General features: G+C 43.7%; 1 protein-coding gene across 1 annotated transcript; it reads right to left on the bottom strand.

Moving 5' to 3' along the window:
* Positions 1–230: 230 nt before the first annotated feature.
* Positions 231–58505, bottom strand: PIK3R3 (phosphoinositide-3-kinase regulatory subunit 3). Its single transcript, XM_074221539.1, has 10 exons — positions 58183–58505; positions 15191–15302; positions 13589–13687; positions 8636–8816; positions 7894–8019; positions 4761–4903; positions 2416–2592; positions 2133–2207; positions 1818–1988; positions 231–516 (listed from the first exon to the last, which is right to left on the bottom strand). The coding sequence occupies exons 1-10, from the start codon at positions 58328–58330 to the stop codon at positions 318–320; spliced, it is 1431 nt and encodes a 476-aa protein (XP_074077640.1). The 5' UTR covers positions 58331–58505; the 3' UTR covers positions 231–317.
* Positions 58506–121896: the final 63391 nt, after the last annotated feature.

Raw genomic sequence — 121896 nt, 5'->3', positions numbered from 1 at the left:
TTTATTCCCCTGAGGGAGAGCGCGTGTCAGTGTTAACAACAGCAGCCACCTGCCGGTTGGCTGGAGCACAGAGCACGCACACAGGCGAGTGTCGGCACCCTGACAGGAGGTGGCCCCGATCCCCCGCCGGCCGGCCCCTAGGCCCCTCTGCTTCACATTCACAGAATCACTTCTTGTGCAAAACAAGCAGTCTAAGTAGAAAGAATGCCCTCGTCACCCTCCTCATCCTCGCCATCATCGTCGTCCTGCTGATCCAAACCGTAGAAAAGCCCCCGGCTCCCTCGGCTGCGGCTCTGGCCGCGTTCCCTGGCCCGCGTCTATCTGCAGTGGGAGGGCAGCTGTGCGTAGACGGGGTGGGCCAGCCGCACGTTGAGCGAGTCGTTGTGCTGGACTAGGGATGTGTGCTGGTAGTGCAGGACGAGCTCCTTCAGGCTGCCGTAGAGGTTGTAGGGCTCGGCGAAGCCGTAACCTCGCGCAGTGCTGTAGATCACGCAGTGCTTCACATCCCCATCCGCCCTATGATCCAGACAAGAGAGAAGAGAGGCGGTGGTCAGGAAGGACGGGGGGACAAAAGGGACCCCTGCCCCAAGGAGCCGGCTCAATGTCCCAGAAAGGCTCCTGGCTGAAGAGCCCTTGAAGCTGAGCCTGGCCAGTACCTTAGAGGAAGGCCAAGGCTCAGAAGCTCCATTTTATGGATGAGGAAACCAAGGTTCCCAACCAAGACCCTTAACTAAAGCTGGGTGAGTATGGGGCAGAGGCATGGCAGGTGGGCTGCTCTGCTCAAAGAGAGGCCATTTCTCAGGCTGATTGTGTCCATCAAAGACTCTGAAAGCCAGTGGGAGAGAATCTGGGGAAGCTGGGGTGAGGGAGCGGCTCCTGGAGGCAGCAGCTACCCAAGGCAGAATGGAAGGGGAGGGGAGGGGAGAGGAGGGGAGGGGAGGGGAGGGGAGGGGAGGGGAGGGGAGGGGAGGGGAGGGGAGGGGGGAAGGGAAGGGAAGGGAAGGGAAGGGAAGGGAAGGGAAGGGAAGGGAAGAAGTCTCTGGATACTCTCTGCCTGCTTCCCCCCTCCAGCCCAGGGTTTGCTGCCTGGGGCAAAGGACACCTCTGGCCTGTGCTTTCTGGATGGCTCCCCTGGGCCAGGGCTGGTGGAGTACCTAGGTGTTGGAGATGGGGCCTCTGAAAGTTTCCCCAACTCCTTGTCACTACCATTGAGATAACACCAACCATTGTGGAGGCAAAAGTGACAAGCCCATGTCATCTAAGCCCTGTCCCTGGCACTGGGCTGGGGGCAAAAATTTCTTCTTCCTGCCTCCTCACATTCCCGAGGCCTTCTATGGGAAGGACAAAAGGCTCCTCAACAGAGACAGCAAGATGGACCAGCACCTGGCACCTGAACTGGCAAAGGGAATGGCTTCTTGACAACAGCAAGAAGGATGTATTTACTGGTTCAAGCCCTGGAGTTCTCTTCATGAAGTAGAGATAATTCTGTCTACACTAACTAGTCCCAATTTCCCCTCTTGGGCCTCGGTTTTCCCTTTTGCCAAATGAAGACTTGGATGACATAAATGGTCTGTTAGGGCCCATGATCTCTGTGCTTGCCTCTCCCACATCTAAAAGAGCAGAACCAAAGCTCAGCTGGGCCTCCCGTCCATTCCTGACCACAACTCTGGACTGCCTGCCCCTTGGTCATTGCTGGAGAGGCGGCTGGAGAGACTCCAGAAGCCCCACTCCCCCAGGAGCCAGGCTTGGAGTCCTCTGCAGGACCCTTCAGATGCGGCTAGTGGCCGGCTCAGATGGCAGCAGAATAAGAGACTCACACCACAGAGCAGGCGTAGCATCCTTTCTTACTACTCTCACGAATTAAAAAGGCTCCATCGGGTTTCCCATGGAGCAGGTCCTCTGCTTGGAGTCGATTGAGATCCCCGACAAACCACGTTTTCTCATCGTAATGTGGCAGATTTTCATCTTCCTCATTCATAAAATAGGTCCTAGGAAGAAGGTGAGAAAGTGACTCCATCAGGCAGGCAGGGTTCCCCCCACCAGCCCAGAGAGAGACACCCTGCTCGGGGTGGGCCTGCCCAGGTTCTTTAGCCACAAACGCCCTTCCCAGGGGGGCCCCAAAAGGCACTTACTCATCGATGTGGTCATTCTTGATTCCTAGCCAGTCATTGAGGCGTTTCTGTCTCACTCCTTTGTGACTGAGCCATCTGTAGATGGAGAAAGAGTATCTTGATATGGGCTCTGGGTCCCTGGGGGTCCACCCCAAGCCCTCCAGAGCCCATCTGCTCAGACCGGACAGGATGGTGTCTCTGCATGGGCTGGAGAATCTGCCCACAGAAACCTTCTCCGCCGCCTGGCGCCCACCACTTCTGCTTTCAGAAGCAGAGCTCCCCTCTGGCTGCCCCAGTCACTTACACGAGATACTGGTCACGAATCTTGCGCAGCTGAATCAGGTCGGGTTTGATACTGTTCATCTTCTTGTCGGTCTCCCGGTTGTCCAGGGCTTGCTTCTTCAAGTCCTGCTCCAGTCGCATCTTGCTGTCATGGATTTCCCCCAGGCGGGATTTCAGTTTCTCATAATTCATCATTATCCTGAAAAGGAGCTGCGTGTTACGGGCCAGGTGAGGGATCCCAGCGGGGGCGGCAGCCAGGCTTGGATGATCCTTGGACCCAGTGGGAGACTGCGCCCTCTGCCCTCTGGGCCGTGGCAATCCCAATGACACCCTGTTAGGGCCTCCTCGGTGCTGCTCTGCCCCGTGATGGCCAAGGGAAAGGCTGCAGGGCCTGGGAGCCGGGAGCTTCCCCCCATCCCTCCTTCTGTTTTCTGGAGTCTTTCCATCACCGCCAGCCCCCAGGAGCCAGGACCATGCTGAGCCCGTCCAATCCAGTTTACCCCACCAAGACTTATGAAGTGCCTACTGTGCACTAGGATCTGTAAGAGACACTGGTGACCCCCAGGGTCCCTGCTCTCAAGCCTCAGCTACCCTGGTGCCCAGCCCACAGGGGGTACAAAAGTCTGCATGTACCCGAGAAGGCCCTTAGGCCTGCCTGACCCCTCTAAAGTTCTATTGCTGCCTTTTGTGTAGCATCACAACCCAGAACCTTTCATGGTGACAAAGAAATTAATCTCAACAAAACTGACTGTGACTGATGGCGTGTATGAAGATGTGGGAGGAGGGAGAGGGAGGAGGAAAGAGAAAGAAGGGAGAGGGAGGAGGGGAAGGGAAGATGGAAGATGAAGAAAGGAGAGGGGAGGAGGGAGAAGGAAGAAGGGAGGAAAGAAGAAGGGAGAGGGAAGATGGAAGTAGGAAGAAAGGAGGGGAAGGAGGGGAAAGAGGGAGGATGGGAGGGGAGGAGGGAAAAGAGAGGAAAAAGGGGGAGGGAGAGGAAAGAGAGGTAGGATAGAGAACAGGGAAAGGGAAAAGGAATGGGGAAGAAGGGAGGAGGAAAGAGGGCTTCACCAAGACTTCTGAGCCTCATCTCCAGCAGCAGGAGAGCTTCCTCTGCTCTGGATCAGTTCAGACAAGTCATCCCACAGTCCCCTCATGGGCCACTAAAACTGGCTCCTGACAGCTCGCTGGGCATTGGGGCAGGGCACTGGAAGGGACTTGTCAGAAGGATTTGACTCTGGCCTCTAACACTGGCTGAGCTGGGTCACCTGCAAGTCACTTTCCTCTCTGAACCTCAGTCTCCTCACCTGTAAAGTGGGGACAATGTCTGAAATATGCTTTGCGAACTTTGCAGAGCCCTAGAAAGGTCTGTCATCCTCATTCTTATTTCCTGCATTCTGCCACCAGAATGTCAGTGGCCATAAGCATTTTGGTGCCTATGGATTTTCCTCTGTCCTTGACCTCTGGCTGTGGGAGTGCCTCTGCCTCTGCCTCCCCTGGGTCTCCCTTCTTTCCTGACACAATCAGTGCCTATAGTCCATACTCAGAACCCTCCCCTCCAGCCCAGATGGCTCCTGGCATCTTTTCAAGGATTCTTCCAAGGTCACCAGAGATGGTGTGTCTGCTCACATCTCCTCTGCTGGGCCTTTCCCAGCTTCCTCCAGAATCCTGGCCCTCCTTGACTGACCCCTCTATGTCCTTCTCCAGGCCCAGCTTCTACATGCTGGCCACTGAAGCTATGGAAATAAAAACCAACCAGACCCTCTCTCCAGGCACCCACAGTCTGCTCTGCCCATGGTCTAGTCTACCTACCAGACTCCAAGGATCCTTTGACATCACCCTAAGCCCTCCCATCCAAGTCACATTCCTCCCTTGTCCACTTCTCTATCTTGGTCTCTGACTCACTGTTCTCTCTTCCTCTAATCAATCACCAGGGTCAGTCAATATCCTTTTATTCGTTCCCTGGTCACCTCAGGTGCCCGGGCCCCCAAGCCTTCCCAAGACTCTATGGTGCCACCAAGACAAGCCCTGACTGTCATCCCTTTCTTCAGAGCATCCTCACACTGAGGAGACTCCTGCTTCCTGGAGCACTGTCTCCTCTGCTCAACCCTTGGCAGCTGCTCCCACCATGTCTGGCCCAGCTCTTCCTCCCTTGTTGATGGCTCCTCTGAATCTATAGAGCCCCACACTCTGCTCACGCAATTCATGGGTAACTGTCCCATCCCCGAGCAGACCCTCTCACTGCCCTCAACAAGGCTAAGATTTCTTGTTCTCCATCTTAGTGGAGCCAAGGAGAGCTGCCCTTGTGTTCAAACACTGGGACACGGGCCACAGGCCCAAGGATGCTCACCGGGATAAGGGGACACTTACCGCTCAATCTCCTTTTCATTCCCCTCTCTCCGAAACCTCTCAATATAGTCTTTTCTCTGGCGCTCCTGTGTCTGGCACTGCTCCTCAAATATCTTAATTGTTTCATTAAAAGCTTCAATTGCTGTCCTCTTCATTTGAATTTCCTATAGAGAAGGAAGAAAACCAGACATGTTTGGTGGGTAAGACCAGGGTCCTGCCTGCACCTCGCTTGGGGCTGAGGTGGGGGGGAGGGGGGTTGAGAAGGGAGAGAAGCCTGACCACAATGAGGATGTGTTTGTGAATCTCTGAAAGGTTCCCAACTCCTTGATCTTTGCTCTTCCTAACACCTTGTTAGCCCCATTATAAAGATGAGAAAACCAAGGCTGGATTCAAGTCCAGAGCCACCTGTCTACCCAAGGGACAACCTGACCTCTACAAATCTTTAATGTTCTTGGGTTGTTTGGAATTGTTTGTTTTTTGACAGGAGGGATGGAGGGGAATGGAAGAAAGGAGATCAGAGTTTCCCCAAAGGCTTTTGAAACCAGGCCTTAAATGCAAGGTTAAAGGAGGATTTGGCCTAGAATCTCTGCCCATCCTTCTGTGTGTATATGTATATGTATATGTATATGTATATGTATATGTATATGTATATGTATATGTATATGTATATGTATATGTATATGTATATGTATATTATATGTATATGTATATTATATGTATATGTATATATATATATATAGAGAGAGAGAGAGAGAGAGAGAGAGAGAGAGAGAGATGGGGGGAGGGTACAGATTTTATTCTAAACTTAACAACACAATAAAATGGGCACTTCTACATAGGGATTACATATAGTTTCAAGCTTTCAAAGCTGTCCAGCTTGCCTGGGCTTTCAGGCCTTCCCTCTGTTTCCTTTCCATAGGGTTTAAAAAAGATAGTTCCAAGGGGCTCCCAGGCTTTTCTTTCTGCCCACCCCCACCCTCGCAGCCCCTCTGATCTGGCTTCCTGGCCTCCCAGGCTTTTTGACTTCTGTCCCCTGCTCTCTGCCTTTACGGCGACCCTGCCCAGGGCTGGGCATCCCCACAACCGTTCTCTTTCTACAGTCTATCTTCTCTGCCTACAGGCACCACAGGGTAGGGCTACCCTGCTCTCTGTGACCCTCCTCCCAAGCTCCCTCCTGCTCCTCAGGCTGTCCCTGTGGACTTTGACTGCCTCCTTCTCATTCACCATCTTGACTCAACTAGTTAGGTTTACAAATCACTTTACCATGCTAATTCCTTTGATCTGGGGAGATCTGGGAGCATATGTTCTCATGATTCCCATTTTACAGAGGAGGCAACAGAGGTTCCCCTCCCAGCAGAGGACCTCTCCTCCAATGGAGCCCTTCAGTCCTGTCTGTTTTTTTTAAGTTTTTTTTTTTTTTTTGCTAGGCAATGGGGCTAAGTGGCTTGCCCAAGGCCACACAGCTAGGTAATTATTAAGCGTCTGAGACTGGATTTGAACCCAGGTACTCCTGACTCCAGGGCTGGTGCTTTATCCACTGCGCCACCTAACTGCCCCTCAGTCCTGTCTGTTTTGTGGGGGTCCCAGGGATCGGTCCTGATGGCACCATCTCACTGCAGCTGAATGTCACCTAGACACCTTTGCCAGACTCCCCCACAAGGAAAGGCTGGGAGGCTGCCAAAAGTTTGGGCTCAAATGAAGGATGGCTGAATAAATGACTCCCTCATTTCCTGAGGTTGGCCCCTATAGCAATGTGGGGCTGTTGGGGGGGTCAGAATCCTTTTTTTCCTAGAAATTTAAGATTCAGTTCCCAAGAGGGAGGGTCCCCCAGTTGGTGACTCTGGAGACAAGGGTGATCCCAGTGCTAGGCCCCCCTTAGGAGTTGAGCTATGGTATCATGAATATCAATAGCTCATATATGAGCCTCAATCATTATCCAGACTAATAAGAAAAACTACCTAGGAAACACGGTCGAAAGCATTTTCTTGGATCAGAGCTTGCCCAGAAGTTTTTCAAGCAATGCCTGCAAATAGTCCTGAGCATCATAAAAATTCCTAGCATCTTCCACATTCCAGACTTCAACATGGGTCAAATAAGACCAAGTTGGCCTTAACTAGGAAAGAATAAAAAGGAGCCAGGAAGCAAAATGGGGAAAGGGCCAGGCCAAAACATTAACCCTCTCCATCACCAAAGGAAAATGTACCTATTGGGTGTGTGGACTCAAACCACCAACGGGGACATGGGGAGGGCTGCAGGTCATTGCCGAGGGGCCACTGGCAGGGCTCTGGGGCCTGAGGGGTACCATGCAGCTCCTCTGGAGAATGAGGAAGACGAGGCCTGAGCTGTCTGCCTGCCATGCATGCTGTGAGTTTGGGACCTGCTACGCCACCTAATTGTACTGTGGGTGCCACTTCCTGGGGCCCTGCCTCCACTCCAGCCGGGACCTGCCCACTACCCTCTCTGGACTCTCAGGGACTTCAGAGGAATCCTGGCCAACTCAGACCAAGAAAAGGGCATTCTTATCTGCTTAGCCTTAGTTTCCTTCTCTGTCAAAGAAGGTTGCTGGCTTCATTGCTAACTTCTGAATGGGGACCCTCCACTGTCCTCCAAGTGAATGTGCCTTGGGGTCAGCTCTGCCCCTCATGGCCCCCTTCAGGCCTCTCATCTGCCAGGCTGGGAGCTTTACAAATAGAAGACAGAGGGGCAGCTAGGTAGCCCAGTGGATAGAGTACCAGACCTAGAGTCAGGAGGACTTGAGTTCAGATCTGGCCTCAGAAACTTAATAATTACCTAGCTGTGTGGCCTTGGACAAATCACTTAACTCCATTGCCTTGCAAAAACCAAAAACTAAAAACCAAAACAAAAAACAAATAGAAGGCAGGGCCTGCCTCACCGTGTGTCTCTTTCCCAGTCTTCCACCAGCCTTCCTCTGCTCTGGTTTCTAGGTTTTTATTCCCAGGGCCAACACTACCTTTTAAAATAATGGCACCCAAGGTGGGGTCTGAAGACAGCATGGGAGCTTAAAGGAACTGGCAGCCCAGGCATGCCTTGAACAAATGAATTGTCTGGGACCCCAAGTCAAGGGGCCTCCCACAGTGAAGCTTCCCAGAGTCTCTGCTGGCGCTCTGCCAGCCAGCAGCCCACTGCCACCCACCTGCGAAGTCCTGGTGTACTCTTCGTACAGCCGGTCATACTCTTTGCTCTTCTCTTGGTACTGAGAGTGGTATTCTTGCAACTTGGTGCCAACAGCGTCAATGTTGTCTTCCTTCACCAGCTGATCCTGCACAGAGAAAGGAAGGGGCACTGATAGGGTAACAATCATTTCTTCTCCCTGGACCCACATTGGTCTCATTTCCCAACAGCCCCCAAATCCTTAATGGGGCTGTGCCATCAACCAAACCCATCAGCCAACAAGCCACACATGAAAGCCTGTGCCCACTCTGTCCATTCCAATCTGGCAATGCCCATTCTGTGACCCTTCTCTGTCACACCCATTCTGCCTGTCTGTTCCACACCCCCCCATTCATTCCATTCTGTTTCTGTCTTGTGCCCCCTCTGCCCTTTCCATCCTGCCTTTGCCTATCCTGCACCCCTCTGTCTATGCCCATCTTGCTTCTCTGAGCTCTACCACCCTTATATCTTGTTCTATCTATTCTAATGTGGTATCTCTGCATGTTTCTTCAACATTCACTTGGAACATGTCACTTTAATTCAATTTCCACTCGACAACAATGCCGAGACATTTCACCTGACCTCAGTGATGTTGGGGCTGAACATTCAGGCTATGGGAATGCACTCTGTCTTTCTGAAATGATGAAATGCTCAGAAGTGCCTGTGTTGGCCAGGCTCCTCTACTGAGCTGTGGTGGGAGGAGCGCTGCCGCTGTGTGGCCTTACCTGCTGGTACCTGGAGATGGGGTACATCAGCTTCACATCAAGCTTGGGGTTGTACTGGGCCAGAGACTCGTGGCGGTAGTGATTGATCAGCTCCACCACTGAGCCGAACGTCAGCGGATCTGAGAAGCCGTACTTGCCATCCCGATGGTAAATCTTAATCAATTTGTTATTGCCTCCCTTCCTGTAAAACACAATGATGCCCACTAAATCTCAGCTTCCCATAGGGAGTCCCTTGGTCACAGGTGGCTCACCATGTTTTATTTGGATGTGTGAGGCTGGGACAACAACTTCTCCCCCTAGTGAGGTTGGAATGACCCAATATAGAAAGTAGTCTGTGGATCTATGCTCATGTGGGCATCATCCAGGGGGTCTGTGACCTTGACCACCAAAGCAGAGCACAACCCATCCACATCTCCCCACCCTGTGGGATCCTGTTCTCCCAGGAATTTGCTTCAGGGTATCCACTCCCTGGGCCAGGGGCTTCTGCTCTGTCAATCCAACAACATGCATTTGTTGAACTCGTACTATGGGCCAGCACCTTTCTAGGGGCTAGAACTGCAAGTATAAGTAAAAAAGATGGTCCTTGCACCCTCAAAGAGCTTATGCTCTGATGGGGAGACAAGGTAAAAAGGGGACATAGGAGTGGGGGTCAGGAAGAGAACAGGGAGAGCCAGGGAGAGGCATGTCCATTGTCCCCGAGGCCCGGTGAGTCTCAGGAGCCGAATTGCTAAATGTGGCGGGACCGATTCTTTGGGGTAAGGTGACCTTTCAGAGAGAAGCTTCTGATCATTCCCCAAAAACAATCCAACCCATCCTCTTCCTCTACTTCAGTTCTAGGGCATCTATGCAAGTTAGAAGTCCTCATACACCAGCACTACCGGGTCTCCACCACAGTCACTCATCATCCACTTGGTTTTTCCTTTGTGGATGGTCAGGTCAAACTCTGGAGTGATCACAAAGTTCATCTAGGAATCTCTGAGATGTCCCTAGGCTTGAGGCCATTAGACCATCCCCTGGGAATCCCTCATTCCTTTGGGCTCTGCCTGGACAATGATGTCACAGGCAAAGCTCCTGGGTGAACATTCATTCATTTCCCTATTTGATGCCATCATTTCTATTGATTATCAGAAGCTTGTGTTCAGAATGAATTTTCTCCTTTCATTTTTTTCAAAGAGCCTTCTTTGACTTTGATATCTGCAGGTTGTTACTTAAGGGATATGTTATAGGGGTTTGGGGGGAATGACTGTGGGAGAGGAGCATCTCGGGGACAAAAGACAGCTCCAAGTCCCCTCTCCAAAAGTTCCTCTGAGTGGCATCCTCAGCTCACTTTCCCAGTTTGGAGGACCTCCAGCACAGAGGCCGCCAGGGAGGACTCAGAAGTCACATCTCCTCAGAACGTGGCCCAAGATGCTCTGGCCAGACAACTGAGGGAAGGAGCATGGCTCACTCCCAGAATAATGGAGACCAGGATAATGAATTCTGCTCTTGGTCCCATTCTCTTGTCACAGAGGTGCTGGGAATCCCCAGAAACAACCATCCAATCCACTAACACAGGTGGGCCATCCTCCTGTTGTCCAATCCTTTCTCCAATTATGGTTTTTGAAGTTTCACATTTGATGGGTGTTAGATCACCTTTACCTAGGAGTCAGGTTCAAACTTACAGAATGACCTATAGTCACAGCTAAATGTGGCCATTGGAGGCCTACTGAGCCCATGGCACAACAGACTCCAAGATGCTGTAGCCATCTCCATTGAGCTCCATTTTTAATTTTAATTTTTGAATAGACGGGAAGAAAGGACATCCCAAGGTAGCTTCTTGAGGGCATACCCCAATGGAGAGAGAACATTGGTGCCACTTAGCTGTGTGACCTGGGGCAAGTTGGTCTCCTCATCTGTAAAATGGGGATATAAGTTCTTCCTCTCACCCTCTTTCCCTCCCTGCCAAGAACTCTAGAGATAGATTTCCTCTGAAGTGTCCTGCCCAATCACACCAATAGCTCAGTAGCTCTGGTGCAAACCTCGACTCTCCAGGATTGGCATTGGTAAAATTAATATTGAGTATGTGTCCTGCAGAGCCAATGTATTGAATGCAGACCAGTCAGGTCAGCAGAAACCTGCTGTGAGACAGGCCCAAGGAAGTGGGCTTTACATGCCAAACTCCTTTGCCTTATTTTTTTTGCAAGGATTAAGTGACTTGCCCAAGGTCACACAGCTAGATAATTATTAAGTGTCTGAGGCCAGATTTGAACTCAGGTCCTCCCAACTCCAGGGCCAGTGCTCTATCCACTGTGCCACCTAGCTGCCCCCTCCTTTGCCTTATAAATCTACTTTATGGATAAGGAAATGGAGACTCAGAGGGTGGAGGGGTGACTTTCAAATCTAGGTTTCTCTTGGTTCCAAAGCCCATAATTTTCTCCCTGAGAAGTCTGGAGGAGTAATGAATGGACACCCCTCTGGGCAGAATTATTGGAAATTTTGGATTTGAGCCCCAAAGCCTGGTCCTAGCTGGGGCTGAGGAATGGAGAACCCTTGTAGAGGTGACAGTGATGGACAGTGGGAAGGAATGAAGGGACCCGGTCTGGAGCAGAGACTTGGGAACTGCCCTGTCCATACTGTGTACACTAATGCCTCCAGACCCTGAATAACGGGGGAGGGGCTACACAACACTGAATGGGCCACCTCATCAGCTAGTGAGCTCCCCGTCACTAAAAGTATGCAAGCAGGATGCTGTAAGGATAACTTCCTGACCAGGAGTTGGAGGGAGCTGGGTGACTCAGAGGAGCTTGGAGGCCTTTTCCAACCCTGAGTCTAACCTTAGAATCCAAGTGGATGGCGCAGGACCCAGATCAAGGGGGGGCAGGGGGTGTGGCAGGGGGAGAGGGGGTTGAGGTCTTGGGGTCTCTGCCTCCAATAGCACTGTGACTTCAATCTGCAGTCATTAAGACCCAGTGTATGCTGGGAATCAGAACACACATTTTAAAAAAAAGGAAGGACAGTCCTCTTCCTGGAAGGGTCTCAGTTTATAGACATAGATATATGTGGTGTTGGGGGCCTTCCTGAAGGAGGAGACCCCAGAACTGGGCCTTAACAGGAGGGGGAGGGGAGGAAGAAGAGTATTTCAGGAGTGGGTCCAGGCCACACAAAGGTGTGGAGTACTGTGTATCAGGTCCAGCATGTGGGGGAGCCTTACCAACTGAGGCCAATGGAGGGTCCCCGACAGTTTTATCTTGAAGGGAGTGGGGAGCCACTGACTCTTCTTGATGGGGAGTGTGATGTGGTCAGGTTCTATTGCCTTCCATTTCCCCCACCCAGGCTACTGAAGCTCCAGCCTCCAAGGGCTGGACCAGGAAGGCGACAGTGCCTGGCTCCCGCCTGGGCAGCACATAACCAGCTGAAGGGGCTGGAGAAGAGAAGCCCGGCTGGTAACCTGAGAACCAGTGGTGCTGTGAGAGCAGAATGGACCACAGATGGGAAGAGAGATGGTGGGGAGTTGGGGAGGGAGGGGACTCTGCATTCAAGGAGAGGCTAACTGGAGCCCTGAGGCCTCTTTCATCCCAGAGTTTCTGGGAACATCAGAGTTCCTCTTTCTTTCTCTCCTAGAACCTAGTACCTTGCTCTGTACACAGCTGGTACTTAATAAGTGCTGATGAAACTGAATTAGTTCTCTCTGACATATCTAGGAAACAGCCTGTAGTGAGGCCTCACATAGGCCCAGTCACTAGGTGGGTAGGGAAAGCCCAATCAAGGTGGGCCCCAAGGGGAGTGGGGGTCTCAGGAGCAGAGGTTGGTCTCCTCAGAGGCCTGAAATTGACTGTCAGGAAAGAGAAGGGTCTGTCCCCCAGGAAGCACCCCCTCCCACATCCCGCTTCCTTTCATGCCCCTCCAAGAGCACAGTCTGGCTGTCGGAGGAAGCTCTGCCATTGTCTGGCGTACCAAGGCTCCAGGAATGCCTACAAGGAGAGAGCGCAGGAAGCAGGGGTGGGGACCAAGGGGAGGCCACAGCCTGGGGCTGGGAGAGAGGCCAAAGCCTGTGCTCCAGAGGAGCACACACTGACCCGGAGGGCTCTGGCCACTAGGGACAGACAGGACAGGCGCTGCAGCTGGGAGGGACATGTGGAGGACGGAGGCCCCAGGGGGCAGACCTTCTTTCTTTAGACTTTCTTAACCACTGGCCATCCTCCACAGAAGGTCCTGAGCCTCCTGCCACTCTGGACTTCTTCCCACAGCCTTGGTGAATCACAGCCTTGGGGCTGGAAGGGGTCCAGGCACCCCTCCTCTCTGAAACCCTGGGACTTTCCATTTCTCACTAGCAAGAGGACAAGGGAGAATCCAACAGAAGCTGAGCCACTGGCTCCCAGTCATGCTTGGAGCTCCAAGACCTCAGTGGCAACTCGGGGAGACAGGGTAGCCCAGGGGATAGAGTGCCGGCCTCCCCACAGAATTCCATGGAAGCCTGAGGCTCCTCAGAGCCATTGGGCCTTGTCCGTGGTTCCCCAGGATCACCAACAGGCATAAGGAGTTTCCTGAAGTAGGGAGCAGCCCCCTGCTTAGCTGGTCCCTGGCGTTCAGCCAGTCTGGCATGTGATCAGCTTACTAAACGCCTTTCCATCCTGGTTGTGTGAACCTGGCCAAGTCACCTGGCTTTTCAGGGCCCAGTCGGCTTCTTCCCCTGGAATTTCCCAAGCCCCTCCAGGGCGGGCAGGACAGTCTGTGCCTAGTCCTCTCCCATGGGGAAGGAGGCCCTTTGGCAGGCTGGGGAGACGCTCCAGAGACCCGAGGGGAAGATGGTGGAGGGGGTGGATGGCTACCTTCCATCTGCCAGCACCAGGCTCCTGCCAACAGCTGGAGGCTGTATGAGAAAACATTTGTGGGCACCGCTCTCTTCTGCAAAAAAAGCAACCACACAGCCCCCTTCCCACTGCAGGCAAAGAAGCCAGAGGCTCCCAAACTCACCGCAGAGTCAGAGTGTAGTCCCCCTGCACCTTGGTGGATGCGTCTCGCACCAGGAAGGTTCCATCTGGCATGTCCCGGAGTTTGTCGTTGACCTCTTCCCTGGAGAAAGAGGGCAGCAGAGACAGAGGGAACAGGACAGTCATCCCCTGTGAGAGGCAGCAGGTGGCAGAAGGTGACCCAACCAGGGACTGAAGAAGCTGCTTCGGAGGCCTCCTTGTCTGGCTGGTGCCATCCTCACTGGCATCCCCTCTCCCCACCCAAGATCTCTCTTTTTGTCCTGTTATACAATCCAAGGGCAGACCATATGCCCTTTAAACAGGCTCAGATTTCAGATGCCATGGAGGTGGCACTATTGTTTCTCTTGAGCCTTTGGGGCACTCAGGCAGGTCTGAACTTGTATAGCCTCACAAGAACCAGCAGCCGCCCTCCGCCACTGTGAGGTTCTAAAGAAGTGACAGTGGCAGCTGGGACAGTGGCATCTGGGGGGCCAGGAAAGACCTGGTTCAGAAAATTCTGGACAGCCCAGGTCCAGTGTAGGTTTGCCCTTTGGCTCAGGAATTTAAAGAACAGATTCCAGGGTGAGACTGGAAAGCGACAGAGTCCCAGGGGGGCAATCGTCGGATCTCAGGGAAGCTGCCATGTTTAAAATCAAGACTTGCTTGTCTTACATGGACAGCAAGACAATGTTTCCTGAACTCAAGGAAAAATCCCTTTTATCAGACTAGGCTTTAGACCCAGTTTAAGAAGGTGAAGGTCAACAGGAAGGGAAGGTCAACAAGTTTTACACTTAGGTTTTTGTTTTTTGTTTTTAGTTTTTGCAAGGCAGTGGGGTTAAATGACTTGCCCAGGGTCACACAGCTAGGTAACTATTAAGTGTCTGACACTTAGGGTTTTTTTTTAAAATCAGTTTCCAGGGCAGCTAGGTGGTGCAGTGGATAGAGCACCGGCCCTGGAGTCAGGAGGACCTGAGTTCAAATCCGGCCTCAGACGCTTAATTGCCTTGCAAAAACCAAAAAATCAAAATCAAAATCAGTTTCCAAGGACAAGATGAGAGGCCACATCTGCCAGACCCAGGCATCTCTTTCCCCAGATGGGGACACTATCAGAACCAACCCAAGCCAAGACTCGCTCTTATCGAGATATACAAGCAAAGCCTTGGAAAGATTTGAGTGTTGGGCTTTTGGGTCTTATGTCCCTTGGAAAGCTTGGAGTCCTCCTTTGATGGGGAAGACACAACAGCCCACAGCAAATGACTGTAGAGCATGGGAAGTAAGTTCTCCCATAGCCTCATCCCCATGGGCCCCCTCAGCTCCACTCTGTTCCTTCACAGGCTCTGGGAGGAGCCACTTATAGCTAAGGTGGCTTGGGGATTTCCTGGTCACTGCAGAGAAGTGTCTAGGCTTCTGAGACTCACCCAAGAGGCTCTTAAAAGGTCAGTTGTGGCCGATGGGGAGAACCCTATTCTTAATGTGAACACCCAGAAGCCTCCATGCAGCTCAGGCAACTGCCACCACCTCAGGGACATCCTTGGATCCCAGGACCCTTGGAATGCAATGCTGTGTCTTCCAAAGGGAGAGAAGGTAGCATGACTGGAGTGCCTACCTTGAGATGTCTCCCCAGTACCACTCTGCATCAGGGAGGGAAAATCCTGAATTGTCCTTCACCCCATTGGCACCAGCTTGAGTCAACGATTTGGGTGGCTTTGGTGGAAGAGCTAGGAGAGAAGAAACCGAAAGGATTGGAGGGCCACAAATCATTTGCTGTTGACTTGATTTCCCATACCTCAGACCAGCTCGCTGTGCTCAGTCCAGAACTGACAGATGTGTAACGCTGAAAAGGCCAGGACCCTCTGGACCAATGACCCTGAGCAGGGGCTCCCCCAGACCCACCATGAGAAGGCTTCGGCTCATGGGACCCCTCCCTCTGGGGAGCTCCATTCTTTTTGGCATGGACCTGGCTTTTAGGCAGTACCACTTGATACCAAAAGGAAATCTGAACCTCTTTACCTTTCAATATCCTACCACCCAACCTGGGTTTCTGCCTTCTGGGTCAGAGCAGAACAAATCTCCTCCCCCACTCCACACATCAGTCCTTCTCCTAAGCCCTGCAGACAGCCGCCCCTCAGCTCCTCTTCTTACGGCTGGTAGTCACATGCCACACACCACATGTTTCTCATTTAGGGTCATTCTGCTGACTCATGCTGAATATCCCAGACCATTAGGATCTCCAGATCTTCTTCAGTCAAAATATTATTTTAAGGATCTTCTCCCCCTTCCTGAAGCGGGTTATTTTATGCGGAAAATGTGGGAAAAGAAGGAGAAGAATTCTGCTGAAGGAGTAGGAGCATATTGGAAAAAACTAATTTTCTTCTCTCCAAAAAGAATCTTGTTTTTAATTCTACCAGAGCAATGTTGGACTATCAAATACTGTTGGCCAGAATCCCCCTAAAACTAACAAGACCCTAAAGGGCAAGATGGCAAATGCTCCATGGCAACTCAAATGGAACCCACAAAGAAAATGCTTCCTGCAATTTTCAAAACATTTTAAAAAGCTACAATTTCCTAAAGCCTGAATTTTTCAATCTACTACTTCTGTAAGAACGTGACTTTTTTTTTTCAACTTGGGCAATAGATGAAAATTCTCTTTCAGTCTATGAGTTGGAAGGGTCCTATCAAGGACTCACATGGGCCTTTGACCAGCATCCATCTCTCTAAGACATGTGACACTAGTTTATGCTTGTTACCTCCCAGGGCAGGGTGAGAAAGAGGCTTCCTCTTTCCAAGACTAAATATGTCTTTTTGTAGTTTCTATTCATCTCTTCTTGGTCTTCCCTTGGTGGTCAACCAAAATCTTATGGTCTCTCCTGGACTCTCTTTCAGACTCAGCTCCATAAAGATCTCCTACAGGAGGTCTCCTGAGTGACCCTGTTGTTAGTATCCCCCACTCTTAGCTGGCACCTGAGTCCTAATAGGTGACATTTTTTAGTCATGAAAACCAATGAAAAAAAAGATATCATAGCTCTCATTCCTGTGAATCCCCTTCTGATTCTAAAAAGGGTAGAAGGAGATAAAAACATCAGGGTTTTTTATTATTATTATTTTAAATTTTCTTTATTTACACATTATTAAAATATTCTTGTTTAAGAGTAAATATAATACCCCCTCCTCCACAAAAATATGAAACCTCAAGTGAAAAGAAAAAAATGTGCTTCAGTCTGTGTTCCAATACCATCAGCTCTGTCTCTGGTGGATCACTTTCTTTATCATAAGTCTATCATAGAAGCTACTTCCATATTTTCCCACAGTTGCTGTTTCTGATTGTATTTCCCTCCATCCATTCCTCTTTACTACCATCTATTATATTTTCTCTCTCCTTTCACTCTGTCCCTCTTCAAAAATGTGCTATGGGGCAGCCAAGTAGTGCAGTGGACAGAGCACTGGCCCTGGGGCCAACAGGCCCCAAGCCTACATCCCACCTCAGAGACCCAGCAACCACCCAGCCCCGTGGTCCTGGACAGGCCATCCAATCCCACCACTTTGCAAAAAGTAAAAAAGAAACTGTACTATATCTGCCCATCTTCTCCTATGATCTGCCCTCTCCTCTATCACCCACATCCCCCCCCCTCTCCCCCTGTCCCCCTTCTCTCCTTTTTCTCCTAGATGTTGATACCCTATTGAGTGTGTATGTTATTTTACTAATATTTAATAATAACCTCTCTGAGCCATTTCTGATGAGAATGAAGGCCCCCTCATTGCCCTTTGCCTTCCCTCCTTCCATACCATTGAAAAAGTTACATGAAATATTTCAGCCTATTCTACCTCTCCTTTCACCCATTGAACAACTTAGTTTTTAGACCATCCATAAACTTAACTAAGGAGGGGCTAAGTATAAGATCTTTTTTCAAGGGCCAATGAGTGGAAATATGCTGGAGGACCCGAGTCTCATCAATGATGACTTTTTTGCTGTAAATGAATGAAACGGAAAGGACACTCAAGTTCAATGTTAGGATGACTCACAGGTTCATCTTGGAGAGGAAAAGAAAGAAGTTGGAGGGATGGGTCACAAGAAATATTATTTTATGGATCACCCTGTATTGTAGGACTAATGATAAGTATTTGCAAAAAAATCCACCATGAAAATACTCCTAACTTATGAACCAATACGGTTACTAGTTCAAGTGGTTCAGAAATTCTAGAACTTGATGATTTCATGTAAAACGTGTGGCAAAAGGTAAGGCTGGAAAGAAACATATGAGAAAGTGTTTCAAGAGCAAGAAACGAGAGAGGTCTAAAACTGGTAGATTCTTCAGAAGCCACAGACTGTTCACCTCTAGATCATGACTGCATTCTTCAAAGGAGAAATAGGGGTGGGGGGATTAATAGGCCCTGGACATTGTAAGCACCAAACACACAGGGAATGACACATTACTTTTTCAAAGAAGGACAATATTTACTGTGAACATTAGAGTTATCCTTAAGTTGGCTATCTGTGGACAGCCAGGCTGCTGACTCATCAGAGCTAAGATAAAAGTTTTAAATAAACAAGAATAATCACGAGATAAGCTATGGTGTTCACTTAAGAAGACTTATTCCTGAGTTATTTGAACAAATGATTAAAATTAAAACTAGGAGATGGACAAAAGAACAGACACTAACACCAAATCTTATAATTTCATCCAGAGTTAAAGTCATGTAGATTAATGACTACAGCAAGGAAGCCAGAAGATCTCAGAAAGCACCATCTACAGTAAACATCTAGCTCACTTGCCAAAAGGAAAGAGATGTCTGCCCCAGGCAATGTCAATTTAGAACAAACCTGTCTGGGTGATTGTGAGTAGTATTAGTTCATAAAGTAGGATAGAGACGTGGAGGATGCTTATAGAAGACCTAACTAGAGACGAGCATCTCCTCTGAAGAGGAGAACTGAAGAAGAGCATATCAGATAGGCAATGGGAAGGGGCATGGTGACTGGGGGCTGGCTGAAACCAAGAGCCAAGAGGAGCTCTGTGAAAGAAAAGGAGGGGGCAAGATGTAGGAGAGACAGGAAAGATGGGCCAGTCAAGTGACAAGAATGAGGGATGTCAGGAGAGATAAGGGAACTTCCATCTTCCCCTATGGTGTTGGGAGAAAAGGAGGAAGCTTGTCAGTGTTGGGCAGACCCTCAGGAAGAAGGGATGAACAAGCATGAATGGATTGTAAACTGCATTGTTGAAGGGAATGCATGAGACCACAGATCCACTTGAGTATTATCAACCAATAGAAACCCACTCTGTTTCTTGCTACAACAAAGAGTGTTGCTATGAAGATTTTGCATTTTTTTCTCTTTAAATTGTGAATTTCACTCCATATAAAATTAGTATTACCATCTATAAAACAGAAAAGAAGTTTGTACATGAAGTCATAAATCTCTATTATGTAAAGCTCGCTTTTCTTTTTAATTATCTAATAAATTCAACATGTCACTTTCAAAGCTGTCCTGCATGTTTCTTCCCCCATTCCTTCTGTTTTCTAATGTGCATTTAAAATACTTCAATGAGCCTCTTTTCTTTTGTTTTTCTTGGGGGGAAGACAACCTTATTGGTAAGTGTCTTCTTTTCCCAAGCACTTCCATTGAAAAAAAGAGGGCGGAGGGAAGAACCTTTATAGCAAATATTCATAGGTGAACAAAAACAAATCATTACATTGGTCATGTTAAAAAAATTGTGTCTTACTCTGCTACTTACTCCTCTATAACAGGAAATGGGTAGTGTACTTTTATTATTGACTTTTTTACTCCACTACTCTGGAGTAGTGGCTTGTGTTCATATCATTTTTTTATTACATTGCTTAATTTCTCTTATATCTCATTCCCTTTCCTTTCCCAAAGAGCAAATATCATTTCTTTTTTAAAAGGGGGGAAAAATCAGTAAAACCAATGAGCACATCAAAAACAAAAAATTTAACAAAAATTCAATCTGATGTTTTATGCTGTGTTCTATAGCCATGGACCCCCGTATCTACAAAGAAGCAGGACTTAGTATTTTTTTCTATCTCCTTTTTGGGGCCAAATACTTGATAATTTCACAACAGTCATTTTTTGGTTGTTTTGTGGCTGCTGTTCTTTGGTTTGCATTGTTGTGGTCATTATGTATGGTGTTGTCCTGGCTTTGCTCACTTCACTCTGCATCCATTCATATAAATCTTTCTAAGCTTTTCTGTATTCCTCATCCTATTTGCAATTTCTTACACTTAGCACTACTTACACTAAAACACTAAACTCATCTACTGCCTTCATATATCATCATTTATTTCACCATTCCCCAAATGATGGGCTCTTAATGAAACTCCTGGTACATACACAGTAAGGGCTTAATAAATGCCTGTTGCCCACCTCCCTCTAAGCCCAGATGGAGGTAGTCCTGGTTTGGTGACTCTGGAAGTATAATGCCAAATTGCCTCCCAGAAGGATGGTTTAATTCATAGTTTCATCAACAACTGTCTTCACCCAGCTGCTGTGTAAAATTGATCCCCTCTTTTATTGCTTTTGCCAATTTGAAAAGAACAAAGTAAAATCTCAGAGTTATTTCAGCTTCTATTTCTTTTATTATTAGTGATTTATGGCATTTTAATTATGGTTTTTAATCATTTGCATTTCTCCTTCTGAAACTCTGTGTTCACACTTTTGGAAATTTGGCTCCTGAGGAACAGGACTTAGTCTCTAAGACCTTTGATGGGTGAATCAAGGATAAATAGTATGAATTTGGACATAGCATCTTAGGGAATGTAATTCCTTCCCTTTCCTCTACCACCCTTAGCTTGGGTGGTAGAGGAATCACTGTCAGTGGGCACTGATTCTTGAACTCTTTGCTTTACTCTCTAATTCATTTCAGTAATATGTTAAGTGTCTTGAAGGATTACTGGTTTTGCATCTTCCTTACCTCACTGTGGCCATCAAAGTCATTTAACATTTGCTTGAATTGTATTGAATCTGGGGCTTTCAAAGATAAATGACCCACGTTTTTCAATATACTTTGCAGGGACATAGTTTCTGCAAATGATCTTAATTGCATATAATTGAAGCTGCCTGTTTTAATCTTTCACAATCATTTCTATCTCTTCTTTGGTTAAAACATTCCTTTCCCATAGTTAAGATGTGCTTATTTCCATTCTTTTCTAACTTTTCAAAAATAATAATATAGCCTTTTATTTATGATTCAAGCATCAGCAGTGTTTTTGTTAAAGATCTCATCAAATGCTGAAAAATATATATATTCCTTAATATTCTCATTGAAAAATCACCAATGATGCTTTCAAAAACATTTTTCCACTATTTTGTTCATCTCTACCTAGTTTCCTTCTAATTGATCTTTTCTAATAGATTGAGTCAGTTCAGAGAGAGGAATATTATGTTTTCCATAATTGTTCTAGAGGTTGCTAGACGGTATAGTGGATAGAGAATTAGGAAGTCCTGAGACTAAATCCTGTCTCAGACACTGACTAGATATTGGGACCTTTGTCTGTAAAAATGGGGATAACAAGGCTGCCGAGTTGATCAAACACGATAATGGGCTTTCTAAAGCTGGGGTATGAATGGTAGCTGTTATTGCTCAGCATCTTTCTTTTTGCAATTTCCCTCGCTTTCGAAAACAAATTTGGAAGCTGAGTGCACCGATGGATGTGGACTCAGCAGTGGCGGCATTTCAGTTTTCTATGGCACCTATAAACAGAATGTCATAATAGCCTTTCTCGATTGACATCATCTGTTTGTGCTGCTGCTGTCTGGCTAGAACACATCATTGCCATCCTCGCTTTTTGGACGCATACCAGGCTGGTGTTCTAGGCCCCCCCCCCACTTTGATTCTGTCTATTTTAAATGTCTTTCTTATAGGCAGCTAAGTGATAGGCTTGGCTTTCTTATCCATTTCTCCATCTTTTTTTAATTAGGGACTGAATCTATCCACATTTAGGTCTATGATGTAATGTTTGGTTTTCCCCTCCCTCCACTCTAAAGCCAGTCCCTAGGGGAGGTTTTCTTTATATTCATCTGATTCCACTGTCTTCACAAGCACTCATAAGCTTCCCTCCTCTCTTCTTCTCCACATTCTCATCCCTACCTCCAAAAGTTTCCTCTAACTGCCCTGGAGAATGACACCTCCCTCCAGTAATGGCCTCTCCACTCCTAGAACACAAAGTGAAACCACTGGATCCTCTCCAATCTGTTTCTGGGACACTGTTCTTCCCATGTCTTCTTCCTATCTGACTTCTCCTCCCCTGACTCCCCTGATGTGGCTTCATCCAGGCTGTACCAGCTCATGGTGAGTATCCCCTAAGCCTCTGCACTTGGCTCTCTTCTCCTCTCTATATTATTCCACCTCATGATCTCACCAGCTCCATGTTTCTAATTATCTTTATGCAGAAAATTCACAGATCTTTTTATCAGGCCCTAACCTCTCTGCAGATTGGTAGGCTTCCATCTTTAACTGCCATTGTGTGTATCCTTAGAAGTGGATGGTGATGTCTTAAAATTCAACATGGTCAAAACTGGTCTCATCTTTGCCCTTGAACCCTCCCCTCTTCCTACCTTCCCTATTACTCTCAAGGCTTATCATCCTGCCAGTTACCCAGAAACCTAGTCACAACCTAGGTGTCATCCTTAACTCCTCACTCTCTCTTAGCCCCCCCCATCCCCAATGACAACAATATGTTGTCAAATCCTATCAGTTTTCCCTTGGTTACAGTCCTTCTATATATCTTTGAGATGCCTCGGTATCTCTCCACTTCTCTGCCTCTGGCCTCAAAGTTTGTCCCTTTCTCTGTGTCCTGACCTTTCCTTATTTCTCTCGTTTCTCTCATATTCCTCAAGCCTGAACTCATAACCACAAAACTTATCCTAGTCCCTTTACTATAGTCCTGGCTACGAATGAGATCAAAAAGGGTTTTTCAACTACAGAGTTACATCTTCTAAAATGCTGGTCTATTGTGGAGACAACTTTTTCACAAATGATGTGAATTAACTTTGTCTAATATAGTTAGATACAAGGTTTGGTTTAATTGCTTGGAATTTTCTTGCAAACGTTGACTACTTAACATCATATTTCTGTAGTTTAGCTTTGGTTTCTATTTTAAGGAATGATTTCTAATTCCTCCCTATTTAGCTGAGACCCATCCTATTTTACTGATAATTTTGCTCAGCTTTCCATGACATGTTGTTTTAGGTCACAAATTAGTTTTGCTTTTTAGAATATCACATATCATTCCCTGCTTTAATTTTATACAATATAGCAAATCTCTACAATTCAGATATCTATTTCTTGGTATGTGAAGAATTTTCGTTTGGCAACTGTATTGTTTGCTGTGCCACAACATTTCCTAGTGAGTGAAACTTTGGGCTTCTTTCTGTGGGTTACATAAATTTTAATCCTTTGCTCTGGGCAGTTTGTCTGATTGCTAACTAAAAGTATGATTTTCATACTTTTCATATCATCGAGTTTCTTTGTTAGGCCTCTGACTGCTCTTTTCCAGTGCAGCTATCTAGAACTCTAGGACTGTCTTCTTTATCTTACTGGAATTCTGTCTCTCTGTCTCTTTGGCAGGGCTCGGTCTCTCTAGTGAAGCAGGCTCTACCCTCAGGACGGCCCCATCACTGATAGCCTGATAAAGAAGGGTGATGAGGCGAAGCCGTGGGTCTCCTGCCAGACGCAGTTGCTTTGTGACTATTGGCACGACTGTAATTTGTTAAATTCTATGCTGTCATTCTAGATGAAAAGTGACTGATTTTTTCATGTCCATATCCTGAAAGGAATCAGTTCTCCCACACATCCGTGATCTGATCATTGAGCTACACTGCAGACCACCTGGGCAGAGAGAAGAACTAGAGGAAGAGTCTAGGAGGCAGTTACAAGCTTCACACAGGCAGGTGAGAACAAGGCTGGGAGACTTCATTTATCCAGTCATCTATGAGGGCTCTCCCTGAAAAAGGCAGAATAGTTAATCCTGAAAAACCTGACTCTGATGATTAGCTTAGACTATAAAAGGTAAAAGAACTAGTAAGAAAAATCCCATTCTGGATCTAAATCTTATTAGCAAAGGAGAAGCTGTTTGTTAGGGTAGAAATGATAGGAATCTTATGGGAAAAGTGAACCCCTCTATCCTCAAGGATTTGATAGAGAAGAGGTAATCTGGGCAGTCTGAAAGGTACCCCAGATTGTGGATTCATGGGAAAGATTGCTAAGATACCAAGACTAAAATTCTATAGGAGAATGAGAGATGAGAGGCACTCAGGCATGAAATTATAAAAATACGAAGGTAAATAATCCCAATGGTATTTGTCTTAAGAGACTGAAGTGAATACACACCAATTGAGATTTTTTTGCAAGGCAAATTGTGTTTAAGTGGCTTGCTCAAGGCCACACAGCTAGGTAATTATTAAGTGTCTGAGGTCAGATTTGAACTCAGGTACTCCTGATTCCAGGGCCAGTGCTCTATCCACTGTGCCACCTAGCCACCCCCAATTGAGATTTTGACCAAAAGTATACAGAAGATGTAAGTCAGGCCAGGTCACAGAGGAGAAGTAGAGAAGTGTGGCCCAGTCTTAAAAAAAGAATGGTAAAAAGGAGGATATGTGTGCTCAGGATAGAAAGGACAGGGACCCTTGACAATGGAGAGGAAGCAGAGCTGTCTAATCTTAACCTTGCTTCTATTTCCTCTGACAAGGAGGGGACCCTTTGCTCTGGATGGCCAGAACCAAAGTGATTTACAGGAAGTTTGTACAAAATATAAGCCAAGAGCCTGTGCTATTTGCCTTGGGTGAACTGCAGGCCCCTGGCTCAAGTGAGCCACAGTCTTTGAAAGGCTTGGTATAAGCCTGTGGAGCTAAGCAAGGGACCTTGATTTTGATTCCTGGGAGAACCTTAGACTAGGTCATTAAAGAGGCAGTGCCTCTTCGAGCCAAACTGGCTTCATCAGGGACAGGTCATGCTAGACTAAACACATCTCCTTTTCTTGACAGAGTACTGAACTGGAAGACAAAGGTAGATGAGTTAACTTAGGTTTTAGGAGAGCATTTAATAAAGTATCTCACTCTCTCTCCTTATGGAATGGATGGAGAAAGGCAGACCATAGGATAATACAATGAGATGGATTCACAACTGGCCAAATGGAGGTAGCCCATCATGATTCAATGTTAATATGGTGGCTGATCTCCAGGAGAATGCCTCAGGAAACTACTCTTAGCTTAGGTGTGGTTTGACATTTTTATCAATGACTTTGCTGATGATAAAATTAAAAAGAATAGCTAACTCACAGAATGACAGAGTTGAGATCCAAAAGTTCTTAACCAGCTAGAACACTGGGTTAAATCTAAGATGGGGGGTGTCTGGTTAGACAGTAGCTTATCTGAAAATGATCTGGAGATGTTAGTGGCCTGCAAGTCCATTGAAGCCACAGTGTGATTTGGCCCCCAGAAAAGGGAATGGGATCTTAGGCTACATTGAGAGTCACGAAATAGTAGGTAGCACAGCTTGAAAGCCTCTCTTCTGTTGTGTCAATGCCTTTTTTATCTGGCTCTCTACCAGATTTATTACAATTACAATTACCATTTAGGTTGGCCTATCTAACCCTTCCCTACTATTCTCTTAGAGGTCACTGATCATCAAGGTCAGTCCAAACTAACCATCAATTAGGATGACCCAATCTGAGCCTTGCTCCTTTCTAACCATTTCTCAGATAAGGAGCCAGAGCCTCAAGTTTGAACCCACTTTGACACTCATTCATTACATGATGCTGTCTTAAGTAGGGATAATGCCCCTCTCCTGTTCTAGTCCTAATAACTCTAAAAACAGGGGACGAAGTTACTCTGGAAGGCTGAGGACAGGCACTATTTCCATTTCTAATACATTCCAGAAGTTGGCCAAGGATAGGAGGAAAGCTCACTGCTCTGGGGTTTCAGGACTCCATTCTCTTCACTCTCTTTTTCTGTAATCAGGGCATTTGCTTTTCTCCAATCCTATGCTACCTACTGGCTTAGCAACCACAACAGCCAACCCTTTCATTACCCCTAAATAGAGTTCATCTGGGCCCAGTCATTCACGTTCTTTAAGTACAGCCAAATACTCTCTTGATCATTATTAAGATATGAAGGAAGGTAGTAATATCCTTTTGACCATTTTTGCTCTGTACTTTTCCCTCCAAGGTCATTCTCTGTGGTGAAGAAAAGAGAAGCAGGGACGGCTAGGTGGTGCAGTGTATAGAGCAACTGGCCTTGGAATCAGGAATACCTGAGTTCAAATCTGGCCTCAGACACTTAATAATTACCTAGCTGTGTGGCCTTGGGCAAGCCATTTAACCCCATTACTTTGCAAGAACCTAAAAAAAAAAAAAAAGAAAGAGAAGCAAAATAAGATTGGAGTAGTTCAGCCTTCTCCCTGTTTTATCCACTTAGACCAGTGGTCTTTCCTTCTTCCACCCCCCCACCAGAATAACTTTAAAAACCCCATTTTTGTCCTAATGGACATTCCTAGGGTCCCACAGCCAGTATATATAAGAACCTGAATTTGCATCTGGTTCTCCTTGGTCCTCTAATCACTGCACCACACTGCTTTATACTACCTAAAAGACTACTCCTTTGGGGAGGGGCAGTTAGCAAGGTAATGGGATTAAGTGACTTGCCCAAGGTCACACAGCTAGGTAATTACTAAGTATCTGATGCTGATTTGAACTCAGGTCATACTGTCTCAAGGGCCAGTACTCTATTCACTATGCCACCTAGCTGCCCTCCAAAAGAATACTCATTAGGAAAGAAAATTATAGAAGTGATCTCCCCCTCTTCAAATGCTCAGACAACATTCCATGACATCTCCAAGATACCTGACTTTCTGCCTATCTGTAGGTAGGATTCCCAGAGATCCTCAGGGACACAGTGGCATCTCCATATCCCTGCAACGTGAGTCAGGAGAGAATGGGACCTTGGCCAAGGCAGGCATTTAAAGAAACCCTTTAGGAATCTGTCTAATAGCAGAATTTTGATGGAAAAGGCCTTTTCTACCCACGGAAAAGAGAGTCAGAAGGTGAGAGCATCTTTCCCAAGGAAGCCCAATCCTGGCTAGCTAAGACAAGCTGCTTGTGCTATACCTATCATCTTCATGGTGCTTTGCGGGTACTTAAGGGTTTGGGGAACTCATTCATCTTCAAAGATGAATTAAGTGTGATGGTGACTTCAATCCCAGAAGCCAAGGAGAAGTTGGCGAAGCCAGTAGGACCCACCTGCCCACTGAGCAGTGTTCCCTCCATAGGTAGGCATCTCTTCCACTCCTTCTCTCCCTTTGACTTTGTCTCCATCCAAATAATTGCCCCAATACAATTTTAAAAGGAAAATGAGAAAAACTGCCAAACCCACTAACTGCCAGTTGACCAGTGGCAATGAGCCCCAGGCAGAGGCGGTTTTTGTACTTCATCTTTTAGAACCCCAGCGCCAGGCTGATCACAAAGCAGACACGTCATAGCTGCCACTCACTGGCTCTGGCATCAGACACAGGTCTTGACTCTGTGAAAGTCAGGTGTGACGTGGCCAGCCCTGGCTCTTCCTTCAGGTGAGCTTTGCTAAATCCTTCCACCTCTTTGTTCCCAAATGAAATGGGTTGGACTTAATTCACTCTTTCCTCCCCCACAGCCATGACCCTTCATCACCTCTCCTGAATTCTTGCAAGGGTGAGTGATAGGACATAGGCCTGGAAAGGGAGGTAAGATCCAGATGGTGGAGGGCTTTGGATGACAAACAGAGGGCTGATGGGTTATTAGTAGAGGCAAGAGGGGGCCCTTGAAGACTGGTAAGTCACGGAGTGCCATAGCCAGATGTGCTCTCAGAAAATCAATTTGTCAGCTGAAGTGCAGAGATTGAACTGAAGAAGGGAGAAGACTGGAAGCATTCAAGGCCACTGTGAGGGTCCAGGTGGGAGAAGGCCAGGACTTGACCTATGAGGCTTTCAGTTACCAGACACCACAGATGTAAGAGATATGGAATAAGAGAATTCCCAGTCACCTGAATGACTCAATAAGCATGTTGTGAACACTTACTGTTTGCCTGCCAGGTGCTAGGGATACAAATGGGACAAAGCAGCAGTAGGCTCTCCTAGGGAGGAGAAAACAAATCCCTGTATTGATAGGGACTGAGTAAACATTTGACAGAGTAGGACTTGGAGGGGGGGCAGGGGAAGGAAGAAGTGAAGAGGACTCCAAACCAGAAGGATGTTCGTGTCCTCAATACAAAGAGGGAAACTGAGGCAAGGAGCATTTGGGCAGAAAGAGAGTGAGGTTTGTTGTGGATATGTTGAATTTGTCATAGCTGTCCTGGTAATACAGCCCTGGATCTTGATAATGAAAATGGGGCTGGAGTGGAAATTATGAGGGAGTCTGCACTGAGCTGCTCCTGGGACCCCCATGAGAGTCAGTGCATGCTTTACTCCCTGTCCATTTGTCAGTGAGGGTACCCAAGCCTAAAACAAGGGGTACATGTGGAAACCATGGTGCCAAAGACAAGATGACAGGAGTGAGCTTGGGCCCTTCTCTTCTTTTATAAGTGAGCATCAGAATTCACTGCTTCTTTGAAAAAAAAACTTAGTCTTTGTGTTTGAACCTCCTTGGGGCAAAGGGACTCCCCCATTTGAAGAGTGATGGCCTTAGGGTATATTGGGCCATGGGAACTAAAGCTTGGTTACTGCCATGACTCTTAGCTACATCTGTCTGGTAAATGACTATAAATTCAAAGAGATTTTGAAAGTTGCTAATAACTATAGCAACATTTTCTCCAAGTAATGACAAAAATCACAACCCTAAAATTGGGCTCTGATGTCCATAAGTTAGATAGCATTTTCAAATGTGGGAAAAGGTTTAGAAAAATGGCAGGTTTCACCATACCACAGGTAAGCAACAGTTATTTGGACTTAAGACTTTTGCAGTCTAAAACTTATCGGCCTAGCAGTGGGGGAGAGGAAAAGGAGGGAGAGGAAGAAGGTTATACTTTTTCATTTTGTTCAGACTTTATTAGGCATCTCCTCTCTCTAAAAAGCAAAAAGGGGAAACCATGATGGAGCCTGTCAGCATTCCCTTTGCATCTGAGAAAGGCGCCTTGGACTCAGGTTCTGCAGCCTAGCTTATGGGCAGCCCTGATTGGCAGGATAATCTGTGCCCTTGCACAAGCAAAAGTTATTTGAGAAAGCCAGCTCAATGCCTGTAGCTTGCTCATTAGAAACACCAGTTCTTTCTTCAGCCCCGCCAGCCAACCGGCTTTCAGAACTAAATCCCAACCCCAAATCAAACGTCGTCATTGTTGGCAAGACTAGTCTCTGAATGGAGACAGCCCGGGTGGCCAATCCCAGCCAGGCTGAGGCTCGTCTGTTTCTGTGGTGGACGTTGGACAGAGTGGAGCCATTTCCAGCAGGTAGTTTCAGATGGCGCAGCAAACCCAAGTCCGAGTTTATCTCTGGAAACTTGGCCACATAGATGATTTTTTTTTTTAGTTATAAGACTAATTCTTTCTTTCTTTTTTTTTTTAAACTTAGCTGCTCCTCTAAAAGGACTTAGGGAGAAAATATGAGGCTTGCTCATAATGAGCCCAAAGCAAGGATAAATATGAGGCAAAAACTAGTTTCTGTGCTTAAAATATAAATCTGGCATTAGACTTCTGAGGCCAGTTCTTTAATAATCCCAAATACCTTGAAATCATTGAAGGAAATGATCAAATTTCAAAAATGTAAACTGCTAAGCCTTCTTTTTAATTGACTCAGAAATTGTAATTTAGGCAACAGCACAGCCTCGTGGCAAGTAGAGCTGGAGGGAACAAAGCCTCTCCATCTGGTGGCAATGATGGGGACATTTCCCTGACCAAGTAAAGTGACTTGCCCAAAGCCACACAGGATCACAGACTAGAACTGGAGATACCGAGGCCAAGTCCAACCTCCCCTTCTCTTACAGATGTGGAAACTGAAGCCAAGATAGGAGAACTTTTCCCAGGGTAGCTCAGACAGTAAATGAGCAAGATTTGAGTTGAGGTCTTCCCAACTTGGTGTTTGCCAGCCTCTCAGACCCAGAATTTCCAATACCAAACCCACATCTCCTCTGAACAAACATCTAGACCACAGACTGTTTGGGCATTCCGTTTAATGAGAGGGCCAAGAGGACCCAAAGGACCAAAGAAAACCAACTGAGCCTTTCTCTGGGGAGCTGACAATCCCCTGGGGAGAGAGCAGAGTCAAGTTTGTAGGCTCTCAGACAATAAATTCAGAGCTGGAGAATGGAGATCCTGACCCTTTGTTTTATGGGGAAGAAAGAGAAGCCCAGGCCTGTGGGGCTTGGCCAAGTTCACCCAGGCAGGATGGAATGGAGTCTCCTGACTCTGGACCTAGCCCTCTCCACAGTGCCATGCTGCCTTTTTACTAGCAAATAGAAGGTAATGCGAGAGGGGAGAGAATGGGGATTATGGTCACACTTCACCACAGAACACAGAGTCCTAAGAAAAAACAGACCAAGGCCTGATAAAGATGAGGCCAGCTCTTCCCTCCACAGAAAAGTGGAATTTAAGAAATCAAAAGTAAGCTTTGGGTATCAGAGTCCAAAATCAGAGGTGCTAGTCCCAGGATCCTGGGGAACCATTTCAACCCTCCAGGCCTCAATGAGCAATATAAATTAAGCTTAACAAGGGGAAGCATTGGTCACCTCAGACCATGCGGGTGCCCTTTCAGGGCAGATGGCCAAGGAGCTTGGTGCCCTTGCTGGGCTACCACAGTAACTAGGCCAGGCTCCTTGGGAGGCAAATGGCTGAGCAGGAAAGGACACTGGATGTCCAGTGAATGTGCTCTCCTGGCTCAGCTCCTGCACCAGCCGGCTCTCCTCCTTGGAATGTGCTCTCTCTTCATTGCTTCCTCCTCACTTCCCTGCCTTCCTTGGAGTCTCGGCTAAAGTCTTACTTCCTGAGGGAAGCCTTCCTGGGGCCTGCCCCAGCTCAGCAGGGCCCTGCAAGACTGGTTGGGAGCATTTCTTCTTGCTCAAGTCCAGGGTGTCTTTGCTCCAGAGATCACCCCCTGGTGATATAGACTGGCAGAGAAGCTGACGGAATGGAAGAAGGGGCGGGAGGTAAGGAGAGGGGAACATGCCTTTTTGATGGCATTTGGCTATGAGAGGGAAGAATTACTGAATGTCCCAGCTAGAAAGGGCCAGAGTCCCCCACAAGAAGTTTATCTAGGACAGTCCCAGATGGGACAGCTCACTAAGTCACTCATCCTGACTTTACCTCCTGCTCAGCACCAGAAGGCCTCAAGAAGGACAAAGCTCATTCTTATCCACAGATCAGACAGCCTCTCAAAGACCTGGAGCCACCCTGCCCTGTACCCTGTCTTTTCTTTTTGCCTGTAGACTCTAGATGACCTTGGTCCTTTCATTAGTATTCATGGGGTAGGTGCTTCCAGGCTCTGCCCCATCCTGGTTGCTTCTTAGAACTCATTCTGCTGTTCCAACGGATGTCTGAGCAGAGTGGAGGGCAAGAAGATCATCACTGCTTCCTTCCCTGGGGGCTGGAGCACAGGGGACCTGGTGAAGGGTCTGGGTTCTACTCTGTTTAAAGACTGGGAGGGAACTGCTGACTGTATTTGTAGACAGCAGGACAAGGCCAGAGGGGAAAGGAAAGAAGAGGAAGTCAGGAAGAATGAAAGGAAGGAAGGAGGAAAGAAGGTGGAAAGGGAGGGAAGGAAGGAAGGAAGGAAGGAAGGAAGGAGAGAAAAGAATCAGAAAAGAAGGAAAGGAAGTGAAGAAAGAGAGAAAAAAGGAAGGAAGGAAAAAGGAAGGAAAGAAAGCAAAAGAATGGAAGGGAGGAAAGAAGGGAAGAAGGAAGAAGGAAGGAAGAAGGAAGGGAGGAATAAAAGGGAGGGAGGGAGGAAGGAGGGAGGGAAGAGAGGAAGGAAGAAAAAGAAAGAAAGAAAGAAAGAAAACAGAAAAGAAGGAAGGAAAGAAGTGAAGGAAGAGAGAGAAAAAGGAAGGAAAAAAGGAAGGGAAGAAAGAGCAAAAGAATGGAAGGAAGGGAAGAAGGAAGGATGGAAGGAAGAAAGAAAAAGGAAGGAACGGAGGGAGGAAGAAAAGGGAGGGGAGGGGAGGAGGGAAGGGATGGAGGGAAGGTGGAAAGGGAGGAAAGGAAGAAGGGAGGGAGGGAGGGAAGAGAGAAAGAAAGGAGAGAAAAGAAACAGAAAAGGAAGGAAAGGAATTGATGGAAGAGGGAAAAAGGGAAGAAGGAAGGATGGAAGGAAGAAAGAAAGAAAGAAAGAAAGAAAGAAAGAAAGAAAGAAAGAAAAAAAGAAAAAAGAAGGAAGAAAGGAAGGAAGAAGGAAAGGAAGGAAGGAAGGGAGGAAGGGAGGGAGGGAGGGAGGAAGGAAGGAAGGAAGGGAGGAAGGAAGGAGGGAGGGAGGAAGGAAGGAAGGAGGGAGGGAGGAAGGAAGGTAGGAAGGAAGTAGGGAAAGAAAAAAGAGAGAAAGAAACAGGGCATGATCTGAGAAAGTCAGCTGAAGAGGGAAGGTGATCAAGGACTGAAGGAGAGGAGGACTGCAGGGGGACAGGAGGACTCTCCCTCAGAAACTTGAGCAAAGGAGGAGTAACCAGGGATGGAGAAGGACTTGGAGCTCAGGGAAGTCTGCTTTTCTTCTTAGTTGGTGAAGTGAGGCTCTGTACTCCGAGGGAACAGGAAAAGGACTGAAGGAGTGCAGAGAAGGGAGAGTTTTAAGTAATCATTATGCAGAGTATGGGGCAGAGAGTACCAGGCTCTCCAGGCCTCAATGAGGGAGGGAAGCCCTAGCCCTAACCCCAACCATGAGGGTGCATGTCCAGGGAGCTGAGTGCCCACAGCTGTTCCTTTCCCCAGGGGTGGAGGTGGGAATGGCCAGCGGAGGAGGAAGCCAGGAAGCTAAGAGAGGAGGTGGTGCTGGAGAGGTCTGGCAAACCTCGGGGAAGCAAGCCAGGCTGCTGTGGGGTACAGTGTCCTAGAGAAAGAGGTGCACTGGCAGGCCTACAGGTACAGTTAGGACTGTCACTGAGGGGATTCTTGCTCAGCATGACCACTGAGGGATGTCCCTTGCAGCTCTCCCACCAGCAGCCTCCAGAGTCCCCGAGCTGGAGATGGCCATCGTCAAAGGGAGTGAGCTTCCCCGCAGCGAGGATGGCAAAGAGACAGGAATGGGCAGTGTGCCCACTCCTGCGGGCACTGCCGGACTCAGGGAAGGAGAGAGGGGGGCTGGGGAAGGGAGGGTGTCACTGAGGTATCAAAGGGAATTGGTGGGTACAATAGAGAGAAGACAAGGAGATTCTTGCTACATCAGACAACAATGCTGAATCCTGGAGGTGAAGGCCCAGGAGCCCTCCTCCCTGAGGTTGGGAAAGGCCTGTTTAGTCCTGGCCTCGACGACCCCCGCCCCCACAGTATTCTGTGTTGAGAGATAGATATAAGCATAGGCAAGACATTTTTCCTTGAGCAGCCATTCCACCCCCCTCCAAGTGCAGATCATAACCCCTGGGGTGCCCATCTTGCCAGGCCCTTTCCAAGCCCTGAAGCACCCTATCCAATGTCACTGTTATCACTGACAGCTCCCCACCATGTCTGGGTCAGATACCAGCTTCCTCGGACACAGCTGTCAGAGTGGAGATCGGGTGGCCAAGTTCTTTTGGGCACTTGGGGCAGGAAATAACTAAGTGATAGTAATGATGACCCTTGACTCCAGAAGCCAATGAAATCCAGCTCCCTCCTTCTGGCAGATAGTTGGGGGGGGACCACAGGGTATAGGCTGCCTGAATGGGGTCAACAGACATCGAGGTCCCACTGAGTGTGAATACAGAATCCCCCGAAGTGCACACAGATTTCCAATGGACTGGAGCCAAAGACCATTTATTTTTATAGACTTAAAACTTTCAATAGTGCAAATCTGAATATTTAGCCACTTCCAGGGAGAAGGACCTAGCTGTATACAAACAGCTCTGCTTAATAAATATTAAAAGGCAACAACAAAACAGAGTTAAAATCCAAAACAAAACAAGGTTTTCGTCCTAACCAGGTGGAACTCATACTCCAAAAAGAGCCATGGGGTTCATTTTGTTCCAAGATGGTAGGAGCCAAGGCTCTCTATGTTTGAATTTCTTATAGAAAGGTCCTTGCCCTCTGCTTCCCTGAAGCTCAGGGGTCTCTGGTGGTTGAGCTGGTAGCTGTGTTGGGTCTCCTGACTAGACCAGGGAGCCCCAGATACTCCTGAAAATTTCAGTGTATTTAGGGAGTTTCTTGGCACTGGTCCTATGACTTGGACCTCCTGGTACAAGTACTGACCCATTGTTGGTACCAGGCCAGACTGCACGGACAGGATTGGGAGAGTCACATAAGCTGTAAAGAAAATAACGATCTAGGTAGGGTATACTGGCCTATGTCTGCAAATCCTAGGATTTTGTGGGGCTGCCCACTCCCCCCTTTTAGCAAAGTGTGTCCTCTAGTTAACAAGTCTGGGGAAAGAGCAAATATGATGTCATTTCAGACCAAAAATAGAATAAGAATTCTTGGGGAATAGAAAAAGAAAGGTGAGCCGGGCAGGCCTGGAACCAAACATAGGTGGCTGGTATTTGATTAAAGGCAACCAGGGGTCAGGACAGGATCTGGAAGAAATGAGAGTTTAAAATCAGGGGTCAAGAGGATCCTTTGAACAGAAGAAACCCTTCCAGCTGATTGGAGGAGTGGGTGAGGGGCGATCAAGGAGAAGCTCAGGGCTCAGAGGGCGTGAAGAGCCAGGAGGGATCTGGCTGGAGCAGCTGCAGAGGAACTGATGATCCAAGTGCAGAAAAAGGACCAAGGAGGAAAAACAGAGAGGTGGAGATGCCCAATGGGGAGAGGGGAGGCAGTTACAAAGGGAGAGGCAGGAGGTCCTGGGCCCCAGCTGGGCCAGACCAAATGGAGCAGCCTTCCCGGAGGGCCCAAAGGTAAACAAAGAGGGCAAGAAATGCCCACCAGCAGCACCTTGGAGGTGGCAGTGAGTGCCCATCCAGGGTGGAGGAGTGTGGGCAAAGGGAATGGGAGCAAGAAGGAAGAAGGAGCAGGGGAAGACTTAGCTGCAGAGGCAGGCAGATGACAGGCCAGAGGTCAGCCTCCCAGATAGGGCCAGCTTGGACATCTAACTCCTGGCAGCTCTGCTGTCTGTCCCTTTCCCCCTCCTCATGCCCACCCTACTTACCCCTCTATCTCTGCCCCTTTCTCTTGACTGCTACAGAAACTTCCTCAACAGCCTCCCTCCACAGAGTTGCCAAGGTTCCTGTCTCATGGGATGCCCCTCACTCCTTAACTTCCTGTGACTCCCTAGTATCTGACATGGAAAGCCCTTGTTCATTCTTTCACCCATTTTCATGCCTTCCTCCAGGTAGCCTGCCATGCTTGGGATTCATTCCCTTCTCACCTGGGGTTTCAAATCCTCCAACAATCTCTATGCCAATCTTTTTCTGACCCCCTTCCCCATAGATCTTTTATTAAAAAGAAAACCTACCTTGTTTTTATAAATATGATAAATGATGTATTTTAGGGTTCCCCCCCAATAGAATATAAGTGCTTTGAGGGCAGGGATTATTTATACCTTTGTATCTATCTATCCCTAGGGTGCTTGGCTACTTGGGAATGCTTGTTGATTAAAAATATAAACAGAAAGAATAAAATAATTGAAACTAAATCTGAGTAAACATGAAAATCATGTTTGACTCCCCCTCCCCAGGGAAAAGCTGAGAAAATAGATATTCCCAATCTTCTCTGTAAAGCTGGGGGTGGGGTGGGGATTAATGGGTATGGAATACAGCATACACAGGCCATGGCTAAGGTACTGAGGGTTTGCTGAACTATTCCAACATCTCTAACTTTGGTAAATGGAATGGCTTTCGGGGGTGCAGGAGAGATCTTTGTAAATAAATGACATAATTAGCAAAAATGTCAATAAAAATAGTGTTTGGGTTTTTTTAAACACTCTGGCTGGGAGTCAGTCACCACTTCTTTTTTAATAGGAGCCATTCTGCCTTTCCTCACTCCACCTCTACCCTGAGCCTGTCAAGTTTCCCTCAGAATAACCCAAACACTGGCCTGGAGATGGGGTGGGGGTGGGTGGCAGCAATAGTGGGGTACTTTCTAACAATCCCAAATTCCCAGCAAGGGTGACCTCTAATAGCCCTAATAGATCCATCCTGAGAGGGCCCTTTCAACTCCTTCTATATCTCATTTGATCCTTACCTGACACAGGTAACAAGAGGCATTCTTAGTCTCATTTTACAGATGAGGAAACGGAGGCAGAGAAGTAAAGGAACTAGTCCATGGTCATACATCTAGTCCAGAAGGCCACGGGGAGGGGCAGGTGAGATTAGGAGTGCCCTTATCTCCCTTAATGGCAAGGTTGGGATCCCTTCAAAACCTGTTCCCTCAGGGCAGCTAGGTGGCGCAGTGGATAGAGCACCAGCCCTGGAGTCAGGAGTACCTGGGTTCAAATCCGGTCTCAGACACTTAATAATTATCTAGCTGTGTGGCCTTGGGCAAGCCACTTAACCCCATTTGCCTTGCAAAAACAAACAAACAAAAAAAACCCAAAACAAAACCTGTTCCCTCCTTCCTCCTGGTCTGCTCATTCTAGGGACTGAAGAGAAGAGTGACCTCCCTGTACCTGGAAGCAGAGTCTGACTCCCTGCCTGCCCCTCATTCCTGAGGCCAGGGGGTGAGCAGCCTGCATCACTGGAAGTCTGAACCAACAGGAGGGGAAACCTCAACTCCATCAGGAAAAAGTGCCCTGACCCAGACTGGCTGGATCTTACTGAGGGTGGGGCAAAGACTCCCAATAAATGAGGCTGAGCACAAAGTAAGAGGGTGCCCCCTCAAGGGCTCCAGGTTCACTCTGGCAGCAGAGCTCTGGTCATGGTTAGAAAATGAATGGCAGAGGAAACTGAGGTGCAAGGCCACAGAGACAGCACATAAGTGTCAGGGCCTTCTCCCACCCCTTTACTGTGTTTTATTGACTTTGACTCCGGAACTGGTTTCCTCCTCTCTGCTCATGTAATCACCCTCAAAAGGGCACTCTCTCTTCTAGACTATTCTAGAAGCCTCCTAATTGACCATCTAACCCAACTTCTTCATTTGGCAAATGAGGAAAATGAGGACCAGAGACTCAGCTAGCGATTCCCTAAAGGATTGTTCAGCCAGTTCATGAGAGTCCCCAAACTTGGATGCCACCCTCCCTCTGTTCATGGTTACCTGCCAATTACAGAATGGCCTGTCCATTGGATCCAATGGGGCCAAATCAATGTTCGGGGATGTGGGTCCCAGACAAATGCTCAGACCAAGACCAGTTCAGACCAGACACCTCACTTCCATTTTTGTTAACAAACTGGATGAGAAGAGGAATACTAGAGATATGGTCTGCTTATACTTTATGAAGGAGATGACTGGGTCTGGTGTATCATTCTTGTGAACAACCTGAAGAGATGTGCTCTAAATTCAACTACCAGACCCAAAGAAGAATCAATCACTAATTACCTGGTGCTGATATCACAGGAGGTCTATAGTGGAGAAGCCCAGGGATCTGTGCTTAGCCCCAAGCCATTTGATTAACAGGAGAGGAGAGAGAAATACTTCCTAACACTCAGAATTTCAAAAAGCACAAACCCAGTGAGCTTCCTGGGAAGGTGGTTGGGCTGGTCACTAGTTAGGAATGATGTTAAGGGGAGTCCTGCTCAGGCAAGGCTGGCCTTGGGGGTCCTGCCAACTCAGGGGTTCTGGGAAACTCCTTTCTGATCAGTTCTCTCTCAACTCTGGTTTGGTCTAAATCAAAGCTTCATCGAAACACCAGGGAAAGGTCCCCAAGCTCTCTCATGCAAAGGGCTTTACATAGAGTCATCATGATGTAGACCTAGACCTGGAGGAATTTCAGCTGCCATTGAAACTAATGGAGAAACTGAGGCCTGGAATAGGAATGTAACTGGCCCAACCAAAGTGAACCAAGGAGTAAAGAGCTGGACATAGGGCTTGACCCATTCTAGGAGGCCCTCCTTTTACCCCAAAGCTTTGCCTTTGCTTTCCCTCCAGTGAGGAGGGACAAATCAACGAACCCACAAGCATCTCATCAAGACCTCTTCTCAGGTAGCAGGCCCAGGGTTAAGCAAAAATGGACTCTTGTCTTCCAAAAGCCTATTCTCATTGGAAAGACAGGTCACCCATAGAAGAGGGGGGGGGTGATGGGGAAGACTGGGGTGTCAGGATGGACCTCCCACAGAGACAGAGGTGAGAAGGAAGGATTTAAGACTTGGGGTACAGCCAGAACAAAGGTAATGTGACAAATAGAGGAGGGCTGATCTGGCTGGGCCTCAGAGTATGGGAGTTGAATAACTAGTACCAAACAAGCTAGAAAGGTGGGCTACAAGGGGCTCTGGATGCCTCCCAGGAAGCAAGATGTCACTGGAAGCCTTGAGTAAGGGAAGTGGACTTTCCTTTAGTAAAGTCACTTGAGTGAAGATGGACAGAGAGCGACTGGTCAGGGGGCCCCTGAAGTATCCAGGCTGAAGAGAGTCTGGAGGAGACAGTGACAGTTGTGTTGGAGCTGATTGTTCCTCTCCCATTCAGTAGCCCTGTGACACAGATCAAGTCTCTGGAGGTCTCTCAGTCTCATATTTAAAATAAAAGGATAGATATGTTTTCTTTGATTTTTTTCAGTTCTAGAGGGGCAGAATTAGGAATAAAAGCACAGCTGCTTCTCATATTTACATCACCCTTTCCTTAAGATTTTCTTTCTAACAACTCCATAAAGTAAGGAAAATATCCCCATTTAACAAATAAGGAAACCAAGGTCCAGAGCAATCATAGTGGCTGGCTCCAAGGTCACAAAGCTAGGAAGAAGCAGGGAAGAATAGGAACTGAGTCTGGATCTCAAAATCAGAAGGGCTCCCAGGAGCTTCTGGTCCAGAATCAAATGCCATCTCCACCCCCCCACCAAGTGCCCATCCAGATTCTGTCTGAAGACCTCTCTGGTTGCATTCTGCAAATCCCTCCCCCATGGCTTGCTGGGCCTGGAACAAAGCCTACAACACCCCCTCCTTCCCAGCCTTCCAGGGTGGTCCATTTCACCTTCCCAGCCTGCCCTTGGCTGCCAAAGAGAGCAGGGAGAGAAGCCCTCTGACCCAGTTGCTTGAACTTGAGGCCGTTCCCTAGCCTGGCTGACCTATGGTCCTGAGTGGAGACCCTGAACTGACCCCAGGACACCAGTGACCCTCACCTCTCTGGCCCCCACGTGGGTCACCCTACCCTCTGATCCCGAACCTCCATCTAAGTGCACTTCTCCATGCTGAACTCATTAAATTGATCTCTCAGTGATACCCAAGTAAGAGCCTGTGCCTCTCTCCTAAGTGACTTCCATCAGATTAGCCTCAGCCCCAGGCTCAAGCACATGGAGCAGGTGTGGCCTGGCTTTAGGAGAGCAGGGCATGCCACACTCTCCTTCTTCCCCTTTTGAGCAGGCTCCTTCCCTGGGAGAAGAAAGAAGGGAATGTCAGAGATGATAGCTAACAAGACTGTAACAAGTGAAGCCTTTGGTCAATCAATCTTTGGGGAAAAGAGGGAGAGAGGTGCCCATAGAGGAGCTGGGGAGATTTCCTGGAGCAGTCATTAAGGGGTGGCCATCAGCTTGGACCTGGGCAGTTAGCAGGCCCCCCCCCCGCCACCTCCACTAGCCCCCAAACCAGCTGTGGTTCACTTCACTCCCTAGCCCAGTCAGTGTTGGAGTGGAAAGACAGTGCCTGATACATTTTTTTTTAAGGTTTTTGCAAGGCAATGGGGTTAAGTGGCTTGCCCAAGGCCACACAGTTAGGTGATTATTAAGTATTTGAGGCTGGATTTGAACTCAGGTACTCCTGACTCCAGGGCCGGTGCTCTATCCACTGCACCACCTAGACACCCCTACTGGGGTGTCAGGATGGGCCTCCCACAGAGACAGAGGTGGGAAGGAAGGATTTAAGACTTGGGGTACAGCCAGAACAAAGGTAATATGACAAATAGAGGAGGGCTGATCTGGCTGGGCCTCCGAGTATGGGAGTTGAATAACTAGTACCAAACAAGCTAGAAAGGTGGGCTACAAGGGGCTCTGGATGCCTCCCAGGAAGCAAGATGTCACTGGAAGCCTTGAGTAAGGGAAGTGGACTTGTCCTTTAGTAAAGTCACTTGAGTGAAGATGGACCACCTAGCTGCCCCCTCCACTGATACATTGTTAGTGGAGCTGTGAGTAGGTCCAACCAATCTGAAAGCACACTGGAATTAGGTAAAGAAAGGGACTAATGCATCTACTGAGACTTGGGACATGCCCCCAGAGGGGTCAATAACCAAAAAGAGGCCCCACATACACCAAGGCATTTATAACCACATTTTTTGTGCTAGCAAGGGGTTGAAAACAAGAGATGCCCACAGTTTGAGAAACAGCTAAACAAACTGTGAATCTAAAGGAAAAAGTAACTGTTTAGAAAAATCTGGGAAGCTGGTCATGACCAGGGCCTGGGAAACAATGCCCCAAGAAGACAACCTGGCCAGGCTTCTGCTGAGGCCGGGGTTATGGGGAGGGAATACTGCTGCTTACAATGCCAGACTTTTTTGATGTGTGTTGGTTCTGATGGACCATTTTCCCCTCTTCTGGTCCACAAGGAGAGCAGGCAGAGTCAGCAAGTACTTGGGCAACATTTCTTAGGACCCGAGTCATAGCATTTCCTCTCTCCAGAGTGAGGTTTTTGAAGGCAGAAAATAAAATATATGGGATTACATAGGACACTGTTCTATGGAAATGCAATGATCAGGAAAGGGTTGAAAAAAATAAGCGCATCAACCCTGGATAGAGAACAATGAGCTGCCTTCATATTACAGTAAGAAATGTTCCTTAGATAATGGCAAATACAAACTGGGTGTCAACGAGGGTGTCCCTGGCCATTCCTCCAGGCTCTCCCTCTGGCCAGCCTCTGGAGCCCCATCCCCCAGGCCGGCTCCTGCTGCTCCAGCCAGACTGACCATACTTCACACTAGCACCACTGACCGACCGGCTGGACTCGCTCTTCTTCCCCTTCCACATTCCATCTCCTGTCTCCACACCTTTGCATAAGGCTGTCTCCCACACCTGGGACTCTCCCTGTTTCTCTGTCTGACCGTCTCTCTCATGTCTCTCTCATATCTCTTTCATATCTTTCTCTCCTCTCTCTCCCCTCATCTTTTTTCTTCTCTCTCCATCTCTCAATCTTTCTCTCCTCTTTCCATCTCTCTTCTCTCTTCTTTCGCATCTTTCTCTTTCTCCCCCTCTCCTATCTTTCTATCTCTCTCCCTCCAGCTCTTATTTTTCTCTCCCCCTCTCTCATCTTTCTTCTCTCTCCATCTTTCTCATATCTTTCTTCCCCACTCTTCTTTCTCTCTCCTCCCTCTCTCCCTCTCATCTCTCTCTCTCTCTCTCCTTCCTCTCTATTTTTCATGTCCCCAATAATCCCGCATTCCCCTAGCTGCCAGTGCTTCCTTTTCCCACTCTTGTGTGTCTGTCTACATTTAGATACACATACACATATATTTGTGCACATGCATGAACACACTTACAGGCACATACAACCCACAAGACACATGCATGCCCACATGTTCTTTAAAAGCACCTCCCTCTCCCAGGTCAGCTGCTTCTCAGCAGGGGCAGCACTGAGGACAGAGCTCCCCTCCCTCCCCTCCCCTGGAGTAGTCTGGGCTCAGCTCCCCTCTCTTCCCTGGCCTATATTCCAATCTCCATATTCTTCCCAATGAAAAGAGCCCGTGAGTGCTCATCATCCAGATCAAAGAGAGAAGAACAGAGACAGTTTCCTGTGACTGACGTCATATTCCTTTCCAAAGAAATAATAGGCAGGCCCTCACTGAAAATTAGGATCTTACAAGAGTAAAAAAACTTCTCTGATAAACCCATTTCCCAGCAGCAGATAACAAAGACAGTCAAAGAGCTGGAAGCATGCCCCCCCCCCCCCCCCGCCTGGGCCTCAGGAAAAGGGCTTCCCATGGGGCCCTGCAGCCTATCGCCCTCCCCCCCACTCCCTCCAAGTCAGCCACCGGCCCATCAGCCCACAGAGAACTCCAAGAGAGGAACCAAAGTCAAGGACTGAATTTCTAAGAGGCCTTTCCTAAAACATCTCCAGGAGTAGGGAGAGTCTTCCCCCTTCCATCTGTCCCAACAGTTCTAATCAAACCTTTCATTTCCTCCAGTTCACATTATAAATAGTGTGGTTATAAACCCATGGATACTATCAAAAACTTTCTTTGCAGAGGGTCAACTGCCTAATTTATTTCATTTACCAAATCTCAGAAGGGGGTTTTTCTTGAGGGAGAACCCTCCCCTCAAAAAAGATGTCTATCAGCAACAAGATGACTTTTTCACTCGATGTCCAGAATGGCTTTCCCCTCTCACCTCTGACCCTTTCTCCAAAGACTCCCCTCTGGAATCTGATACCATTCTCTCCTTCTCCTTCAGGTAATCCTTGTCCTTCCCTCCTCCACCGTAAGGAAAAAGGGAACCTGCCATAGAGCTCATGGCTTGAGGTCTTAAGGGACACCCTCTTCCCCTGGTCGAGGGCCATGACAAACGCTGACCTGAAGCCGATCAGGACGCCCCAACAGGCCAAGAGTAAACCTTTACTCAAAAACAGAATCTACCACCACAAAGATCCCAGTGGCCCTCTCTGAGCAGTGACCCAGATTTCGGAGATTTGGTGGCTGGAAGAGAGAGAGAGAAAGATAGATACAAACTCCTACGCTGCTGCTCCTCTAATTCTTAAAGAGCCTATTTTACAGGCATGTGGGATGCCGTTGTTTTTTTAGAAACTTTAACATAAAGGACTAGAAATCCTTCTCTCTATATATATGAAGTACCCATTAAGAGACTGATCTCTCAGTTGCCAAAACCAGTGGCCTTCCATCTAGTTGATCTTTCTTGGACTTGTTCATCTCTCCCTCCTCCTGGATACTCTCTCCTCTCTAGGGTTTCAGGACAACCCCTTCCCCTCCTGGTTCTCTTTCCACATCTCTGGCTTCTCCTTCTCTGTCTCCTTGACTGGATCCTCCAGATCGTCCCCTCTAACTAAAGGTGTCCCCCAGAGCTCTGCCCCAGAGCATCTTCGCATCAGTCTCTGAGCTGTGTCACTTGGTGATTCTATGAAGTGAATCCCATGGTGTTATCTGCTGATTCTCAAATTTACTTCCACTTCTCTGCTGATCCCCAGTCTGGCATCTCCAACTACCTACTGACCACTTGGGGTTGGATGTTTCACAGATATTGTCAACTCCAAAGGCCCAAAAAGGAATTCGTTGTCTTCCCCCCCCAACCTAACTAATCCATTAGTCCTAAGGGCACCACTATCCTCCCAATCAATGAGGCCCCTAAACAGGTGTCACCCTCAACTCCTTACTCTCACTCCCTGTCTCCCCCTTTCTACCCCCCCAACCCACACCCAATTTGTAGCTGGGGCTTGTGAGTGAATAGCCCTCACTTTCACTCCCTTGTCTCCCCTGACACTGTCCTTCCACCATGGAGCAAACCCTCTTCACCCCATACATGGACTACGGTAATAGCTGCTGTGTGTGTGTGTGTGTGGGGGGGGGGGTGTCTCCCTGCCTCAGTCTTTCCATATTCCAGGTCATCCTCCACTCTGCTGCCAAAGGATCTTCTTAAAGCACAGCTCTGACTATATCACTTCTGTCCTCAAAAAACTCCAGTGGCTCCCTATTGCCTCCAGGATTAAATTAAGTCTTGGATGAAATGCCCCCCTTCAGTAGGAAGTCATTCCCAATCCCCCTTTATATGATCCTCTTTATATCTTGTTTGCACATAATTGTTTGCATGTCACCTCCCCCCATTTGTTTGGCTTAATCCTTTCTTTAAAATCTCCAGAACTTAGTATAATGACTGGCCCATCATAGGAGCTTCATAAATGTTTATCAGTGACTGAGTGACTAGAGTTGGCAGGTTCATGGTCATCTCCCTGCCTCAGGGGAGTAGTCACCTGCTGAGCCTCCAGGTTCCAGTTCAGTCCTGTCAGGTCTGAGTGGTGGGTTTGGGGACTCTGCTCCCCCTCCTAGGGACTACCCCATAACCAGTGGGACTGGATTGGGGACAACTTGCCTGTGAAGAGCAGGCTAGGCCCAAGCCATTGAGTGCAGGCTAAGGAATGCACAGTGGAACCAACCAACGGAACCTGGTAGGCCCCAGGTGGGGCATCATTGCCTGGTCACACAACAGACTCTACATAATGGCAGTAACGAGGAGGCCCAACAGTCTAGATCCACTCAGCCTCCTCCCATGCTTCCCATGAATCTGGCAATGTAGCCTCCACAAAGGAGGCTACCCTGCAGCATCAGGGTGGTCAGCTTCTTTGGGTATGCCCAGGACCCTCAAAATTCAACAATGCTGAGCTCGTCTTGCCAAAACTCCCTGAAGTAGTCCCTGTAACCCTCCTGAAAATCCCGTTTGGCCCTATCTACACTGCAAGCTCTGACTCAACTCCACGTTGTCACAAGCCTGGGAATTTTGCCAATATCTACATATTTGAGATTCAAATGTATATTTTCTATGACCTACTTGATCTGAGAGAACAAATTCTCTCAGCAAAGAACATGGCTATTGATAATAAAATGAGACCAATATAAACTAAAAATTAAAGAAATATTAGCCAAAACAAAGCTAATAGAACATAATCATGGATTCAATCCTAGAGATGGGGGAAGAAAAGAAGGAACTGAGCCTGACATTCTCTATTGATTTTTGGTGAGATACTGAGGCTCAGAGAGATTATGGTCATTCAGGGGGCAAGAGCAGAGCTTGGATCCAATCCCAGGACTCTTTGCCATCATAGCTAGGTCCCCATTAGTGTGAACAAGGAATCCCTGAAGGGGTCACATGTACTGCTCTAAGCTATAATTATATAAAATATGGTCATTGGTTCCAGCTCAATGAAGAGATACAATGAGAAATAAAATAACATGGCTGTTTATACCAATCAGGACCTGTGCTGGTCCCCTTAGAAATCTAGAAAGACAACACATGGAAGACCCAGCAATAATGCACCCGGCATCCCTGGACCAACCAAAATGCTCAACAACCCAGAGGGTTCTCCAGTAGATGATCAATGATTTAATGAAAAGTTGTGGTCAAAATCACCATAGGGATAGCAACCTATGTCAGGAAGCATCCACATGGATGAAATCACAGGGCCTTCAAATAAGGATAAACAAGAGATGTGAGATATATGATATAGCATTAAAGGTCACATCATCAACAAACTAGAGAAGCAGAGGAGAAATCACCTGTCAGATCCACAGGAAGAGAGAAGAGTTCATGACCAAACATGAAGGGATGAAAAAGATCACAAAAGGGAAAATGGACACTTGTGATTACACAAAATTGCTTTTGTACAAAAGCAATGTTGTTAAAATTATTTAATATTTATAATAAATAAATAACCTTATTTTTAAAAAATTTTCATGTTTCTCTGATAAAGGTCTAGTAGACCTGAGGGCACCACCATCCTCCCCAATCATATATAAAGAACTGATTACAAAAACAAGAGCTATTACCCATTTGATAAATGGTTCAAGGGAACAAAGAGATAGTTTTCAAAAGAAGTCCAAGTTTTCAAAAGATACATGAAAAAAAGTTCCAAATTAAAGCAACTCTGAGATTCTATCTCAGAACCCATTAGATTGGCAAAGAGGTCAAAGAAGAAACTGAAAATTCTGGATGGACCATGAGAAAACGGGCACATTAATGCATGGTTAGAGGAGCTATGGCAGCTCTCTTTGTAGTGGCAAAAAACTGGGGACTAAAAGAGTGTCCTTGAATTGGGGAATGACTAGATGAATTCATGGTATATAAACATAATATAATATTATTGTCGTATAAGAAAGGATGGAGGAGTTGGTTTCAGAGAAATCTGGGAAGACTTGTATGAACTGATGCTAATTAAAATGAGAAGAACAGGAACAGAATTTATGCAATAGCAACAATGTAAAGTTCAAACTATGTGGGAAGACTGGAAGTCTGATCCATGAAATGATCTCAACAGGACCAATGACAATGGAGGTTATGCATAGTCTGACAGAGGAAGTGTGAATTCACAGGACAAAGCAAGACAGGTAGGTTTGGTTATGGTCAACATGGGTACTGGTATCATTTGACTCTGAATATTTGTTACAAGGATTTATTTTTTTCCTTTTTTTTCCAACTTGGAAGGGAGTAGAAAGAATAAAATAAATTTTTTTTCTTTTTTCTTTTTTTAGTTTTTGCAAGGCAGTGGGGTTAAGTGGCTTGCCCAAGGCCACACAGCTAGGTCATTATTAAGTGTCTGAGGCCGGATTTGAACTCAGGTACTCCTGACTGCAGGGCTGGTGCTCTATCCACTGCATCACGTAGCTGCCTGCTTTGAGCCTTTTTTTAAATTAAGAATTTATTTGGGGGCAGCTAGGTGGCACAGTGGATAGAACACCAGCCCTGCAGTCAGGAGTACCTGAGTTCAAATCCGGCCTCAGACACTTAATAATGACCTAGCTGTGTGGCCTTGGGCAAGCCACTTAACCCCACTGCCTTGCAAAAACTAGAAAAAGAAAAAGAAAAAAGCTCAAAGCAACAATAAGGAAGAAGTTATGGGAGAGTTGGCAGTTCCCAAGCCATTGAGCTTAATGCTCATCTGTCCTTCCAAAAAAGGCATAATTCTGAATTTCCATTCTAGGAAATGAAAAAAAAATGAAGATTTAGAAAAAGATCCCAATGCAAGAAGTGTGGAGTGCTGAAAAGAAGTTCTCATCTCACACCAGACTTTGAGAAGATCAAGGGAATTGATTTAAAAACTGAGCATGAGCCATTCCTCAAAAGATAAAGGGGTGGAGGGAAGGGAGACAAGAACCCTTTTTAAAGGTATGCAAAATAGCAGCAAATATATGGAAAAGTGCTCAAAGTTAGTGAGAGGAGAAATGCAAATGAGAATGAAGCTGAGGTTCCTCTTCAAAGCCAAGAAAAAAGATAAAGGACCAAGAAAATGCTGGAGGGGCTATGGGGAGACGGGCACAACAACCCTAACTCTAGCCCTGGTGGAATCATGAATGGGTCCAAAGCAATCTAAAATTCTGTGTGAAGGTAATAAAACTGATCCTATCCAAGGAGGTCAGACAGAGAGTCTCCATCTGAAAAGTGGATACACAGCAGCACTTTGGGGGATAGCAGAAAATGAAAAAACAGTTCCCCTCCTTTTGAAAAGGAGCCCATCTCCTCCTAAGAAAGTAGCAATGGTTGCCTCATAATTTTAATGAGAATAGATCATGCCAAACTAACCCCTTTTTAATCGAGTTCCTAAATTAGTGGATCAAGGGAACCTTGTGATTTCTAGATTTTTAATTTTTTGACTGGGAAATGTGATTTGGGCTATAAAAAACAAGAGATGGAGAAATAAGGAAAAAGTGTGAATTGTAAGGGAAGCTGCCTGTGAATTTGGGGGATACATCTCACCAGAAAAAAGTAATCATGGAAGTCAAAGAAATAGAGTTATTGGGTTATGTAAACTGACCACTCAGTTGGCATTTTATTCAGCAAGATGAATCCTATACAAGCTGAGAAGGAGGCCTCTACAATCTTGGAGATCCCGTCTTACCAGGATATTCTGATAAGACTAATACTAGAGAAATTCATTAACCCATTGGAACAAATTTAATTTTCACAATTCTTGAAACCCCAAGGTTAACAAGTTCTAAGCCAAGGGTTAACACATTCTCCTCCAATTCACAGGCTGTCCAAGTTAGGAAAGTGGATGAGGGTGGCACTGAGGAGGCACAGTGGATAAAGAACTAATCCTGGAGTTGAGAGGACCAGAGTTCAAATCTATGTACACAAACTAGTTGTGTGACCCTGCACAAGTCACTTAACCCTGAAGAAGAGAGGGAGGGAAGAAGGAAGAGAGGGAGGAAGGGAGGAAGGGAGGAAGAGAGGAAGGAAGGAAGGTTGAATGCATGATGAGTAGCCTTATCTGACAAGCTCTTTTTGTCTACCATGCCAGTCCTAAGGCTGTGTAAAACTCTCAATATGTGTCCTTCCCTTTGTTTGGCTGGTGGTGATCCACCAGCCAAACCTGTCAGTTGATGCTAATTAAGATTTTTATCTTCTAACTTGCCTCAGATTTACTGACCTCCAGTACACAGACCAAGGTGGGAGGATCCTCAGACTTCAGAGTTGAGGAAATCACCAACAGAAGCCATGCAGAGCAATGAAAGCATGAGGACCTATCTAGTGAGTATGATAAAATATAGGAAGACAATATAGAAGGGCCGCTGAGGTTGGATTAAATTTGAGGACTAAATTTGGTTCTGGATAAAATCCACTCTTCCCTCCTCTCAGCAGAGACCATCAGATGAAGTTGCTTTTGAATGGCTTTTCTTTATTATGAGGGAGGGTGAAACACATCATGGAAAGTGACTGTGATAACTTAAAAGTCATTAATAAAGCTTCTTTAAAAATGAAAGAAAGCAGTGACCACCAAGAGCCAGTTCAGCTTCAGAAGAATAGATCATGCCAAACTAACCCCTTTTTAATCAGGTTCCTAAATTGGTGGATCATGGGAACCTTGTAAATCTAGGTGATCTCTATTTTTAGGTTTTTGCAAGGCAAATGGGGTTAAGTGGCTTGCCCAAGGCCACACAGCTAGGTAATTATTAAGTGTCTGAGGCCGGATTTGAACTCAGGTACTCCTGACTCAGGTACTCTTGACTCCAGGGCCGGTGCTCTATCCACTGCGTCACCTAGCTATCCCTGATCTCTAGATTTTTAATAAAACACCTGAGAACATTTCTCATGCTACTCTCTAGACAACATGAAAATGGGAAACAATAATACAATGGAGTGAATTTGAACAGCTTGGATTGAGACCCAAAGGCTGAACATTCAAGGGCTTGTAGCTTTGACCACTGCCCCTTCCAATCAATATGATCTCCCCCATCGCTCAAATATGAGCTCCTTTTTGCCTTTTGGGACTTTTCCTTCCTTTTCATCTCTGCCTGTGGTCAGCTTATCCATTCTTTTGGCCTAGGTGTCCCCTTTTTCATAATCTGGATCCTCTCTGATCACTGCACAAAGTCCCCCCCCCCCCAGCCCCATTCCTCTCCCTTGGTTCAAATTAGAATTGGAAGGGTCTCCAAAGCTGTCTGCTGCAACTTGGACCTGACCAAGTCCCACCTTGATGGCATCCCCTCCTTTTGAAAAGGAGCTCATCTCCTCCCATGAAAGTGGCAATGGTTGCCTCATAATTTTAGACAGGAAGGTGCCCTAAGCATTAATATTCATTGTCAACTTGAAAAATCTTGCTTCTGAGTGCTCCAATCTAATACACACACATATATATGAAGAATCTGAGGAAGACAGCTAACTTCCTAGGCAATAATGGTGGGATGAAGAACAAATAAAAAACAATGCCTCCTCTCAAAGAGCTTACATTCTGCTGGGAGGTTACAATAATAAGACAGAGAAGGTGTGTGTGTGTGTGTGTGTGTGTGTGAAAGAGAGATAACAAAGAGATAACTGGAGGAAGGGGGGAGGGAGAGAGAAAGAGAACAGGAAGAAGAGAGAGAGAAGGGGAGAAAGAGGAGGAGAGAGAGAGAAAGACAGACATAACTGGAGAAAGAGGGAGAGAGATAATAAGAGGAAGAGGGGGAGGGAGGAAAGAAAGAAAGAGAGATAACTGGAGGAAGAGGGAGGGGGAGACAGAGACAGAGATAAATAGGAAGAGGTAGAGAGCAAGAGAGGGAGAGGAGAGAGAGAGAGGGAAGGGAGAGAGATAACAAAGAAGGAGAGAAAGAAAGACAGAAAGAGATAACTGGAGGAAGAGGGAGAGAGAGAGAAATAGATAACTACATAAAGAGGGAGAGGGAGAAAGTATGTAAGGGAGAGAGAAAGAGAGAGAACAGGAAGGAGAGGGAGAGGGGGAGAGAGAGAAAGAAAGCTTTAACAGGAGGAAGAAGAGGAGAGGGAGGGGGGAGAGAGAGGGAGGAAGGAGAGGAAAGAAAGATATAACTGGAGGAAGAGAGGGGGGAGAGACAGACAAAGAGAAAGAGATATATAGGGAGAAGAGGGAGAGAGAGATAACTAAGAAGAAGGAGAGAAAGAAAGACAGAGATAACTGGAGGAAGAGGGAGGGGTAGAGGGGTAGAGACAGAAAGAGAGAGAACTGGAAGATGAAGGAGGGGGAGACAGAGAGAGAGAGAGAGAGAGAGAGAGAGAGAGAGAGAGAGAGAGAGAGAGAGAGAGAGAGAGAGAAAATCAATGAAGAAGTGGGGGGGAGATCAGTAAAGGATTCCCACAGAACCCTAGTAGAAAGAGATGAGGAAAGGAGGGAAGTCATTCCAGGGATGGGGACAGCCCCAAGGCTCTGCTTGGCTCTGGGCCATCTTATTCTGTTAATCAACGACTAGTATAAAAGCAGTGATATCAGGCTTATGAAATTTGAAAAGGACAAAGCTAGAAGGGATAATTGATACAATGGATGACAGTCAGGACACAAAATTTCTGACAGGCTGTGACAAGGGAAGAATCTAATAAGATGAAATTTAATAGGGATAAAGGCTTATATTGAGGTTAAATTTTAAATTCACAAGTATATGGTTGGGGAGATAGGACTTGATAGCAATTTGTCTGAAAAAGATCAGGGGGTTTTAAGCGACTGGGAACTCGATGGGTCAGTGTGACTCAGTACCCAAGGAAGTGAGTGTGATCTTGTGATGCAGGATGCCCCCCCAAAACTCTGGATATGGGGTTCCATTCTGGGCACTCCCATTCAAGACAAGATGATGAAGGTAGCTAGGAGTTTATGCCACAGATCAATCAGAGGAAGGAGTGGGGAATGGGGGAGAACAAAATTTAGTCTGAAGACAAATGAGGGGGAGGGTCCATGAAAGTTATTTTCAGGTATTAGAAAGCTCTTGCCCAGGAGACATTGACTCACTTATCCCAGGATTCTTTAGAATTAGAGATAATACAGCAAAGAAGCAGATTTAGATTATATGATGGAAAAAATTTCATACAAATTAGAGGTGCCCCCGAATGGGTTGGGTTGCCTATGGAAGCAGAGCCAGACTCTGCTGATGTCCTTTGAGAAGGCCAGATAGATGGCTGCCTGGCACCCAGACTGTGGGGCAGCTCCTTCCTGAACCCTGGTCTCCAGAGGCCCTTGCCATCACTGGTGAGAAATGAGGGACTTCTTTTGGCCATCACTCAGGTGAAAGGTGGCTATGAGAGGAAGTGGAGTGATAAAGGAAGGGATGGTCGACAAGCCCGGCCAAGGACCAGAGACTTTTAAAGCTGCGATGACCCTGGGCAGACTGGCCAGGTGGTGCAGACAGACTGAACCACCAGCTGCTATGATAGAAGGGATGAAGGAAAGGAATGAGTGGGAGGGAATTCTCTGACACAGCCCAAGAGAAAGGGGAGGGCTGTGTGCTATTGTGGTATTGTAGTTTCCCTATGAAGCCACCATCCTGGCTCACTCTACTCTGCAAACTTTGTCCATCTGGCTTGCTCCAAGAGGACTTTGCTTGCCATTTTTAGACGACTGTCCTGTTTTGTAGGCCACGGAGTGGTAAGACCAACAAGGCCGAGGGGGAACTTCAGCAAAAACTGCTGTGGGCACTAGCCTTGTCCACTTTGGTTCCTCAGGCCATGACCTAGAGAGAGCAGCTGCTGAGCACAATGGCCAGCCCCTTTCCCTTTCTAGAGGATGCTCTGTACAGTGGTCATATTGTGATACCCCACCACTGCCCCAAAATTCATCCTCTCACTTTCCCAGACTGCAGCCTCATGAAGAAGGCTGCCTTATTTCACGCAAACTGTCCTCTCAAACAGAGGGGAAAAGTTACTTTGGCCCCTCCACAAGAACACAAGGCATCTGACTCCTGATCTTGGGTGATCCTGGTTCTTCACTGTAATCCTCAGCAGATAGCCTAGGGCCTGGACTCCCTGGGACTCCCTATGCAGTCTATCCACCCTCAAGCACCATAGGGACGCTGGCTGATGGAGGGGCACATAAGTCAAGGCTTCCAGAGAGCCCTCTGGCTGGCTGGCTTTAGAGGTGCTGGAAAAGAAGCCCTTTTCTATGGCCAACCTAGCTCCCCAAGGCTGGCTTCAGTCAGATCTCTAAAGTCTGAGAGGAGCAAGGAGAGTTTCCAAGATCACAGACACCAGGCACCTCAGCAGAGCCCCAAATTAGAGCTGGGCCCTAGGGACCACTTACTCGTCATCCTTCTGAGGGCTCAGTTTCTTCAACTGGAAAACAATAGCTAGAATTTATTCAATCTCCAAGCACTTACATACGTTACCTCATTTGAATAAAAATAATGGCTATCTTCGCAGGCTGCTCGGAGGAAAGTATTTTGCTAACTAAGCCATCACGATGCAAGTTACAGAACTTTTAGAACCATCCTATGTATTCCTCCTCCCAATAATAAAAGTAATGATAACAATCACAGCCACGGGCCCATCTAATTAAGCTGTTAATAAGCACCTACTATGGGTCAGACCTGCAGGAAGCCCTCAGAAATATTTTTTCATTTGATCTGATCCTCACAGTGACTGTAGGAGGTCAATGTTGTATTATTCTTATTGAACCATTGAGGAAACTGAAATAGGAAGAGGGGAAGTGACTTTCCCAGGGCCATACGGCTTAGAAGTGTATGAGGAAATGTATGAGGATTTGGATGCAGGTTTTTTCTGACTCCATGGCTCTACTACTAAATAACACAAGGCTGCTACTAAATCATTCACCTAGGGTAGTCCAATCCACAATCATCACATAGTCAAAGCGCCCAATAAGATTCTGAGATTTCAATAATAGACTAAATAAAGGGTAATCAGGGCATAGGCCATCAAGAATCAGGTCTGGCCCTCCCCAGCATTGAGTCTGTTGGCCTCCAAACAAGCCCCACTGCCAGGGACAGTTTCTTCCACAGAGCAGCCCTCCCAGAACAGGGCGGGGGGGGACAGGGGGCAGCTTTCGTGTGCCCCTCAGACCGAATCCTCTTTTGCCTCTCCAATACATCCAGGGCCTTCAGCTGAGGGCTCCAGCGTCTGGGCTCCTGCATCACTTGTCAAGGTTCCTCTTCAAATGTCACAGCACCTTTCCAGCTAAGTCACACTCCAGATCCATTCTGACCAGAAAGGAGCAGGGACTTTCACCACCCAGGTTCTTGACATGAAATCCCTCATGAATGAGGCAGCCTTAAAAAATAATCACACCAGCTTCCTGGGCTGCCATCCTCTTGTACTGACTCACACTAAGCTCCCAAGTCTGCCCACCACCCACGTCTGACTGCAGTCCCCAACCCAGCTGGCAAACATGAGGCCTAGTTCTCATAATCACAGACTTTGGAGCTGAAAGGGACCAACCCCTAGGGTTGGCTCATCCAACTCCCTTATTTGACAGAGAAAGAAATGGAGTCCAGAGATATGAAGAGATCTGACAAGGAGCAGGGAGTGAGAGTCAGGAAAGGACAGAGGGTCTGTTAGGCAGTTAGTCAACAAGAATTTATTAAGACAGAATGAGGCAAAAAGTCAGTTCCACTTCCAAAGAGCTCAAAATTGACTGGGGCAGGGGCAACATGCTAACAACTATGTATAAATAAGATAGAGACAGGATAAAATGGAAACAAAGTACAGAGGGATGAGAAAGGTTTCTAGTCTGCAACTTATGAACCCCTAACTAGATTTATTTTTCACCAACCAGTCAGAGCATCAATTAATTCCCTTCTCAATTCCACTTTCCTAGCTGCCTCAAGGTCCACCTAAAACCTAAAAAGAGTCTACTACAGATATGTATATGTGTATTTGGCTGGGGGGGGGGGGGGGAAGGTGCTGCAGTGGGGTAAGGATTGGACTGAAAAAGTGGGAGGGGGTTAGGTTTGAAAGCCTTGGAATGCCAAAAAGAAGATTTTAGAATTTATCCTGGAGGTAATAGGGAGCCCCTGGAGGTTAGTGAATAGGGTTATGGTGGTGACACAATTGGATCTGTGCTTGAGGAAAATCTTTGTTGCCTGAATGGCCTGGATATGGGGAGAGACTCAAGGCAGGCAGACCTCCCTCCCCAGCATCTACTGCAGTGGTCCAGGTTAGAGATGATGGGGACCCTAAGGGGAGCAAAGGTGGCAGCAATCAGGAGAGATGCTGTAAGGGTGAAATCCACAGGCCTTGAGGGGTCCAGGAGTATGGGGTGGTGGTGGTGGAAGGATAGTGTTGTCCTCAACAATAAGGGAAGCTTGGAAGTGGGGAGGGTTTGGGGGAAAGATAATGAGTTCAGTTTGGTCAGGTGGAGCTTGGGAAGTCTACTGGATATCCAGTTCAAGATGATCACCAGGAGATGGGAGACCGGAGGTCAGCAGAGAGTTTAGAGTCAGACAAGGAGATTGGAGAATCATTGGACTAAAAGGTCTTCTGCAAACGCATCCAAATCACCAGCAAAGAGCCGGATGCAGCCATCCACCTATCCGGAGGCTGGAGCTGCACAGCCATAAATAGCCCGGGGTGATGAAAGTACAGACCTAGAAGTCAGAAGACCTAGGCAGAATCCTGACTCTATCACTAACTCAGTGACCTTAGACAAGTCACTTCCCTCTGGGGCTGCTCCTGTATCTGCCTATGTTGAGGAATCATTCAAGGATTCCCTTGAGTGATCTGGCTCAGTTTACCTGAAGCAGGAAAGTGTAGACCGGACCAGCCTGGAAAGAGTTCTGTAAAGACTGGGCTGTCTCTGTTTCCCTCAAGAGAAAAACCCTGTCATGTGGCCTGGCCATGAGGGGCTCAGTGGCTTCCTGTGGATCACAGAGCTCATAAATATTGGAATTGGGTGGGATTTGAACCCAGGTCTGACTCCAGTCCAGTCTACTTCAAAGTAACAGCCACCACCTTTCCTGTGGCTATAGATGGAGCTCTGGAAGACCTAAGTTCAAATCTGATCTCACACACTTATTAATCAGGTGATCCTGGACAAGTCCATTTACTTCTGCCTGCCTCAATTTCCTCATTTGTAAAATGGGAATGATAACAGCACCTAGCTCCCAGGGGTTTTGTGAGGATCAAATGAGATAAATGCATTTGTAAAGTGCCCGCTGATATTATTACTATTAAAGCTTTAATCTCTGACAATGACAAAGCTAGCCATGAAATTTTTAACTAACCTCAACCATTGAGTTTCTACCAATCAAACAACCTTGATTGTGGCAACCTGTTTTCTAAATCCTTATCAGACCATGTAACTAGGCTCCGAGTTTCAACAATTCCTGGGGGTACTTTTTGTTCCCCTCCCCCCCTCTCTCCCTCCCTCCCGCTCCCCCAGCAGCCTCCTTTGCTAGGTCTATAAAGGACAGAGGGAACAATGCAGCTTAGGCAATGCGAAGATCCAGAGTCCCTAACCTTGCTTTATTAGCTGGGGCACACACCAACGATATGCTCATTTCTGGTTCTATAAACCACAAACACATTTAAGAGATGAAAGTCTTTTCTGTTGGGAGAAAACAAAGAAGGAAAATACCCACAATGACCAATAGCTCTTGCAAACCTGACTAAACATTGCTGAGCAGTCCCTGCCATTCCATCCTCGACCAGAGATTTAATAACGGAGAAATCTAGGACTCGAGGCAGAGAAAAAGCAAGATGCTCCATAAGAATGGGAAAGAAGGAAATAAAGAAAGAAGGAAGGAAGGAAGGAAGGAAGGAAGGAAGGAAAGAAAGAAAGAAAGAAAGAAAGAAAGAAAGAAAGAAAGAAAGGAAGGAAGGAAGGAAGGAAGGAAGGAAGGAAGGAAGGAAGGAAGGAAGAAAGGAAGAAAGAAAAGAAAGAAGGAGGAAAGGAAAGGATGGAAAAGAAAGCAAGCAAGAAAGAAAGAAGGAAGGAAGGAAGAAAAGAAGGAAGGAAGAAAGGAAGGGAGGGAGAGAGAGAGGAAGCAAGGGAGGGAGAAAGGAAGGAAGGGAGGGAGAGTGGAAGGGAGGGAGGAAGAAAGAAAAGAAAGGAAGGAAGAAGGAAAAAAGAAAAAGGAAGAATCTAAGAACGAAAGAAAGAAGGAAAAGAAGAAAGGAAAGAAGGAAAAGAAGAAAGGAAGGAGGAAGGGAGAGAGGGAGGAAGGGGAGGAAGAAAGAAAAGGAAAGAAGGGGGAAAGAAAAAAAAGAGAAAGAAAAAAGGAATAGAAAGGAAAGAAGGAAGAAAGGAAGGAGAAAGAAAAAGAAGGAAAGAGAAAGAAAAAGGAAGAAAGAAAGATTAAAGCCAAGGGGCTACGTATCTTGTTCTAATGCACAAATCACAGAATGACCCGTTTTATGACGAGGTGGAGACAACTAAACTATCAAAGCTATCTAGCACAGTTCCTGTGGATCACTAAGGGACAGCAAGGTCAGTAGAAAGGTTTTAGGGGTGAGGACTTTTGGGGGCCAATCTCAGACCTCTCCAGAAAATCATGGCAAGGCACCTGCTTGGCCACAATCTCAAGAGTCAATGAAGTTGCCCTCTCTTGCAAGCTCAGCCTCGGTACATTAACACACACACACACACACACACACACACACACACACACACACACACACACACACACACACACACACAAATCAAAGGAACAAAAAAAACCCCGGGGAGTCAAAGAGACGACCCCCCCCAAATTGTCCGAAATCAAGAGGCTCCAGCGCCATGGACACAGGCATGAGACCCAACATCTAACAGTCCCGTAGATGGACTGGAAAAAGAAAAAGAGAGAAGCCCCCCCCCCTCTGCCTCCCCCCACTTTTCAGATTCCCTTTCCTGCCCCCCCTCCACAGAGAAAGAAAACCTGGAAGGGAGGGCCTGGGACAAAGCTGGGGGAGGGAACCCCCAGTGAGTGGCGGGGCGGGGGGGGGGGGAGCCCCGGCTGGCAGGCGGATGCCGGGGAGGAGGGGGGAGGGAGGCCGGACCACCATCCCCAGCCCCGGCCCCGAGCCCGCTCCCCCTGCGCCCCACAATCAAAGAAAAGGCAGAACTGAGCGCCGGAGCGCACGTCCGAGCCGCCACTTAAGAAAGCTAAAGAAGGGGGGGGGCTGTTGCCACACCCCTACCCCGAGATGGCCCCGCCCCCGCCCCCCCCCCCGGCCCTGGGGTGAGTGTCAGGTCCAAGGGCTCCGGACAGGTAGCTATAAGATCAGGAGAGGAGGAGGGCGAGGAGCGGGGAGGGGGAGGGGAGCCCCCCACGGGGCTCTGCCCAGCCCGCGCAGCCCGAGTCCCGGGGCTCTCCTCAAACTTTGGGAAGCCGGCCCGGGGCGGCCGCCCCTGGGGACGCAGGAGGAAGAAAGGAGGAAGGAGGGGCCGGCGCCGGGCACCTGGACGGCCCACCTCCGGGGGGGGCTCCCAGGGGCGGGGGCGCCCTCTCCTCCCTCTCCCAACCCGGTCCCGGGCGCCGCGGGAGGCTGGCGGAAGCCCCCCGGGGGGTGCGGGGAGGGCGTCCTCTCCTCCTTCCCCGCTAGTGCCCGGCTCCCCTCTGGCATCTGGAGGGGCCGTTCCGAGGCGGACCCCCCCCCCAGCTGACCTCCGGGCCCTCCCCTGGCCGACCTGGGCATCGTCCTCCCGGAGCGGCCCCCTCCCACACCCATGGGCTCCAAGGAGCCTGGCATCCCCTCCCCCGAAGGCAGTCCCCAACCCCCTCCATAGGTGCCCCCCGGCCCTTCCCCCCCTCTCCGAAGCTGGGGAGGGGCATCTAAACGTAGAAGAGGAGCTGGAGGGGGCCCGGGCCCCTGCGGGAGGGGGGAGCTGGGCATCTTGCGCCCCGAGCCCCCTCCTCAGCGCCCGGGGAAGGGGGGGATCTCAATGCAGAAGATGAGCTCATCGTCGCCGGGCACTGCACCTGGGGGGGCATCTCCACGTCCAACTGAATGAACTCTCCGAGACGCCGGGCATCCCCCCCGCCGCCAGCCCCCCCCAGTGCCCCTCCGCGGAGGAGATGAGCTCGGGGAAGCGGGGTGCCTCCCCTCCCCCTCCGCAGCCCGCTCCCCCTGCACCTGGGGGGGTTCCAGCGCCACACCGATGAGCTCATCGGAGCCCGGCGTCGCGCTCCCCTCCCCTTCCAGCCGGTCCCCCCCGAACTTGGGGGGAGGATGCTCCTCAGCCCAGAGGAGCAGACTGTGCGCTGCCCCCCGCACGGGGGGGGGGCCCTCGGCGGAAGGATGAGCTCAGCGGGGCGCTGCCCCCCCGGCCGGGGCCCCCCTCCCGCACCTGGGGGGGCCCCTCTCCACCTACGAGCGCCGCCGGACGGGGCCGGGCGGGGGTCCTCGCCCCCCCCCCCGCCATCCGCGGCGGGGGGGGGCGATGCCGAGGATGAGCTCAGCGAGGCCGTCGTCCCCTCCCCCTCCAGCTGGTCCCCATCCCCCATCCCGCTCCCCTCACCTGCGGGAGGGGTCCCCCCGCCGCACCGGCAGCGCCCCCGCGGGGCCCCGCCCCTCCCCCCGCCCGGGGCCGGACGCGCCCCCTCCCCCGCCCGGGGGGGTCCCTCGGGCCGCCTCGGGGCGCCCGGCCCCGCACCTGGGGGGTCCATCTCGATGTAGAAGATGAGCTCGGTGGAGTAGGGCATGGTCACGTCCCGCCAGTCCTCCGCCTCGCCGGCCTCGCCGCCCTCGCCCTCCGCCTCGCCGCCCTCCTCGCGCTCCATGCCCCAGGGCGGCGTGTACATGGCTCCGCTCGCGCCGCCGCCCGGGCTCCGCGCCCGCCCGCCGCCCCGGCCCGGCCGCGCTCCCAGCTCCGGCTCCGGCTCCGGCCACTAGAGTTTCATTTTAACGGCGCGGAGGGAGGGGAGGGAGGGGAGTGGACAGCGCGCCCGCCTCCCCCCCGCCCGGCCCCGCCCCCCCCGCCCGGGAGAGACCAACGCGCCCGGGCCGGGGGGCGCGGGGGGAGGGGAGCCCGGGCCGCCTGCCCCTCGCGCGCCGCCACCCGCTCCACGGGGCGCGGCCCGGGCTGCGGGGCGGGGGCAGGGGCGCAGGCCGCCGGCGGGCGGGGGCCGCTGCGGGCCGGCCTTCCCCCTGTCCGGCCCCCTCCTCCCGCTGCTCCCCCCCCTCCCGCCCGCGGAGCCGGTGGTACGATCCGAGAGCTGGCCGGGCGCCGGGCGCCGAGGCCGGGAGACGGGGAGCCGCGGGGGGAGGGCGGGGGGCAGAGCGGGGCGCCGCGATTGGTGGAGGCCGGTTGCCGGAGCCGGGAGCCTGCGTCTTTTGTCTGCCTCGCTCCGGGAGAGGCCGCGCGAGGAGGCTGCGCGCCCGGCGGCGGGCCAATCGGAGGGCGGCCGGCGCCGGCCGGTGTGTCGCCGATTGGTCGGGATCCCAGTTACCAAGCGGGACAAAGGCAGAAGGGGCGGGGCCCGGGAGGGGGCGGGGGAGCGCGCGGCTCGGCGGGGCCGGCTCGGCCCGACTCGCGCGGGGGGCTCCGGCTGCCCGGAGACAGCGCGCGGCAGAGGGGGCGGGGCCGGCCCGAGCCGGGAGGAGCCGAGCCCGGGCGAGCGCTGCCCGGAGACAGGGGCCGAGGCGCGGGAGCCCAGGCGCCCCCCGCGGACCCGGACGTGCGTGTCCGGCCCGCGGCGCCGCACACGCGTGACACACGCGTGTGGCCGCCCGCGGGGCTCCACGAGGGCACGCCGCGCCGTCCCCGGGGTGCCCGGGCCAGGCGCCCCTCCCCCAGCCGCGCGCGGAGACCCGGCCCAGCCCCCCCCCCCCCCGGGCCCTCTCCCCTCCTGGGCCGGCCGGGGCTGCAGCCCGGCTCCCGGGGGTGGCTGTCCGGCAGCGGGGCGGGGGCCGAGACACAGACACAGACAGACAGACAGACGGGGAGGGAAGATGGACGGAGGGGAAGACAAAGACAGAGCAAGAGAGAGAGACGGGCGGAGACAGAGACACAGAGAGACAGACAGAGAGACACACAAAGAGAGACAAAGAGCCCGTGGGCCGGGCCGGGCCGGGACTGGGGGGCTCGGGGGCAGCTCCCGGCGCGGGGAGAACGGCGAGCCGGGCCGGGCTCCGGCGTCCAGCACGTGTGGAGCGCCCGGGGCCGCGCCTGGGCCCGGACAATGCGGGCCGAGCCGGCGAGGAGGACCCCATTTCCTCTTCCCCGGAGTAACAAAGCCCATTGTGCTCCTGTTGGCAGCGGCCGGCGGCCCGAGGCCGCCGCGCCTCCTGCCCCTCCTCCCCTGGGCGGCCGGGGGGGGGGGGGGGGGAGGGCGCAGCCGCTCCCCTTCCCCTTCTTCCCCCCACTTTGCTCCAGTGCCGCCCGGCCGAGGGCGGCGGGGTCGGGAGCCGGGGCCCCGGGTCCGGCCGTGGCCCTGGCCGAGGTCCTGGCCTGCCCCGTGGGCCCCCAGAGCCGGGCGCAAGCCCTCCGAACTATGTCCCTGTTCTCCCCGGGAAAATGAGGGAGCACGGGAAAAGCAGAGGAAAGAGGCGAGTCTGCAGGCAGCCGCTGGCCCCTGCCCCCCCCCCCGGCTCTGGGTCCTGGGACCCCCAGCCCCAGCCCACGGACTCCAGGAGCTCTGGGTTCCAACCTGAGGCTGCTGCTAGTTGCCCGGGTGACCTTGGACCCAAGTTCCCTCCTCCCCATCCCCCCAGGCCTCAGGTGCCTTCTCCTTAGAGTGAGGGGGCGGGACTTACACTAAAAGCTTTCGGGGGCTCTTTCGCCCCTCATTGCTTCGACCCAGAAAAACAGAAAGCTGTTGGGCTGGTACTCAGGCTAACGGGAAAGCCTCAGGAAGGAACAGTCCGTGCTGCTACGAAGGCTCTCTCAATTAGGTAGAGGGTTGCCCGAAGTCAGGAAGACCCGAGTTCAAATTCTACTCTAATTTCCAGTTGTGTGAGCTTGGGCAGGTAATTTAACCTCTTTGCCTCAGTTTCTGTTATCAGTAAAACTGTGGTGATAATAATAGCGCCTATCTCATGAGGTTGTTGTGAACATCAAATAAAAAGTAATTGCAAAGCATTTAATAGTCCTGGCCCAGGAGACCTCAGGAGAACACAAAAGGGATGATGTCACTTGGGGAAACAGCGTTCATCAGTGCCATGGAATACTTCTGCTCTATAAGAAATGATGGAGATGGTTTTAGAAAAACAGAAACCTTGTCTGAACCGATGCAAAGTGGAATGAGCAGAAACAGAAATTAGATAACACCAAAGGAGCTTGAAAAGACTGGGAATCAGCTCAGTACCAAGACCAATCGTGTTTCCAGAGGAGCAATGAAGCATGCTACCCACCTCCCAAAGGTGGTGAACTCAGGGGGCAGATTGAGACATACATTTCTGGACAGGGTTAATGTGGAAATTGTTTTGCTTGATGACATATAAGTGTTTCAAAGTTTTTCTCTTTTTTGTGGGGGTGGAGTGGTTGGGGGATGGGGGTTAGGCAGGAGCTTCCTTCTGGGACATGATTGAAAGAGTACCCTAGCTTGATGACCAGTCACAGCTCCTGGAAGAGGCTATCTCCTTGCCTTGCGTGGAGAGATAAAAGTGAGGTTCTCACTGCTTGGTCCTAAGCAGCCCCAGGCTCTTTTGGCAAAGGTAGGAACTGTTAGCTCTGGTGTTCTGGCTCCCTTCCATGCTAGGGAATTATATTTGGCCTGGGCGTGGAGCAAATTCAGTTCCCTCAGTGCCAAGCCCTGGGTCACAAGGCTGGTACTTTGGGAACTGCCTCTCCTTCCCTCCCTTCCCCCCTCCCCTCCCCTCCTTTCTTCCTTTCCTTCCCTCCCTCTTTCCCCAATTTCTCACTTTTCCTCCTTCCCTCTCCTGTCTTTTACCTTCTCTTTCTTTCTCTCCCTTCCTCCCTTTCCCTCCCCTTCTTCCCCCTCCTCTCCTTCTGTCTTCATTTACCTATTTCTACCAAAGGATGATATTGCTCTTGACCCTGTAGTCCTTTGAAAGTTAAAAACTGTAGGATTTAAGTGCAGGGAATGAACAATCACATCCTCCGATCATTCCACCGGGATGAGCTGCCCTTCACTGGTCTATTGTTTGGCTTTTCTGTGAAAAGTTAAACAATTGCAACTTTCCCCTCCCTTCTCCTACTTTTTCGCCATCCCTCCCCCAGCGACTTGCTCACCTTCAGATGGTTGGGACAGTGGCCTCTTGGTTCTGCTGCTTTACCCCCATGTTCTCTGGACTCTCCCGCCCAAAAATCAGCCAGAAGGATCTGATGAAAAATACAGTTTGTTTGTAAAATTTTGCCAGATAGAAACACACATATACCATGCATTTATGTCAAGAGATGGTGGGGACCTCAGATAATCTAGTTCAAACCCTTCTTTTTAAAGAGGGAGAAACTGAAGCCTGGGTGGGGGTTAAGGGAGCTCAGATTCACCAATCATGGTAAGATTCAATCTCAGGTCTAGGAATCTCAATGAACTCCCAATATCTCTCCTTTTGTTTGGGGCTTTTTGATATTGCTTTTGGGAGTGACTGGGTTGAAGACCACAGTTGGTTCTAGGGACCTATGTCCCCCACTCTGGCCCCCTTTTTTCTCCATAGCCCAGATGCCTGCCCCAGTTTCTCTGGGGCACTGGAATTGGCTCTCCTGGAACTGAATGTGAACAGCACTTATACAATACTTAGACAATCACAATTTTTGTATACAAGTTGTATAAAAGGAAGAAGCTGGGGAGGGAGAGAAGGGGGGGAGGGGACATGCTGAGTGGGTAGATTCCTAAAAGTTGAGAAAGCATACACAGGGTGAAGGGAGAACTGAGCTCCAGCAAAGGAGGGTGATACTCAGGAAAAACATTGGCTCTAGAGGCACCTCAGAAAGGGGAGGGGGTCCAGGCTGAAGGAAATTCTAAGAAAAAATCTGTTCATTCTCTGAGTTCCCCTCCCAATCAATGACTTCCAAGCCACAGACACTCTAATAGAAACTGCTGTTTCATTACCTATATGTTTCTAGCAAACTTAGTTTTGCCTTAACTACTGAGAGGCCAAGATCTAACTAGAGATAGATCTAAATGTAAGAAGAGAGCCCAACCATGGGTGGATGTTAGGAATTGTTCTAACTCAGAGTAATTGTGACTAAACTCAGAACTTTCCATCTAAAACTGAAGAAGAAACTAAGTCCATCTTGGGGCCATTGTATTGCCTCCCACCATGCTTGAAACAGGTTAATTATTTTAAAAGGGTGTTAAACATAAAACACACAGACTACTTCAATGCTAGTTAATTTGGGAGGGAGAAGACTGGCATTGACAAGTTTCATCCAGAAGGTTTTAGCTTCATCTTGAAGGAATAGGGTAGTAAGGTAACGAGGGAAGGTATTCTAAGCATGGGGAAAGAGCAATTCAAAGGTGTGGAGATGAGAATTGGAATGTCTGTGTGTGGCTGCCTCCTTATCATAGGATACAGGTTTTCCCTGATCCCATTGGCTCTGTTGGAGAAGAGTGGAGAAAACAGCAGACTTTGAATTCAGGTCCAGTCTCAGACACTTTCTAGTGTCATTGTCCTTCATGATCCTTGATTATTCCCCAGACTCAGTTTTCTCATCTGAAAAATGGGAATAATAATATCCTCTACTTCAAAGGGGATCAGGATTTTACAAACCTTAAAGCACTCTAGAAATGCAGTTATTGTAGCAGCAGTGGCTGAGGCAAGCAGTAATAATAGTAGCGGCAGTAGTAGCAGCAACAGTAATAGTAGAGGCAGCAGCAACAGTAGCGGCAGTAGCAGTAATAGTAGCGGCAGCAGCAACAGTAGCGGCAGTAATAGTAGTAGTGATAGTGGTAGTAGTGGTAGTGGTGTAGCAGTAGTGGTAGTAGTAGCAGTGGTGGTGATAGTAGTGGTAGCAGCAGCAGCAGCAGCAGCAACAGCATGTAGTTATTTTTGTTATTATAAGAAGCCCTAACATTAATAATTAGCTTCCATTTTTAGACCCCTGAATTTAGACCCCCTCCCATTTTTAGACAGGACCTCCCAAGTTTTGTCTTTACAAGTATCTTGAATTAGAAGAAGAAAAAAGCTCATTAACCCTATTTTAGTAATTAGGAAAACAAGGTTAGGCTAGTTGAAGTCACTTGCCCAAGGTTAGTAAATGTAAAACTTAAGGCAGAGTTGTCAGACTAGAATTTCAGAGAGCACCTTTCTTTAGAAGATATATGTGTGAATGGGCTTCATTCTCCGCAAAATACTAGTGAGCCAAGAAAGTCTCCTTGGGGCAAATTTTTTGGACTACATTTCCCAAAAGACTGTTTACAAGTCTAGCATGGTAACATCCCTAAGGGTTATTTAAGTGCAGTGGGTTTAAAAAGATAGAAAGAAGACCCTGAAAGTCTCTCAGGGGGGCCCATGGCAGTAGAGATGGCATCAGTGAGACAGAGACATATGACATGGAAAAAACATAGATCTGGAAATGGCAACCTGAAGTCCCATAAATCACTGTTCTCTAGACTGACATTCTTAGGGAAGTCACGGCTTTCTAGACTGCCTCACCATGATTGAAAGAGAATGATTAAACAAAAGCAGCTTTGGACTGTAGTGCTTCAGGAGATCTATCCCTGTCCCTTCCCTTTCTCCTAAACTGGGTAGACTGAGACAGTCACTGGGGGGATGACTAGAGTGGCAGAGGAGATGGCAGGTACAGAGGATGTTTATTCGGAGATTCAGTTCCTTGTTTTTGACATTAAATGCCTTTTGCTCTGAATTCAAATGCCATCTAGTCTCATCTAGCATAGGGATACATTGATACCTCTTTCTATATTTTTTCTCTTCATCACTAGACTCCTACAGTATGTATGTCACCCTATGACTTGAGGTATCCCCAATAAGGTGAATGAGACTCTCTGGGTTCACAGAGACACAGTTTCAAGCTGGGGGAGCTCCAAAAGATTTTTCTTGCCCTGCTTTCAGCCCCTTACCCAGAGTAAAATTCTGAGGAAATTCCTATAAGAAAATGTGGAAGCTCATGTCTAGGGGTTCCCTCCATCATGGATTAGAAGGTCTCTTTTAGAAAAATCCTCAATATACAATAGAAACATTTGCTATCTGTTTGTTCTTCCTTCCTCCCCCAGGAAGTATATAAGATGCTGAGAAACACAAAGTGGAAATTGAAGCAATACCGAGATATAAAAACAATTCCATTAACCCTTACACTTATCCTCCCCAGAAGCTAAAGGCTTTATGTGGACCTGCAGAACAGGTCTTTCACAGTCACCTCAGAACTGAATTACCTGAGCAGTTGTCTGGGCCCTAACCACTTGGATTTCTTTCATCTGGGGTTACAGGTTTCTCTTGTGCATCATCACCTTTTCCTCCAAGAAGCATTATACTTTGGAAGAAATCTTTTCCCTCTAGCAGTTGATTCCCAGCCTAGGAACTCATAACTCATCATCCAATAGGCTCATGCCAAAACTGAAATGTTCTTTCTTCAAGACCACCAGTCAATGAAATTTGTTCAGAGAAGGATATAGAATGCCAAAGAAGACTTTCAGGGACTCGAGAGTCCATTTCTGGGCCTGCCTAGGCAAGGACAGACTGATTTTCATCAGAATATACTTCTCAAATATGCCACCATTGGCAATGGGGCAGTGTCTCCTTCCCTGCCCCTCCATTGCCAGAAACCCAAGAGAAGGAATGTGCTAGAAAAGAGTCCCAGTCTGTCCTTGGACCTCTTCCTTCCTTCCACTATACTCTTTCAATAAGTGATCATCAGCTCCCAAGCTCTAGGTAAATGATTCCCAAACCCTTCTACCCAGCCTTGGTTTCTCTTCTATGTCCAATCCTCATTTTCCAGTGGTCAGTTGGAGTCCCCATTTGCATTGGCAGTCCCCACTCAGTATATCTCAAAGAGAACTCACTATCTTTCTCCCACTCTTCTTCAATCAATTGAAAGCATTTATTAAGTGTCTACTGTGTACTAGGAAGGTTTATCCAAGTGCTGCCAGCCTAGTCATGTCCATTCCTGACTCTTCAGATTTCTTTCTCTACCATATGACCAAGCAGAAGCCTTCCCCATTCAGCTCCCTATTATAAGTGGCCTCCTCCCATCTGAAAATAAGCTTCTCTTTATTTGTTATATTCCCAAATCTTAGCACAGACTAAGTATTGAATAAATGCTCATTAATTTGACTTGATTAGGAATACAAAAGCAAGAATGATTGGGCTCTAGGAACCCATATCTTACTGTATCCATAACATGCCTACTTGGGAGAGTTAGTTGACACAATAGATAGAGGACACCAGGTCTGGAGTTCAAATCCTGCTTCAGACACTATCTTTGTGAACCTAGACAAGTCACATAACCTTATTTGCCTCAGTTTCCTCATATGTTGAATGAACTGACAAAGGAAATGGCACTCTAATAACTTTGCCAAGAAAGTCCCAAATGAGGACACAAAGAGTCCAATAGGACTGAAAACAAAAGAACTACTGAACTGAACTGACCACAACAATTGAACTGAAGTGCAACATATCCACAGGGGATTGAAAATTCTCCTAATTTGTTTCTTTCCAGGATGCCAATCCTTTTTTTTTTTGTTTCTAACCCTAACTCAAGAAGCTTTTCCTGATTCTCCTTAATGACAGTATTTTCTTCTAGTGATTATTTTTTTTTTTTAGGTTTTTGCAAGGCAATGGGGTTAAGTGGCTTGCCCAAGGCCACACAGCTAGGTAATTATGAAGAGTCTGAGGCTGGACTTGAACTCAGGTCCTCCTGACTCCAGGGCCAGTGCTCTATCCACTGTGCCACCTAGCTGCCCCCCTAGTGATTATTTTTAATCTATCCTGTCTATAGTTTATTTGTGCTTGGGTTTGTCCACTGTACCCCCTACAAGCTCCCTGGGAACCTTTCTTTGTATCTGTGCCTAACCCAGAACTTGGGTACAAACTTGCTGATGCACTATCCCAGGTATAAATCCTAGAAGTGGTCCTCCTCTTGTTTCCCCTGCCTCCACAACCAATCAGATGTCAGTTTTGTTGGTCCATCCTCTTTGCTCTCTGTAGCATCTGTCACTTTCTAGTCCTGTTCACTCGAGTTCAGACCCTTAGGACCTCTTGCTTTAGCTATTGACTGGTCTCCTTGTCTCTAGTCATTTACCTCTCCAATCCATCCATGTTATTACCTAATTGATATTCCTACACTGCAGTTCAGACCATGCCACTCCTTTCCCCAAAATCTCCTGTGGCTCCCTATTGTCTCTAGGATTCAATAAAAACTCCTCCATTTGACATTTAAAGTTCTTTACAATTTGGCTCCAGTCTATCTTTCTGGGCTGATTACCCACTGGCCTCCCGCCATTTTTGCCCCCCCCCTCCAACGCACATACCATATGCCAATTCCTATTTGTATCTTTGCTTAGATTATCCCTTATATCTGGAATGCTCTCCTCACAGCTGCCCTTTGGAGCCCTTTGCTTCCTTCATGGCTCAGCTCAACTGCCACTTCCTTCAAGAAGTCTTTCCTTAATCCATGGCTACTACCTTCCTGAGATCATTGAAAAAAATTGTCTCTGGGATTGCATCTATCCAGGAATCTGGTCAGATTTTCACATAAGCTCATTATCTCTGTTGTTACAGTTTTTAAGACATCTTCTGTGATTTTAGTAGACTGGGTGGGTGTGAACAGGGCACAACCTATGACTAATAACCAACTATGAAGAAGTACTGGAGTGAATGACATCATCAGAGAAGGGTGTAGATGAAAATAAAGTGGATCACTTGGTCAGATGGAAGGAAGCTAGCTGATGGACAACTTGTGCGTTCTACTGGTTTCCTCAGTATGTCAAAAGAAGGCAAGGAAGTCTTCTCCCCTTCTCACCTTACTGGGTGGACCCCTATGAGGAGTTTACACATTGACAAGCAAGGTCCAGATTAGGTATAAGGGATGAGCTGCAATCGACATCAGTGGATGGGCTACATCCATAAGGAAGAGCTCATAGATCCTTTTTTTCAGTATGTATCCTTTAATTCAGCAATATGACTTCTTTTATTTAAAATTTTATATAAATGTTTTATTGGTTTTCCAACTATATACAGTGGTAGTTTCTATCAATCATTTTTTTTTTGGTAGAGTTTTGAGCTTTACAATTTTTCTCCCACCTTCCCTTCCCTCCCCCTCCCCTGACAGGAAGCAATCTGATATAGGCTTCACATTTGTAACCATAAAAAAAAAAAACAAAGATCGAAACTGGATGTCTTGTGAGAGAATCCAATCCAAAAGGAAGAAAGAAAACATTAGAGATAACAAAATTACATAAGACATAAGACAACTTTTAAAAATTGAAAATCAGCTTTGGTCTTCAGTTAAATTACACAGTTCCTTCTCTGGGATACGGATGGCATTCTCCATCACAAGTCCCCTAAAATTATCCCTGATTATTGCACTGATGGAATGACCAAGTCTATCATGGTTGATCATCACCTCATGTTATTGTTATTGGGTATAATGTTCTTCTGATTCTACAGCTCATAAGAGAGACGTTTTGTTCCATAATATCAAATACTTTTATGTAATGAATAATCAATAAACAGCTGGATCACATCTCTATTCTACCTACTGTTTAGTCAGTTGCATGACTAAAAATGTGAGCTATTGAAAATCATTTACAGAAGCTTATCTGTTCCTTTGTCATCCTTTTTTCAAGGATGCCCTTGACAAATGTAGGGCTCATTATCATGAGAATTTTTCAGAACTGAGAAATCTAGCAAAGGTTCATAAATATTGATATCTTCTCTATTTTTTGTGGTAGAACTATGAGTTTTTTGAGGCATTCTGTAAATTCCTCTCCTTCTGATACTTTATAAATCTTTCAGTGTCTTCAAACTTCTAGTTCCAACCAGACTTTCTTTCTACTCTTACCATCTTCTTTTTGGTACCATTTTCTCCCGGGTCCTGAGGGGGTTAAAAGTCCAAACATAGGCTGTGAGAATTGGTTGCCATAGAAACACTGGCAGATCTGTTCCATTTTCCTTCTCTTTGATGTTCTTTAGGTGTTCTGGCTTAGGGGAATCTAATACCAACCTTTTCCAGATCCTTTCCCCCCTGCTGATCTTTGCTATTTTGTGAAGGAACATTTCTGGTATCCTTTTGCCATCTTTCCTCATAATGTTTTATAAATGAGTCTCATATTCCAGAGTCATGTTGCCTTTGGCTGCCACATCTTCATTCATTCATTTCAGAAAGTCTGAAGCGAATCTAAGGGTTTTAGCCACCTGTGAGTAATATAATGTAGAATACTATTGTGATCCTAGACTGTGTTAGAGAGACTGGAGGACTGGAGGAGGGAAAAGTTGGGAAAGACTTCCTGGAGGAAGTGAGGTTTGAGATGGGCCTTGAATAATGGACCTTGAAGAACAGACAGGATATGGGCTGGCAGGAGCAAAGGACTGGTATGAACAAATTAAACCTGGGTGGATAGGGTGAGGCCAGAACACAGAGAGTCTCTCCATCTGGACAGGGAATTTAATTTTAATTATTTTATTGTTAATTTACATTTTTATTTATTTACACATTACTAAAATAGTCTCATTTTAAGAGTAAACATAATCCTCTCTCCACAAAAATAAAAAAAGGGGGAAAGAAATACACAGAGGATTTTAAATATGATACTTGAAGCCTGGGGTAGTAGTGAGTGATCTAAAAGCAGAAGCCCTGGATTTCAATGCTTACTCTATCATTTACTACTAGTGTAACTGCCCTAGGTGTATCAAAGAATCATCACTAAACCAGAAAATGCTGACAACTCAGTAGACATTCATAGTTGTGGACCCACACCTATAGAGCTTATCCCAAAGCCATGTCTGAATTTTCTTTTTCTCTGTCTCCCTGTCTCTGGGGCTCTCATTTGAGACTCTTTCTGAATTTCACATGAAGGATAGGGATAGGGAGGGTCCTTCTCAATCTAACAAAAGCAGGAAAACCCTTTTGGATAGAAACTGGCACCTCTGCAGGTCTAGGTGAGCTTTAAGGCTGTATCTCAAAGCTGGAGCTGCTTCCTGAACACAGGTGGTAGTCATAAGGTGATTATTTTCAGCCTTGGAGGCAACAGGTCAGGGAACTCTTAGGTCCCTCAGAGAGTGCCAGATACAAAGGGAAGTGCTCCCTACAGCCATCCATTAGAACATTTCCTTGAGGGAAAGATGGTCATTGACAGGCAAAAGGGCCCAAGCCCTAGCATGGCTAGCCAAGAGACATGGGCCTTGAAGGATTTGTTTGGACAGTGCAGAGTTGAGGTGATGTGGAAATGTAATTCTAAGGTTTTGTAAAATTTCTATTTTAGTGTTTTAGGTCTCAGCTTCTGGAAGAGAATAATAATTGTGAATTTTTGCTACAGATTGTAAATGTCCTTTTTATTCACTTGTGAGTCTTTTTATTGTGCATAGAAAATAATATCTAATATCAGATTAATGGTGTACACTGATTATTTTCTACTCCCCTCTTTTATCCCTGAGCCAAACCCAAGCTTTAAGTGATTTCCCTGAAGCACTTGTCTTGAGGGTGGAAAAAGTCACAGAATATGAGAAAAAAAGGGCTTGAATGTACTCCCTTTAGTCCCAGGGCTTCCCTTCTACCCATTGAATGAAGTCTTTGAGCTTGAACCTGAAATAGAAGGGTCCTCTAGCATAAGTTCTTTGAGGATGGGGACTGTTTTGGTTTTGCTACTGGCTTTCAGTCTCTAAACAATATCTGGAACATAGTTTAGTCATTTTTTAGTCATCTAACCCTTTGTAACCCCATTTGAGGTTTTCTTAGCAAAGGTACTAAAATGATTTTCCATTTCCTTCTCCAGCTCATTTTTACAGATGAGGAAACTGAGGCAAACAGAATTAAATGATTTGCCCATGGTCACATAGCTAGTTAGAACTGAGGCTGAATTTGTATTTAGGTCTTCCTTACTCCAGATCTGGTGCTCTACCCACTTCATTACCTACCTAGGTATCCTATCTGGAATAAAATGGCCGCTTAATTAGGAAATGACAAACTCACTCTGCCAAGAATCCCAATGGGGTCACCAAGAGTTGGATATGAATCCAAACCAAACAACAACAATAACAGGTGATTAATAAATGCTTATTGAATGAATAAATGAATCTAGTTTCTTCTCTTGGCACCATAAAGTTTCTTTAAAATCAAATCAAGTGCCATTTCCTACTCTACCCTGATCCTTCTAAGTGATTTGCTCTCTAGACTTTTCCTTGTCTAACAGTACCATTTAGGGATAATTCCCTCTACCTCCCCTGCCCAGCCAATCATTCCAAACAAAAAAAATGGAAAAATAAGAAAAAACTTATCAGCAAAACTAATTAACATGGGGATTGACAACCCATGTAAAGTTCCATATCTACACCCCTCTAATGAAGAGGAAAAAAAGGGACAAGCTTGCTGACCCTCCATTTTTTTTCCTAGTTAAGGTTTATTTTTCTCATTTTCTTATATCGGAAAACAGGAGACCAAAGAGAATGAGAGGGGAGGGGATGTGGCACAGAAGAGTCAGTAATTTAGGGTGAGTTTGTGAATTTGAAAACTGTTACAGTTAAAAACTAGAAGGAACCATTATAATTATCTAGTCTAACTCTCCTAATTGAGGAATGAGGAAAACTAAGGTCCAGGGAAGGTCATAGGTTCGGAATGTTGAAAGGAACCTGAGAGGACGTCCAACTCGAACCTTATTTCACAAATGAGGAACTTGAAGCATAGAGATGACGGGACTTGCTCAAAGACATCTAGTAAGTAGTTGAGTCACATTTGAAATCCAGATCCCTAAATCCAGTCCTCTTTCTTCTACAGGAAAGAAGGGAGTACATGACCCTGGAATTAGGGATGTGACCCTTCATTTTTGAGAAGGACCGAGCAACAGTAAATATCTTCAAAGCTCTGAATTCAAGTGTGATGGGTAGTTAGAGGTATCAGATCTGGTTCTCAATCTTGGCCACTCTTTGGCTTCTTTCCACCAGGACCAGACCCCTGGAAAACATTCCCCAAAGTGAATCTGCTCAATTTTGGATTTCCTGGCTTTCCTTGGGCCCAAACTGGTTGGCCAAGGAATGACTCACCTCTAACTCCACCAGCCCACACTATCTGCCCTGTCCTTGGGTCTAGACCAGATTGGGAAATGAGAGAGTTGGGGAGGGAAGGACCTCCAATTGAACCAAAACTGTTCCATCACTATGTTCCCAATCTCTGTTTGGAGACCTTTGGGGAGTAGGTATTTACCACCTTTGAGAGCAGCCTCTCTATTCTGGGGCAACTCTCTTCCTGAGGAAATTCTTTCTGACATTCAGCTTAAAGAGGCCTCTCAGCAACTTCCCCAACTGCTCCTGGGTCTGACCAGGAGGGCCATTGAGGACAAGGCTAACTTCTTTCACACCAGTCTTTCAGATATTTGAGGAAACCCCTCATGACTAGTCAATCCTATCTAGCTGTCTATTAACTTAGCTCATTATCCATCCCACCCCCTTCCCCTTATCTGGTCACCAGGGAAGCTGATCAACACCACCATTGTTCCTGGGAAGGCTTATATCAGTTGACTTGACTAATAGTTCACCCACTATCCCCAGAATGCAGAATTCTCTGTCTTCTATGGCCTCCACCTCTCTGTGTGTAGGGATACTCTCTTCCTTTTAGAAGATAAGCTCCCTGAAAGCAGGGACAGGCCCAATTCCTAGCATTATCTTTCCTTCCTTCCTTTTCTTCTTCCTTCCTTCTTCCTTCCTTCCTTCTCCTCCTTTTCTTCTTCCTTCCTTCCTCACTTCCTTCCTTCCTCCCTCCCCTCCCTCCCTCCCTCCCTCCCTCCCTCCCTCCCTTCCTTCCTTCCTTCCTTCCTTCCTTCCTTCCTTCCTTCCTTCCTTCCTTCCTTCCCTCTTCCATCTTATTTGCAGCCAAAGTGATCACTTTCCCCTTTTCTTGCTGCTATAGTGGCCTCCCATCTACCTGGTCACTGGACTCTGATCAGAGCTTTTAATTTTGACAGTGGCAAGTCAATTGTCTAAAGAATTCCATGAAGACTGTGGGAAATCCAGGGAAACTCTGCAGCCAGGAAGGGAGCTTGGCTGGGTTTTCTGAAAGGAGCTCATTTCTGAAACGTCACACCCACCCATACTGGGTTTTCCGGCCCTCTGGCTTCCTGTAGACCTGCTTTCAATTCTTTGGGACAATCTGTGACTGGAACTGGCCTCCTTCCTGGAATGAACAATGACTGTCCAGCCCAGGCTGGCCCCTGTATGCTGGTATCTCAAAGTGGCTTTTCTCTGTTTGCTTGTGTGACATAGAGGCCTCCTCTCATGCCCTGGATGAACAGGGCTTCTACAGACCAATAGATCTTTAAGACATAGGAATCTAGAGAACAGCATGGGACCTCAGTCAGCACTGAGTCCAACCTAATCATCTTACAGATGAGGTAGCAGGTCTAAAGAGGTAAATGACTTGTTCAATGCAAACAGTGGATTTAGGAGCCTCGAGGGTTTGGGGATAATAATGACAACAACCCAAATGTCTACATTAGCCTAATGGAGAAAATCCCCTATTTCAGAGATAAGGTTCACAGGCTCTGAGGTGGAAAGAAGCTAAAAGATTGTTGAATGGTCCCCCTGCCCTTTACTTTGTAGAGGCAAAGGAGATCCAGAGAGAAGGGACTTGTCCAAGGTCCCACAGGGATTCCAGCAGCTCAGTGAGGACTCTGATGACAGATTCTGGGCTCCTGGCCCAGAGCTCATCCCATTGGTGTGGGGGTGGAGGTGAAGGATGGGGGGGGGGGGGGTTGGTGTGGGAGGAGTGTGACCAGGCCAACAAGCAGTTACTCTAACATGCTTGCTATTTCTAGTCACTGTGCTAGGTGCTAGAGAAACAAATACCATCAAAATACCATATCAAATGGTATCATAAATACCATAAATACCATAAAATCATCAATTTGCTATATTGATGGTAAATACCGTCAATCAAAATACCATAAGACAGACCCAGCACCCCCAAGATCTTGCGTCCAAATTGGAGCAGTCATCAGTCTGCCCTGGCTTCTTTCCCCTCCTAGTTATGTTTCTGACTCTCCATGACTCAGCCACCTTCTTGTCCCTGTGCTATTCTCAGTGTCTAGGGCTTTCTCATACTGGAACATCTCTCTGCCATACCAGCTCCCTTCTCCCATCAGTTCCTTTGGGGGCCCTCCCCTCTGCAAGCTGATCCAACCAGGCCAGGTTTCACTTAACCTCTTGGCTACGCTTCTGATTTTCTTGGACTTTGCCACCACAGTCTTCAGGACCATCCCTCCCCACCCTGACTCCTAAAACTCCTTTGTGTATTTTCTTCTCTCATTAGAGTGTAGTCTTCTTGAAGTCAAGGACTCTCTCTCTTTTTGCTTGTATTCATATCCCCCAGGGTTCAGCACATAATAAACATATGATGCTCATTGTCCTGACTTGCCAGTGAGAAAAGAGGGCCACGGGGGCAGATGGCTCTTCTTGGGTGAGAAAATAGCTGAGGCAAAGTAGGAAACCTCAGAAGGTCAGAAACTCAACTGAGAGAGGAACAGAGCTGGATCCATCCATCCATTGCAAAGGATAATAAAGCAAGGTGAATCAGACTGTATCTGTGGAGTAGGAGGAGACTTAGAGATCACTCATACTCCCCTTATACAGATGAGGAAACAGAAAGGGAGCTTCTCCACAAGTGAACAGAGTCAGATCAGTCAGATCACTTGAGGAGGAAGCAGCTGCATTTCTGCTAAGGAATGATGAAGTCCATCTACAACCACCCTCAGAGGAAGGCCAAGGAAGGGAACACAGCTGGTGAGGCAGCCCTTACTGATCGGATGTCGATAACCAGTGTCATATACAGAATTCAGGATATGTCAGAGAACCACCAAAGGCAGATTTAATTTTGACAGATGAATCCAGTCTATTTCTTGGAATTTCCCTAAAGAAAAATGATACCACCAGAAGGAAACAAGAGAACATTTTCCAGTTATTATGGAATATTGGGCAAGAAAACCCTGTAGGCATAATTTTCTTCTATACAACTGATCCTGAGACAATCTGAGACCTTAATTTAGAAAGGTCATATGAGCCGGTTGTCTTGACTTGAATCTTGCCACTGGACTAAAATGACCCTTGAGGAGAGAGTAAAGCTAATAATTTTATACAATTCTGCCTTACTTAAATACAAGGATGGGCAGTCAAGACCTTGTGATGATATTGGTCCTCTTTGAAAATGAAAGACCAACAACAGCAGTAGCAAAAACAACAACCTATCTAAAGCAGTGAGTTCTGAAAAGAAAGGCAGACCTGGGAAATATTCAGCTGGCTAAATCTTGTATTATGCCGTGATTTAAAATGTAAGAACAACCAGGACAATAGCAGATCCAACAAGGGCTGTTGTATTTGCGTGACATCCCTACATTATTGGTGGAGTTGTGCACTGGTCATCATACTATAAATTAATTTGGAATTATGCAAAGAATTAAGCTCTGAACCAGAACTCCCATTGATAGGCATTCACATCAAGAAACTTGTAGCCAGAAAAGAAAAAACAGTTCTATATACTCCAAAATATTTGTAGCAGCACCTTTTCTGGTAGCAAAGAACTGGAAAGGCACAAATGACCTTCATTTGGGGAATGGCTAAACAAATTGTTGAACGTGAAAGTAAAGAATTATTAGTATAGCATCAGAAATGACAAAAATGAAGATTATGGAGGCAACTAGATGGCTCAGTAGATAGAGTGCTAGACCTTGAGTCAAGAAAACACAAATTTAAATTCTACATAAGATACTTACTGATAAAGTGATCCTAGGCAAGTCATTTGAGGGGTGGGGAATGGAATAAACATTTAATGCCTCTGATGTGCTAGGCATTGTGCTAAGAGCTTTACAAATATTGATTCTCAAAACAATCCTGTGAAGTGGGTTATTATCCAATCTAATTCAATAAACATTTCTAAAGTGCTTACTATGCGTTAAGCAATTAATAAAAAGATAGTGTCTGTTGTCAATCTAATGGGAGAGACAATGCACAAAAAAGAAGGGAAAGCAGGATGGGATTTGGGGTTGGTGGGGAGAATAGAGACCAGGGAGTATCTTGGTCCATGTTGTTGACAGGAATTCCAAAAATATCATCATTTTACAGTTGAGGAAACTGAGGTAGATAGCAGGTAAATGGCTTACAACTCTCTATGTCTTAGGTTCCTCATCTATAAAATGAGGATAACAATAGCACCCTCTTTCCAGGGTTGTTGTGAGAATAAAATGAGATAATATTTGTAAAGTATTTATCAAAACTTAAAGTGCTATATAAATGATAACTATTATTGACTCAGAAGCATAGAAAGATTTCTATGACTTGATGTAGAGTAAAGTAAGCAGAACAAAGAAAATAATATACACAAATATTACAATAATACAAATTTTTAAAAACAACCCAGACTAAACACACAATAATTATAATGACCAATGGATCACCCCCAAAAACATTAACAATGATTTCTTAACTGCCAAATTAATGGTATTTTCTCAATCCTCACCCTTCTTGACCTCTGTGCAAATTCTGATACTTTTGATTACCCTCTCCTTCAGGATATATTGTTCTCTGTAGAATATTTCAATATTGCTCTCTTCTCCAATCATCTTACTGATCCTTCTCAGTTTCTTTTGCTGGATCTTTATCAGGCTCTGTCTAGGTCCTCTTTTTTTCCTTCCTTTATACAATTTTACTTGGTGATCTCATCAAATTTCATTGATTCAAATATCATTTCTATGCAGATGATTCTATTTATCCAGCATAATAGATTTTCCTCCAGCTCTTATTTTAACTGTGTGCATTCTTCTATTTCAAGTTTTTTTCTTGAAATAACATTGTTGAATTCTGCTTTCTAATCTAGTCTACTATTGTTTTCTCTTTTATGGGTGAATTTATCCCATTCATACTGAACTGTTTCCCCTCTACCCTGTTTTCTTATAATTTTCTTCCTCTTTGTTTCTCCACTCCTTTTATAAAGAAAAAGAGATTAATGAGAGAAGATCCAGTTAAGCAACAGTATTATAGGCTTGGTATAATCTACCTATGATTCCCTTTCCTTTTTCTCTTTACTTCATAGGGTCTTAGCCTTTATTTTCCTTTTAAAATTCATCCTTTTTAGCTAGTTTGTTTCACTGAAATCCAAACCCTCCATTAATCTAACTTCCCTTATATTCTCCCTTTCCCTTCTCCTCTTTCCTTCTTGTTTCTCTTTTGAATGAAATATATTTCTATATTATGTATAGTTCTTAATCAGTTCAAATAGAGCAAAATCCAAATGAAAGCTACTTGTCCCAACTGCTTCTTCCTTGTTTGTTTAAATTTCTTCTTGTGCACCCCAGTTACGTCAGATACAATTCCCCATCCTTCATCTTGTGTTCTCCACCATTCCAGCATATTCTTTTTCCTCTTTTTCTATTCTTTCTTTAATGTAATCAAGATATAGCAGAACCTTGCTTAGACTTTGTCTTATTAAACTTCCTCTATGATCCCTGATGGTTCAGAAGGTATATATGTATATCATATCCCCATATTATTAGAATGTAAAGGGTTAATTTTTATTTAATCCCTTATGATTGCTTGTCCATATTTACTCTTCTCTATTTCTCTTGACTCATGTATTTGTATTTCAAAGTTTCTACTCATCTCTAGGATTTTTTTTGAAACCCTTTTTTATGAAACCTCTATTTCATTAAAGATACACAAAATTAATTCCATTTTTATAGTTAAATTATTCTTGGTTGTAAGTTATATCTTTTGGCTTATTCCAAGCCCTTTGCTCCTTTAAAGCTGTATTTTCTAAGTCTTTTGTGATCAAGACTATGACTCTCCAGTACTTGAATTCTTTCTTTTTTGTTTACTTGCTGTACTTTTCTTTTATCAAGAAGCACTGGTTTTGGGGTTATGATATTTCTGGAAGTTTAAATCCTGAGGTTTTTTCCCCAGGAAATAATTAGTGATTGTTTCTGTTTCTCAGACTCTAAGAGATCTGAGCAGTTTTATAATTTCTTGAAATAAAATGTCTTTTTTTTCCATTTTCTTTTTCTTTTTTTTTAGTCATGGATTTCTAGTTTGGTAATTCTTAAATAATCTCTCTTCAATCTGTTTTCCAAGTCAGATCAGTTGGTTTTGCCATGAAATATCTTACATTTTCTTTTTTTTCAGTCTCTTGACTTTATTTTTTGAGGAAACCACTATATTATCTTTGTTTTTCTTTGTTCTTTAATTTTATTTTAAGGCAATAGGGTTAAGTGACTTGCCCAAGGTCACACAGCTAGACAATTATTAAGTGCTTGAGGCTGCATTTGAACTCAGGTCCTCCTGAGTCCAGAGTCAGTACTCTATCCATTGTACCACCAAGCTGCCCCTGTTGACTTTATTTTTAATATTTTCTTATTATCTCATGTAATCATTGGTTTCTAACAAGTCACTTCTAATTTTCATAGATTGTTTTCTTATTCCATGCAGTTAATCCTCTTCTCAAATCTTTCTTCCGTAGCTCACTCCCTCTCTTTTATTTTTATAAATCATTTTTAACTTCTAAAAAAAAGATTTTTGTTTCATCAAGCTAATTCATCTAGGAATTCTAGCTAAACTTTTGCTCAAGCTGCGTTTTTCTTTGTGACTTTGCTTATAGATGTTTTAGAGACATTTTCTACTTCTGTATTTCTCTCTCAAAATTCTTTTTGATAGGGGTGACTAGGTGGCACAGTGGATAAAGCACCAGCACTGGAGTCAGGAGTACCTGGGTTCAAATCCGGTCTCAGACACTTAATAATTATAATTACCTAGCTGTGTGGACTTGGGCAAGCCACTTAACCCCATTTGCCTCGCAAAAAAAAAAAACCAAACAAACAAAAAAACAAAAACAAAAAAACTCTTTATGATGGAATTCTCTTATTGTTGCTATTTGCTTACTCTTCCAACCTATTTCCTGACTTTTGACTTTATTTGAGTGCTGGGTTCTGTGCACTTTGGGGGAAATTCTGAGCCAAATTTTTGTTTTGTGTCTTTATGCTGCTTTCTTGGGTAGTTGAATTTTGTCTTATTTCAGGATCACAGGGACAATTCAGATTGGGGACTAGCAAGCTTTCAGATCCCAGATGGGTCTGACTTAGGGCAAAATTTGATCACTGCCTTCCTGGTTTAAGTTCTGAAAGTTTCTTATCTAGATTTGGTAGTATTTTTTTTTTGTAAGGCAAACGGGGTTAAGTGGCTTGCCCAAGGCCACACAGCTAGGTAATTATTAAGTGTCTGAGACCAGATTTGAACCCAGGTACTCCTGACTCTAGGGCCAGTGCTTTTATCCACTATGGCACCTAACCGCCCCTCTTATCTAGATTTGGGACTACACAACACGCCTCTTGACTTGCCACTGATTGGAAGTTCCAGTAGACAGGTGCTAGACTATAACTATTAACTGACTAGAAAATTTTGCAGATTCATATTGACAGAATTGCTGACTCTTCTTTGGTCTGCTATTCTTGCTCTGATTATTTCATAGCTGACTTCAAGCTAAACTTTAAGCTAAACTGGAGCCTGGAACTGAGGTCCTGTTCTGCTTCTGAGATCTGAGTCACATAGCTACTGTTTGAATCTGTACCTCATTGCTTAATATATAGTGTAGAGTCCACAACCACTCTCATCCTGGAATGCCACCTTCTTCTCATTTTGCCCAAGATCTATGACCCAGAACTTGATAGTGAGTGATAGCTGCCAATTGGCATGTATTCTAGCACCTTGCACAAGGTTTGGGTGACCCAGTCTGAATCTGGAGCCTTTTCTTGCCCTGGGATATATCCTAACTCTTATTTTACTTTCTGAGGAAAGGAATACTGTACAATGAACCTCCAAGACAGATCCCATCTGTTCCTGGACTTCTCTGTCTGTCTCATGATGATCTGAACTGGAAAAGTGATTCACTGTGGTTTCCTTGGTTTTCCTGACCAAGACTCAGTGTGGAACATTTTCTAGATCTTTATGAAGTTGTGTTGGGTGCTCAGCTGTATTTCCTGCTCTCTTACCATCTTGGTTGAACAGTTTTTCTTGTACCCTTGGTCATACCCTTTCCCACAATTGCATGACCAAAAACAATTGATTGTATATGTTATATATCTATGGAGTCAATACCGAATTAGAAACTTTCTTGGTATGGCTTAAAAGCTCTAAAGTAAGAGAAATTCCCAGTTTGGTCATCTCAAAAACTATCATCTCCTAAGCTTGAATACAGAATGCAATCAGAGAAGCTTCAGTCCTTGATAGCCATTTGAAAGTACACAGCTACAAGGTTAAAGGATCAAGTATACATATGGGAAGATAAGGGAGAATCAGCATTTATTTAGCATGTACTGCATACCAAGCATGGTACTGTTTTTTCCAAATATCATCTTATTTGATCCCAATAATAATAATCCTGTAAATTAGGTGTTATTGTCCTATTATGATTCCCTTTTGGCAGTTGAGGAAACTGAAGCAAATAGGGATTAAGTGACTCACACAGCTAGAATCTGAATTGAATTTGAACTCAATTCTTTCTGACTCCAGGCCAGCTGCTTTATCCACGACACTCCCAGCTAGCTGGTAAACCCACTTTTTACTCACCAGGATCACAGAATTAAGGGTGGTCATCCACTGACTGTATTTGAGAAAGAGAGGGACACGGGTAGACCTGTCTCTGCTTTGAGAAGCTTGAATATTTTTGTGGCACAATTCAGAATGGGGCACCCTGAAGCTGGAGTGATATATTCAGTAGAATCAACTTGCTCTATTTCTAAAACATTCCTATAATGCCACCAGCAATGATGTCACTGGCCTTACCTCCTATCTGCTGATGTTTGAATGAAAGCTGTATCTGCTTCCTGATTTGTGCTTTGGAGTCTTGGAAAATGAAGATGTGGAGACCTGTAATCCTACCTCAAAAGAACTCGACTAAGAAGTAAAAATGGGTATGATGTTTCAGTCTGCTGTCAAGAAACTCAGGAAGGTTCATTCCTCAACTGCTAAATGATCAAAGGATTTAAACTGGCAGTTTTCAAATGAAGAAATCAAAGATATCCATGGTCAAATGAATCACTATTGATTAGAAAATAACACCTTAAAACAACTCTGAGAGAACACATCATACCATCAAATTGGCTAATATGACAGAAAAGGAAAACGGTCAATGTCGAAGGGGATGTGGGAAAACTGAGACACTAATGCATTGTTGATGGAGCTGTGAACTAATTCAACCATTCTGGAGATCAGGAACTCTGTCCAAAGGGCTATAAAACTATGCATATCCTTTGATCCAGCAATATTGTTACTAGATCTGTATCCCAAAGAGATTTTTAAAAACTGAAAAGGACTCATTTGTACAAATATATTTATGGCAACTTCTTTTGGCGATGGCAAAGAACTGGAAATTTGAGGGGATGTCCATCAATTAAATAATGACTAAATAAGTTATAGTATATGATTATAATGGAATACTAGTTGTGCCGTAAAAAATGGTGAGTGGGATGATTTCAGAAAACCTGGAAAAATCTATATGAACTAATGCAAAGTGAAGCGAGCAGAAGCAGGAGAGCCTCGTACACAGTGACAGCAATATTGTATAAGGATCAACTATGAATGACTTAGTTAATCTCAGTAATGTAATGATCTGAGAAAAAATTTCAAAGTACTCATAATGCAAAATGCTATCCGCCTGCTGTAATCTGAATGCAGATCAAAACATACTATTTTTCATTTTGTTTTTGTGGTGTTTTTTGGTCTGTTTTCTGTCACAATATGACTAATATGGAAAAAATGTTTTTCATGATTATACATGTATAATCTATATTGAACTACTGTCTCAGGGAAGGGGAAAAGGTGGGAAGAGAGAAAATTTGGAACCCAAAATTAAAAAAAAAGAATGTTAAAAATTGTTTTATATGTCATTGGGAAAATAAAATATCGTTTTAAAAGTTATCACCATGTTAATGGTATCTGTTGTGTAAGGTTTCTTGATATTACAATTCTTTATGTTAAATTTTCTAATAAGTCTTCTTAAAAAGGAAGTTTTATGGATGGTGATTCTGTAGCTTTAGTGTAGATAGTTTTAATCCCAAAGTCAGGTTCATTCTTGAGGTAAATTTGGGGCAAAGTTCACAAATAGTTGAAGAGCTATCATACATTTGAAGAATTATAGGCTTATAGCTTGATGGATTTAGAGTTGGAAGAGATCTTTGTGATTGTTTAGTCTAAGCTTTTCTTTTTACAGAAAGGTAAGTAGAAAAGCTTAGTTTATTTTCTCCACTTTCAGTTAGTCAATCAATAGATATTAATTAAGCACTCACCCTGTGCCTGAAGTAATAGCTGGAGATATAACATTATACCCCATTGTTTTGTCTTCTTTGGTCATAGAGAAGTGAACTAGAATTTAGTGCTAAAAAACTAAAAAATCAGAGGCAGCCAGTAGATAGAGCACCAACCCTGGAGTTGGGAGAACCTGAGTTCAAATCCCACCTCAGACATTGAATACTTAATTGTGTGACTTTGGGCAAGTCACTTAACCCATTGCCTTGCAAAAAAATTTTTTAATGAAGAAAAAAACTAAGAAATCAGAGAGAGAGCATAGGCCCCCTGCTCAGGTCCAAGTAGCCTTGAAGTTCAGTGAAGTCCCTCTTGGTTCTGAGATTCCGGGAACATGTAATTCTTTGTATGGGACTGAGATAATTTTCAAGCTTAGTCTTGCTTTTCTGAGTGAGTTTCCACAGGTACAAATTGAATAGTGGTGATGGGTCACCTTTCATCCATCTGGACATCCTCTGTGATTTGCCTGGAAAAGATCAGCTTTGGGTGGTCTCTTAGACTGAGGATACTCCCAAGGTACTCACAACCAAGGGAAAATCTATATGAAGATGCCCTTAAATACAATTCCTATATCTCATTTCTGATCCTGCTCAGTTTCATGCCCCCCCCACCTCCCCAGCCCGAGGGTTTGGCCTGAGGCAAAAAAATATGCTGGTGGCATAGCATGATGTTCACGTGTTTGTCATCCCCCCTGTGCTAGGAAGCTCTATAACACACTCTCATGGAGGTTACTTTCTCTCCATGTTGAATAGGGTGTTTGTCAGACAGTCACTCTCACATCAGCTGACCTGTGGGCCTGCCAGCCAGCTGGGCAGCATCTATGAGATTGGTTGTCCTTTCGACCCTGTGCAAACCCCAGTCGACCCTTGTTGATATACCATCAGGACCCCAGAGAGTGTATGATGCCTAATCAGTTATAAGCCTCCAGTCGCCTCCAGCCCTCACCACTACCAGGACCAGCACTTAAATCATTAGCTAATGTTTATAAGGATGGCAGAAGATGAAAACCAACAGGACTGTGTTATTATGATAATTGTTTGCTAAGGTCTCTGGCCTCTTCTTTTTCCCAAACCTCCCCTCCCCTGTCTGCTCATAAGCTATGGTGTCACCAGGGCAGGTCCATTCTTTGGGCAGAAGAATGTGAGTGTTGGGAATAGCTCGACTGCCTGTCTCCAGTCCACCTTGAGGTTTCTGGGACTTCTTTTACCGCAGCCCACGAGGCAGCTGGGGAAGTAATGGAAAGTGCTCTGATGCTGGACAGTCAGCAGAGCTGGGGCTGGATCTTGCTTCTAATGCTTGCTATTTGGGTCTCCTTGGATAAGTCCCTGTACTCCAGTAAAACTCCGCTAAGTGACATAGGGGACAGAATTCTGGACCTAAGTTCACATCTGACTTCAGACACTTACTACTTGTATGGCCCAGGACAAAGTACTTACTCTCTCACAACCTCAGTGTACTCATCTGTAAAATGAAGATTATAATAGTACTATCTGCCAGGGTTGTTGTGAGGATTAAAGCAGGCAACCTGTTTAAAGACTTTTTGAACACCAAATCATTACACAAATGCTGACTAGTGTTGGTATTGCCATCATCATCATCATTACTCAAGAAAATCAGGGACCTGATCCCTGATGGCTCTCTCAATCGGATTGTTCTAGGAAGTATGCCTTTTGTTGTTCAGTTGTTGCAGTGGTATCTGACTCTACATGATCCCATTTGGGGTTTTCATGGCAAAGATACTGAAGAGACTTACCATTTCCTTCTTCAGCTTTCGACTTATTAGGTAAGTGGCAAAGTTAAGTGATTTGCTCAGGATCATACAGTAAGTGTCTGAGGCCAAATTTGCATTCAGGTCTTCCTGTCTCTGAACCTGCTGTTCTATTCACTGTGCCACCTAGTTCTTCTTAGACCAGTTTTACAGAGGAGAAAACTGAGCCCAAGTTGAATGACTGACCCAAGGGTACTTAGCTGGTAAGAGGACTGAGATGGGAGTCAAGCCATTTGACTTCAATCCAAATCATTTTCTACTCCAGTCCAAGCGCAGGACCTTCATGTGAGCACAGAATTTTCTGTTTCAGTTCATCTGGTTTTTAATGATGTCTGGCCATCAGCTATTTATCCCAAGCTCCTTCTGTGGCTTGTGAGCACACAGAGACACACCCATGACTTGAGCATGTGAAAACACATATATGCATATACACATAGGAGCCCCATTGGATCTCATTTCAGAATGCTCACCTGAGGGCCAGGTCAGATAGGGCTGCTGATGGACCTTGGAGGTATCATCCTAGAATGCTGGATCCCAGAGGCAGAGGTGACCCCAGAAACCCCTAGTGGCCCCAGCTCAGTAGTGAGTGCCCCCCCCAGCAGTCATTCTCTTTGGGGACAGCCCTTACTGCCACACAACCAGTTTTGGGGTTTTGTTATGTTAAAATACTTTTCCGGATATCAAACCTAACTCTTTCCATAATTTCTCCCCACTCTACATAATCCTACCTTCTGGGTCAAAGAAAAACAAGGGCCTTGGAACTCCTGAGGAGAGCTCTCGTGTCCTTCCTGAGCTTTCTCTTCTGTTTCAACAAACTCTTATGTGTGGAGGAGGGAAGGGAAAACAAAATAAGGGAGTTCCCTGATTGTGTAGTTGAGGTTTCAGGTATTTTTTGGGGGGGACTTGGTCTGTTTTTCTCTGGGAAACTGTTGTGAAACAATCATCATGTTGGGATCCTGTGGTGGCAGCAGTAGTGAGAAGAAGGAGGAGGAAGAGGAGGGGGAAAGAGGAGGGGGAGGAGGAAGAAGAGAAGATTGGGAGGAGGAGGAGAAAAGAAGGAGGAGAAGAAGGAGAAGGAGAAAAAGGAGGAGAAGAAGAAGAAGAAGAAGAAGAAGAAGAAGAAGAAGAAGAAGAAGAAAAGAAGAAGAAGAAGAAAGAGGAGGAGGGGAGGAGGGAGGAGGAGGAGGAGGAGGAGGGAGGAGGAGGAGGAGGAGAAGGACAAGGAGAAGGACAAAGAGAAGAAGTTCTTTACAAATCTTACTTGTTCCCCACAACAACCCCTGGGAAGTAACTGCTAACTTTGCTCCCATTTTACAGTTAAAAACATTGTGTCAGAATGTTTCTTTTCAGTTTAAATCATTGAGAAAACATTGTGATCCAAGAACAGTAAATATCTTAAAATGGGAAAAAAATTTGAAATGGCCATGTGACTATTGAATCTTACAAAGTGGTTGATTTTAATTTTGTGGTTACTTCATAGCAAGGCAACACTGTGGTCCATTAAGATATTTGAGGGTATATATGGAAACAATGTAAAGGCTAACAGACTGCCTTCTGTGGGGGGTGGGAGGAGGGAAGCGAGATTAGAGGGAAAATCGTACAATTCAAAATAAATAAATAAATTAAATAAATAAAGATATTTGGGTGGTATAAAGAAAATGACTTTTTGGAAAAAAGATAAACTACCATTTGAAAGGATTTTACCATGAATTCCTTTGATAAACTTTATTCAGCTTTTAAAGCTGTACAATGAGGGCAATAATATTTGTTAAGTATCTCACATGGGTACTTTGGGAATTAATTAGTATGGTAAAGGAATCTTGAACTTTTTTGAATAAAGGCTTAACATAAAAAAATTGAGTCACACAGAGGTTAAGTGACTTGCCCAAGGTCACTCAGCTAGTGAGACCTAGGGTGAGATTTGAACTCAGATCTTTCTGATTCAAGGGCTGATGCTGTATTACTGAGCTACCTAGCTGCCTCAAAATACTACCTTAGTACCCTGGTATCTTCCTCATATTCAATTCTCTCAAATCTGTAAAATGAAGAGGGATCAAAAGAGTCAGCTCTCTAACTGACCCCCTTTCTCATTCAATTAGGGGAAGGGTGCACCTACAAACTTCAACCATCTCTGCCACCCAAGTCAAATCCAATCAAAACTGAGAAGATATCATGAGTCCCCAACAAGGGCTCACCTACCTGTGACTTCATCAATGAGAATTGATCAAAGGAACTATTTAGCTAAGAGAAAAAAAAGGCTAGGGGTAGGGAAGGGATGGGAGGGATGTGAGGGCTGTCTTCAGATATCCCAAAGGCTGTCACAAGGAAGAGGTGGATTTACCCTTTCTGAAAATGACAGTTGTCCCAAGGTGGGCTGAACTGCCTAGAGGGGTAGTGAGCTATGCATCACTGAAGGTCTTCAAGCAGAGGCCAACCACTTGTTGAGATGAATGTTGTAGAAGATATTACTCCAAAATAGATACTATATTGGATATTCTTATGGGATGGTGGAAAGGACATAATTTGTCTTCAGGATATCCAGGTGGAATCTTATATCTGCTACTTATTATCTGTATGACCTTCCACAAGTGTCTTAGATAGGAAATTCAGAAGGAAATTTCAGATGGAAGTTCAGAAATTGAGTAACTTGGGTAGGGTTGCCCAGCTAGTAGGTATCTGAGGCAAGATTAGGATTTAGATTTTCTTCAATTTAGGTCCAACATGCCATCAATGAACTACTGAGCCAATCGCCATCCCTGTAATCCTTCTGATGTTTCCTTTCACAATTGTTCTGGGAGTCTATGGAATATCTATACCTTCCAGGTTAAAAGAATTATTCTTGAAAATCAGATATCACAGGAGAGCAATATCTCCTTTTCTAAAATGGTCCAAAGTCCAGGATTTTCAACAGTTCAATGGACATGTTTTTGCATTAAGAAAGTGAACAGTGATACACACCTCTCCCTGGTGACATAATGGCGCCTGGTGCCAAGGGCTCTTTATTACCCTGGGTAGACCTGGGGCCCTGACCACAGACATACTCACTGCAGGGGCCTCCAAACCACAGGAGCTGGAGAAAAGACAGACTTATTGAGTCAGTTAATACAGGTGAGATTTTAAAAGAAAAAAGATAATTATAAGGTAGGCCATAATTGGCAACCATACATAGGTGCCTCATAAGTGGTTTGAGACAGTGACGAATCATAGACTAGGAATCCCAGAATCCCAAATCCTTGGAGCTGAACAGACCTCAAAGGCCATCTAATCTAACCCACTCTTGAATGTAGCCCTGGGGCACCTCCTCTCCCACTGTGGGTTCTCAGAAAAGGCAGCCCAGGTTCAAGGCACTCTCTAGGACAACACACTTATCTCACGAGTCCTAATAATGATTATTTTTACCAACCAGCCAGAGAATGCTTTAGATTCCCTCCTCAGCTCTACCTACTGACTTCCCTGGCTTTAAATGCCATCTAAGATACCATCTTTTACAAGAAGCCTTTCTCAGTCCTTCTTACTTCCAGTGCTTTTCCTCTGTTAATTTAGCATAATTCTTTGCATATAATAAGTAATTTAATAATGATTGATTGATTGATTGTTTAAATCAAGACATATAATCAAACAGCAAGTTAAATGGTAAGATACTTTCCTTTTCTCTTCCTCCATTCTTCCAAAGGAGGACTTATGTTCCAGGATCTCATGTAACTCATGTCTTCTACTGCCTTTCAATTTCCAGAAGATGGATTTTTACTGCTGTAATAACTAGGGCATTGAACAGAGTTCCTGCACAAGGAACTGGGAAAGGGTCTGAGGGAAGAAATTCTGAGAAGGAACTTTCCCAATTTGATGGTTGACCACATTGGTTATACAAAGTTCAAAGGGCATATTCTCCTACAGGTTACCACATAACCATTGGGGGGGGGAGGAGTACGTATTCAAAGAAGATACATCATGAGGAAACATACATGGAAGACATGGAAGAAACAACACATATAATCAGAAACCACACAGGCAAGTTATATAGGCACAGAATACATATGAAAGATATGTGAAGAATCATATGACCATGGTACATGCATGGAGTTCATACATAGAAAATATTTCTGGCCAAGTCACATAGCAGGCACTTAATATTGATTGATGGATGAATATAATGGAATATTGGTATGCCATTAGAAATTATGCACTGAAGGATTCAAAGAAGCACAAGTAATATTTATATGAACCCATGTACAATGAAGTAAGCAAAACTAGGAAAACAGTCTAGACAAAGACAGCAAATAGAAATGTATATATAAAAAAGTAATTAAAAGTCAAGTAATGATATGACTAAGCTGGGCACTGGAGAAGAATGGAGAAAACGTACCTTTTTTGGTTTCTTGGTGGAGGGGACTATGGCAGTATTTGATATACTGTCAGACATGTCAATATATGTTGGCTGGTCTGGCAGAACTGCTTTTTCCTCTTGTAAAAACAAACAAACCCCAAATTAGTATCAAGAAGGATCTATAGTGGGCCTCTGAGGCACTGTCCTAGGTGCTGAGGATACAAAAAAAATAATGTTTCAAGGGATGAATCACTGGGTCAGGGAGGAATGAATGTATTTAGGAATAAAGGTGATATAAAAATAATATCAATAAAATTGAATAAAATGAAAATAACTATATAAGATTCACTTGAGTAAATTAAAAAAAAAAAGACCTCTGTGGATTTCCTGAGTCAATCAAACCTACTCTCCCCTCTCCAGTTCAATTCCAGGTCTAAATCACTGTCCATTTGCAATGTTTGTCCAAGATATTCATACAAGTTCTGTAGGCTTTTCATCCAGCTTCAGTGTAACAGGGGCTGATCAATGGGATGAGGTCTCCATTAAATTTTTAGGGCATGGACTATTGCCTGGAGGTATATGAGAATCTCCTACGGTGGAAGCCTGATAGCAAAAGAATTCAGGGCGTTCCTCTGGTCCCTAGTGACTGAGGATATCTGCAAAATGTGTCTGCTGAAGTTCTGGGAGTGAGGAGCATGAGTTTCTGTTGGAAGATCCATCTCTCTCCTCTTCCCTTTAAAGAGAATTGGTTATATTTTTTTCCTCTCTATTCCTTTGACTTTCAGGTTAAAGTATAATAGCTCTTTGTCCTGGTGTTGGGGGCTGAGGGCTGGGGTGAGGTAAAAGGAGAGGATTTCCTACAGAAGGAGTACATGGCAAGTTAAATGTGTTTGCTCAGGAGGCCTTATGTTCCAAGACCTCATGTTACTGATGTCATCTACTGTCTTTCAGTTTCCAAAAAAGGGGTTTTTCTTGCTGGAACAGCTAGGGCATTGAACAAAGTTCTGCAGAAGGAACTGGAAAAGGGTCTGAGAGAAGAAATTCTGAGAAGGAACTTTCCCAATTCAGTGGTTGACCACATTGGTCATTCAAGGTTCAAAAGCCTGGATTGTGGCTAGCTGCAGGGAAGACATTTCCTCAGTAGTTTGCTTCTTGTTCACCAAGAAGATCTTGGTGGAATTATGGATTGAGCCAGACAATCTGAAAGCAGTTTGCAACTGTGCTCCCCAAATCATCAAACTGCATGTCTTTTGACTTGATAACATCCCATTAAGCAAATTGTCCAATAAGGTTAAAAAAAGATAAAGAGAAAGGGCCATATGTACCAAATAATTGCAGCAGCTCCTAAAGAAGAATAACAGAAGCAATGGAATATTTTAGCACTGTAAGAAATGACAAAGAGGATGGTTTCAAAGGAACCTGGGATGATTTGTCTAAACTGATACATGGTGAAATGAGCAGAACCAAGAAAATATTTTATATAATGACTAAAATAATGAAAAGAAAAACCAACTTTAAGAAACTTTAAAGTTGGTCAATGAGATAACCAGTCATATTATCAGAAAATAAATGGGTAGATAGAGACAGAAAGCTTAAGATTATTTAATAATGGTGTATTATTAAAGTGCTGGACACTTTATTAGGTTCTGGGCACTGTGCTGAGAGTAAGGACTGTATCATTCTTTTTGTCTATACCTCCAGAGCCTAGCAGAGTGACAGAGTAGACACTTAATAAACATCTTGTGGTCATGTCCTTGCCAGCTTCCCTGCCACCTTGTCAGCCAGACCAGAGATGAAGCTCTGAAACAGAAGGTTCAAATACTTTCCAACAGTACTGTAGAATGCTCCAATCAGATTAAAGTGTAATTTGGAAATATTTAACAAACAGATAAAAATACAATATAACAGAGGTAATTAATATATGTAATTTTCTAAGTTTCTAAGTAATATGAGAGAAATATGAATAGACAAGAGTTATTTTGAAAAAGATCTAAGGATTTTTGTGAACTGCATGTGAATCAGCAGGGTGATGTGACAGCCAGAAAAGCGCATATCATCTTGGGTTGAATTAAAAGAAGGTGATGGGTTCATTGATCTCTGCCCTCATTAGACCTCATGTGAAGCACTGTGTTGGGTTCTGGGCACCATGGTTTAGTCAGGACATTGATCAGTCAGATAAGCACAGATAGGATGGTGGAATGCCTTGGGTCCATGTCCTATGAGAATTATTTGAAGAAGCTGGGCATGCTTAGCCTGGAGAAGGGAAAAGTCAGGGTGGGTGACATAGCAGCTGTCTTCAAGTATTTGAAGGGCTGTTGTGTGAAGATACCAGGGGAAGAACCAGCATCAATTGTTAAAAATTTTAAAGAAGCCACTTGGGGCTTGGTTTTGGAAAATCTTCTTGATAAGTGGGTTCCTCTTCTTTGTAGGTCTTTAAGAAATGGTTAGATGGGGGTGGCTAGGTGGCGCAGTGGATAGAGCACCGGCCCTGGAGTCAGGAGTGCCTGGGTTCAAATCCGGTCTCAGACACTTAATAATGACCTAGCTGTGTGGCCTTGGGCAAGCCACTTAACCCCATTTCCTTGAAAAAAAAAATCTAAAGAAATGGTTAGATGATCACTTGTTAAATATATCATAATGGGCATTCCTTTTCTACCTATAATTGGGTTAGAAAGATGGTCACTGAGGTCTCTGCCAACTCCCAAATTTTATGATTCTAAATGAACGTAAAGGATATTTTTCTTTTAAGCAATTACTATTACTTTCACTAGTGGGGATACAAGTTCAGCACATTCCAAGATGATCTTATTTTTTAAAAGATTTTTTTTTTTTGCAAGGCAAACGGGGTTAAGTGGCTTGCCCAAGGCCACACAGCTAGGTCATTATTAAGTGTGTGAGACCGGATTTGAACCCAGGCACTCCTGACTCCAGGGCCGGTGCTCTATCCACTACGCCACCTAGGCGCCCCTCTTTAAAAGATTCTTAAAAATTTTTTCACATATATTCATAATCTGTTCTTTCCAACAACAAAAATGAAAACTCAAATCTTTGTCATAAACTTGTCACTTTAATTTAAACAAATTCCCACATTGGCTATACCAGAAAATGTATGTCTCTTTCTGCATTTTAAATTCATCATCTCTTTGGCAGAGGATAAATGAATTATTTCATCTTTAGTGTTTGGTGGAGCACCAGATAGAATAATCAATCTGGAGTCAGGAAGATATTTAGCTGTTGTGTGACTTTGGACAAGTCACATAACCTCTGCCTTAATTTCCTTATTCTTAAAATGAGAATAATGAAAGCACCAGGATAATGATGGAGATCAAATGAGATAAATATAAAGAGGTTAGAGCTATTTCTGGAATATAGTTAAGTGATATATAAATTTATGTTATTATCATTACATTGATCAGAATTCTAAAGTCTTTCTCTCTGCTGCTATTATCACAGTATAAATTATTCTCCAATTTCTGGCCCTTTAACTTGGTAGAAGTTAACAGAAGTTTTCTCAGTTTCCTCTAAAATGGTCCATTTTGTTATTTCTTATGGCACAACAATATTCTGTTTTATCTTGGGTCACAACTTATTTGGTCACTTCTTGATAAGGAAACATCCCTAAATTTACAATTTCCATCATGAAAAGAAGGAGCTTATACTCTGTTCAAAACAATGATTCATAACACAAATTCTGAGTGCAAATTGAAGCAGATTTTTAAAAATTAACTTTTCTTTTTTCCTACAACAGATATAATGTGAAAATTATTTTTAAATTACTTCTTTTTTTAAAAAAAAGAAAGAGTTTATATTCGAGTTGGGGAGACTATACATTTAGGAGAATAGTGGCCAAGGAAGTGTATTGTGTGACCTGGCAGCAATGGTGTATGGCGTCAAAGGGCAATGATACATAGCCCATGGCCTGTCTCATAGTAAACACATAATAAATATTTGAAGTTCAATTAGTTGGTTGACAGATCCATCCTTCCCAGGAATAATGGTGATTTGATTAATGTTTCCAAGATCAAAGGTCAGCTCTGAAGAGGATGGACAAATTATGGGTGTGAGAAATATATTCACATAGTAGTATGAGATGAAGAATGTGATGGTTCTGGATCTTGGCTGGATATAGAGACTTTCCACCATCCAGGAGCCCAGGGCCCCAGGTCAGGAGTTGGCTTGTCAGGGTGGAGGTGAGGGCTGGAGTGATTTGCACAGTACTAAACCTTCCCACTATTGTCATGAGTTATTTGCTCAGTGCTGGTCAGTTATGAAAGGGAATGATTTTTTGACAATCTTCTGGAGGAGAGTCTAATGGGCTTAAAGATTTTAGTTTTTTAAAAATATATATTCATGAAATCCTGTAAGTTCTTTGTAACTTATGCATTTTCTTGGGGGGGGATAGGGAGGAGGTGAAATAAAGCCTATTTCATATCCAATATGAATATTAATATTCCTTACCTATATAGGACTTGGGGACATGGGTGTCCATATTTGGGAAACCTTGGTTATATATGAGCAAATAATCAATTTCATCTTAAAGCTTTTCCTGGAATACTTCATGGAATAACGAGCCAAAGTGAGAAAATAGCCCCCTATGGATTAGCCAAATCATGCAGCATATAGTAAATTCATGCCAGATACTGTGTTAAACCAAAAGACAGTCGTTCTCAAGAAGCTCACTGTCTAATAGGGGGAAAATGTAAATACTGCCAGTTCCTCCAAGATACAAGATAAAGGTGGAAACAATCACAGAGGAAAGTGGCTAATATTAAAGGAAACTGAAAAAGTTTCCTGAGTTGCGAGCCTCAAAAACTATATGCCTCGGGGCAGCTAGGTGGTACAGTGGTTAGAGCACCGGCCCTGGAGTCAGGAGTACCTGAGTTCAAATCCGGCCTCAGACACTTAATAATTACCTAGCTATGTGGCCTTGGGCAAGCCACTTAACCCCATTTGCCTGGTAAAACCTAAAAAAACCCTATATGCCTCTTCTATGTTCTTGCTTTACAGAATTTAGAATCTAATTGAGAATTATCTAAATTTTAAATCTAAACTCACTTCTACCATTTTTGTTTACATCAGTGTTTTATTCATAGTTTCCTCTAGAAGTATATCCAAGGGTCATGAGATAGTAGACAAATTTATAGGCTCCATTGCTCTTGACAGTGAAGAGTATAAATAAATATCTTAGCAGATCTTTTCCTCCTTTTTTCCTGTTTGTTAGCTTCTTTCCAGTATCATCCTTAAATACCTTCAGGGCAACTTGCTTAGCTGGGAGTTTCCCCAAGCTTTCATTAAATTTGTTTTTCTCCCCATTTCCTTCCCAAATTTTAGGAAGTGATAACATTCATGCTCATCCACTGTTCTCCATTTTTACCCCAAGTTTATATTCTAAACTGGACAGCTAGGTGGCGCAGTAGATAGGGTGCTGGCTTGGAGTCAGCAAGACATCTTTCTGAGTTCAAAATCTGACTTCAGAGATTTATAAGTTATTTAATTTGCCTCGGTTTCCTCATTTGTAAAACGGAATGGAAAAGGAAATGGCAAGCCATTCCAGTATCTTTGTCAAGAAAATTCCAAATGGGGTCTTGAAGAGTTGAATATAACTAAAAAAATGACTAAATAAAAACAAATATTCTAAACTGGTGGTAACTTCAACTGCTGTAAATTTCTATTGGCAAATAAGTCAAGGGTTTTCTGACAAGATCATTTTAAAGTTTTTGATCACATCATTATAACAATTATTTTACATCAAGCTAAACTTCTGTATAAAATTATTTTACTCAGGATGGGTAACCTTTCCTAAAATTCCCATTTATTTGCATTTGATAGCTTGTGCAAATAAGATTTGCTTAAATTGGGTCTGGCTAGGTGGCGCAGTGGATAGAGGCACCAGCCCTGGAGTCAGGAGTACCTGAGTTCAAATCTGACCTCAGACACTTAATAATTACCTAGCTGTGTGGCCTTGGGCAACTCACCTAACCCCATTGGCTTGCAAAAACCTAAAAAAAAAAAAAAGAGTTGTTTAAATTGCATACAACATCTATTTCTCATTTCTATTCTTCTAACTTTGTATTACTTTTATTCTAAAGTAATAGAATTTTAGTGTTGGATGAAACTGACCTATATCCCAAAAGGGCAACCAATTTGTAGTCCTCCATCCTTTGACGGCATCCAGGGAGAGACATAACTCAACACTTCCCAAGACAAACCATTCCACTATGGGACGACTGCCATTGTTAGGAAACTTTTTTCTGACAATGAATCTATATTTTGCAAGTTTCCCTCATTGCTCCTAGTTCTACTCTCTAAAGTCAAGCAAGACAGATCAAATCCCTTTTCCATGTGATAATTCTTCAAATGCTTGAAAAAGTTCAATCTCTTTATGTTTTCAGATGAAGAAACAAAGCAGGAAAATTAACCTCCATTGTCACAGAGAAAGGCACAGTCAGAATTTGAACTGGGTCTTCTAGCTTCAAATCTGGAGCATTTTCCACCGCACAATATGGTTACCCAAAACTTTCTTAATGTATTCAGTCCAAGACTCAAATTCTTTCCCTCCTCCCCAACACTTGCTCCCTTAGTAATGGACCTTACCTTGAAGACTGATGCTTTCTCAAGCACCCAAACATCATGATCTTCCTCTCCATCCTACCTCAAACACATACAGAGATAGTCATAGCTTTGTGACTTGCCATTACCCAGAGTGTTCCATTTCCATGTTCTTTTTATGATCATAATCTTTTGCCATTTCATCTTTCTCTTTTATAATAATTGTTATAAATGGTTCATAATAATAAAAGCAGCCTGGATGCTTGAATAATTTTTTATTACTTAACTTTTCTTGAGAAAAGTTCTCCCCTAGTGGGGAGGAAATCCTCGAATTGTGACAATGTTCTGTCTCATATATAATTTTTTTTAGGTTTTTGCAAGGGAAATGGGGTTAAGTGGCTTGCCCAAGGCCACACAGCTCAGTAATTAATAAGTGTGTGAGGTCGGATTTGAACTCAGGTACTCCTGACTCCAGGACCAGTGCTCTATCCACTGCACCACCTAGCCACCCTAGTCTTATATATAATTTGAAAGGCTTTCTCCTCCCCTCCGAGCCAGTCATTGGTCTAAATTGTCAGGGGTACAATCTAATTGATATGCCCACTCCATACTACCCTCTAATGTTTTTCCCACCGTCATACAACACATGTTATACTAATGAGCCTCAATCTTCACAAAGGGGAGTGTATAGTAATATATATGGACCTAATTGCGTAAATGCAGTTGTGTAAGGTCTGGAACCCTAGGTCAACCTGGACTAGTCGAGGTCAGTTTCATTCCAATCTTAGGTCCGGCATCTCTGGGTTAGGTTGGAAGACCTCTCCCAATTCGGTGATTGGTAGAGTCAATTCTTTTATCTCCCTTTTGTCTTATTCCCACATTCCTGCACGTCAGCTTTATGTCTTTGAGAAACAGACTCTAGTTTTTGTACTGTGTATTTTTAACTAACAGTCTCTTCTTACATCCTGTGGAAGCCAAACACACTCTATTCCTCACATACCTAAGTCTGTTCTTTGTCTTCATTATGTCTTCCATTCTTTTCACCCCTCAGTTCTTTCCCTTAGTGAAGTAGCTTAACTCTACACTCCTCTCCTTCCTGGAGTCTTTTATTCTTCTCTTTTTTTATTCTTTTTCATAATGCTGTTGAATGGAGCTGTAGGAAATCACAAAATCAAAAACCTGAGCCCTATTCCAATGTATGTTATCCAGTCTCATATAGGTCTTCACCCATAGCAAGTTAATCCTTTTACTCATCTCTCATGGGTTCACTTAGGCAACTCTCACAGGAGCTTGTTCCAATTCTTCCAGTTTCTCCTCAAACCTCCTCAAACACTCCCTGTTCCCATCCCCATAAGAAGGACATTGCCTCATTCTTCACAGAAAAAAATGAGGTCATTCATATTCCATCTTTTCCTTTCCTCTTTATTTTATCTTCTCTACCATCTCCTCCTCCATTAGTCCTTCTCTCCTTGTCTTCTCAAATCTCAATAATCAGGCTTCTGACCTTATCCATTCCCCTGAAACTATTCTCTCCAGATTTAACCAAGGATCTCATAATCACCAAATTTAATGGCCTTTTCTCTAATCTCACCCATCTTAACCTATCTGTAGTCTTGGATGCTATTAGTAATGATCTTTCTAGATTTCCTCTCCCATCTAGATTTTTGTGACCCTGCTCTCTCCTGGTTCTCCACCTAATTATGTGACTCTTCCTTCTTCTCCTTAGATGGATCTTCAACCAGATAAAGTCCACTAAATGTCCTGGAGTCAGGAGGATTCAATCTCTACCATTTACTAGTTGTGTGATCCTGAGCAAGTCACTTGACACTATTTGCCTCAGTATGAGGATCTATAAAATGGGATAAAGAAGGAAATGACAAACCACTCTAGGATCTACTAAGAAAACCCCAAATGGGGTCACAAAGAGTTGGACACAACTTCTCTCATTCCCCATGTAGAGGAGACCACCATTTCCTAGTCACTCAGGCTGTCTGTCCCCCTTAAAGTAATTACATACTCTGCACTCTGTCATCATATATATAATTTGTCATCATGTCATTTCTGCCCCCACAATATCTCCCACTTATGGCCCCTTCTCTCCACTCAGTCACTGTCCTATTTCAGGCTCTCATAACCTCTCACTTCTCTAAAATTAATCATTACTAGAACCTTTTCTACCCTTCCAGTTTCCTTACATTTGACTTCCTTTCATGCACACTCCAATCTAGCTACAATGGCCTCCTTGCTTTTCCTTGACAATGGCACTCCATTTCTCCTCTGTATGCCTTTGCCTTGACTGTCTCCCATGCCTAAAATGTTCTTCCACCTCACCTCTGACTCTCAATTTAGGATAAAGAGTTCAGTTTTGGATACCTTAATTTTATGATGCATTTTGGTTCAGTCACTTTTTAGTCATGTCTAATTCTTCATGACCTGTTTGGGATTTTCTTGGCATAGATACTGAGTGGTTTTACAATTCCTGGTATCCTCCAAGACTCAGTTCTGCTCATTGTTTTTTGTCAAGGCAATGGGGCCAAGTGACCTACCCAAGTTCACACAGTTTAGGCAATCATTGAGTATCTGAGGTTGTATTTGAATCCAGGTCTCCTGACTCCAGGGCCATCTCTCTACCCATTGTGCCACCCAGCTGCCATTTAACTTACTTCTACAGCAAATTTTTATGAAACTCCTCCCATCATCCTCATCATTCACTAATATTTCTTAAACACCTACTATTGCACTAAGTGCCAGGAAAAAAAAAGGCAAAACCTCTAAAGGAGATCACAGTTTAATGATGGAAATAACATGCAAACAACTATGTACATACAAGATAGAGGACAAAAATTAAGGAAGTCATGGTGGGGTGGTGGAGGGGGAATGGGGGAATGGGGGATCGGAGGGAAGTCCATGATGGATTGTATTTTAATGGAAGCCAGGAAGCAGAGAAAAGGAGGAAACACATTCAAAGTATGGAGGACAGCTTATGGAAAAGGTGAGTAAAGAGTAAGAAGACTGGAAAGGTAGGAAGGATCCAGATGGTAAATAGCCAAACAGGAATTTTTATTTGGCTCTGGAAATAAATTGAAGCCACTGCAGTTTATTAGGTAAGGGAGTGATGTGCTCAGAACTGTGCTTTAGGGAGATCATTCTGACATATTTGAAAGAAGAATGAACTGAAGCAGGGAGATTTCTGGCAGTGAGACTATCAGGTCTTATCTTTCCTCTTTGGGATTCTCTCTCCCCTCTCTCCTGTTTTCTATCTCTGTCTCTCCTCTCCTCTCCTCTCCTCTCCTCTCCTCTCCTCTCCTCTCCTCTCCTCTCCTCTCCTCTCCTCTCCTCTCCTCTCTTCTCTCTCTTTTCCCTTTTCTCTCTTCTCTCTTTTTCTCTTTCAAATATTTATATTTATATAAATATTCATATCTTCATGTATACACACACACAATATATATATATATATATATAAAATATGTATTTAGGTATATGCCTAGTATTTTTGTGTCATCTATTCTATTAGACTGTGGATTCCTTGAGGGCAGGGCTCATACTTTATGTCTTTTTTCATACCCCCAAGAATGCCTGTCATATTCTAAGTATTTAATAAATGGTTGTTGTCTCTCTGACAGAGAGGTTAAGTAGTTATAGCAAGGCCATGCCAGAGACTAGAACCAGGGATCTCCTGACTCCTTCTCTCCTTAAATCATATTCTCATCTGATTCTTTTCACTGTCTCTTAAGCAACACAGGCTATAACATATTATTACCCAGTTGAAAAGGAAGGAGCTTTCTCATGATAATCAGTGGGAGCTCATGGTGGTGGTGGTGGGGGGGTTCTAAGATGGGAAAAAAATTGTGAAATCCTCATTGAATTCATTCCTTTTATAGAGTGAAATGTAAAGAACCCTGGGCTTCAAGTCAAAAGTTCTGACTTCAAATGTTGGCTCAACTACTTAGTACAGTAGCAGCTTTGGACCAGTAGTTTCATATCTCTTTAGACCTTGATTTCCTCATCTGTATGTTGAAAGGGTGGGTGAAATGTTTTTTAAGATCCCTCTCAGCCCCAAATTTAAACATTAGTGATCTTGTAGGGAGAGCTCTTCGTGGAGAAGAGTGACCCACTGTATTATAGAAGAGGGACAATGAAGGAGAAGAGAGGAGGATCATGGAAGTTGGGGAAATTAATGAACCAAGAGGTCAAACCACAGGAAAAGTTATTTGTGGGAATAGAAAACTCCCCAGGGATAATGGTAGGGTTAGAATGGACAAAGAGCCTGAATCTTGCTGAATGAGGGGTCTGAAAGCAGATGGGGATGGAGATCCAGTTTGATTACACCACTGAATACAAGAAAGGTGTAGTGGCCAATGAGATTGGGAGGATAAATTGAGACTAGGTTGTGAAGGACTTTAAAAGCCAAAGAGAGGAGCTTATATTTTGTATAAAACCATTGGAGTTTATTCAGTAAGGGAATTATATGACCAAAGCCCATAGATTGCTGGCAAAAAGAAAAATTCAACACATTTCAATCTCCAAGATATAGTGATTAAATTTTAAATTTTTGATAGTAAACACATTTCTGCAAGTGACCAAGAGAAAGATTTTCAAATAGGAAGAAAAGGTCATTTGGAAAGCAGTATTATTCCTTCTTCCTTCCCAAGAAATTGCCAGAGGAAACTGAATATTCTTTTAAATTCTAAAAAGCCAAGGACTTCTAACTGCCAGCCTCAAAAGATTTTTCCTAAGATCTGGACACAAACCTCCATGAGGAAAAATGTATGTTCAACAAAAGAGAAAGAATTGCAGCATTCCTACAAAGAAAAAAACGAGACTAGATTTTTTTTAAATTTGCAAATGCCTTAACCTACAGAAGTCCATGAAATAAAGGTGAGTGTGATGATTAAGAAAACACTAAATAATGAAATCAGTTATGTCATACTTATATAGTAGGTTATGATTTTTTAAGGGAAAAGATCGATATTTGGGACAAAAGAAAGAACGAAGAGGGACAATAAAAAGTATAAGAAGGATCTAGGAACTAAAGACTTAAGGAAAATGTAAAAAATCAGATGTAGCATAGAATTATTTAATCCCTTGAACTAAATTCCCTGAGCTTCTATTAGAGATTCAATGTCTTTTGTGGGAGGTTGAAGGGGAGAGATTTTGAACTATCTAATTAACTGGGCAGAGCCAGAGAGGAGACAAAGGTAACTGTTAAAATAAAAGAAAAAGGAATTTGCAATTTAAGTCAACTCTAAGAACCTGACTAAATAAGCAGAGAAAGTGGGGGAGAGGGGGAGAACCTGTAAGAATATATTATTAGCTTGAAAAGAGTGTAAGTAAAACTAATCCCAGGGATGATATACTGTCTTATGGACAAACTAGAGAGAGACATGGGTTCGAATACAGAGAAATTAATACAAGAATGACCAGACTCAAAGTGTAGCAATCCTTAAGGTTTTGGTGTCAGTTTAGAAGGAAATTTTCAATTAAGTGCAGCTGGTTGGCTCAATAAATAGAGTGCTAACTGGCAAATCACAAAAATTTGTATTGATATCCTGTCTCAGACTCTTAGTAGAGAGAGACCCTGAGCAAGTCACTTCACCTCTGTTTGCATCAGCTTCCTCATCTGTCTAGTTCTCCCAGAAGATTGCAAACTCCTTGAAGGCAGGGACTGTATTTGGCCTGTTTTTGTATCCCAGTACCTAGCATCATGCTTAATTAAGGGCTACTGATTGATTGAAAGTAATGGAGAGAGGAAGATATAGAAAAGCTTTCTCTCAATAAGAGATACCTTGGTCTGCAATTGCAGGTCTCAAACAAAATCTGGATGATCTTTGGTCAGGTATGTCCTAAAGAGAACTCATTACTTTTCCACCAAGACACAATCTTCTACCTAACTTTTCTCTCTATGAAGGCTGCCATTTTGTCTTCCCTTTAACCAGATTGGCAATCTCAGAATCATCCTCAACTCTTCCCCCTCATTAAACTAATCTGTTGTTGAATCTTTTCCATTTCACTTCCACCCATCCACAGTCACTCTGCCCCAGGATCTTATCCCTTCTCTTGCCTGGATCATTACAACAACCTCCTGATTGGTCCTCTAACCTCAAGTCTCTACCTTCTCTAATCCAACCTTCACCCAGCTGTCAAGGATATTCCTACTTTACAAGTTAGAATCTGTCTTTGCCTAACTTCAGTGCCCTCCAATTATTTTTGGGTTAAAATGCCAGAACCTCCTAATCTATTCCATGCCATCTGTCTAGACATATATATGTGTGTGTGTGTGTGTATATATACACACATATATATATATTTCTTTCTCCTTATACACTCTTTAGACTCCAACAAACTTCCTTGATGGTCTCTGCCTATGACATTCCACCCACAACTTCTGTTTTTTGCATAAACTGTTGCCCTTGGAAGACTGTTTCCTCCTCTCTGGACACTTTTCAAAGGTCAGGTCAAGTGTCATCTCCTAACTGCCCCAGTTGTTTGCTCACATCTTTCCATCCCCCCCAAATCACTGAACATTTTGTGTTTATAACCTGGATGTGTTTTTCTATGAACATGTTCCTTCTCCTAGCAGGATGTTAGTACCTCATGAGCAAGGGCTACTGAACCACCCAATAGTATCTGGCAAGTCAGTTTGACATTTCTCTAATTATTTACTTTTTATAGATATTTTCATAAGATTGTTGATAGCTTGGATTTCTTCCTTTCCTGTTTATGTCTTTTTAGGATGATTTTAGGGTACCTTGGTGGTACAGTAGATAAGAGTACTAGACTCAGGGATGCAGGGGAAAGATGAAGAGAATTGTGAATGTAACAGGAAGAATTTGGGTGGAGATGTAAATTGACTCTTGAGATGTAAATTGACTTGAAGTACAGAATTATGATTGTAACAGAAACAATTGCAATCTTAAAAGCTGCTTGGGTGGAGACCCTCCCCATTCTTAATGTACCATTGATTCATTGTTTAATGTAAAATTTGTATCCTGATCTCCTTGGGCTTTACCCTCTACCTAATTCCAGGTCCAGTAAAGGGGAAGGGAGTTCACCTTTTTCCCTCTGGATGAAAGGCAAGACATAAAAACCTGAGCTTGAGTCCAGCTCAGGGCTGCAGTCTTCTCTGACCATGGCCCAGCCAAGTCTGCTTGACTGTTCTTTTATCTCTCTCTCTAGCTCTTGCTCTCTCTTTCCCTAACTCTTCCTATGTCTTGTAACCTTTTTAATAAATTTTCTTTTATTTGTACCCATGCTTTCCTGAGTCTGAGTAATGATTCCTCATAGGCAGAATCAAACCCAAGTAGCCAGCATCTACATCAGGATAGACCAGAATTCAAATCCTTCCCAGTATACTTAATAGAATACTTAATAGATTGAGAGAAACTCACTTACCTTTCCACCTCGGTTTCCTTATTCATAAAATGGGGATAATAATAGCACCTTCCTCTTAGGATTATTGTGAAGTTAAAATGAAATAAAGACTTTGGAAATCTTAAAGTACTTCTTTGAATTTGTTATTATTATTATTGAGTATTTACCTACTAGAGAATGGCTATTTTATAAATTGAATCAACTCCTTTTAGATCTTGGGGACTGGCCTATCATCAGAGAAACTTGTTGGAAAGATTTTTTTTTTTCCAAATTGCCCATTTTCCTTCTAATTTTGGCTAAATTAGATTTGTCTAAATTGTGTAAATTTTACACAATCAAAATTGTCCATTTTATTTTTTGTAATCTGCTCTGCCATGCTATGGGCTTCTTCTGATCCTTAGATCTGAAAGATAATTTCTTCCTTGCTCTTCCAATATGTTTATGATGTGAACTTTTAGATTGAATCATGTGTCTATTTGGAGCTTATCTGGGTATGCGATGTGAGGTGTTGATATAAATCCAATTTCTGCTGAGATTCTTGGCCTCTTTTCCTCCATGTGAATTTTGTTAGTATTTTTCCTAGATCTATAAAATATTCTTATGGGAGTTTGATTGGCACAGCACTGAATAAATAAATTTATTTAGTATGGTTAGTTTTATTTTATTGGCTTTTTATAGCCACAAACAATTAATGTTAGTCCACTTCTTTGGGTAGGTCTTTATTTCTGTAAATATTTTATAATTAGATTCATATAGTCCTTGGGCCAATCTTGATAGATATACTTCTATTATCTTTAATGGAATTTCTCTTCCTAGTTCTTCCTACTAGGCTTTGTTCAAGTTTGTCTCCTGATCTTATTGGAAAGATTTGTAACTTTCTCCTTTATATATAATGCTTGCTCTTAGATTTAGATAAATTCGTCTTCCATATAAAAAAAGGTTCATTTATTCTTTTTTCTATTATTAATAAAAATTAGCGTTGGATTTTGTCAAAAACCTTTTCAGCATTTATTGATGTCATATATGGTTTTTTATTATTTATATTATTAACACACTTTAATATATTTATGATGTTCTTTATGTTGTCCCAATCCTGCATTCCCAGCAAAAACCCAAATTGGTTAAGGAGAATATCCTGAACATATGAAGACTTTCCCTGGCAGAATGGGCAGAAAAAAACAATTTATTCTGACAGACATGAATGTGGTTGAAGCAGATGCTACGGAATGAGGAGAACTTGGTCAGACATCAAAAATGCCAAGATCCGGGCAGCTAGGTGGCACAGTGGATAAAGCACTGGCCCTGGAGTCAGAAGTACCTGGGTTCAGATCTGGTTTCAGACACTTAATAATTACCTAGCTGTGTGGCCTTGGGCAAGCCACTTAACCCCATTTGCCTTGCAAAAACCTAAAAAAACCCCCAACAATAACCAAAAAACCCCAAAATGCCAAGATCATCCTCTGCTTATCAGGCCATCATCAATCATCTTGATTTTTGTCTTGCCACTGGACTTTGAAGACTCAGGAAGAGAGAATGACTTCGTATAATTTGTATAATTCTGCCTCACTTAATAGCAAGTCAAGACATCACCCATCATATTGTGATGTCATTGGTCCTCTTGGAGAAAGAATAATGAACAATACAAGTATGTGGATTATTTTCTTTTGTCACTAATTTTCCTAAAGTTCTATTCAGGTCCTTAACTTCATTCTTGTTTATATCTAAAAGGGGTACATTAAGATCTCCTAGTACTATAATTTTACTTTCAATTTTTCCTTCCAATTCAGTTAACTTCTCCTTTAAGCATTTAGATACTATATTATTAGGTGCACGATTGCTACTCTTGCCTACTTTAGTTCAACTGAAGCATAATAGATTTTTCCTCCTATTCTTTATTCTTTAATAAACTCTTTTGTGTTACAAGTGTATATTTTGTAAACAATAAATTGTCATATTTTGCTTTCTAATCCATTTTGCTACTCTCTTCAATTTTATAGATAAATTCAGACCATTCACATTCATAGTGATAACTGTTATAGCCATCCTGGGCAAATCACTTAAACCTATTTGCTTCAGTTTCCTTGTCTGTAAAATGAGCTGGAAAAGTAAATACCAAACCATTCCAGTGATCCCCAAATGGGGTCACTTAGAGTCAGAACTAACTGAAAATGATTGAACAAAAGATGTCACTGAAGACTCTTCCACCTCTGAGATTCTGTGATTCTGGGGCCAACAAGAAATAGTTTATCTGTAAACCAAGGACCAGCTCAATGAAATGTGGGGAGGCTCAATCCTAGAGAATGAGATAAAGTTTTTCATCTTGAGCAAGCCCAGATATAGTCTCCCAGAGTTAATGCTACTAGAAAGAGTGTGTTAATCACTTTTGTGACTCTATTCCCTATCCCTGTGAATTTTTCAAACCAAAACACCCTTCCTGGGTATCCTTTCTTCTATACTTGAAAACTCCCTTTGCTGGAATATACGTTTCTTGCTGGCAGGGATTACCTTGTTTGCTGTTTGTATTTCTAATGCTTAAGACAGTGCCTAACACATAGTAAACATTTAAATGTATTTTCATTGGAAACATAGCAGTTTCTAGAGATCCTGTTGGTACCAAATGTCTGCAGGTTCCTTTGACTTGCTAATAGAAAAAAAAAATTAAAGGACAGGAAGAAAGCGAAAAAACTCTCAAAAAACAAAGCAATACAAAACATCCCAGCCCTTCATATACTTGAAAACAGCTAGTCTATCTCCCTTAAATTTTCTCTTCTTCAGGCATTTCCTTTGTTGGATCCTCATACGTTCTGGCCTCCAGTTCCCTCACCATGTTAGAAGTCACTGTCTATAGAGCCAGAAAGAGCCTAGGACATAACTAATTCTACTTCTTCATTTTGCTGATGGTGAAAGACCTAGAATAGAAAAATAAACAGACTGGCCCAAGGTCATATTGATAGGCAGCACGTAAGATAGAATTCCAGCTGAGGTCCTCTGACTTCAAATCTAAGTCTCTCCTCCCAATTGCAATGTGTCCTTAGGCACAAGGCTTCCAAGTATTCCTAGGTAGTGTTCTCACTGTGGAGCCCAATCATAGATAGGCAGGGACACACATGAAAAATTGCCATCTGAGGTGCTAGACATCCTGACAAGCTCAGTCCTTGGCTTCTGTATCCAACAGTGGTTTTGACCAAAACAGGTCTACCTTACAGGTACACTTTCTTTTTTTTTTTTTTTAGGTTTTTTTGCAAGACAAATGGGGTTAAGTGGCTTGCCCAAGGCCACACAGCTAGGTAGTTATTAAGTGTCTGAGGCCGGATTTGAACTCAGGTACTCCTGACTCCAGGGCCAGTGCTCTATCCACTGTGCCAACTAGCCACCCCCTTAGAGGTATTCTTAAACACCGAGTGCTACAATTCAGTGTCTGGTCTGTGGTTTCTATGACCCTTCTAATGATGTATATAAGGACACATTGACTTCTTAGAATTCTGTGCCCTCTGGGGCCATCCTTCAGGGAATGCTAATAAACTGGCAATGCTTGCTAGAGAATATGTTCTTGTATACACATGTTTGTCCATAACAGTTTTCTTAACTGAAGCCTTTTTATTCCATGTTAGGATCTCAGTGCATTAGAGATGATGCTGCCTTCCCCAATAATCTGTGTTTGTATTCATGGGGGACTCCTTTAATCCTCACTTGAAGAAATAACTCAAGGCAATGCTCCTAGTACTGGTCAGGCAAGTAAGACACAGCCAAGATATATAACTCCATAAATAAGTCTCCAATGTGTGGGATCATCAGCTCCCAGGTATTCAATTGTTATCTCTATGTCTCTATGCAGATAACTCTGGAGATCTACTTATCCAGCCCTAGCCTCTCTATTGATTTCTGTTCTCATATTTCCAGTTGCTTTATGATATCTTGAACTAGATGGCCCATAAACTCAACAAGTTCAAAACAATACTCATTCTCTTTTCATTGATACTTTCCTCTCTTCCTAACTTTACTATTATTGTCAAAGTCACAATCTTTTCAGTAGCCCATTCTTGTCATCCTTCACTCTTCATTTCTTCTACCATCATAAATCTGATCTATTGTCAAATTCTTTCATTTCCACATTTGTAAAATCTCTTCTCTATGCCTCCTACTCTCCTCTGATACTGTCACTGCTCTTGGGCAGGACCTTATCATTTTACATCTGGAATATTTCAATAACCAATTGGTTGATATCTCGTTTCAGGTCTCTCCCTGTTTCAATCACTCAGCATCAAATTGATCTTTCTAAATGCAGACCTGAGACTATCATCCCCACTCCTACCTCTGTCAATAAACTCCAGTCATTCACTATTACTTCCAGGATCATATATGAAATCTTCTGATATTCAAAACCCTTCATAACCTGCCTCTTTCTCTACTTTCTAGTTTTCTGAAAGTATAGGTTACAGATCCTACTATGTACTCTTTTTTTAAAAAAATGAATTTTTATTTCATTTTCAGGTCCAAATTTTCTCCCTTCCTCATCCTGCCTTCCCCATCCACGAAGAAGGCAAAAAGAAGAAATCCCATTAGAAATATGTATAGTTGTGTGTGTGTGTGGGGGGGGAATTCTACATTAGGCATATCAAGAAGAGACATCCTTTACCAAGATAAAATCAAAATGGGTACATGATACCATAAGCCAATTAGGAGCACAAGGAATAGTTTATCTGTCAGATCTATGGAGAGGGAAAGAGTTTATGACCAAAACAGACATAGAAAACTACAAAATGCAAAATGGATAATTTTGATTACATTAAATTTAAATGATTTTGCAGAAATTAAACCAACTAAACCAAGATTAAAAGGAATGCTGAAAGTTGGGAAACAAGTTTACAGCAAGTGTTTCTGATAAAAACCTCATTTCTAAAATATATCTGGAAATGGACCAAATTTATAAGAAAACAAGTCATTCCTCAATTGATAAATGATCAAAGGATATGAACAGGTTGTTTTCAGATGAAGAAATTAATATCTAAAGACATAGGAAAAATGCTTTAAATTATTATTGATTAGAGAAATACAAATTAGAACCACTCTGAGATACTACCTCACATCTATCAGATTGGCTAATATGACAAAGAAAGAAAATGATAAATACTGGAGGGGATGTGGAAACACTGGGAAACTAATGCACTGATGATAGAATTGTAAACTGATCTAAACATTCTGGAGAGCAATTTTAAACTATGCCCAATGGGCTATAAAGCTGTGCATACATTTTGATCCAGCAATATCACTGCTAGGTCTGTATTTCTAAGAAATCATAAAAAAGGGGGAAACAGGGGCAGCTAGGTGGCACAGTGGATAAAGCACCAGCCCTGGAGTCAGGAGTACCTGGGTTCAAATCTGGTCTCAGACACTTTATAATTACCTAGCTGTGTGGCCTTGGGCAAGCTACTTAACCCCATTTGCCTTGCAAAAACCTAAAAAGAATAAAAAGGGGAAAACACCCACATGTATAAAACTATTTATAGCAGCTCTTTTTGGGGTGGCAGAGAATTGGAAATTGAGGTAGGTGCATCAATTGGGTAATGCCTGAACAAATTGTGGTATATGAAGGTGTTAGAATACTGTTATTCTTTTAGAAATCATGAGCAGGTGGATTCAGAAAAACTTGGAAAGACTTACATGAACTGATGCTGAGTGAATTGAGCAGAACCAGAGAAAAATTATATGATCAAAGACAATTCTAAAAGACATGTAAAGAAAAATCCCATCCACATCCAGAGAAAGAACTATGGAGTCTGAATGCAGACCAAAGCTTTTTTGTTTTCAATTTTTAAAATTTGTTTTCTTTCTCATATTTTCCTTTTTAAAAAATTCTTCTTTCACAACATGCCTAATATGGAAATATGTTTAACATTCTTGTACATATATAGCCTATATCAGATTACTTGCTGTCAAGGGGAGAGGAAAGGGAAGGAAGGTTGTAAGAAAAATATGGAATTCAGGGGAGCTAGGTAGCACAGTGTATAGAACACTGACTCCTGGAGTTAGGAGGACCTGAGTTCAAATCCAGCCTCACACACTTAATAATTACCTAGCTGTGTGACCTTGGGCAAGTCACTTAACCCCATTGCCTTGCAAAAAACAAGTATATACATACATACATATATATATGGAATTCAAAATCTTACAAAAAATTCAATATTGTAAACTATCTTTACATATAATTGGAAAAAATTAAATAAAAAAGAAAGAAGAAGAGAAGGAAGAGAAGGAGGAGGAGAAGGAAAAGGAGAAGGAAAGAAGGAAAGGAAGGAAGAAATCATTTATTTAACATTGCATTTGGAATTGTAGTAGGTCATTGTGTTGATCAATGTCTCTGTCTTTCAAAATTAATTAGCTTTATAATATTGCTGTTTTGTATAAACTGTTCTTCTGGATCCATTTATTTCATTTTGCATCAGTTCATGCAAGTATTCTCAAGTTTTTCTTAAGTCATCCTGTTCCTAATTTCTTACAGCACAATAGTATTCTATTATATTTATATACCATGGCTTGTTCAACCATTTCTCAATTGTTGTGATCCTTTTGGTTTCTAATTCTTTGCCTCTATGAAACTATCTGTTATAAATATTTTTGTACAAATGGGCCCTTTTCCTCTTTAATTGACCTCTTTGGAGTATAGACCTAGTAACTGCATCACTAGGTCAAAGAATATGCAGAGTTTAATTGCTTTTTTCCCAGAATAACTGAATTAGTTCCCAGCTTTGCCAACAATGTCTTAGTTTTTCTCAAATGTCCTCTAACATTTACCATTTTCTTTTTTTTGGGGGGGGTCATCTTATCAATCTGATGGATATAAAGTGGCATCTTAAGAGTTCTTTTAATTTGTGCTTCTTTATTAGTTATTTAGGGTATTGTTTTTCATATGACTAGTGATAGCTTTAATCTCTTTCTCTGAAGATATCCTTTGGCCGTTTATCAATTGAAAAGATCTCTCATTATTTATTATACTTTGGTTTGGTTCTCTCCATATATATTAGAAATCAGATATCAGATAAACTTGATGCAAGATTCATGTGCACGTACACACACACATACACACACACGTACACGTACACACACACACACACACACACACACACACACACACACACCTCCCAGTTTCCTGCTTCTCTCCTAATTTAACTGCCTTCCTTTTATATATACTCAAACTTTAAAATTTTATAGGGTCAAAATTATCCATTTTAGTTCCCCCGTCTCTTATTTGGTCATGAAATCTTCCCCTATTCATAGATCTGATAGATAATTTTTTCCCATCCTCCTTAATTTGCTTACTCTTTATGTATGAATCATGAACCCATTTTGAACTTAATTTGGTAGCTAGTGTGAGATGGTGTTCTAAATATACTCTCTGCTGTATTATTTTCCAATTTTCCCAGCAGTTTTTGTTGAATAGTGAGTTCTTGCCCTAATAGTTTGAATCTTGGGGTTTATTAAATAGTATGTTACTGGGTTCATTTGCTTATGAATATTGTGAACTTAATCTATTCCACTGATCCATCTCTCTGTTTTTTTACCCAGTTTTAATGATTACAGCTTTGTCTGTACTTCTGGTATTGCTAGGCTCCCTGACTTCATTTTTTTCCCCATTGATTTCTTTGGTGTTCTTAACCTTTTGTTCCTCCAGATGAATTTTGTCAATATTTTTCTACCTCTTTGGTAGTTTGGTTAACATATCACTGAATATGTAAACCAATTTAAATGATATTGCCATTTTATTGTATTGGTCTAGCCTACCCATGAGCAGTTAAAATTTATCCAGTTATTTAGATGCCTTTATCTATATGAAGAATGTTTTATAATTGGATTTATATAGTTCCATTGTGTATCTAGCAAGTTGTATCTTAAACATTTTTTGTTATCCATGGTTATTTTAAATAGAATTTCTCTTTTTCTCTCATCCTGATGGTTCTTTTTTTTAGGTTTTTGCAAAGCAAATGGGGTTAAGTGGCTTGCCCAAGGCCACACAGCTAGGTAATTATTAAGTGTCTGAGACCAGATTTGAACCCAGGTACTCCTGACTCCAGGGCTGGCGCTTTATCCACTGCGCCACCTAGCCACCCCTCCTGATGGGTTTTGTTGGCAATATGTAGAAATAATGATTTGTGTGTTTATTTTAAATCCTGGTATTTTACTGGATTGTTTCAATTAGTGTTTTAATTGAATCTCTAAATTCTCTATGTAAACCACCTTATAACCTACAAAAGGTGATAGTTTTGTTTGTTCTTTACATATACTTACTCCTTCATTTTGAGTTCTTGCCTTACTGGTATAGGTAGAATTTCCAATGTAATATTGAATAGTAATGGTGATAATGGACATCTTTGCTTCAACCCTCTTCTTATAGGAAAGGTTTCTAGCTTATCCCCATTACAAATAATTTTTGCTCTTAATTTCAGATAGATGCTACTTACCATTTTAGGGAAAGTTCTGTTTATTCCTATGGTTTCTAGTGCTTTATTTTTTTTTATAGAAATGGGTTTTGTTTTGTCAAAAGCTTTTTTTCTGCATGTATCAAAATAATCATATCATTATTACTGTTTTCATTATAAATATGATTGAATATATTTAGTTATCCTAATATTAAACCACTTTCTGAATTCCTGGTATAATTATAATCTGACCTCTGTGATATATTGCTGTAGAATCCTTGCTAACATTTAAAAAATTTTAGTCTTAATATTAACTAAGGAAATTGCTCTTTAGCTTCCTTTCTCTGTTCTTACTCTCCTTGATTTAGATATCATAGAAGGTCAAAGCTATATAAGGCATGTAATATAATCTCTTTTTTACCTATTTTTTCAAATAGTTCATGTAATATTCAAATTAATTTTTCTTTAAATGTTTCATAAGATTCAATCGTAAATCCATCTGATTCACTGCTTTCCTTCCTACTTCCCTGTTGGGTAAGACAAATTTCTATACACAGCTTTGCATGTATTTCTATTCTTCCCTCATTTAACCTGTTCAGATAAGTGAAGTTTAAAAGTGTAGCTCACAGTCCCCACTGAATAAATTATCCTTTATACTTTAATGTGTGTCCCATTTGTGTGAAATTCTTCCCCCTCCCCCAGGGTGGCTAGGTGGCGCAGTGGATGGAGCACTGGATGGAGCACTGGCCCTTGGAGTCAGGAGTACCTGGGTTCAAATCCGATCTCAGACACTTAATAATGACCTAGCTGTGTGGCCTTGGGCAAGCCACTTAACCCCACTGGCCTTGCAAAAACCTAAAAAAAAATATATTCCCCCCATTCTTTCTCTCCTCCTTTTCCAATACATTCCTTTTCACTGTTCCATTCTTCTTTTGAGATCATTCAAACATAATAGAGTTTCTTATCTAATTAAATCCTTCAACTATTAGACTTTCTCTAAGATCTGTGGTGTTGATAAAGTTTTGAGGGATTACATGTATCATTTCCCCATATAAGAATGGAGACAGTTTAAACTGTTTCAATTTCTTATGATTTTTCATTCATATTTACCTTTTTATGCTTCTCTTGAGTCCTGTGTTTGAATTTTAAATTTCCTACTCACCTTTGGTCTTTTTATTAAGAATAGTTGTGGGGGGAGCCAAGATGGCAGCAGGAGAACAGCCTCTCTTAGGTGCTCTCTCCAAAATGTTTCAAAAACTTTAAAATTATGACTAACTAAATTTTCAAGAGACAGAACCCACAGAAAGATCCAGTGAGGCAATTCTCTAGCCCAAGGTAACCTGGAAAATAGTGGTAAGGCTCTGTTCCATGGAGCTGGAGAGGTGGCAGTCAGTGAAGGAGCTTCAGCCTTCCAGGAACAGCCCCAGGGCACCTGGGTTCCTGGCAGTGTTGGCTCCTAGCAGCAGAAGCAGTTTCCTGACCTTCCACCCCAGGGAGCACCAAGCACAATTTGGAAGGTCAGCAAGGAGATCTCTGTCAGAGTGATTGTGAAGCCCAGGCCAGTGTGGCCTCCTTAGCAATGCAGCCCAGATCCTAGAAAATGGAAGCAGGGGAGCCACCTGACATCTGCTTCCTCTCCCTGATTCCTCAGCCCACAGAAGGTAAGGGAGTGGAGGGAGACTGCCAAGGTCTGTCCTCCTGGGACAGGACTCTGGGGCTTTGACCACATTCATACCCTGGTCACAGTCTGGGGCCCCAGAGAGGTGAGCTTGTGGCCATTCAACAGACCAGGAGAGCAGTCAGAGTCTCACATACTGAGGTCCTTGTAGGGGTTATCACAATAATACTCAAAAGCTCAGGAAGCACCCCAAAACCAAGCACAGACTGGGGAAATGAGTAGACAGAAAAAAAACCGGAACCTGATTATAGATAATTACTTTGGTCCCATGGAGGACCAAAATACACAATCTGAAGATGAAAAAGTCCAAACTTCTGCATCTAAAGACTCCAAGAAATATAGAAGTTGGACTCAGGCTATGATAGAGCTCAAAAAAGATTCTGAAAATCAAGTAAGGGAGATAGAAGAAAACTTGGGAAAAGAAATGAGAAAGATGCAGGAAAAAACATGAAAATGAAGGCAGCAGCTTAGTCAAGGAGATCCAAAAGCAAATGCTGAAGAAAATAACATATTACAAACCAGCTTAGGTCAGATGGATAAAACAGTTCAAAAAGTTATTGAGGAGAAGAATGCTTTAAAATGCAGAATTGTCCAGATGGAAAAGGAGATAAGAAAGCTCTCTGAGGCAAACAAATCCTTCAGATTGCGAGCTAAAGGATGGAGCTAAAGGAAGCTGATGACTTTGTGAGAAATCAAGACACAATGATTCAACACTAAAAGAATGAAAACTAGAAGAAAAAGTGAAATATCTCATTGTAAAAACAACTGATCTGGAAAAAAAAAGATCAAGAAAAGATAATTTAAAAATTATTGTGTTATCTGAAAGTCATGATCAGGAAAAGAATTTTGACCTCGTTTTTAAAGAATTTCTACCAGAAAATTGCCCTGATAGCCTAGAAGCAGAGAGTAAAATAGAAATTGAGAGAATTCACTGATCTCCTTTGGAAAGAGATCCCAAAAAAACCAATCCCCAGGAATATTATAGCCAAGTTCCAGAACTCTCAAGTCAAAGAGAAAATATTATAAACAGATAGAATGTCACAATTCAAATATTATGGAGTTACAGTCAGGATTACCCAGGACTTAGCAGCATATACATTAAGGGCTTGTAGGGTTTGGAATATAATATTCCGGAAGGCAAAAGAGCTTGAAATGCAACTGAGAATCAACTACCCAGCAAAACTGAACATGCTCTTCCAAGAGAAAAGATGGACTTTCAGTGAAATGGGGAAATTTCAGATGTTCCTGTTGAAACAACTAGAGCTGAACAGAAAGTTTGATCTTCAAATATAGGACTCAAGTGAAGCATAGAGAGAGTGGATGAGAAGGGTAAATTATGAAGGATTTAATGATGATGAACTGCATGTATTCCTGCATGGAAAATTGATACTTAAAATATTCATATGAGCCTTCTCATTTAATAGAGCAGTTAGAAGGAGCTTTTATAGATAAGGCACAGGAGAGAGCTGAATTTGAAGATATAATATATTGTAAAAATGGAGTCAATGGGTGAAAAAGAAATGTATTGGGAGTAAGAGAAAGGAGAGGTAGAATATGATAAGTTATTTCATGTAACTTTTGCAATGGTATGGAAGGAGGGAAGGTGAGGGGGAATGAGGGAGAATTCATTCTCATCGGAAATGTCTCAGAGAGGAAACAGTATACACACTCAATAGGGTGTAGACACCTAGAAGGAAAAAGAGAGAAGGGGGATGGGGGAGGGAGGACATGGGTGATAGAGGAAAGGGTAGATCATAGGAGAGGTTAGTCACATATAACAAATTTTCTTTTTTTACTTTTTGCAAGGTAGTGGGATTGGGTGGCCTGTCTAGGACCATGGGGCCTGGTGGTTGCTGGGTCTCTGGGGTGGGATGTAGGCTTGGGGCCTCTTAGCCCTAGGGCTGGTGCTCTGTTCACTGCACCACTCAACTGCCCCACAGCACATTTTTGAAGAGGGACAGAGTGAAAGGAGAGAGAAAATATAATAGATGATAGTGGGGTGGAATGAATGGAGGGAAATACAATCAGTAACAGCAAATGTGGAAAAATATGGAAGTAGCTTCTATGATGACCTTATGATAAAGAATATGATCCACCCAAGACAGAACTGATGGTATCAAAACACAGACTGAAACACATTTTTTCTCTTTCTTTCATTTTATTTCTTTATTTTCTTTATATTTTTGTGAGGGAGGGGGTATTATGTTTACTTTTAAACAAGAATATTTTTGTAATGTGTAAATAAATTAAAGAAAATAATTAAAAAATTAAAAAAGAATAGTTGAAAGTTCTTTATTTTTTCTCCTGTAGGATTATATTTAGTTTTGTTGGATAGGTTATTCTTATTATCCTAGACACTTTGCCTTCTTGAATATCATATTCCAAGTTCTCCATTCCTTTTAAGTAGTGACTGCTAAATTTTGTGTGATTCTAACTTTAGTCCTAAAGTTCTTGAACTCTTTATGTCTGCTTACAGTATTTTCTCCTTGACCACAGAGCTCTGAATTTTGGCATATTCATTTTGGGAGTTTATTCAAGAGCATTCTTTCAGTGTCTATTAAATAACTGGGCAGATTAATGATTTCTTGAAATATGTTTAGCCTCTTTTTTTGTTTATGGCTTTTGAGTGATCTAATGATTTTTTTTAAAATATATTTTTATGTGCTTTTCTAATTACATGGAAAGATTTAACCAATCTTTTTTTTGCAAGATTTTGAGTTTTACAGTTTTTCTACCATCCTCCCTCCCCTCTCCCTGATAGAAAGAAATTTGATATAGGCTCTATATTTATAACCTTGCTAAACAAAGATTTCTATTGAATATAAGAGGAGAATCAGATCCAAATAGAAGAAAAAAAATTAGAGAGGAAGAAATGACATAATACATAAGACAACTTTTTTTGAAATTTGTATTTTTAATTTATTTTTATTTTTTAATTGCTTTTTGAATTTTACAATTTTCTCCAATTTCGTTTCCCTCCCCCCACCCCCCACAGAAGGCAATCTGATAGTCTTTACATTGTTACCATGCTATACATTGATTAAAGATAAATCATATCCTTAAGGCAAAAAAAATGAGATAGCAAAATTACATAATAAGATACTTTTAAAAAATTAAAGGTAATAGTCTTTGGTCTTTGTTTAAACTCAACAGTTCTTTCTTTGGATACAGATGGTAATCTCCATCACAGATACCCTAAAATTGTCCTTGATTGTTACACTGATGAAATGAGCAGGTCCATTAAGGTTGATCATCACCCCCATGTTGCTGTTAGTGTATAATATCCTTCTGGTTCTGTTCATCTCACTGAGCATCAGTTCATGCAAATCCTTCCAGGCTTCTCTGAATTCCCATCCCTCCTAGTTTCTAATAGAACAATAGTTCCATGACATACATGTACCACAGTTTGCTAAGCCATTCCCTAATTGATGGGCATTCACTCGCTTTCCAATTCTTTGTCACCACAAACAAGACTGCTATGAATATTTGTAAAAGTAATGTTTTTACCCTTTTTCATCATCTCTTCAGTAGAGGTATTGCTGGATCAAAGGGTATGCACATTTTTATTGCCCTTTGGGAGTAATTCCAAACTGCTCTCCAGAAAGATTGGATGAGTTCACAGCTCCACCAACAACGCAACAATTTTTCCCCTAATCTTGCTTCCCTCCCCCCACCCCCCGCAGAAGGCAGTCTGTTAGTCTTTACATCATTCCCATAGTATGCATTGATCTCAGTTGGATGTGATGAGAGAGAAATCATATCCTTAAGGAAGAAAAATAAAGTATAAGAAAGAGAAAAATTATATAATAAGATTACTTTTTTTAAAAATTAGAGGTAATACCCTTTGGCATTTGTTCAAACTGCACAATTCTTTCTCTGGATACAGATGGTATTTTTTATCTCAGATACCTCCAAATTGTGCCTGATTGTGCACTGATGGAATGAACAAGTCCTAAGATTGACCATCACTCCCATGTTGCTGTTAGTGTATATAATGTTCTTCTGGTTCTGCTTATCTTGCTCAGCATCAGTTCATACAAATCCTTCCAGGCTTCCCTGAATTCCTATCCCTCCTGGTTTCTAATAAAATACTAGTGTTGCATCATATACATATACCACAGTTAGTTAAACCATTCCCCAGTTGAAGGAAATTCACTTAATTTCCAATCCTTTGCCACCACAAACAGGGCTGAATATTTTTGTACAAGTGATGTTTTTACCTTTTTTCATAATCTCTTCAGGGTATAGACCCAGTAGTGGTATTGTTGGATCAAAGGGTATGCACATTTTTATTGCCTTTTGGGTGTAATTCCAAATTGCTCCCCAGAAAGGTTGGATGAGTTCACAGCAAGAATATTTTTTTCTCTCAACACATTCAATTTTGATCAATGTATATCATAGAAGCAATGTAAAGATTATCAGTTTGCCTTCTGTGTGGGGAGGAGAAGGGAATGGAAGGGAGGGTAGGGAAAATTGTAAAATTCAAAACCTTACAAAAATGATAGGTAGAAACTACTATTGTATATAATTGGAAAACAAATAAAATATTTATTAAAAAAAAAGACTTGTGATGGAAAAATACCATCCATATCCAGAGAAGGAACTATGGAATTAAATGAAGACCAGAACTTATTATCTTCAATTTTTAAATGTTGTCTTATTGATTCATAGTCATATGAAAATAGTTCTAAATCATTACTGATCAGAGAAATGCAAATTAAAGCATCTCTCATCACATCCAACTGAGATCAATGCATACTATGGGAATGATGTAAAGACTAACGGACTGCCTTCTGTGGGGGGTGGGGGGAGGGAAGCAAGATTGGGGAAAAATTGTAAAATTCAAAATAAATAATCTTTAAAAAGAAAAAGAAAAAACATATCCTTGAGGAAGAAATAAAATATTTGATATAGCAAAATTATATAGTATATAACACAACTTTTAAAAAAAATTGAAGGCAATAATCTTTGATCTTTGTTTATACTCCACAGTTCTTTCTCTGGATAAAGATGCTATTCTCTGTCACAGATACTCTAAAATTGTCCCTGATTATTGCACTGATGGAATGAGCAAATCCATTAAGGTTGATCATCACCCCCATATTGCTGTTAGGATATACAATGTTCTTCTGGTTCTGCTTATCTCACTCAGTATCAGTCCATGGGAGTCTTTCCAGGCTTCTCTGAAATCTCATCCCTCCTAATTTCTAATAGAACAATAGTGTTCTATAACATATATATATATATATATATATATATATATATATATGTATATATCCCACCCATCACAAGTCTTTTAAAATTGTCTTTGATCATTGTACTGCTGATATGAACAAGTCCATCATGGTTGATCATCATCCCATGTTGTAAATGTGTATAATAGTCTTCTGGTTCTACTCATTTCACTTAGTATGAATTCATGCAAATCTTTCTAGGTTTTTCCAAAATCTTATCCTTCATGATTTCATATAGAACAATAGTGTTCTATTTCACATATATATATATATGTATATATATATATATATATATATATATATCACAATTTTTTCAGCCATTCCCCAACAGAATTTTCAATTCTTTTCCACTACAAAGAGTTGCTGTAAATATTTTTATACGTGTGAGATTTTCATCATTTTTTTCATGATCTTTTCAGGATACAGACCCAGTAGTAGTGGTATTATTGCTGAATCAAAGGGTAGGCAAATTTTTCTTACTTCTTGGCATAATTCCAAATTGCTCTCCAGAAAGAGTAAATAAATTCACAACTCCAACAACAATGCATTAATGTCCCAGTTTTCCCACATCCCCTCCAACATTATTCATTTTACTTTCTAGCCATATTGACCAATCTGAGAAGTTTTAATTTGCATTTCTTTAATCAATAATAATTTAGAGCAATATTTTCATATGACTATAGATAGTTTTGATTTCTTTGTCTGAGAATTGTCTTTCCATATCTTTTGATGGTCTAATTTTTTTTTTTTTAGTTTTGTTTTTTTGCAAGGCAAACGGGGTTAAGTGGCTTGCCCAAGGCCACACATCTAGGTAATTACTAAGTGTCTGAGACAGGATTTGAACCCAGGTACTCTTGACTCCAGGGCCGGTGCTTTATCCACCGCCACCTAGCCACCCCAGGTCTAATGATTCTTAAAGTATCTCTCCTCAATCTTTATTTTAGGTTAGTTTTTCCCACTATGAGATACTTCACATTTTCTTCTATTTTTTCAGAGTTTTGACTTTGTCTTATTTTTTCTTGCTGTCTCACAAAGTTGTTAGCTTCCATTTGGCCAATTCTAGTTTTCAAGGAGTTACTTCTTCAGTTAGATTTTATATTTATTTTAGCAAGCCAAAATTCCCTTTTCAATTCTTTCTTTTACAACTTTCATTTCCTTTCCCATTTTTCCTTCTATAACTCTCACTAGACTTTTAAAATATTTTTTATTCTTTTAAAAGAATTTTTTAACTCTTCTAAGAATTGGCAGGGAAGAGTCTTTTTATCATGTTTTCAAGTAATTTTTTCTTCTATGTTTGTTTCTTGAGATTTCCTATCATCACAATTGTTTTTTACGATCAAACTTGTTTTATTTTGTTATTTGCTTGGTCTTATAGCCTACTTCCTTACTCTGGACTTTGTTACTGTTAGGTTCCTAATACTTCTGGGTTGGGGACATCTGGCTTGAACTTCTGTTTTTTTGCATCTTTCTGATTTTTTCATGCTCAGACTGGGGACCAGCAAGTCTTCTGTGCTCCAAAGTGGGTGCAATCAGGAGAGAGTCCTATTCATTGCCTTCTTTGTTTAAGCTCCACAAGTTACTGACCCAAGTTTGGATCTGTTGGCTTATGTGTAGTGGAATTTCAGCAAGTTGTTGATGGATTCAGTCACTGTGGCCTGCTGGGAAGTTTTGCACATCAACTGAATTCCTGGATTGCCTTTGGACTGGATCTCCTTTCTTGGTTATTATACTGTAGGTTTATGTGCCAGACTAGAGGCTAGAAATGAATCCCTGCCCTGCTCTTAGACTCAAAGTCAAACTGCTGTGTTTTAGAAGGTGTTCTTTGCTTAGTATACAGCTAGGGCCCCCCTCACTCACAACTGTTCCTCTTTATCCTGGAGATGTGATTCAGAACTGAGTAATGAGCAACAAATCTGCTAAATGGCACCTGTTCCTGTCCTGGGGTCCCTTGGGATCTCTTTTTTGCCCAAAGTTTCCTTCCCTAACACTGGAATGCTTCTTGTCCTTGGTGCTGCTGCCATTGTGAGTGTACCTGATCATTCCCCATCCCAAGGTCTAAAGATCTTTATTTCTGTTTCTCCAAGTTGCCCTGGACCAAAGACTCACTGTGTCTTTTCACTGTTTTTTGCCAATCAGAATTCAATCTGGTGTATTTTCTAGGTCTTGGTGGAGGGGGTGTGATGGGTGAGTTAGGCAAAAATGCTCCCTCTCCCTTTGCCATATTCATTTAATTCTCTCAATCCTATTGTTCTCTTTAAACCAATGACACTGGTCTCCTTGATTTCCCTAGCACAAGGCACCCATCTCCCAACTCTGAGCATTTTGACTGGTTATAGCTTATGCCTGGGAATCCTTTCCCTCCTGATTTCTGCCTACAGGTTACCTTAGCTCCCTTCATGTCTCAACTAAAATCCCATATTCTGCAGGAAGTTCTTCCTTAATCGAATTGCTTTCAAGCGATCACAGCAAGTTAGCACTAGGCTAATGCACTATGGCCAAGCAGGATTTATCCCAAGGTTGCAGGGTTGGTTCAATATTAGGAAAATTGTTAGTATAATTGACTATATAAATAACAAACCTAACATAAATCACATGATTATCTCAATAGATGCTGAAAAAGCCTTTGACAAAATGCAATACTCATTCCTATTAAAAACACTAGATAGAACGATAAGAAGTATCTATCTGAAACCATCAACAAGCATTATATGCAGTGGGAATAAGCTAGAGGCTTTCCCAATAAGATCAGGGGTGAAACAAGGATCCTGTTATCACTATTATTATTCAATATTGTATTAGATATGTTAGCTTCAGCAATAAGAGAAGAAAAAGAAATTGAAAGAATTAGAATTGTGAAGGAAGAAACAAAACTTTCACTCTTTGCAGATGACATGACGGTATACCTAGAGAATCCTAAAAAAATCATCAAAAAAAACTACTAGAAATAATTAGCAACACTAGCAAAGTCACAGGATATAAAATAAACCCACATAAATCCTCAGCATTTCTATATATGACTAGCAAGATACAGCAGAAAGAGCTAGAAAGAGAAATCCCATTTAAAGTAACTTCAGACAATATAAAATACTTGGGTGTCTATCTGCCAAAGCAGACTCAGAAACTCTGTGAAAACAATTATAAAACACTTTTCATACAAATAAAATCATATTTAAATAAATGGGAAAATATCAACTGCTCATGGATAGGTAGAGCTAATATAATAAAAATGACAATTCTACTTAAATTAAACTACTTATTTAGTGTCTTAGCAACTCAACTTCTAAAAAGTTACTTTAATGTAACTAAATTCATAAGGAGAAACGAAAAGTCAAGAATATCCAGGGATTTAATGGGAAAAATGCAAAAGAAGGTGGCTTAACCTTGCCAGATCTAAAATTATATTATAAAGCATCAGTCATCAAAACTGTATGGTATTGGCTAAGAAATAGAGTGGTGGATCAGTGGAATAGATTAGGTGCAAAAGAGACAGCAGGAAATGATTATAGTAATCTGCTGTTTGATAAACCCAAAGAGTCCAGTTTCTGGGGTAAGAACACTCTCTCTTCAATAAAAAGTGTTGGGAAAATTGGAAGTTAGTATAGCAGAAACTTGGATTAGATCAACAATTCACACCTTCTACCAAGAGAAGATCAAAATGAGTATAGGCTTTAGACATAAAAGGTAATATTATAAGCAAATTAGGAGATCAAGGAATAGTTTACCTGTCAGGTCTATGGAAAGGGAAGCAATTTTTGACCAAGGAAGAGATAGAGAACATCATTAAAAACAAACTAGACAATTTTGATTACATTAAATTAAAAAGCCTTTGCACATATAAAACCACAGTAACCAAGATCAAAAGAAATGTAGTAAATGGGAAATAATTTTTACTAGTATTTCTGACAAAGGATTCATTTCTAAAATATATAGAAAACTGAGTCAAATTTATAAAAAAAAAACAACCAAGTCATTCCCCAATTGACAAATGGTCAAAGGATATGCAAAGGTAGGTAATTTACAGATGAGGAAATCAAAGCTATCCAGAGTCATTTGAAAAATTGCTCTAAATCACTACAAATTAGAGAAATGCAAATTAAAGCATCTCTGAAATACCACCTAACACCTCTCAGACTGGCCAATATGACCAGAAAGGACAATGATCAATATTGGAAGGGATGTGGGAAATCTGGGACACTAATACATTGTTGGTGGAGCTGTGAACTCATCCAACCTTTCTGGACAACAATTTGGAATTACACCCAAAGGGCAACAAAAACATGCATACCCTTTGATCCAGCAATACCACTACTAGGTCTATACCCTGAAGAGATCATGAAAAAGGGTAAAAACATCACTTATACAAAAATATTCATAGCAGCTCAGTTTGTGGTAGCAAAGAATTGGAAATCGAGTGAATGTCCATCAATTGATGGCTGGACAAATTATGGTATATGTATGTTAAGGAACTCTATTGTTCTATTTGAAACCAGGAAGGATGAGATTACAGAGAAGCCTGGAAAGACTTGCATGAATTTATGCTGAGTGAGAAAAGCAGAACCATAATACCATACACCGTAACATGGAGGTGATGATCAGCCTTAATGGACTTTCTCATTGCCATAAGTG

Source organism: Macrotis lagotis, chromosome 2 (assembly GCF_037893015.1).
Source record: "Macrotis lagotis isolate mMagLag1 chromosome 2, bilby.v1.9.chrom.fasta, whole genome shotgun sequence".
NCBI classification, from domain to species: Eukaryota; Metazoa; Chordata; class Mammalia; order Peramelemorphia; family Peramelidae; genus Macrotis; species Macrotis lagotis.
Note: the sequence above shows the minus strand (reverse complement) of the source record. Positions and strands in the feature narration are given on the sequence as shown.

Coding starts and splice junctions, on each gene's coding strand:
- PIK3R3 (XM_074221539.1), bottom strand. CDS start 58,330: ATGTACACGCCGCCCTGGGGCATGGAGCGCGAGGAGGGCGGCGAGGCG. Junction 13,688..15,190: donor TACTGGGGAGACATCTCAAG/GTAGGCACTCCA, acceptor CTCTTTCTCCAG/GGAAGAGGTCAACGACAAAC. Junction 8,020..8,635: donor CCATCTCCAGGTACCAGCAG/GTAAGGCCACAC, acceptor TTCTCTGTGCAG/GATCAGCTGGTGAAGGAAGA.